The 104,350-nt window shown below is 47.5% G+C and overlaps 1 protein-coding gene, 1 long non-coding RNA gene and 1 other non-coding gene across 9 annotated transcripts; all 3 read left to right on the forward strand.

Annotated features, from left to right (window-relative positions):
• Nucleotides 1-681: 681 nt before the first annotated feature.
• On the forward strand, nt 682-103,299 carry XPO6 (exportin 6). Of its 7 annotated transcripts, none has more exons than XM_042921526.1 (24): nt 682-924; nt 30,767-30,857; nt 34,377-34,489; nt 35,294-35,491; nt 40,547-40,706; nt 42,643-42,738; nt 52,431-52,884; nt 56,201-56,327; nt 62,314-62,423; nt 71,324-71,432; nt 73,161-73,313; nt 74,409-74,478; nt 80,503-80,662; nt 83,643-83,735; nt 86,310-86,454; nt 88,445-88,591; nt 89,502-89,691; nt 94,030-94,185; nt 95,271-95,385; nt 95,570-95,741; nt 97,081-97,242; nt 99,764-99,862; nt 99,995-100,225; nt 102,594-103,299. In XM_042921526.1, exons 1-24 carry the CDS (start codon nt 922-924, stop codon nt 102,693-102,695), a joined length of 3,456 nt encoding a protein of 1,151 aa, XP_042777460.1. In that variant the 5' UTR covers nt 682-921; the 3' UTR covers nt 102,696-103,299. The 7 variants fall into 7 exon arrangements, with proteins under 7 accessions (XP_042777460.1, XP_042777458.1, XP_042777457.1 ...); XM_042921524.1 differs by lacking the exon at nt 682-924 and adding an exon at nt 9,891-10,114 and having other exon boundaries at nt 73,164-73,313; XM_042921523.1 differs by lacking the exon at nt 682-924 and adding an exon at nt 9,893-10,114.
• Nucleotides 44,742-45,777, forward strand: LOC122209562. Its single transcript, XR_006197661.1, has 2 exons — nt 44,742-45,440; nt 45,546-45,777. It is a non-coding gene; the product is annotated as an uncharacterized LOC122209562 (long non-coding RNA).
• LOC122210378 lies at nt 46,960-47,151 on the forward strand. Its single transcript, XR_006198029.1, has one exon. It is a non-coding gene; the product is annotated as a U2 spliceosomal RNA (small nuclear RNA).
• Nucleotides 103,300-104,350: the final 1,051 nt, after the last annotated feature.

Genomic DNA, 104,350 nt, shown 5'->3' on the forward strand with positions numbered 1-104,350 from the left:
GCGGCGGGCTCCCGGCCGGGGAGCCAGGCGCGAAGACGCTCCCTAAAGCTCTGCGGAATGAATGGGCCAACGAAGCGAAAGGGAAACCGCCCCTTTACTAAGATGGCAGGCTCGGGCCCTTTACCAACATGGCCGGCGGCCCGCGTGGATGGGCGGCGAGCGCCGGGCGGGGACGGGCGGGGGCGGGGCCAGGCGGGAGCCGTCAGGTGCGGCCCCGCCCCGCGCCCCCCCACCCTCTCCCCGCTCGATTCCGGATTGGTCCGGTTCCAGCGCCGCAGCCCGGCGGCCGCGCCGTGGGGCCGCGCCGGGCGCTCGCCACTTCCGGCGCGTTGGGGCTGTTGGTCGGGGGCGGCCGCGCGGCGCGAGCGGGCGGCTCCGGGGCGGGCGCGCGCGCAGGGATGCTCCGGGGGGCGGCGGCGGCGGCGGCCGTGTGGGCTGAGGCGGCGAGGACAGCGCGGGCCCCCGGGCCTCTACCCTGAGCCGGCCGCCGGGGCTGCGCCGCCGAGGCCCCTTCAGCCTCCGCCCCTTCAGCCTCGGGGCCCGGCCCGCAGCCGCTTCTGAACGCGGAGGCCGGGAGCCCCTGCCTGGGCCCGGAGCCTCCCCTCGGGGGTCGGGCCCGGGCGGGGGGCCCCGAGCCGCTGCCCTCCTCGCCGGCCTCCGAGCCCCATTTCCTGCTTTTTCAGTTTCCTTGGGGAGGGGCGGGTGGGTCTAGATGAATTTGTTCCGGGGGTCCCCGGCGAGGCGGGCCGGGGGGCCGAGCTCTTTTTAGAGGGTCCCCGCGGGGCCCGGGTGGGGCAGCGGTTGTCTTTGCATGGGCGGGGGACTTCCCGAACCTGCCGGGACCATGACCTGAACTGTGCGAGCGGGACGTGTCCGAAGCTCGAGAGCCAGCTCACCTGAGCCGCCCCTCCCCCGGCCAGCATGGTAAGTGGGGTCCGAGCCCCTTCCCGCCCCGGTGCCCGGCCCGAGGGGTGGGAGCGGGCCCCGGGACTGCTGAGCCATCGCTTCTCCTCGGGGCGGGGAGAGGCGCGTGCCGAGCCCAGCAGTGACACATGCGTGCAGGCTTTGCAGCCCCGGCTCGGCGCTCCCATCCCCCCCCCTCCCTTCCCCTCCCCCCCCCCCCCCCCCCCCCCCGGGATGTCTCAGGACTGGGAGGGACCTGGAAACGCAGCCGGCACTCCCCTTGCATCTGGCGTTTGCCTCTCTCACAATGTGGCATGTTTGACGGGGGCTCTCCTGTATTTATTGAGGGCTTACTATGTGCTGAGCGACTGACCTGTGTTATTTAATGAGCACACCAGCTCTCTCCTGAAGTGGGGAGACTGAGGCACAGAGCAACTAATAACCCAGCTCAAGGTCACTCTTACGTGACCGTGGCGCGATTTGAACCTAGGCACTTTGACTTCAGAGCTTGTGTTAGGTAGAACACACAGAGCTGGATTTGGGGGCTTGCTGTCGGCGTATAAACGAGGAAACGGGTTGCGATTTGCAGAGGTCACTGATCTGGATAACAGCAAAGTCGGGAACAGGGGTGCTCTTTTGACACCCGGTCTGTTGTTCTTTCTGCTTCGTGCTCTGGCCTTTTCCCTGGTAGTGCTTGGAAAACTATTCATCCTTCCACATCCAGCTCAGAAGCCACCTCTTCTGAAGATACTTGCCACGTTTTTCAGACCCATAGACACTCTCAGTATTCCCTTAGATTTATGTACTCCCGTCTATTTATTAAGCCTTTTGTCTTTTTTGTTGTAATTGTTTCTGAGCCTTATCTCTCTATGGCAGTAGATTCAGTTCTCTCAAAGATGAAATTGAACCTTTATCTGCCCCAACTCCTGGTACATAGTAAGCCCTTGGGGGAGCGGTTGACTGCTCAGCCTGTGTCTTGTGCGCTTCCAGAGAAGGAAGTGTTCTTCACGCTGCCCAGTTTACCCCTGTTGGGGATTTCGTGGAGAAAGGGACCCGGTGACATCTGTGATCTAGACGTTCAGGCCAGTGGGATTTTTAAAACACTCAAGGAGCCTGTGGGTGTTGTGTTAGGTTCTGGGCATAGAGGGACAACCTCAGGCATAGGCCTTGTCTTCGTGGGGCTTAGGCCATTAATGGTGAGCAGCACTGTGTGGTAGGTCCTGTGTCATGGAGTGGCAGACCAGTTAAGCTCTCTGAGTCCCAGTTTCATCTGTAAAATGTGGAGTTACGAACGCCCTAATGAATAATCCAAAGATTTAGTGAGTGATGAAAATAATACTCGGTATTTCTTCCTTCAGTTGTTCTTTCAAATTAATTTTCTTGTTTTTCTTTTTTAGATTGTAAAATACACAGAACATAAAATGTACCATTTTAATGATTTAAAAAAATTTTTTTTTCTTAACGTTTATTTATTTTGGAGAGAGAGACAGCCCGACAGAGCAGGGGAGGGGCGGAGAGAGAGAGGGAGACACAGAATCGGAAGCAGGTTCCAGGCTCCGAGCTGACAGCACAGAGCCTGATGCGGGGCTTGAACCCACAAACTGTGAGATCCTGACCTGAGCCAAAGTCGGATGCTCAACGGACTGAGTCACCCAGGTGCTCCCCATTTTAATGATTTTTAAGCGTACAGGTCAGCAGCATTAAGCACACTTGACCCTTGAGCAACCTGGGGGTCATGGGCACTGACCTCCATGCAGTGGAGAATCGTGTATAACTTTGGACTCCCCCGAAACTTTACTATTAGTCTCCCCGGAAGCCTTACTGATAACATTAACAGTTGATGAACGTTTATTTTGTATGTTATGTGTATTATATACTGTATTTTTTTTTTAACAATTATTTATTATTGAGAGAGAGCGAGATAGAGCATGAGCAGGGGAGGGGCAGAGAAAGGAGACACAGAATCCGAAGGAGGCTCCAGGCTCTGAGCTGTCAGCACAGAGCCTGACACAGGGCTCGAACTCACAAACCGGGAGACCATGACCTGAGCCAAAGTCGGACGCTTAACCGACTGAGCTACCCAGGTGCCCCTATATACTGTATTCTTAACAAGAAAGTAAGCTAGAGAAAAAAGTCAATCAGAAAATCATAAGAGGAAATACGTTCAAAACCACGTTGTTCAAGGGTCACTGTACATTCCCATGGTTGTGCTTTCATCCCCAGAACTTTTTTCATCTCACAAAACTGAAACTGCATCCATTAGGCAATAACTTCATTCCTTTCTCCCCCATCCCCTGGTGACCACTATTCTATTTTCTCTCTCTGTGAATTTGACTCTGTATCTCATATAAGTGGAACCATACAGTATTGGGTCTTTTCGTGACTGCTTGTTTCACTGACTATCATGTCCTGGAGGTTCAGCCATGTTGTGGCATGTGTCAGAAATTCCTTCATTTTAACACTGAGTAATCTTCTATTGTGGGTGTAAACTCACATAAAACTCCTATAAGCTCATATTTTGTGCGTCCAGTCATCTGTTGATGGACACCTGGGTTAACTTGCACCTTTTGACTTGTGAGTAATGCTGCCGTGCATAGGGGTGTCCCAATCTTTCAGTGGATTTTAAGTCCCCACTATACGGCAGGCTCTAGGGAATGTCAGATGAAAAAGCAGATAAGCTCCTCCCCTCGGGGAGTTTGCAAAGAATGTTGCTTTAGGACCCCGGGCAGACTTTTATTGGTTATTGACTAAGCTAGCCCAGCACCCTTGCATTCAGATTTCATTAATAGGCAGGCAGAGCATCCTGAAAATGGGCACCTGGGAGCAATTATTGTAAAGTAGTTGACTTCATGTTTACCTTGTATGTCTTTTTCTGGGGGGGGGGGGTAAGTTTCAAGTGAAGGTTTTTGTAACCTAGACCTCACATACTTAAGCACCCAGGGGGTGGCCACAATGGATGTGACGAGAAAAGGATCTTTTTTTTAAAATTAAAAAAAAAAAATTTTTTTTTAAACGACTTTATTTTGAGAGAGAGTGTGCAAGCAGGGAGGGGCAGAGGGAGGGAGGGAGGGGAGGGAGAGGGAGTGAGAGAGAGAGAGAGAGAGAAAGAGAGAGAAAATCCCAAGCAGTCTCTGTGCCTTCACAGAGCCCAACTTGGGGCTTGAACTCATGAACCACGAGATCATGACCTGAGCCAAAATCAAGAGTCAGAGGCTTAACCAGTTGAGCCACCCAGGCGCCCCGAGACTAGGACCTTCTAATCACAACATTTTTTCAGTTCTGACGCCAGGGGTTCATATCCTGTAGGTATCCCAGGGTCGGGTGTGGACGGGGCAGGCCTTGTCCTCAGAATGCAAGGAAGTTGTTGCCAGGTGTGTATTTTACAGGAGGAGGAGCTTTTCCCTGGGATCACAGCTCTTTCTTTATTCCGGGAACTTTTTCCTCACTCTTAACATTTTTACTTTTAATTAAGGGCATTAGTTGACACGTTTGAGCCTTTTTAATGTCTTCTTTGTAAAACTTCAATTCTGATGAGATGAAAATGGTGTAATAGGAGAAAACCACCATTTGTTGTGTGTCTGCTATAAGCTAGCTGTTTCTCATTTGTTCATTTTTCTTGTGGTCAGTCATTCAGTATCTGTATCTGGTCTGGTTTACTGGAGCAGCCCTGCGAGGTCACATTGTTACGAGGGGGGGAAATGACACCTGATGGAGGTACCTGGGTGGAGCTGGCATTTGGACCAGGGCGCTCTACTCCAGAGCCTGTGCTTTTGGTAGTTCAGATCTTTCTCGATTTCCAGTGGGGTTGTGTCCTGATAAACTCCACGTAAGTTGAATATATTGTAAGTCAAAATGCATTTACTATCGAACATCACAGCTTAGCCTAGCCTACCTTAAACGTGTTCAGAATACGTAAGTTAGCCTACAGTTGCACAAAATCACCTAACACAAAGCCTGTCTTACAACAGAGTGTTGAATATCTCACGTCATTTGCTGAATATCGTACTGAAAAGAATAGAATGGTTGTGGGTGTATCAGTGGTTGACCCCGCTGATCGTGTGGCTGACTGGGAACAGCGGCTGACTGCCACCGCCCAGCGTTAGGAGAGAATTTCGTACTGCGTGTCACTAGCCTGGGAAAAGATCCAAAGTCAGAATTTGAAGTATGGTTTCTACTGACCGCGCATCGCTTTTGCGTCCTCCTGAAGTCGGACCATTGTAAGTCGGGGACTGTCTGCGCCTTGTGCTGCTGCACGTGGAAGATCATGGAACAGGATGGGGGCTGTCACCCGACTACATTTTGTTGGGTTCTGAGGTAGATAGTGATGGGGGCCGGGAAGTATGGATATTTCCTTTAAACCCTCCCTCTAGGAGGTATCTTGACCTGCAGATTTAGAGCCAGTTAAAAAACAAGATTCGTAGTTGCAGTACAGAATCACTAGAACAGCTGTACTGTAACTACATTTGATTAATTCATTGGTGTGTTGTTGTTGTTGAATTTCGGCGAGTTCTGAAGTGATGTAATATCTTGAGGTTCCCACTCCTCTGAAGAGTGGTTACTTCATATTGAATGAGCTGTTGGTTATTGTGGAAGTTTTGTGCAAAATCAAGTTCTTGCTTAAGTTAGTGTTTTTCTAGTTGCTTAGAAAAGTGCTTTGGTTACAAGGACTTCTTATGTTTTTGAATGTTGCCTTCTGTGAGTGGTCCCGAAGACGGAGGCAAAATCACACCTTCCGTTTGGCCACTCAAATGGTGTGTCATCCCCTTGTTCGTTAATGGTGTCACGTGGCGCACCGAGCCCTGGGAGGTATGAAGAGCCGTGACGTTGCAGACAGATGCCAGGGAAAGGTTCAGAAGTGCTCAGGCTCTGTCGTCCGCAACGCGGCTAGAGCTGGGCTGGGAAGCAGGTTAACTAGCCAAGAAATGACATTGCTCAAATGATGGAATTACTTTACTGGTAAAAACACAAACTCTGTAATGCATAGAGAAGTAATTCTCTACGGTGAGCGAGAGCTTTTTAGTGCCTCAGTTCATTCATAAAATAATTTATTGATTTCCCATGTCAAGCGTACAATCCTAGGTACTGTGGATATAAGAATATAATAGTTAATACTTACAGGGCTTAGCATACACCACATATTTTACATATGTTCACTCATTTACTTTTCTAAGCAATGCCAGGAGGTAGAGGCTATTTTTATTTCTCATTTTATGGATTAAAACATCCAAAGCCCTGAGAGGTTAGGCACCTTCCCAAGGTCACATTGTGACTGAGTGGTGGAACCGGGATTCAAAGCCAGGCAGTCTGGCTCCAGAGTCAGAGCAGAGTCAGAGCTCGAAACTGTTACACTTTGACCCCAAGAGGGTTAGTATTGCCCTGTCCTCTAGGAGCCAGTTTAGTGAGGCAGATGGGACTGTCTCCCGGTGATTACAAGAGACTGTGATAAGGGTGATAGAAGAAGAATGCATTGGTGCAAAAGGCAGCATATCTGAGGGAGACTCACAGGAGAGGGGCCAGGGAGGGTTTCCCAGGAAGCGTATTGGAATCTTGAAGGGTTAGGAAAAGTTGTCTGCAGATAGTTACAAAGATCAGATAGGTATCCCTAAAGATAACCAAAAACAGGTGTCAAGGGAAAGTGAAGGAAGGAATTAAGGTAACATTTGTTGAGTGCCTACGACTTTGTAGGGCTTTAGGTACTTGTAGGACACAAACATGTTATTTCTTCTCATTGTAAATACCTTTACCTCTGCTGCCCAGGCCGGCTTCTGCCCTGTTTCTTTGCTCCCCTTTGCAATAGAACTCTGGGGAAGAGTGCTCTCTAATTCCTCACCTTCCATTCTGTCTGCCTCGCACATCAAGGCGCATCAAGGTTCTTCTGTCCACTGGTGCTACAGCTGAGATGATTAGTTCCCAAGCCCTCTCCACGGCTCCCACGCCTTCACATCCCGCTTGCTTGCTTTTTGTGGCATTTACCTTAAAATTTTATTTATTTATTTATTTATTTTTTTTGAGAGAGAGTATGCAGGCAGGGGAGGCAGAGAGAGAGAGAGAGAGAGAGAGAGAGAGAGAGAGAGAAAGGGAAGGAGGGAGGGAGGGGGAGAGAGAGAGAGAGAGAGAGAGAGAATATATATCCCAAGCAGGCTTTGCTCCATCTCATGAACTGTGAAATCATGACTTGAGCCAAAATCAAGTCAGACACCCAACCCACTGAGCCACCCAGGCGCCCCCCCCCCCCTTTGAAGTGAGCTTTATGCGCAATGTGGGGCTTGAACTCATGACACTGAGATCAAGAGTCGAGTGCTCTAGGGACTGAACCAGCAAGGCCCTGTGTAACATTGACTATTTGAAAACATTTTATATACTTGATGTTATTTATGAGGTCTATTTCTTGTTATCTCCTTCTGCTAAAATGTTAACTCTATAGAGCTGGGGATCTTCACTTTGTTCACTGATGAATGGCAAGAATCTGGAACAATTTCTGGCAGAGTAGACAGTTACATTGTAGGAATGCTGTGGATGTGTTGCGTGTTCAAAGGGCCGTTAGAGAGCTGGAGTAAGCTAGGTTCCCCGTGCCCGATAGAACTTGCCGAGAGAGGATATTTCAGAAGAGAAGGGTGTAGCTAATGTTCAAACCATTGAATAGACTGGTTTGGCCATGGTGGTTTGTGTTATGTAATAGCTGGAGAGAAAGCCATAAAGGTGGTTTATGACCAGGTTATGGAGGGCCTTCCGTAGGGAGTTTGGTTTTGTTGGCTGGTTTTTCCTTAAAGGAAAACCATCTGCCGCGTACAGGTTAGATTGGTGTGGGAAACCAGACATGACACCTTGCCTGTATGGCCGTGCCAAAGGTCGGTTTTTAGGTGTGGAATTAGAGTGAGGAAGACTTGAGCGAGAGAGTTGTCATTTTTTAAAAAGTGGGTTCCAGAGTTAAGGGATAAAGAAAAGGGAAAAAAACTCAAGCTGACTTTGGGAAACTGGTGTTTGGGAATAGTGGAGGTTTTAATTAATTGGTGATTTGGATTTGGTGGAATGGAGGAGGTGACAGGTAAAGAAACGGACAGGAAGATGACAGGAGAGGGGCCCCATGCAGATAAAATAAGGGGTTTGCTCTGGAAGGAGGTGGGCATTTGCCACGTTGAGATGCAGGTGATTGGCATCGGGCAGGACAAAGGTCTTGACGGTTGACGAAGCGGAATCGTTGACATACGTGTCCAAGTCAAGGAAGATGTGACAGCATGGGCTTGGGTGAAAAGGGAGGGGGCTCCTGAGCTTGTAGCTGCTGTCCTCCCGCACCTTTTGTGACCCATCGCGGACTGACTTTGTGTCTTCACCACTTTTCGAGATCACCTGTAACTTGTGGGTGCTGACACCAGTATAAGCGGCCTCTTTTCAGTCCTTGTGCCTTTCTGACCTGCCTTTGGCAACCCCTGGACTTCTTTTTCGTTTCTGAAACACTTTTTTTCCCTTGCCCCCCATGATATTACTGTCCTGGTTCAGTCTTCCTTGGTCTTCTCATGGCTTCCGCTAGGACCTGGGTGCCAGTGAGGACTCAGCCTCACTCTCCAGCCGTTGGTCTCCACCTGAGTGTCCTGGAGGCACTCGAAGCCTGTCTGAGCCAAGTCCACCGTCTTTATCTCAGGTTAGCGCCTCCTCCCACCTGCCCTGCGTCTGTTTATGACCTTATTTGCTGTACACTTAAGGGGGAAACCTGAGTCATCTTTAACTTCCTCTTTACCTTATGCCTCTAGACTTGGGGATGCTCTGCTGACCTGTGTTCTGACCCCCGCCCTTCCCTCCATTCCCTCCACTTCGGTCAGGGTTGTCTCTTGCTTTCAGTCTTGGTGTCTCGACGGCTTCCAGGTTCTCCCTCTGCCATTCCATCTTTTGTATTCCTGCCAGAGCCACCTCTTGGAGCTCGGATGGAAGTGTGCCATTCGACCCCAAATCATTCAGAGCAGAGACCCAAGCTTTCCACAGAGCGGCGGGAAGCACTTGGGCCCTGGATTTTCACAGTTTCACTTTTAGTCCTCTCAGTACGGATGAAGATGATGTATTAAATGCTTACAGTGATGTATTTGGAATATCTTTTAAAGACTTGCCAAATTATACATGTTCCCTAGCCACAGCAAACCACCTGTCGTTCCCAGAACACTGAGTACTCTTCATACTTCTGTCTTTGCTCGGTGCTGTTCCCTCTGCTCTAATGTCCTTTTCTTCATTTTTGCAGGTGACACCTTCCCCACCATTTCAAGGTCACCATAAACACTTTTCTAAGGCTTTTCAGCTAGTAGTTTAGCATTTATCATCTTTGAATACAGTTATGTTTTTTCTTTTGACTTTTATTATTTTGATATATTGTTTTTTATTATATAGGAATTACAGGACTACATGCTTCTAGTGTCAATTCAGAAGCGTGAGGAGCACAGTGTGAGATCTTCGACTCGTTTTCTTTTAGTCCCACTCCAAGTCTGCGGGTGGGGAGGATTAGATCTTTGTCTTTAAGAGTCTGTGTCAGGGTGAGTCTTAGGCCTCTTTGCATTTCCAGCCTCTTTGCATTTCCAGCATCTGTAAGCATTCTGTAGATACTGAGGCAGTCAAAAGAGTCAGGTGTTAAAAATTCAAGAAGGTCAAGGAGGCCTTAGACTGTAGTAAATGACAGTGGCAGTTTTTGGAGAGTGTGGTAAGATTGTAAGAGTATGAATGTAGTAGGCACCCTGTTTTTCCAAAACCTACACGCTCACAAACAGGCGCCCTGTTTTTCCAAAGCCAGCACACTCGCATGACAGCATTTTCCCCCTAGACGCGTAGAGGTGGGGAACAGCGAGCCGGGGAAGTTGTTAGAAATGCTGTGTAGATGGTGTGCTTAGGGGGAGGCTCCGGCCACCAATTGCTGCTGGAAGAACTGTTGGGGCGCAGTGGGGATGGGGTGTGGTGAGGGAGGGGTTGTGGATACTGAGGAAACTCACGGCGCAGAGGGAAGTGAGGGAGGTGGCAGGAGGCTGATGGGAAAGGAAGGAAGCTGGGGGTCAGAGGGAGCAGAAGGTCTGTGTGTGTTTCATAATTACACTCCACAGCAGCCATTGTCGATGGGCCCTCACGTTCACTGCGTACGGTACCTCCTTTAATTTAATGACAGCGCTGCAAGGTGGGTCTCCTCTGTTCTCATCGCACAGTTGGGAAGATGAGGACACTGAGGGTCAGGGAGGATAATGTAAGTACCTCGTTCAAAATTACACAGCAGGTTGATAGAAATGCGATTCAGACCCAAGGTTCTAACTCCACAGCCCGTGTTTTTTGTTTTTGTTTTTTTTTTTTTTTTTTTTTTTTGACATCACTAGGTTGTTTCTTCTTCCCCTTCCTCCTCCTCCTCCTCCCTCCTCCTCCCCCCTCCCCCTCCCCCCCCCCCCTCCCCTCCCCCTCCCCCCCTCCCCTCCCCCTCCCCCCCTCCCCTGCCTCCCTCCTCCCTCCTCCCCCCTCCTCCCTCCCTCCTCCCCCCTCCCCCTCCCTCCCTCCTCCCCCCTCCTCCTCCTCCTCCTCCTCCTCCTCCTCCTCCTCCTCCTCCTCTTCCTCCTCCTCCTCCTCCTCCTCCTCCACTAGGTTTCTTCTTAAGCCAGTGCACATTTACAGAGACATATTTACTCGAAATGTAGTCCAGCTGGGTGTATTGTCCCAGGAAAAACAGTGCATCTAGTCATCTAACCTTAAAACTTGTAAAGTAATAGGGCAAGATGGTCAAAACTTTGCTCATAACTGAGGAGAAACTAGGTATCTGCATGTCCTCTACTGTGATAGACTAGAGAAAGCATGACTCTTGAGGGCACAGTGGTAGCTGGATCCCATCACAGCACATCAGCAGAAAGGACAGTGGCTTGATTTCTTTATGCAGGTCAGTTGACCTAAGTCCATTAGGTTTAGCTTATGTGGGAGCTCATTTACATTAGAGTAGCCTGTTTACATAAGGGTTATCATGAAAAAGATCTCTGGTCTCAGACTCCCTGAAGAGGTAAAGGTATTTTATTAGCTAAATGCAGCTGGGGAAACAAAAAAAAAATCACTGGTTTCTAAATTGGTTAGTAATTAAGTAGACCTGGGAAGATCGTTCCATCTCTCTATTTAAAAAAGAGTAACCAGGGCGCCTGGGTGGCTCGGTCGGTTAAGCGTCCGACTTCGGCTCAGGTCATGATCTCACGGTCTGTGAGTTCGAGCCCTGTGTCGGGCTCTGTGCTGACAGCTCAGAGCCTGGAAGCTGCTTTAGATTCTGTGTCTCCCTGTCTCTGACCCTCCCCCGTTCATGCTCAGTCTCTCTCTGTCTCAAAAATAAATAAACGTAAAAAAAAAAAATAAAAAAGAGTAACAACTGGATAGTTTTTTATAAGAATGACATGTGCTTTTTAAAAATCAGGCGTTACAGGTGCAAAGAATATGGCAAAAGAAATCACCCCTAATCCTACTACCCTAAAGTATAATTAGCATCATATAAATATCAGTATGTCTTTGTAGATATGTGTTATCTGGATAGGCGAGATGGAATCCTAAAGTTCTTTCATTTCAAAAGTGATCATGCTGATTTGGGGGATCATTTTTTTTTTTTTTTTTAATTTTTTAACGTTTATTTTTGAGAGAGAGAAGAGACAGAACGTGAGCAGGGGAGGGGCAGAGAGAGGGGGAGACACAGAATCCGAAGCAGGCTCCAGGCTCTGAGCTGTCAGCACAGAGCCTGACGTGGGGCTCGAACTCATGAACTGCGAGATCATGACCTGAGCTGAAGTCGGATGCTTAACCGACTGAGCCACACAGGCACCCCTGAAGAATCATGTTAGTTTTAAAATAAAAGAAAAATCAATTAATTGTTGCATTTTTTTTTTTAAAGCTTTACTTTCTGGAGTAATTAAATACAGAAATTTGCAAAAGGAGGTCCACAAGTTCCCAGTGGTGACATCTTCCATAGCTGTGTGCAATAGCAAAACCAGGAAGTTGACGTTGGTGCCTGTCAGTTACCGACTGGACTGGAGACCTTAGTTTTCACCTGTTTTTAACCTGCACTCACTTGTGTGTATGGTTCCGTGCAGCTTGGTCCACGTGCTGATGGATGTAACTGCACCGCAGTCAAGGTCCAGAGCTGCCCCAGCACCACAGAACTCCTCAAGCCTAGTACTCTCTGTGTCCTGCCCCCACCCCCCAGCATCCACTCATCTCTCTCTCCCTCTAGCTTTGTCAGTTTGAGGACAGTGTAGGAGTGTAATCCGTGTGTGACCTTAAGAGATTGACTGTTTTCATAAGCATGGCACCCTTGAGGGGTCACTTGCATTTCATAGCAAATAAAGAAAGCAATGAAACTGAACAAGGACTTGTCAGATTTCAAGTAAATCTTTGCTTCAGTAATTACTAGCTTTTGATAAATCCGTGGAGGTTAAGAGAAAAGATTATGAAAGACTTCAACAAGATGGAGTCATTTTTATTTTATCTACTAATTTTATTTTATTTTTAAATAAGCTACAGCCCAACGTGGGGCTTGAACTCAACAACCCCAAGATTAAGAGTCCCATGCTTCATTGACTGAGCCAGCCAGGCATCCCAAGAAGATGGCCTCAATTTTTTTTAACGTTTATTTTATTTGTTTAGAAAGAGCGAGAAAGAGTGTGAGCAGGGGAAGAGGCAGAGAGAGGGAGAGAATCTCAAGTAGGCTCTCTGTGCTGTCAGTGCAGAGCCCAGTGAGGGGTTCAATCTCACAAATCGTGAGATCATGACCTGAGTGGAAATGAAGAGTCAGATGCTTAATTGAACCACCCAGGTGCCCCCATTTTTTTAATGTTTATTTTGAGAGAGTGTGCACACTCACGCATGAGCAGGGGAGGGGCAGATAGAGGGTGAGAGAGAATCCATCCCAAGTAGGCTTCATGCTTGGTGCAGAGCCAGACATGGGGCTTGATCCCACGACCGCAAGATCATGACCTGAGCCAATATCAAAGTTGAACGCTTAACCGACTGAGCCACCTAGGCACCCCAAGATGGCATCATTTTTAATAAATGTATTCCATGTTTCAGTTCTAGGCAGTATCAGTGACCTTAATAATAGGAAAAATAAGAACATTTGCACTTCTTCTGTTTTCCCCTTCTCATTGTTGATTGTTGTTTTACGTTACTTTAGAGCATTTATAATTTGTTCCGTAACCATAATTTCCTCAGTATTTAGTTTTAGTTTTAGATTTTAAGGATTCATTGTTCTCCACTGGTTCTTTGAACTGTGGTCTTTTCATACCTGAAGTCTTTTTTCTTTTTAAGTTTATTTATTTAACAAATAATAGAGAAAGAGAGAGAGAGAGAGAGCGCGCGCGCGCGTGCCAGTGGGGGGAGGGGCAGAGAGAGAGGGGACAGAGGATCTGAATGCAGCAGGCTTTTTGCTGAAAGCAGTGAGCCCGATGTGGGGCTCGAACTCATGAACCGTTAAGATCATGACCTGAGCCAAAGTCAGACACTTAACCAACTGGGTCACCCAGGTGCCCCTCCATATCTCCTATCTTTAATTCATCTTCCTGTTGGCTAGATTTGATTGTCAGTTTTTAAAAAGGGTGACTTATTTGGTGAAATAATGCTTTTATACTTGAAGGATATCTTGGCTAGGTATAAAATTCTTGGTTTACACTCTTTCCTTCAGATTCTTAGATATTCTGGGATTGAGTGAGATATTCTGGGATTGGTCCTTTTAATCTGTTCAGCATTGATTAGCTGATAATTTCTTTTCATAGAGTTTTTGGTTGCTATATTCCCTAAATTATTTCATGTTTGAAAATGCCTGCCTGTTGTTCTTATCCATAAATACTCATGGGTCATACATTCTTTTCTGAAGAATTTTGTTGATACTTACCGTTTTTTTGCCATTGAATGATGTTGTGTGGACAAGTGTGTTTAGCCTAATTCATATAATGCTGTCCCTTTACCCCAGTTAGAGATAGCTTGCCTTTTTTTGCATGGTTGTTAGAAGAAATCTATGTTGCTGAAGTTCAGTCTCAATTAGGATATCTTTTAGTGTGGATTATTATTTTTTTTTTGTTATCATTTTGCCCAAGAACGTGGTATGCCTGCCTTAAGGCATAAGTTCCCTAATGTTGGCTATTTTAGATTTCTGGTGCTTGGTACTAATACTGTAGTAAACACATTGAATACATCTTTGTCCACTTTGTGAGATAGTAGGATAAATTTCTAGAAGAATTGTGGAGCAAACCGTGTATTTAAAAATTCTGGTAGATGGTGCTATTCCTACAAAATTAGGAGTTTCTACTCTCATTAATGGGATACTTCCTGTTTTCCTATCTTCTAGCCAACCATTAAAACTTTTTAATGTGAGAGGTGAAAATGGCATATCAGGAATTACATGTGGGATCCTTTCTTTGTAAGTGAAGTGGAACATCTTTTGATATTTTATTGCCATGTGCATTTTTTCCCATGTCTGCTGACCATTTTTGGTCTCCAGATCTTTGTACATTTTTCTGTTGGGTCAGCCAACAATTAAAAAGAATGTAATTTGGCTGAATTTTAGAATCGATAAAATTATGTTTGGAATGGCTTGCACATTTGGTCGATGGCTCTCATGCTGCTGATTTTTTTTTTTTTTTAAAGTTTATTTATTTTTGAGACAGAGAGAGAGCATGAACGGGGGAGGGTCAGAGAGAGAGAGGGAGACACAGAATCGGAAACAGGCTCCAGGCTCCGAGCTGTCAGCACAGAGCCTGACGCGGGGCTTGAACTCACGAACCATGAGATCATGACCTGAGCCGAAGTCGGACGCTTAACCGACCAAGCCACCCAGGTGCCCCTCATGCTGCTGATTTTAGTCAGAATAAGAGCACTAACATTTCACATATGCTAATATTGTAGACCTGACTAACATGATTGTCTTAGTGATGGGACTGTGTAATCTCATCATTTTCTAAACTTTTGTCTGATGATCCATGTGGTTAAGACAATATTCTTCCCCGCTTGGCTTCATGTTTGTCATAACATAATGTGAGAACAAGTTTAATTGTAGGAAAGCAATTCCATGGCCGGAAAGCTGCGGAGCTCACCTTGGTGAAGAGATTTTTCTGGTAATCATTTGTTAACTGGGTTTGTGAACCAGAGTGTGAATTTAGAATGCTAAAGGATACATGAAGTAATTTCATAAGGGAGTTTACCAGTCATGCTTAGGGTTTCTCTGATTTTCTACTGAGATTCCCCTAATGGCAGAGAACACCTATACCTGGTTAAAGGAAGGCACCTGTCCTGGGGCTATAGGTCACGGCCGCTCTCTGTGAATCTGAAATGTCTTGAATCTCTTGGGTTGACTTTAAACATATACTGTTTAAAAATCAATGTATGTATTCTTTCTTCCTTCCTCTCCTCTCTCCCCACCTTTCTGGCCTCCCCAGTCTTCACAAGCAAATTAAAGACCCAGGCACACACGTTATCTTTGAGGATAACACCAGGTGGCCTTCAGCTCATTTTGCCGTGGGGGCGACTGGTCTGTTTCCAGACCTTTGTGGACAGACATGCTTTGCTGAGAGGTGCTAACAAATCCCATCCTCGTGTAACTGTGAAGGAGACTTCTTACGAAGAGAAGAAACTTAAGGCTTTTAAAGACCTCGAAGAAATATCAGAAGACATTTTGAGAAAAAGAATCCCCTTTTATACCTTGATAGTGAACAGATTGAAAGTGAAAGGACTTGCGTGGACCGCTTTTATCGGCACACTCCATAGGACTCTTGACATTTAACACTTGTGGTTTTGATGATTGTCGGTGACCTTCAAAGCCTTTGATAAGTCATTTTTTTTTTTTTTTAAAGATGTGTCTTGCAGTGTCTAGAACAAGTTACCTAGCTGGCTAGTGAGTGGCCCAGCTGACCTCCTAGCTCAGTGCAGCCTGTGGGTTCTTTACCATTCAAGCGTTGTGACTAGGGCGTTATAAAAGTCTTCACTACTTTATGGAAGATAATCCGCCAAAGAAATTCAACTCACGGAATTGGTAATGCAAATGAAAAGATAAGAAGTTAAAGTTCTTAGTGAGGAAATAGAAGTTATGGATAAATTCACGAGTTGAATGTTAAGTTTGGGGTCTTGGATTCACCATGCCCTAGGTGTAGAAAGAAGGGAAAGCAGTTCATAATACTGGTGGCGTGCTAGGCCTCTGAAGATCTTGCTGATGATGTAAGGAAAGTTGAAAAGACATTTAATTTCAGGTGGGAAGTCTGTGCACGGATGTGTGTGTGCTTTGTAATACTTCACCCGAATGGAAAGTCGGGAGGTGAGTTTGGGGAGTTGCTTGTGATAGAGTTGCAAAATAATTGGGAACTCATCTGGTCTACAGTTATTGAATGTGAGGGTGGAAAAGGGTGAAGAAAAGTTCTAGAAGTTTATAACTTCTGGAAGTTTCTAACCCTGGATGAGAAATGATTACTGTCCTGGGGGATGAGTGCAAAAATAGAGCCTTGTAAGAGGTACTCCTGTACTTTGAAAATAAAATAAAAGCCCTGGCCAAATTGGAGAGTTGTAACCGGGAAGGCTTCCGGAAGGAGGTGACACTGGGGCTAGGTTTCAGAGCAGAAGGAGGAAGTCACTAGGCAAAGAATTTGGGGCTTGAGGCGCAGAAGCAGAAGGGCCATTTCGGGCAGATGGAGCCACAGCTACATGTGGAAGAGGGGTCAGTTCACAGCAAGGAAAGCTTTGAAATGTTGAAGAACAGGACGCCCGCCTGGCAGCACTGGTGATTTCTGTGAAGACTGCGACTCCAGAGGCTTTTATTTAGTTCGTGACGAAAGGAGCCCTGTGCTTTTGTACAGCCCAGGAAATTATTCACGTACATTCTGCATTCTGATTTTAGAGAAAGACAACGTAAGGGATCTATCAGGGATTTACGTATTTAATTGAAACATTGTACTTGGAAGTAATTTTAGACCCGAAGGGTTGCACAAATAGTGTGTGGGGCTCCTGTGTGCTTTTCTCCCGTGGGGATTTAGTTTTACACAGAGCTGTAGTCATCCAGCCTTCCAAGATCTGTGGCCAGTGAGTTAGGTCGGTTTCTGTAGCGTCTTCTTTCTTGTACCATTTGGTAATTGAAGTAGGTGCTGGTGCTGTCACAAAGGCTTCTCTGCCACCTTTTGATTTTGCTTAGTCAGTTGTTTTTCCCTGATGGTAAAAAGGACTTTGAACTCTGTTGTAGACTATTGTGATAAGTACAAAATAGATAAGAGCTCAGATTCAACCTCTTGGATTTTGTTTCCTTCTAAGTCTTCTTTCCTATGTACTTTTTATTTATTTATTTTTTAGAATAAAAAAAAATTTTAATGTTTACTTATTTTTGAGAGAGAGAGAGAAAGAGAGAGACAGAGAGAGACAGACTGCAAGTGGGGAAGGGGCAGAGAGAGACACAGACACAGAATCTGAAGCAGGCTCCAGGCCCTGAGCTGTCAGCACAGAGCCTGATGCGGGGCTTGACCCCACGAACTGCGAGAGCATGACCTGAGCCGAAGTCGGACGCTTAACCGACTGAGCTACCCAGGCACCCCTCCTATGTATTTTTTAAACATGGCTGAGATCACGATACTGTAAATGCACTTTTTTTCTTCTTTTTGCATGTAACGTTATAGAAGTGGTTTTCCAAATCATCAAATACTTCATAAGTATTTACAGAGGCTGTGTAATATTGCATTGCATGGATTTTTGGGCAGTTAGATTGTTCCATTTTTTTTTGCCATTGTAAATAATATGTGATTCATGTTTTTGCAAAGAGCTTTTTCTGTATTTCAGAAAATTGCCTTAGGCTAGATTCCCAGAAGGACCCAAGGGTATGAAGATTTTTTAGTAAACCTTTTATTTTTAACATAGTTTTAGATTTAGTATGTACATGTTTAAGGTACGTCATCAGATATTTTCTGGAAAGTTTATACCAGTTTATTCTTCCTACCAGCTGTAGATAAATACACTCCTTGGCATTGGGTAGGCTTAAGAAAATTGTTGCAAATTTAATAGGTTAAAAAATGGCTTCATTGTAATATATTGTTTGGGTTGGAAGGGTAGGAAAAGTTATCACCAACTTCGATTTTATTTTTGTCTGGTTTTTTTTTTTTTTTTTTGCTACCTACATCCTTCCTTATTTTTGTCTCTTTATAGGACTTATAGGTCACATTTATAGGTTTATTTAATGTTTACCTATTATTTACTTAAGCACCCTTTGTAGTTATTTTAATGTATTAGAAATGGTGCCTTAACATACTTTTTCCCCACAGCCTTAAGAGTTTTCTGTGTGTGTGTGTGTGTGTGTGTGTGTGTGTTAAAATAAACATAAAATTTACCATTGAAAAATGTACGACTCCGTGACATTAAGGTAGGTACGTTCACTGTGTGGCGCCAGCATCCTCATTCCTAGTTTGGTGTGCGTTCGAGCAGTTGTCCCGTGTACCCTAGGTGGCAATGGTATTGGAGCACATTCTTCTGAGCTCTGGCTTCCCCCTCTCATTTTTTCCTTCCCCCAGGAGGGATGTAGTTCCTGATTTGTTTATGATGGGTGCACTGGGGAGAGCCCAACACCATTGCCCACATTTCCCAGGTGTGAGGTCACGGCATCAGAACCCTCCTAGCTTTGTCCTTGGACTTCTCACCTGCTTATCCTCAAGAGAAGCTTGTCTCCCGCCGCCGTGTCCTGCCTTCCTATTGTTGCTCGGCCTGGCTGGATCAGGTCAATTCAGGATGGAAAGGAGGAGGCATTGCAGCTTTGCAAGTCATGAAGAGGATATTGGACTTTGATCGCACTCGGTTGCTTGAGACTGTAGCAAGCTATAGACCTGGGCCGGAGAAAGGAAGTGATTATGCCCCTTCGAATCCCAGCAGGCTGGAATACAATCTGGAGATTTTTGCCAAAATGAAATAAATGTTATTTAAACTGTTATGTAACATGCCACTTCTGGGGCGCCTGGGCAGCTCAGTCGGTTAAGCGTTCGACTTCAGCTCAGGTCATGGTCTCGCAGTTCGTGGGTTCAAGCCCCGTGTCAGGCTCTGTGCTGACAGCTTAGAGCCTGGAGCCTGCTTTGGATTCTGTGTCTCCCTCTCTCTCTCTGCCCCTCTCCCACTCACATGGTGTCTCTCTCTCTCTCTCTTTCAAAAATAAATAAACGTTAAAAATAAAATGCTGGTTGTGTCTGGGAATAATTCTGGATGAAGGTGGTACAGGTTTTACAAGACTTGCTCTTAAACAGTTACAGGTAGTACGAGCAGCTGCCATGGATTCTTTATGTATGAGTTGTAGTGTTACTTGGGATTTTAGATTTGCAGCACGCATAGAGTGGGCCTGTTAACTTCACACTCATTCATTGCCTGATTTCATCCCATGCAAGGTAATGCCAGCTCGCTCATCATACTTACAGCCCTAGAACTCGCTGTCCTCCTTTAAATTTTTTTTTTAACGTTTATTTTTGAGACAGAGACATAGCATGAGCAGGGGAGGGTCAGAGAGAGAGGGAGACACAGAATGTGAAGCAGGCTCCAGGCTCTGAGCTGTCAGCACAGAGCCCAACGCAGGGCTCGAACCCACGGACTGTGAGATCGTGACCTGAGCCGAAGTTGGACGCTTAACCGATGGAGCCACCCAGGCGCCCCTCGGTGTCCTCCTTTAAAGGATAGAGGAGCTGTCACTGGGAGAGGGCTCTGGTGGCCCTGCTCCAGGGCCTTCACTTGACCAGTAGCTGGTCGACTTTGGGCAAGATACTCTTCATTTTCTTCCTCTGTATGTTGAGGTTGGACTTGCTGTTCTCTGGGGTCTGTATTTCTAAGATTCTGTGGTCCTGTTTTAGGAGTTGTTGATAGTATGCTTTGTGTTGATGGTCTCGGCATCTTTTGGATTTAATTGACTAGGCATGCAGATAAAAATATCCGTCCTCCTGGGATATGTACCTGGGAAAAAGAAGCAGATGGAATTGTGACGAGAGAGCCTATTTTGGGCTGTATTACTCATTTATTTTAGACAGTTTCTTGCCGAATAACTATTCTTATCACTTGCTTTTTTGGCTGTGTAATTAAAACCTTCTACTGTAATATAAATAAATAAGCATATAACTTACATGTATTTCAGCTCCTAGCGGGATATGTTTGTTGCCCAACCAGCAGATGCAAAATTTTTAATGCCTATGCTGTATGTGTGCTAGTATAGCCCTGGCATCTGAGAGGTTGATGAGTCCCTTTTGCCTGTCATATCCTTGTCTTGCTTTCTCTTTCCTATTTGCCCAGCCCGCTGGGAGCACTGAAGAGCAAAGTTGGAGGGGTACCAATCCAACAGATGAAGTTTTTGTTTTGTTTTTTTTTTAATATTTATTTGTTTATTTTGGGGGGGTGCAGAGAGAGAATCCCAAGTAGGCCTCATACTGGTAGCACAGAGCCAGGACGTGGGGCTCGATCCCACGAACCATGAGATCACGGGCCAAAGTTAAGAGTTGGACATAGGGGCACCTGGGTGGCTCAGTCTGTTGGGCGTCCGACTTTGGCTCAGGTCATGATCTCATGGTTTGTGAGTTCGAGCCCCGCGTCAGGCTCTGTGCTGACAGCTTGGAGCTGGCAGCCTGCTTCGGATTCTGTGTCTGCCCCTCCCCTGCTCATGCTCTGGCTCTGTCTTTCAATAATGAATAAACGTTAAAAACAAAAAACAAACACAAAAAAGCAGTTGGACACTAAACCGACTGAGCCACCCTGGCACCCTCAACAGATGAAATTTTCAAAAACTTTCTATTTGGAAATAATTTCCAACGGACACAAAGATTGCAAAGACTGAGTAGTACAAAGAAATCTCTTCTACCCTTTATCCAAACTCTGCCAGTGTTAACATTTTGCCCTGTTTGCTTTATTATTTACAGTTTCTCCACGTATATATGTACACAGGTTCTTTGGCTGAACTGTTTGAGAGTAAGTTGCCTACGTCATGGCCCCTTGACCCTGTGTCGTGTATTTTCTAACGGGTATTTTCTTACGGAGCCACAGTGCAGTTAGCAACTTCAGTTAATGTAACACTGATTCAGTACTTTCATCAGATCTGCCATTGGTATTCCAGTTTTGTCCTTTGACCCAATTATGTCCTTGTAGTATTTTTCCCCACTTTGGTGCAGGATCTAGCCTTAGAATCGAGTATCGCATTTACTAGTCATGACTCGTTAATCTCCTTTAGATTTGTTTTAAGTTTTGGAAACCAGTGCCCCTGTCCATTAGTAGCTAATTGGTGGTTCTTGTTTTTCTGTATTGTCCAGTATAGTACATGGATAGGTTTTTCCCAGCATTAAAACATACTGTCCTCTCTGTACAAGATGTTTCCTCTAACTGGTCCCCAGGGGGACAGACAATGCTGCCTCGACCTTCTCACTGCCACAGTGGGACCAGTTGGGCTTTCTGGCCCAGATGCCTGGCCGTTTTCCTGCTTCTACCTCCCAGTCCTCAGCAGTAAACAGACCCCTTTTGTTCACGGGAGAGACAGAATCTGACCCAAACCCGAGAAATACTGTGCAAACCCAAAAAATACTGGAAGGTATTTTTTGCCATTGATCAGCTTGATGGTAGCTTTAGACTAAAGCAGAAAAGTACCTTTTAATGATTAGAATTACCTTTAGATGCGGCTAAACCATATGTTTTAATCAAATAATTATCTATATGATGATATTATACAAAGTTATATCTGTCGTTACTCCCAAAGGGCGAATATTTTCAAAGTTAAGCTGTAGGCAACAATGAGGAGCCCTTCTGAGGCAAACGCAGAACTTCATTAAAAAAAATTTTTTTTTAACGTTTATTCATTTCTGAGAGAGACAGAGAAAGAGAGGGAGAGAGAGAGAGGGGCAGAGAGAGGGGCAGAGAGAGGGAGACACAGAATCCGAAACAGGCTCCGGGCTCCGAGCTGTCAGCACAGAGCCCGATGCAGGGCTCGAACTCACGGACCGCGAGATCGTGACCCGAGCCGAAGTCGGACGCTCAACCGACTGAGCCGCCCAGGCGCCCCTGTACATAATTTTTGAAGTTAATCACTGCACTGCACATCTGTAGTCCCAGACAACCCCTCTTCTTAGCGTTGCCTCTACTTTCCCATCGCAGATGGGCTAAGGGACACCCGGACTCGGGCACGGATGCGGCTGAGTTGGGAGACGCGGCTTGCGGCGCGTGCCAGCTGCGTACGTGTGAGCCAGGCACTTGGCACCCCCGGCCTCAGCGCTTGCGCTTCTGAGGGCTGGACTTCAGAGGTCCAGCCGGTTTCAACAGTTTGCTTTTAGAGAAGTAAAACGAGATTTCTACTCATTAGGATGTGTTTAGGGTTTTTGTTTCTTCTTCTTCTTCTTCTTCTTCTTCTTTTTTTTTTTAAGGATAGTATCTGCCATTTGAGACACACAGAGCAGAGACAGGAAAGGAGGGAGAAGACCTGTGAATCCCTCCTGACCGGGGCTTCCTCTCCAGGCTTTCCTGCTTTCTGGCTTTTTGAGCCGAGTGACTTCAGAGGGGCCACATAGATGTCACGTTGTTGATTCCCGTCGCACATTCTTTTAAGCTGCTTATTCCGTCTCATGCTCTTACAGGCCTGAAGGCCAGAGGGCCTTCTTTCCTCATCTGTTTCCTCTTCCGTGAAGAAGAGCGTAAGGGAGAAGAAGTGTTCTCTTCAGAGTCGGAACACCCACAGTAATCCTGTTAGCTTCTGAGAAAGTTTCTAAGAGATTGAAATGTCTTCACTAATGGCATCTGTTGTAACACATCGGGTATGCCTCGCATACTTTTGAGCCTTGGTCAGAGGCTAGTGCGGAATCCTTGTTCCCAGAAACCTTTCTATACAGGCAAATAGAGTGATAGCATTGTTCTGGATATGCCACAGGGTATTTGAGTGGGACTCTGGGATGCTGGTCCTCACGTTTCTGGGTTTGGCGGCAAGGAGGCCACGAGCCCAAGTGCAGGAGGCTCATCTGATTCACCTCCTTGGAGGAACATACTGGAAAAGGTGCCAGGAAGCTTGATAAAAGCTTCTTTAGAAAAGAGTCATTTTTCCCCCCTGGTATTGATTTTGTAAAAAGATTATGCTTCGGTGGGGGGCATTTTAGAGGCAAGTAGATAAAAACATTACAGATTTTAGGTGGGGTTTGAGAAGCCTGCCATGTACGTGTCTTAAGTTAAGGACCAAGCACCATATTATCCGCTTTGGGTCTCAGTGTCTTTTTAAGATGAATGGTTAGCATTCTCCCGTTTTTTCCAGAAATGTTTATTGAACGCATGTGAGCAGTCCGAGGCCTTAAAGGGGGAATTTTAAATAGTCACGTGTATTTTAAATTCGGAAGGATTACCAGTATTCCTGAGAAACTAAAAGTGATACTGTCTCGTTGTTCCTTTTTTTCTCCTGAATTCGGACTGTAAGACATTTGAGCACCAGTCCATGCTGGATGTGGTAGAAAATACAAATGTGTTAGGCAGAGTGTCTTCCCAGGCATTTTATGTTCTGGTTACGGAGAGAGGCCCACTACCTATGAAGTATTAGCAGTGACAGATGGGGCTTTCAGCCCTTTATTCCTGGCACTATGTTCACCGTGTGCTTTACACAGATTATTTAATCCTTAGAACGATCCCATGTGTTAGGTTCTCTTATCCCCAGTTGTGCACAAGAGGAAAAAAAGTGACAGATTAAATAACTAGGCCGAGGTTGAGGTGCATTTGGGCTCAAACCTGAGGAACGCAGTCTCGGAACCCGTGCACTTGAATTGTGCCGTGCTGAACTGACCAGAGAACAGGGCCATGGGCAAAACTGTTGGTACTGATTGCAAGAGATAAAAACACGAGGTACACACAGCGAAGGGAGCCATGCTGTGAACTTTCATTTTGTAAGAAACATCATGAAGGTAGAGCTATGAATTGCAGACCCAGGAGCAGGTGCAGGATGGGAGGAGACACTTGCTGGGGAGACCATGCGTGCTCAAAATGGAGGGATGGCTTCCTGTGGTGAGTGATGGTGAGTCAGGCGTGCTTTCCTCCTTTCATCCTAGTAAACTCTGCCTTCTTCAAAACCCAAAATGCATGTTCTCTGTGAAGCCTTCCTTCTCTCCCTCAGACAGAGTTCGTTCCCTTGGGATCCGGAAGCCATTTATACATCTGTCACTACTAGATCTCGTAAACCATCCTATTCTACTTTTTTTTTTTATCATAGGCTCTTCCCTTCTCTCCCCCAGGCTACCTCCAGTCCCTTGAAGTCAGGGGGTCAGTCAGTCTTGTTCATCTTAGTCTTATCGATATTCATCTCCGGGGCTTAATGCAGAGTCAGTTACTTGGTGAGCATTGGGCTTATTTGTTTGTTGAATGAATGGCTGAGTTTCTCAGTCCAGATTCAAAGGCCCTTTAAAGCTAGATTTAGAATAATTGGGACAGAGAATCCATGTTTAGAAGAATTCATCTGGTGGTGAAGCACGGGTTGGACTGGAATTGGGAGAGCCGACATCAAGGCAACCAGGGAAGAGAAATTATAGTAATCTAGGCAGGAGGGGATCAGGGCCTATAGAAGTGATGAGGGAAAAGGTGCAAATCTGAAAGACAGTGTAAAGCAAGAACCAGGTGGCCTGGTGATCTTAGAAGATGTAAGGAAGAGTCAAAGATTTCAGATGATGTGATCCTTCCCTTTTCAAGTTTTCCTTGTAGTTAGGCGATTATGGGTGTTGGTTGACTTTGTTGTTCCTTAATAAATGAGTCAGTAGTAGGTAGGTCTCTGAACCACTGAACCGTGAGCAGTGCAATAAAAGGAACAGATAAAGTCAGAGCAGGCACAGCCGAAAGCTCCTCCGCGCTGCAGATTTTTAACTCTTTGTGGAACAGAAAACTTTATTTTAGAGAGATACATACACTCCGAGAGAGTTTTCTGAGCCAGGTTTATTTTCTCATCGTGCCTCAGGGTTTTAGTCTGCTGCTGAGGTAAGCCGAGGAAGTCTTGGGGAGGTATACACAGGCTTTTGGGATTGTAATCCTTCATGCTGTCACCCTAACAGCTCTGAAAACATAGGTGATGGTGCCCAGCAATCCAGGAGTCTCCCACTCAGACCTGACCTTCAGGCCCCCAGTTGCTCTCAGTGGTTGTGCTGATAGAGGAAAAAACACAACTTTTAAACTCACTGGCTGAAAATAACAACCTGAATGCTAAAAATAAGTATGCCATTAAGGTTTTTAAATGGTGTATGTATACTTGCAGAAAAGTGCACAAATCCTAGTGTGCATCCTGTGTGCTAACACTCAGATCGAGAAAACAGAATGTTCCCAGCATCTCAGAATCCCTCTTCCCCAGAGGTGACCACTGTTCTGATTATTTTGCTTGTTTTAAAAATTAACATACAACGAATAATGAAGAGTGTGTTTTGGCTTCTTTTTACTCAACGTTGTGTTTGTGAGATTCATCCATGTTGTTGCATGTGGCGATATTGATTCATTCTTATTGTCTTATAATATTTTCCTGCTGAATGAACCACAATGTATCCATTCCACTGGTGATGCTTATTTGGGTTCTTTTGGCTTTTTTGGATATTATGAATAATGGTGCTGTGAACATTTGTGTACAGTTTTTTTGATACACGTGTACCAATTTCTGTTTGAGTTCTCAAGGAGTAGAATTGCAGGGTCATAAAGGATGCATGTGTTCAGCTGCCAAGGGTTTTCTCTCTTAAAAAAGTATTTTAAATTCCAGTGTTAGTATACGGGGTTACATTCGTTTCAGGCGCACAATAGAGTGATTCGGCACTTCCGTGCGTCACCCGGTGCTCATCGTGACAGGTGCCCCCCTTCATCTCCGTCGCCTGTGTCACCCAACTCCTCACGCACCTCCCTTCTGGTAATCAGGAGTTTGTTCTGTATAATTAAGAGTCTTGTTTCTTGGTTCTCTCTTTTTTTCCTTTGCTCATTTTTGTTTGTTTCTTAACTTCCACATAGGAGTGAAATCATGTATTTTTCTCTGACTGACATATTTCGCTTGGCATCCTACTCTCTGGCTCCATCCATGTCATTGCAAATGGCAAGATTTCTTTCTTTTTTGCGGCTGAGTAATATTCCATACTCCTCCATACCGTTTTCCACAGTGGTTACGCCAGTTTGCATTCCCACCAACAGTTCATGAGAGCTCCTTTTTCGCCACATCCTCGCCAACATCCGCTGGTGCCTGAGTTGTTAATGTGAGCCATTCTGACAGGTGTGAGGTGGTATCTCATCGTGGTTTTGATTTGTGTTTCCCTGATGACGAGTGACGGTGAGCGGCTTTTCATGTGTCTGCCAGCCATCTCTGGCTTCTTGGGAGAAATGTCTGTTCATGTCTTCTGGCCATTATTTGATTGGATTGTTTGTTTTTTGGGTGTTGAGTTGTATCAGCTCTTTATATATTTTGGATGCTAACCCTTTATCGGACATGTCACCTGCAAATTATCTTCTTCTGTTCGCCGTTCAACCACTCTCTGAAGTGGTTATGCCAGCGTATGCTTCGCCGGCAGCGGTATGTGCATGTTCTAACTGCTCAACAGCCTTACCAACTCTTGTTCTTGTCCTTTTAATTTTAGCCGTTTTGGTAGATGCATAGTGCTGTCATGGTTTTAATTTGCATTTTCCTGACAACGGATGAGGTCGAGCACTTCTTTTCTGTATACGCTTAACATTTTTTATTTTTTGTTTTTTATTTTAGAGAGGGTGTGCATGGGGGAGAGAGAGGCAGAGGGAGAGAAAGAGAGAATCTTAAAGCAGGCTCCATGCTCGGTGTGGAGCCTGATGTGCGGCTCGATCCCGTGACCCTGGGATTATGACCTGGGTGAAATCAAGAGTAAGATGCTCAACTGCCGGAGCCACCCAGGTGTCCCTGAACAGGCTTTTTGCATACCTTCTTAGAATTAACTATTTGTCAAAAAGTTGAATCCTTTGTTTTTCCTTATTGATTTGTACTCTAAGTCCTCTGTTGGAAATCTCTTTTCCCATTTTGTGGCTTTCTTTTGCGTGCTCTTCCTTATGCCATTTGATGAATATTCTGATTTATCAATCTTTCCCTTTGTTTAGTGCTTTTATGTGTCCTTTTCAAGGAATTTTTCCCTACTCCAAAGTCATGAAGATGCTCTACGTTATCTTTTAGAGGCTTTATTGTTTTCTCTCTCACATTTTATATCTGTTGTCCAACTGTAATTGTTTTGTGTGAATGTGTCTTACTTGGTTTTAATTTAATCTTGTCTTTCCTTAGTTCTTCAAGGTCCGGATCTTACATCCCAGGCACAAGCTGGGAAGCAGTCGGGTGTATTGAGTCCTGAGTGTGCTTCATAAGTTAGTCACTACAGGGCTTGAGTAGTCTTTGGGAATTGGAGCCTGTTCTTCCTACCACATCATGGCACGTGGGTTTTGTTTTATGTCCTTTGTTCCTTCATTACTGGAAAGTGAAGTCTGCACGGAATCTTACCACTTCCTTACTTGCCTTTACTCCCTAAACCCACAGCAATCTGGATTTTGACTTCATCCCCTCCTTGAAACATCTGGCAAAGGTTCTAGTAGCCTTCTTGCCAGTCGGGAGGAATTCGCCAATATCCTTCGAGCTCTCTGCCGGTCTTGAACCTATCTTTTCTGTCTTTACATCTCTGTTCTGTGTATATGACTTTGATCTCCTTTTTGTCTCCTGTAAACTTTTACATAGTTTCATTTTGAAATCCAGCTGGAAAAGCCTCATTAGAGATGTTTGGACAAAGCCCGTAAAGCCTGAGGACATGAATCTCCAGTTTCAAAGGAGGCCTACCACTTCAATTTTTTGTTTTGGTTTGTTTTCATTTGGTATTTAAGACCAAATAAAAATGATAGCGGCCATAACTATGAATTAGGTAATTCTTTAGAGTTTACATAGTAGCTTTACGTGGGTCATCGTGAGGTAGGTGTTAATATTGCCGTTGTAGAAGTGATCGAAAATGTAAACAGCATGCTATTTGTTTTTATTGGCAAGCTCCTGGTGATACTACTGGGTTAGGTTTTGGAGTTTCGTTTTTCGTGTAACCGTCATTCGGTGGGGAGCGTCCATCCTGTGATCCATGTGGATACTTTCATCTGTCCACTTTTCTGTTGGAAGGTTAGCTTGGGTTTGGGCAGTGAGGGTGGATGGGACCGGGAGTGGAGTTAGAGGTGCGTTCTTTGGAGAGATTGTCCTGGACTTGTCCCAGCAGCATTTAATACAAGGCTGGTGATTGTCAAGTTCACAAACTTGTCCCTGAAGAACCAGTACAAAATAGACCTTGGTGGTAGTTTGCCTCAATGTGCTGAGCTCGGGTGTTTTCTAGGATCTACCCTGAAATGATTCACTACAAGAAAAAGTTGTGGAGCAGGTGTGATTTGAAGATGTGTCCTTAATTTTCCAGGACCCATTTTGACTCCAGAGGAACTACTGATTTATTTTTGACTCAATAGATGACCTAATTTCAACAGGTGTCTCTTAATTTATGTTAAGTTTTATTTTTTTGCCAGTAAGTTAAATGGTGAGATTTTCCTTTGATTCTTTCAGATCTTTCCCACAGACTATTTTTAAAACAACAACTTTTTTTTCTTTCACAAAACATTTTTAAGCTTATTTATTTATTTATTTATTTATTTATTTATTTTGAGAGAGGGGGAGGAGTCAGGGGAGAGGCAGAGAGGGGGAGAGAGTCCCAAGCCAGCTCTGCACTGTGAGCACAGAGTCCGATGCAGGGCTTGAACTCAGGAACCGTGAGATCTGTGACCTGAGCTGAAAACCAAGAGCCTGATGCTCAGCCGACTGAGCCACCCAGGTGCCCCAACAAATCTTTTTTTTTCCCCCCCCCCGAATTAAATGGGTATACCAAGTCGATTTATGAAACAGATCAAAGCATTCTTTTACTTACGTCAATTCATTTTAGGAATTTGAATATTTAGCATTTACTTAGAAAGCGAGAACAGTGAGATGTTTCGATCAACACAAAAAGTTGAAAACAGGTTAAAAAAGATTGTGGGCTATTTTAGTCTGACCTTCCGGTTATTTCTGCATTTGAAAAAAATGTGTGTATATGTATGTACGTACACACACACACACACACACACACACACACACATATTTAAGTAGGCTCCATGCCCAGTGTGGGGCTCAAACTCATGACCCCAAGATTAGGTCACATGTTCTACCGATTGAGCCAGCCAGGCCCCCTAAAATACGTAGTTTTTAATAGCTTAATTTGCAGGGGCACCTGAGTGGCTCAGTTGGTTAAGTGGTTGACTCTTGGTTTTGGCTCAGGTCACGATATCACAGTTCGTGAGTTCGAGCCCTGCATCGGGCTCTGTGCTCACGGCTCGGAGCCTGCTTCGGATGCTCTATCTCCTCTCTGCCCCTCCCCCCCAGTCGTGCTCGCTCGCGCTCTCTCAAAAATAAATGTTAAAAAGAAAATAGCTTAATTTGCAATCCAAGGATATTTTTCGGTTGAACTGATGCATCGGTTTGAAAACAGAGTAAGAGGGGCTAATCCTGATCATAGCTGTAAACTTCAGACAAATCCCAAGTGCTGTAACTATTGTACAGTAATTCCTCACTCGGCGTGCCATTATGACACATCACGCAGCCGTTCACGTATGACTGCGGCATGGGAGGGACAGCCGTGCCTGGCACTGCTTGAACGTGACCCCTGTGTGCTCTGTGGCGTGCTTGTGCATGCCAGTTGATGTGGACGGGCTGGTGGAAGCCTGACTTGGCCCCTGTAATTGGTACCAGGCCCAAGAAATGCCGGTGTTGCCACAGAGATGGCCCCAGTTCCTCGGGGTCTTCAAAAGCCGGTCGCCAGGTGGAGGCCTCTGGTAACATTACAGATTGATTACATAACACGTTTGAGTGTGGGCTTGCTTTAAAATGCAATTTTTATCATCGGCTCTTAACTGTGGAGACAGTGGAGAGGATATGGAGGAGGGAGGAGCGGGGAGACTAGAATGAAGAGATAAGAAGTCAGAACTGCTCTTGGCTCTTGATGGTCTCTGGGTATGTAATGCCAACGCAGATTCAAAAATGGTCTAGGAATGCTCGCCTTCCCGCAGATGGGCAAGTGAAGGAGGGCGGACCCAAACTCATTGCTGCAAACGATGCCCCTGCATGCGTGGGAGAAGAGGGAGTGGGCTTGGAGCCCCAGACGGAAGAGGGAGACGGTGGGCTCTGGGGCTGAGAGCACCTCCCCTCTCATTCTCCACCTGAGCGGTTCTGCCCAGCGGTTGCCTGTCTGCGGGTCCGTGGCTGGGATCCTGTCTGCGGGTCCGTGGCTGGGATGTGCCGATTGGGAGTTCCTGCTCAGCGTGTTTCCTAGCTGCCTTCGCCTTAGCCTCTGGTGGCTGCTCATTCGAGATGGACAGTTGTCAGAACGTGTGGCTCCTGAAGTGCCTTCAACAACAACCCCCAGGAATCCACGCAGCGGTTTGATTGCAGTTGTTGTGAATCAAAATATGGCTAATTATTTAGACTGGGGGCAAATGTATAGTTGACAGGAAGTCTGTAGGGAGCCCTGACCTTCTCCCTGGGTCTCTTCAGCCTATTCAGTCAGGGCCAGGGGCTGGTAATTTGCTTTCGATATACTCCCAGAATTAAATTTTGAGTCATTTGTTCCCTTTGCCTTAGCATAAATAATTGAAAATCGATTGCACGGTAGCATGGATATGTAGAATACACTGAGAATTTGGGTTTTGAACCAGCTGGGAAATTCCCTTCAGTTTTTCTGAATCCCGTGTATTTGAAGAATGTTGAAACAAGATGTTTGAGGAAGTCAGTTACTCTTGGGTTGAATGTGACCTGGAGGGAACTGAGGAAAGTAGAGCTGGAGAGACAGTTACTGATTTTTTTGTTTTTCCTAAATACCTTTGTCAGGCCTCTGAAGAAGCCTCCCTCAGGGCATTGGAAAGTCTGATGACAGAATTCTTCCACGATTGTACAACCAACGAAAGAAAACGTGAGATAGGTAAGTGAGGTGCCGGGTGTCGCCAAGAGTCCCTTCGAACACACCAAGTGTGTGGTGAGGAGGAAGGAGTCGGTTGCCCGGGCTGGTCAGGCCTGCTTGTTTCCCCTTCAGTTCTTGGCTTTTGTTTGGCTCTTGTTTTGCTGGTCGGTGGCGTCTGTAAATCCAGGGCTGTGGTTCGCGGAGCCCGCCATAATCCACGCTGGTGGGTTCTCTCTGGCCAACGGTGGAAAACCCCTCCCGCCGCTCTCTTCTTAATTTCAGCAAAGTTGAACTTCTGTCACAGAAGCCCGTGACTGTTCCCTTAAGAAAACAGCTCCTAAAAGTGTCAGAACGACATGGTTTTGGTGTGTAGAAGTCCAATCCAAACCTTATCTGGTGCCTAGAGGTCCTTTGTGTGACTGGTATTCCCTTGGGGGCTGCTGCTACATCTTTATCTCTATGATTGTCTCCCCCATTCTGCAAGTTGTGATGAATAAAGGCTTCAGACAACAGAGATGAAGATATAATTACCTTGGGTCTCCTGGGAACCTCAGCACCTTCTAGAATTTCCTTTTGAATTCCATACTCATTTACGTGAGCGTTATCCATTGAAGCGCACTGTGAACTGTCAGATCTCTGCCTCAGAGACATGCTGCACTGTGGTCCTAGAGCACTCTTTTCCCCCCTCTGAGTCCTCACTTAACCCCTGAACTTGAAAATGGAAAATGTTTTCTTCTCTGTCCCAACCTAAAAGCTTTTCCCTCGGATGTTTGACTGCTGGGTAATAACTTTACATTCATTGTTTTCACCTCCAGGGAGGCCTTTTTTGCGTGTCTCTAGGACTCTGGAGGCCCATTTCTCTGCCCCACTTGGCTTCTCTAAGTCATGTTGGCCAGTTGGGTGTTGTGGCTGATTTCTGCCTTTGGTCCAAGGTTTGACTAAGGTCTGGATTTCCAGGTAGCCAGTAGACCTTTGGCTGCAGCCCTTTTTCTCTCGCTTTCTTTGAGCATCATATCAGCTTCTGGTAGTTGAACTTCTTACTTTTACTTTTTTTTTCTTAATGCTTATTTATCCTTGAGAGACAGAGTGTGCGTGGGGGAGGGACGGAGAGAGAAAGAGAGGGAGACACAGAATCCGAAGCAGGCTCCAGGCTCTGAGCTGTCAGCACAGAGCCCGACGTGGGGCTCGAACTCTCGAACCGTGAGATCATGACCTGAGCCACAGTTGGACACATAACCAACTAAGCCTCCCAGGCGCCTCTTTACTCTTCTACTTTTAAACTTGGTGCTCTCTTTTGGGCCTGCCCCATATATGCCTGTCTTTTCTGACGGAGTGTCTATAGAGAACCAGAGCTTTCATAAACTAGGGATCGTTGTTAGTTTTATGCTGCCAAAGTACCTTATACTTAACAGTAAAAATACAACTGGTGATTTTTACCAAAGCAGGTGAAGGATCTTTCTCTTACATCAATCTGCTATATCCCAACACTAATATCTTTGAAGTCCTATTTTTAGCTTATAATTGAAGTGGTTTTGGTCTTTCTCTCAATTAAAACAATGTTTCTTTAAAAGTATTTATTTATTTTCGGGGTGCCTGGGTGGCTCAGTCGGTTAAGCGGCCGACTTCGGCTCAGGTCATGATCTCGCGGTCCGTGGGTTCCAGCCCCGCGTCGGGCTCTGTGCTGACGGCTCAGAGCCTGGAGCCTGTTTCACATTCTGTGTCTCCCTCTTTCTCTGACCCTCCCCTGTTCATGCTCTCTCTCTGTCTCAAAAATAAATGTTAAAAAAATTAAAAAAAAAAAAATAAATAAAAGTATTTATTTATTTTGAGGAGGGGAGGGGCAGAGAGAGAGAGGGAGAAAGAGAATCCCAAACAGGCTCCACACTGTCAGCACGGAACCCGATGCAGGGCTCGAACTCCCACACTGAGGTCATGACCCGAGCTGAAGTCAAGGGTTGGACCCTTAACCGACTGAGCCACCGAGGCACCCTGGGTTTTCTCTCAGTTTTTGGTTTGCCAAGCAAATATTGCTCACCTTCAGCGTTCATGAATTTAAAGTGGAACCTCTTAACTAAACTTGTATTCTAATCTGATTTTAAAATAGCTTTAAATAACCAGATACTACAAATGTCTAATTTAAACACAGGCTAAGGAGAGTCTCCAGGGGTTTGGTTCTATATGGTGGGTGTGTCTCACTTGGCTTCTCTTTGTGCCTAGTCTTTGGAGCTTTGAGTGTGTGGGCTGGAACCACGTGCTTCCTTTTCCATAGTTTAGGATTAACTAACTTTCCTGGCGAGGTGGCGGAAAGGAGGCACGTTATTAGTACTCTAGAGGTACAGCTGTTAGCAGGGAACCTCAAGGGACAGTCTGGTCATTTTCACAGTGGAGGAAGCCGAAGCATCAAAGAGGAGCAGTGATCCCTCGGGATCAGACTCCATGAGTGAGCAGCACAGTCTCCAGCCCAGCGTTCCTCATTTCTAGCCAGAGCTCGTTCTGTTTGCTCTTCCAGTTTGACTCCTGCTCTGGGATTCATACAAGCTTTTACTTAACCGTAAGGCTGCTACAGTGAGGCCTTCTGCTAGCAGAGCCGTGATCTTAGGGTCCTTCCTGCTTTTCCAGGGGCTTCCTAGAATCTCTGGGGGTTGTTTGTCTTTTATTCATCCTTTTACTCTTTAAAATTTTTCTATTTTTAAACTTCCTTTTTAACCTTTTAAATGTATGTTTATTTTGATTTAAATTTTTTTACCCCCTTTGTTTTGTATTTCACGCCCTGTGTAGCAGGTCAAGATGACTAAGGGGCAGTGTGTTCGGAAACGTGGTGACAGACTTTCAGTGCTTGCTGTCTTGGGCTTCTGGCTGATGGTACCAGCAGCCTCAGGAGGGGGAAAACCGTTTCTAACTGATTTGATGTGGACAGGGCTGCTCATGGTAACTCCCATGATTGTTACTCTTAACTTACAGACTGTTTTTCATGTGGTAGTTTAGAATGAAACCAAACGAATACCAAATACAGAGAATTAGCCATCTGTAATTCTCTTGCATTTTTTTTTTCCTGTCCTGTGTTTATAAGGTTAGCCTTAATGTTTTCTTGTCCCGCTTCTCTAGCCATCATTTTGTGTGTGTTTGTGTGAACACTGTTGAGTCCTGAGGAAATACATATAGCCCGTAACCCAGAGGAAACAGGTTAACAATTAGCCTTCGTTTATAAGGTAAAATGATACTTTGATCACCGTCTGCCCACACTTTAGGCTAAGTAAGAACTTTATCATTGAAAGTTTCTCTGCCTCAATTAGTGCCCTTAGGCTATTGGATTGTAGCTGGCTGAACACATTGTCCATGTTCATTGTCACCTCAGAGTCAGAAAAATGTTGTACAGTCTGTCCTTTCTATCTCGAAGACGCAGCCTGATTTTGCTATTGTTTTGGGGGCCATTCAATTATATGGAGAGATGTGTGTTTAAAGACCTGATGAGACAGCCCAGCCATGTGTTAATTTCATGTCTTTTTCATAGCCTTCTTTGTTGCTATTTAACTTTTTCAGAGGAGCTTCTTGATAACTTTGCCCAGCAAATAGGAGCCTGGAGACTCTGCCTGTACTTCCTCTCCAGCACCCGGAATGACTATGTCATGATGTACAGTTTAACGGTGTTTGAGGTGAGTTGTCAGATGCCTTTATACTGTTCTGAAAAGTCTTTTGTAGTCACGACGCCAGGTCATTGGCACTAGACTTTGGCTTTGAGGTGCAGCTGATGGGGAAACAGCAGTAGCTCAGCTCAGGGACTTCCTCCCACACGCCGCCCCCGTCAAGATGTCTGGCTTCTGGGGCACCTTTCCATCTTCAACCCAGAAAGGTGAGGCAGGGCTGGTTTGGTAACGTGTAACTTTGCCTTCCACGTCATCATTTAAAAGAGAAAGGTAATGAAAGAGAAACAGTTTGGGAGGAGAGGTGATACCCATAATGCTGTTACCCAGCCAGAAACATTTTCATTTATTTTAACTCTTCCAAATTTTGTCTTCCTGTGTATATCTTTTCTTTTCAACCTAATTATAATCATGTTGCTCATGCCTCTTTGTATTCTGCCCCCCCCCACCCCATTTAGCCTTTATATTATATTCCTATATAAGTGGGTATACCATTATTCACCAAGTGGGCCTCCTGTTGTTGAACATTAAAGTTGTTTTCTTCATTTTTTGGTGGCCATCAGAGACAGTGGTGTAATAAAAAGTTTTTGCACATGCAGCTTTTTGTTTCTGTGAAGTTATTTAGTGGATCTTTTGAGGATGGGATTGTTGTATTCTAGGGTTTGAATATTCCTAGTACTCTTATTGCTAAATTGCCCTAAGCCTTTGTTTAAAAGCAGGGTCTTTTGTTTGAGATGATGTAGCTAACCGTTGGATGAAAGCCGGTTATTGTTGTGTACAGATGGTTCACTTAGAAGACGTGTATTTGTTTTTCAGAATCTGATCAATAAAATGTGGCTTGGGGTCCCATCTCAAGATAAGATGGAAATCCGTAGCTGCCTGCCCAAACTCCTTTTGGCTCACCACAAAACCTTACCTTACTTTATCCGGAACAAGCTCTGCAAAGTTATTGTTGATATTGGCCGTCAAGATTGGCCCATGTTCTACCATGACTTTTTTACGAACATTTTACAGGTAAGGATATACCTAAGGAAACTTCATCTCATAAACTGTTTGTTTGTAGAAGTGATTATTTCCTTATCTTGAGGGGGAGTGTTCAGATTAGCATTTTGGAACTGCGGTAGTGAGGTCATCGTAGGACAAATTACCCACTTCGTGTTCTTGAGACATGTACCTTTGTGCGTGTTGAACGGGGACGGGGGCCGGGGGGGGGTGGATAACCCAGTCGCTTTGTTAACCTCATGGGAAATTTTGTTCAGCAAAGATCTGAAAGCCTGTTAGGTCCTGTGCCAGGTGTTGGGGTGCACGGCTGAGGCCTTTGACGGTTACGCTTTAGTAAGAAGATAGCTGTGCAAACGATCGTCCGACACTGTGGAAGTGTGTGTGGCGTGCAACGGTGGCATACAGCCTGCAGACCCCAGAAGCTGAGGTGTCCTCAGCGTTGTTGGGTGAGGCGGTGGGGTGCTGTTGTAAGAGACCGGATTGATGGGCTGGGGCCAGGCGGGGAAGGGCCCTGCTCTTGCAGGGGGGCTTCAGTTTGTAAGCTGTAGTCCTTCCGTGGGAGCTAATGAAAAGTGGGTAGAAGGGGGGAAGACAGGGCCACATTTTCGTGTTGGAGCCACAACTCTGGAACAGTATGGGGTGTGGATCGAAGAGGGGTGAGGCTGGACCCCTGACGCTGCTGTTGGAGAGATATGAGCTACCGTGAGGACCTGGCCCCCGGGCCTCTCTGGCGGGTGGAGGCGGGGCACTTAGGAGACCCAGTCAGGAGGCTTTGGTTAGTGCCTGGGTGGTGGAGGTGAGGCAAGGGCGGGATCTAGAATGCCTTCCCGGTTTCTGGCTCAGATAGCAGATTCTCCAGGCCAGGGGTGAAGGAAGAGGAAATGAGTTGGGGTGGAAGATGGGGAATTCAATTTGGCAGAAAAGGCACTTGATATTTGTGCCCTCCTTCTTTACCGGAGACATTGGGAGCTGTGGATCTGGGGCTCGGGAAGGTGGTCGGGGCGCAGGTCAGGATTTGGAAGTCATCAGGGCAAACAGAAGGTGGGACCCAAAAGCCAAGCGGGAGATGCCGTTGTTCACTTGAATCCTATGCGGAAGTTGGAAACACTTTCATATTATTGAGATAGTCACGGGTATACAGGAAATGGGCATTAGGTATCGTTTATAGAATAAAATTCTTCGTAAGTTAGTGTCTCGGTGACTGTAGGCTCAGGATTTTCTAACATTCTGTCTGCTCTTGTTACAAAGAATTAGAAACTAATTCTTTCTTAGCAACTAAGAAAAAATAGAGCATCCTTATTGCTTCTCTCAGTTCTCTTGAGAACTGCCTCAAAGTGATACAGAAATTCTTCATTCAGTATTGTTTTGTGTAGTGACTCCATTTATCTAAAGGTTTAAAGGGTTGATACTGCAAAGGAGATTCATGCATTTACTCAGTAAGTTGTTTGTTGAATACGAGCCCTGCGCTAACTAAACGTGTGGGGAGATGGTAATGAAACAAAACAATGGCTCTGCCTTCTGGAACTTATAATCTCAAGGAGGAGACATCCGTAAACAATAAACAAATAGACTTATAGGTGCTTCTAAGTGTTATGAAGAAAATTAAATCCAAGGCAGGGAGAAAGAGAGCATCGGGGGTGTTGTCTAGACGGCGTGATGAGAAGGCCTTTTTTGAGGAGCAGCCATTCGAGTAGAAGCCTGAGTGGAAGTGATGGAGTGAGCCATGTGGGTATCTAGGGGAACAGTGTTGGAGGGAGAGGGAATAGTAGGTGCAAGGACCCTGAGGAATGGCAAGGAGGCCGGCGGGCCCGAAGGGGTAGGACACGAGGGGAGAGGTTTTGCTGGCTCTCTGTGGTATATTTGCCTTCACTCCAAGATGAGGACAGTTGTGGTCACTCTCCACGGCCTCCCTGGAGGGAGACTGCGTTCCTGGGTCGGTTAGTGGCAGGTCCCGTGAGAAGCAGCAGTGGACCGTGAGCCCGAGGCCCCCGGTCCTGCCGGTAGCAGTCGGGGGAGCCGTGTTCCCACCCGGCTGGGATCACTCCTTTCGATGGAGAACAGATTTCCTGTCAACCCTTGAAATATGATTAATGGTGACAAATGACCGTCTGGAAGAGCGTTTTTTAGGCGAAGTGCTCAGGGAGGTTTAGAAAGGCTAGTTGTTGCCCCCTGTTCTCTACCACTTCCCTCTTTGCACCCCTTCAAAAATGACTCCGTTTACCTCATGCAGCCTTTGTGACTTTGGAACGCCCCATAGTGGAAAGAGCAGCGAAGGGGGCAAGCGGGTGTGGGGTCTGCGTCTGTTGTCACAGATCATCTCTGGGTTTCGCCGCTCCTTCTGCTTCCGGGAGCCTCCTTTTCCTTCTCTGTAAAACGAGAGGATTGGAGTAAGTGATCTCTCAAATCCTTCCACTTGTAGTAACGCTCTGCTTCTTCTCATTTATCCGTACGAAGCAGTCAGTGGCGTGAAAGCCAGGTCAAGAATAACGGCGCTCCGCTGCAGACGTGTCTGGTAGTGATAAGAAAGTAAGCTTTTCTTCAGGTAGAGAGCTGCCCAGTTCTGGAACCATCCTCTCCATCCTGCGATCCTTTGGATAAGCCGTCTCTAAGAGGTTTTTTGCGGGCTCAGTTCCCTCACGGTCCGCTTGCTGTCTGGGGCACATCGTTGTTTTGTGGTGGTTGTTTTGTTTTTTAACTGACAATTTGGTGGACATCTATGCAGTTCATGCCATTGTTGTGGTGACCACCGTACCAGGCAGAGAGGAGTTGATTTGGGGCCCCAGCGGGATACTTGGAGTTCTCTGTGCTGGCTTTGCCCTTTCTAGGCCACTGGAAAAGGAAATAGCTGAAGTTGAAACTGACCTCTGTTGCCCCCACTCTGCCCTCCACCTCCCACCCATACACTAGGCCAACTATCACAGCTTTGTAGAGTCTGTTCTTCAGATTCCTGAAATCTCCTGAGCTCAACCTGTGGTCACATTGTGCCTGGCACCAGGTAATTAAGGGGTAAGCAGCATAGGAAAAAAATTACCATTTCTTTTCTGGTTGGGTGGTGTAATAAAAATCATTGAGCCTTTTCAGAAGCTCACACTAAGTGCCTGAACTTGAGGGGGGGAAAAAGGATCTGAACTTGATCTTCAACCTAAAAGTGCTTATTTTCTGTTAAAGTAAATTGCAGAGAATTACCAAAGTTACAAGATTAAATTATATATGTGAAGATGGTCGAGAGAAATGCTAGTTTACAAACAAGCTTTTTGGACACAAAGCTGGTGAGAAGAAAAATATTTGATCAGGCTGTTCTTTTTTTTTTTTTTTTTTAAATGTTTATTTTTGAGACAGAGAGAGAGCATGAACAGGGGAGGGTCAGAGAAAGAGGGAGACACAGAATCCGAAACAGGCTCCAGGCTCTGAGCTGTCAGCACAGAGCCCGACATGGGGCTCTAACCCACGGACCGCGAGATCATGACCTGAGCCGAAGTCGGACGCTTAACCGACTGAGCTACCCAGGCACCCCTGATCAGGCTGTTCTTTCAGGAAAGAATAACTTTCGTTTTCAGTTGGCTTTTTGCCTGTCTCCCCTTTTTCCAAATGATGAGAGAAAGGAGGGCTTTGGATACATTTTCCATAGCGTAGGATTTTTTTTCCTATGGGAGCACAGAGCATCTCACACCTACAGGAAAAGTTTACTGCCAAATTGGAAGAGTCGGTAATACGAAGCATTCCCAGCCGAGAGAGTAAAAATGAGGGCTGTGGGGGAAAATAGACACAGAAAGAGGTAGAGGAGAAGGACGGGAGTGAAAGAGGGGGAAGGAACGGGAATCTTTAAAGTACAGATTGATAACCCACAGGCCTCCGGATGGGAAGAGATGCTTATGAAGGGTCAGTAAAGTTGCTTCAGGGATTTCCTGTTCCTCCTGCTGCGTTTTCTTTTACGTTGTTAGAAGTAGCCCAAACTTGGACAAAAAGAAGAGAAAACTTGTGGAGGCTGTATCTGAAGTTTCAGTGTTCAAGATAATTGATTTAATAAGAGCATTTTCAGCATGCCCTTTATTGCCAATTGTCTTACATCACGCTGCTCCCAACGACAGTTGAATTTATCCTCAGTTCCCTGAATTTCCTGCTCTTTGGGATGAGCTTTGCCTTAGTCTTCAGAGGGGAGAGCTGTTTGCAAGGGAAAGGCAGGTGCCCTGTATTGCTTGAAGTGGAGAAGGTGGGTTCTGTCCTGTCCGGCTGCAGTTCCTGGTGCCCTCCTCTTCTCTGATTTTTGTGGACTGAATAAATAAACAACTTATTTGTATCAGAGAATGAGTGATTTTTAAAGTTCATTATGATCAAAGAAGATGGTCGAGTGTTCCTTCAATTGTGGACGTATTCTTGTATAGATTGTAGCATAGAACTCCACAGAATTTTCGTGGCAGCTTGCTTTTACCATTTCTGGAAACTAAAAAGTAAATTGAATTAGTAACACTGTGAATTTTTGAGAAATTGACTAGAGAGACAAATAGTGTTAATGCTGTTGAAGGTGTACCTTTCTTTCTGTCTCTTGCTTAAGGCGACTAGTACAGTGTAGTGGATATTGTCGGTGGTAGAAAAATAACTCAAATCTCTATGTAGGTATTTGCAAAATTATAACCGTAGCCCTCATTATGCATGTTTCTGTTCTGCCACGTGTTTAATCTTGAACTTGCATGGAGCATGCAGAGCTTAGAAACGTAACATTGATTTAACCCCTGAATGTTGAAAAGATAACACACATTCCCTTGTTGCTAATACACGAATCTGGGCAAAGGGACCAGGGCTTTGTTGGGAATCTGGACATGTAGAAAAATTGTCGTGTTAGGTGTAAAAGAGCATTGTGTTCATGGTTCGAGTTTTGTCTTTAGAATAAAATGAGAACGTACTTTGAATCAGTAAAAAACGTACAGAAATGCGCTCTGAAGCACTGGTTTACGCGGCCCGTTCCTGTGAAATTAAACGCATGGAGGGACTCACGGGTTTAATGTTTCGTGGTCCTCCTCGTCCTTCCATCGGCTGGACAGTCTGCTCAGAACTTCTTCTTCCCTGCAGTTGATCCAGTCCCCCGTGACAACCCCCCTCGGGCTGATCATGTTGAAGACGACTTCAGAAGAGCTGGCCTGTCCCCGTGAGGACCTCAGCGTGGCTCGGAAGGAGGAGCTGCGGAAGCTGCTGCTGGACCAGGTGCAGACTGTGCTCGGGCTGCTGACAGGTGAGCCGTTCGGTGGAGGCCAGGGACGCTGGCGGTGGCGCTCTGAACTTTTGAGCAGTTTTGCTTGTGACCGTGGCCGAGTTGAAAAACAAGGAATGTGGCGGTGGCGTGTGCGGTCAGCACTGAGCCCCGTGTCCGGCACGTGGTAGGACCTCCCCAGATGCTCGTAACCTACTTGTTTGTACTGTCTTTATGAATCGGTCCTCACTGTCACTGTCGTTAAGGAGGTAGAGATCAGGTCACGGGAATGTGATTGAAATGCCAAGCGCCGCATTCTCAGTAAGGTGGGTGGCGAGCACTTCATGTAAAATAATTTGAATATAAGATCAGGAGAAGTTGGAGGAGGGGGGATGGGGAAATTTCAAAATCCGCTCAGGGAGGCGAGACCAGATGTGGCATCCGCACCCCGTGCGCCCGGTCGTGGTCGTAAGTAGCATTTTCCTCGTCATCTTGTCCGTTTTATCAGAGCCTCGTAACCGTGTGTGAGGAGTAAGAATAAACAGAAAGCAAAAGCAAGCCGCACAACGAGACGGGAAGGCGGGACGAGGGTGGAGCACGCCGGCTCGCCAGGGCCCCGCCGCTTGCTTGTGACGAGGAGCAGGTGCAGCCCTAGACTCGGGGCCCTTGAGGCGCCGGGGGCCCGCTTGCTGCTTGAAGGAATGCCGCAGCGCAAAAAAAAAAAAAAAAAAAAAAAAAAAAAAAAGAGAGAGAAAAACAGTTTTTATCTGCAGCTCCTCTGCCCAGACTTCCTCTCGGATCTCTAGGAACTTGCTTCTTTTGTCTGTGTTACAAAAGTGCTGGGCGTGCGGTGGGCACTTAAAATCGGTTGAGAGTGCCCGATCAAAAGCAGACTTGTCGTTTGCCCCGTGTCCTTCCCCACGTCCCTAGGGGAGACCCACACCGCAGAGCATTTGTTCATTCAGAGCACGTTCAGCGATGCCCCCGACTAGATGTCACATTTCTATAGTTAAGGACCACGTCTGATATCTCTGTGTCCTGCCGTGAAGACGTTAACATTTTCTCAGTTGGGGTTAAATCCTCCATCTGACGGTGTCACAACTAGGCTTTTAATACGTTCACAAAGTTGCGCAACGATCCCGCGATCTAATTCCAGAACACTCTCATTACTGCCCTTTCCCCCTCCAACCCCTGGCAACCACTAATCTGTTCATCTCTGTGGATTTTCCTATTTGGCCTTTTCGTTTAAAAAAAAAAAAAAAATCATACACTATGTGGCCTTCTTAGTGGGATACTTCAAAGCCCATCCGTGTTATAATATTAAATGTTTTGAAAACACCGTACTTTCAAAAGCTTTTACAGCTGATCATCTTATGCAGTAGGTTCCATAAAGAGGTACCGAGAGGAATAAAACAGTCCCTGTCTCTAATGAGGGGTACTTGAGTTGGGGAGAAAGACAGCTAAAGCCAGTGTGTTAAGAGTTTAGTAGAGGTGCGTTTTACTCACAGGCAGAACTGAGCAGACGAGACTTCCTGGGGACGATGGCGGCTGGGTGGCGCTCTGAGGGATGGACAGGCAGCAGCCTGGTAGAAAGGTCCAGCTTGGATTGGCAGGAGGAGAGCAGGTCAGAAGTTGGTGTGGGAGGAGTAGCACCCCGTTGAGCGTGCGCAGCCTTTGTATGGAGGTGGGGGTGAGGCCAGGTGGGGGAGCAGAGGCCTGAGGGAAGCCATGTTCCATGGGTGGCGCTGTTGGCTGGGCGAGGGGCGGAAGAGAAGCAGTGGCAGGTTTGTGGGGGAAGATGAATTGAGTTTAGGACATCCAGGTGGTGGTGTCCGGGAGTGTCTAGTTGGACCTACGGTGGGGAGAGGGAGGTTTAAATACTGACGTTTGATCGAAGGGATCAGATCTGTTTTTAAATCTGACTTTCATAGGTTAGACTTCATTTCTCTCTTAAACTCCATTTCTCCTTCCTCGCTAGGTATCTTGGAGACTGTCTGGGACAAGCACAGTGTCACTGCTGCCACCCCACCACCATCCCCGACCTCAGGAGAAAGTGGTACGGTCTGCCCACCACGTATGCTGTTCCTCTTTTTAAATGCACTTGGGGGGCTCGATGGGGTAGCGATTGCTTATCTATGCCAGATACAGATGCTGATTTTTCCTTCATCACTTTTTGGCCTCTCTGCCCACGTTTTCTGAGTAGGTAGCTCTACTTGGTTCTTTGTAAGTACTTGTACTTCCTTAATGTAACGTTTTGAACAACATACATTGTTTCTTCCTTACCCATCAGAAAAATGGCACCTTTGATGTTCTGTCATCTATTTCCGTTCCCTTCAGCTTACAACTGTGTTGTCCCTCCTGGTTTGTTTTTTGCTCTTTCTCAGATTTCATGGCTGTATTGCTCATGCTCACGTTGGCATGAGCCCGTGGGCCTGAAAGGTCTGCTTTGCAGTTATGCAGGGGTCAAGGTCCGAGGAGCTGGTTGGCTTCCTGAAGCCGGGGTGTGTGGGGGGGGAGTAGGGGGGCAGGGGGGATGGTAGGGGGGGCGGCACGACACACGGGAGAAGAGGATGTGGAATGCTTTCTTCCCTTCGGGGCTCGGGGAAGATGGGGCCAGTGTGCAGTAATCACATCACCATCAACTTAGATCAGTTCAGAATAATTTGATAAAGCATGGCTATATTTACAGTGTCACTAAGTAGTTTACTGGAGGCTGATTATCCACAGTTACATTAATCAGTCTTTCAGAAGTGAGTGCAGTTCGCCTAAAAATGGCTACTTCAAGGATAGAAAGAGGAAATTGTGTCTGAGCAGAAACTTTTCGTTTCTGAATGCTTGTGTTTACACTAAATGATCACAGGTGCTTTTCAAGTAGAGTACATCCTGTGAATTGCATATTGTTGCTTCCTCTGCTGTAAAGGTTGGTTGGTATGGCTGAGGGGAAATATTTCTCCATCTTTCTCCTTTACCCCAGGAAATGGGCTGTTGAAATCAGACACCTCTAAGCCCGAGCTGTTTCACGTAGCCTGTTATTGTTAGTATGTGGAAGCTGAAATTCTCGCAGAGCTGAAAATACAGCATGACGTTTTGAGGACTGCTCATAGTCTACCAATTTATTCCAAATTCCATTTGTCATACTTGGATTAAAAACTGTTAGCCACTTGTCAGACTTCTTAGATGAAACACTATTACAGAGCTTTAGAGTGTTTTAAAAGCCAACAGGGATTTGAACTTTATTTGTACTTGGTGGCAGACTTTCATTTTCAACGTGGATATTTGAGATGACTTAGCAGTTTAAATTTTGCAATACGTGATGATTAAAGGAAAAACTGCAAATGAGGCAGAGCCTTGCTTTCATGAGGGTACACTTTGGAATCTCTTGCAGGTTAGCTGATCTTAGAATATGTCATTTCGTTTAAATAGTAGCTTGCAAAGATTAGTTCTGTTGAATTGGATTTGGTTTTAGGTGGTTGAATAGTGGCTTAGCATCCAGTTTCAGTTAGCAGTTTACTCTAGTAAAACTTGTTTTTCTGAGATCATTTCCCAATGCCAAAAGTGGTATGTTTTAGTTGGCTTTGTTCAGCTACATGTTCTGAGCGAACTCAGTTTATGCTTTGATAGACTTATTTTCCTGGAGGCCAGGTTGGGGAATATCAGATAATACAAATCAAAAATATATTCTTGCCTCTTTTCTATGTTGCCTAGGTTTTGTTTATGAGGTTAGGTAAAATACAGTATGAACCAACTTGACATTTCCATATAAACAAAACCTAAAAATGTGGTGTGTATTTCTTGAGAATTGCCTCTTAGACAGTATTAAGACATTTTTGAAGTCTTGAATTTTAGTATTTGAGAAAGAACAAAACAAATGGAGACTGTTTGGAGCCTGGGAAGTTAAGCAAGCTGGTATACTTCCCTTAAAAAAAAAAAAAAATAGGGGGCACCTGGGTGGTCCAGTCAGTTGAACGTCCAACTTCAGCTTAGGACACGATCTCACAGTTTGTGAGTTTGAGCCCCGTGTTGGGCTCGCTGCTGGCAGCACAGAACCTGCTCTGGATTCTCTGTCCCTCTCCTGCTCATGTTCTCTTGCTCTCTCTCTCTCTGTCTCTGTCTCTCTCTCTCTCAAAAATAAAACATTAAAAAAAATACAGGATTGCATGTTCATTTGACATGGCTTTTTCTCTGACAGTTGCAAGTGTAGCTGTTGGATCTTGTTCCATTATTTGGATGATGCTGAGGATTTAATTAACATTTATTTTGATGGTTTTGCTCAACTGCCTTTGTGCACTTAAGACACCAATTAAGCAGTAAGATTTCTAAAAAGTTGTTGAGCTTTATTGACCTAATAAGCTCGCTGTTACGGACAAAAATTATTCTGAGCAACCTTAGGGCCCAGTGAATAAAGCAGATAATTCCTATACCCACCCCACCCAACCTTTATTTAATCGGCAATCCCTGCCGGAATCCCCGAATCCCTCCGCGGTGGGTTTGGTGTTTTTTTTCCCCCCTGCATACTTTCTGGTAGCATCGTTTTTGTCTGATCATTTTCAAAGAACAAAGCCCGGGGACGAGTCCCTGCGGTGGCTACTCTGGCAGTCTGGAGATAGAAGAAGCTTTGAAGGGTGCTTGTGGTCTGCTTCTCAGAATAGTTCCTCAAATTGTTGCCTTATCTTTGAAACTTGCCTCATTAGACCAGAATCCTGTGAAGTAGATGACGGTTTCATCTCTCGTTTACGAACGAGGAAACCGGGGCTCATGGGGGAAATCACGTCACCAGTAAGTGGTGGAGCAGGGGCGGCCTCGGCGCATGGTCTTCGTCCGAAGTTTGCCTTCTCGGCCGCTCAGCCCGCGTCTCTCTGCCTCCCCCTCCCCCTGGTTCAGAGCCCCGGCTACCCCGCATCTGCTGGGCGCCTTCCCGGACTGCGGCCGTCCTGGGCTGTGAGACGAGCAGGAGAGGAGGAGCAGTGCTCCGAGGACGGAACGTGACCGTGCCCTCCACACACTGGGGCTGCGGCTTCCTGCTGCGCCCGGGCGGCCTCAGCCCCCCTGCTTTCAGAGCCTCTCCTCGTCCTCCCCTCTCTTTGCCTGGACAGATGGGGTGGGGGAAGCAGGGAACAAAATGAAATGGTGTGAATACTGCAGCTCTGAGTTAGCTTTCACTGTTCCGCAATAAAACTCGAGACCGTACCTTTCATCGGCGTGACGTGTACTGTCCAGTGTGGGTCTGTGCGGATACCAGTGATGGCAGGAGTCCGGGGTGCAGGTACGTTAGAGAGCTCAGATGGTGGGGACCAGTTTGTGCCTTCCTGTTTTCTCCCACACTTTGCAGATCGCAGATCTTTGTGCACTTGGAAATCTTGTCACGTGTTCCCTTGTAAGCTGCTTAGAGGAGGATGTCTCTCGGGAGGGTCACTCAACTCCTGTGATCTCATTTTCTTAGCCTAAGGGCTCCTTGACTGGAATTTCTCTCCATTTCGCTGGACTGAGGCTGCAGTGAGATCCCTGGTTCTCAGTGGGGAGTGATTTTGCCCTGCAGGGGATATCTGGCTGGCAGCACGAGAAGTATTTTGGCTAGCGTAAGGGAGGAGAGGGTACTGCTGGCATCTGATGAGTGGAAGCCGGGGGTGTTGCTAGATATCCTACGACGCGCAGAACGATAACGAATTATCCAGCCCTGGATGTCAGTAGTGCCGAGGTCGAGAAACCCTGGATTAGAAAACGTAGAACTGAATAGAAAACACGACATTTAAAGAAATAAAAAAGTAAAAAAGCCCAGGGGATCTTTGCATGAATGCCTGACCTGTCTGGGTTACTTCCAAGTGAGTAAATGCACCAGAGTCGTCCAGGCACCTCTCGGCAGGGATGCACATTGCCGCCAGAGCCTGGCCTGATTCAGAGAAGCCGGTCATTCACAGGCTCTACAACCAAGATGTTACCCTGTTGCATAGGTAGCTTGTCAGGCTCTCTCAAGTTTGCATTGGAAATGCAGCATGAAGCAATGTCTGTTCTGTGGTAATTCCTTCCCCTTTGTTTAAAGTACAGTTTTTGAGGGGCTCCTGGGTGGCTCAGTTGGCCGAGCATCCAACTTCGGCTCGGGTCACGATCTTGTGGTTTGTGGGTTTGAGCCCCTCATTGGGCTCTGTGCTGACAGTACATGTCCTTTGTCTCCCTCTCTGCCTCTCCCCTACTTGCTCTATCAACAACAACAACAACAACAATTTAAAAAAATACAATTTTTGGAAAGCTCTTTGTAGTCTACTAAAATACTTTGAAATATTTAAAGTCGAATAAAATCATCACTTCTCAGCCTTTTGGCTAAGATCAAGTGTAGTATCTGTTCATATCAGTTTAAAGTTGAATAAAATCATTTTCATTGAGAACAACCTTAAAAGAGTCTTGTTTTGAGGGGCAAAAATCATAGGTCATCTTACACACTTAAAGAATTTTGCATAATCCCATTCAGCATTTGCCCTTGGGCTTACATCTTTCTACAGTTGTGGTCCTGGTGCGCACGCTCTTTTAATTAGGACTTTAGAGCATACATATTTTCCCGTATTTGAATCTTAGCTTTCTTATCGCTTTGCCTGGCTGCCTGATCCTTCCAGTGGGTCTGCTTTCTGGGAAGGAGCATAGGCTTAGGGGCCAGACCTGGGTTTCCGTTTCAGCTCTACTTCTTATGAGCTGAGGAACACGGGGCAAACAATCTACCTGGGTCTTATTCTAACAGTTTTGTAAATGCAGATAATAACATCTACCTTAGAGCTGTGGGCATGAAGCGAGAATATGTATGTAAAGTGCGTAATGCAGCACTAAGCAAATAATAACAACACATTAGACGGTGGCTGTTCTTACATAATTATTGTTGTTGTTGTTTTGCTTTTTCCCCCTTTGGCAATCCTCGTCTGGAAAAATTCTTCTGAGCTAAAGCGTAGAGAGACAACTTTTTGGTTTTGCTTTCGTTTTTAAAGCCAGGATTTATTTCTAATTAAAAATGCTCAAGAGATTTAAAAGGTCCAAGGGCCCAAAGATGTCCAGGTCTCATAGAACATAGATGGTATCTGTTGGTTAAGTGTCCATTTGATCCTGGTTAATTATTTGGCCCCTTAATCCTTCTAGTTGGGTGGTGGTGGTTTCCTCTAACACCAACATCTTTCATAAATGGCCCCAGTCCATGAATGACAAGAAGAGCGACACCAGAAACAGTTACTCTCTTTGAAAGAGAGAAAGTTGAACATATGACTCAGGTGGACAGCCACCACAGCAGTTCCAGAAATCAACCTTATTAATCCAGCAACAAACTGAAATATGCCCAGATTGTACTTGAACATCCTTCTTGCGTTCTTCTTTGAAACCAGGTCCTCTGATGATCAGTGTGGGCAGCTGAGATCATGATGAGTCTTACCTAGTACTAAATGCAGCTCTTTCAGAGCAGAGACCACTGGACATCCTACCAGCTAAAATGCCAGGGGACAGATTTTTAATCTGCCTGTTTTTCAATAGGCTCCCTGCCCAAGGTGGGGCTTGATTGAGCTCACGACCCTGAGATCAAAAGAGTTGCATGCTCCACCGACTGAGCCAGCCAGGTGCCCCCCTTTTTAACCTACTTTTAACAGTAGAAATTAAACCCCTTATTAATAAATCACAAAATCCTCATGTTACTGGCAGAGGAGATGAGGCTGAGAAAGATTAATCCGTTCGTATTCATTCAACATTAGTATTAAAGTAGCAGTTTTCAGTAGGTCTGGGGGTCCCTGGAGGTCCCCCAAGCCCTTTCAGGCGTCCCAAAGATCAAATAGATGTTCATAAAGATACTATGACTTTTTTTTAAAGTGTTTATTTTTGAGAGAGAGAGTGCAAGTGGAGGAGGTGCAGAAAGAGAGGGAATCAGAGGCCCTGCACTGACAACCGAGAGCTCGACGCAGGGCTCGAACTCACGAACTGTGAGATCCAGACCTGAGCTGAAGTCAGACGCTCCAGCGCCTGAGCCACCCGGGCACCCCATGTTGTTTGTCATTTTTACGCATGCTCTCATGAGTATACTGGATAGAACTCAATCAGATCCCACATTGCAGTTAACCTTTAAGAAATTTAAAGTGAAAGTTTAATACTGGAGAATAGCTGCAGTTACCCAGAAAGGCCGCCGAAGAGCTGCTTTCTTTTTCAATTGTGTATCTCTGGGAAGCTGTTTTTTCATATACTTCAGTGAAAATAGCATATTGCAACAGATTGAAGCAGATGAGAGAGTCTAGCGATCTTTTTTTAAGCCAGACAGGCATTAGAGAGATTTCCAAAAATGTACAAACGGTGCTACTCTTCTCACTTATTTTTTGACGGCAAAGTACACTTTATCACTTAAAAATATTTTATGCTAACATGTAATGGGTTTAATATTATTAAATGAATATTTAAAATACAGTATTTGAAAACTTCAGTTTTAAATTCTTGTGATGAATATCAATAGAAATAACCCGCATAAAAGTTCTTTGGCATCCTCAATAATTTTTTCTTTTAATGTTTGTTTATTTATTTTAAAAAATTTAAAAAAGAATTTAATGTTTATCTTCTTTGAGAGAGAGAGAGATAGAGAGAGCAGGGGAGGGGCAGAGAGAAAGGGAGATAGAGAATCTGAAGCAGGCTCCAGGCTCTGAGCTGTTAGTGCAGAGCCTGATGAGGGGCTCGAACTCACAGACTGCAAGATCATGACCTGAGCTAAGGTTGGACGCTTAACCAACTGAGCCACCCAGGCACCCCTATTTATTCTTGAGAGAGTGGGGGCCGGGGGAGGGGGGGGGCGGGACAGAGGATCCAAAGCGGGCTCTGTGGAGAGCAGAGACCCTGATGCGGGGCTTGAACTCCCGAACTACAAGGTCATGACCTGAGCCGAAGTTGGATGCTCAGCTAGCTGACTGAGCCACGCAGGCACCCCTGCATCCTCAATAATTCTTTTTTATTTTTTTTAATGTTTTTTTAACGTTTATTCATTTTTTGATAGAGAAAGAGTGTGAGTGGGGGGGAGGGGCAGAGAGAGAAGGAGACACAGAATCCGTAGCAGGCTCCAGGCTCTGAACTGACAGTACAGAGCCCGACGCGGGGCTCGAACTCACGGACCGTGAGAACTCACGGACCTGAGACTCATGGACGTGAGAACTCACGGACTCACAGACCTGAGCCGAAGTCGGATGCTTAACCGACTAAACCACCCAGGCGCCCCCTCAATAATTCTTAAGAGTGTAAAAAAGTTCTGGGATCAAAATGTTTGAGAATTGTTTCTGTAAAGCACAAAATACAGTGTAAAGATTTAGCCACTCTTCCACCATCCAGAAATAACGTCATTCCAGATGCCTCTCTCTATATAGATACAGAGAGGTTAAGCTAAATAAAAAGACAAAGTGGCATCATATCATACATTTTAATTTTTTTAAAGATTTTATTTTTAAGTAATATCTCTACCCAACGCGGGGCTTGAACTCATGACCCCAAGGCCAAGAGTCACATACTCTCCTGACTGAGCCATCCAGGTGCCCTAGTTTTTATTTTTCATAGCAACAAATTGTAGTTTTACCTGAATTGAATGGGAAGTATTAACCCTAAGGGAATTCCTGACCTTGGGGTGGTTTTGCCACAGGAATATTAGTTTGTAAAAGACACCTCTAGGATTAAGAAGAAAAAAAAAGATTATGAAAACCATTTTCTTACTACATGTTTTAATCCTAGCCCATATGTTTTGAGACAACGTGCTTGTGAAAGAAGAGGGAGTTAGGCAGCACACCCTCTGTGATTCCTACATATGTTTAGTCTTGATTCTATATTTAATCCAAGCTTGCTGTAGTCCCCTTGCCACAGCTGCTCCATTCCTTAATTCTGCGTTTTTGTTTGTTGCTTTATTTGCATGGTTTCACGAACAGGATCCTCCTTAAGAGGCTGTGGGCAATATGTTACCTGAGTTTTTGTGTTTGAGAAAATGTCCCCTTCCTTCGTACTCAAAGGAGGGCTTTGGGTTAAGTCATTTTCTGCCTCAGAACTTGTGGGTACTCTGCCACTGCTGTCTGGTTTCTTGCGTGACTGCGGAGAAGTCTGAATGTGGTGTTTTATCTTCTGTGCTTGTGCTTTTTCTGCCTACGTTCCTTCCTTATTCCTAAGATTCTTAGTCTTTATCATTTCTTCTTGAGGCAGAATAAGCCCCTTTATTTTGTATATGCATGTCTTTTTTTCAGGAAAGTTTTCTTCTTGTTATAGCTTTGAATGTCCGTCTTCTCTAAAATCATGATACCTTTTTTTTGCAATCCCCATTTCATCTCGCGTGCTTTCCGTTAGTCTCATGCTTCTCAAAAATGAAGCATGTTGGAGGTTCCTCAGAAAGTTAAAAAAAGAACTACTCCAGGACCCAGCAGCACTACTGAGTATTTACCCGATGAATGACAAAAACACCAATTCAGAGGGATACATGCACTCCTATGTTGATAGCTGCATTATTTGTAATAGCCAAGATACGGAAGCAGCCCAAGTGTCCCATCAGTTGATGAATGGATAAAGAAGGTGTGGTATGTCTATTCAGTAGAATATTGTTCAGCCATTAAAACACACACACACACACACACACACACACACACACACACAAAGAAGAATGAAATCTTGCCATTTGCAATGACCTGTATGGATGGAGCTAGAGGTATTATGCTATGCGAAGTAAGTCCAAGGAGGACAAATACCATATGATTTCAGTCATATATGGAATTTAAGAAGTAAAGCAAATGAGAAAAGCAGAAAAAGAGACAAACTAAGAAAGAGACTCTTAACTGTAGAGAACAAACCGATGGTAACCAGAGGGGAGGTGGGGGGTGGGTGAAATAGGTGACGGGGATTAAGGAGCACGCTTGTGATGAGTGCCAGGTGATTAAAATAAAAACTTAAAAAAAAAAAAGCTAAAAAAATTAAGCATGCGCAAGAATCACTTCTTGGAAAGTATGTAAAAACCCGTGTCTCGACCACATGCCTCCAGGATCCCCAGCAGCACGTGTGGGCGGGGCCTGAGAATTTATATTTCTGACAAGCTGCCAGATGTGCTGACGATACAGGTCCACAGACTTACCTCGAGCAGCGCAGTAGTTCTCAGTGTTTTCGTCTCTGGACCCCCTTATTTAATTGAAATATAATTGACCTATAACACTGTAGCTCCAGGGGTACAACGTCATGGTGTATGTATTGCAAACTGATGGTAACGGAAAGTGGAGTTAATATCCATTACCACACACGGTTAAAAATTGTCTTTCTTATGATGGGAACTTTTAAAATTCACTCCCCTAGCAACTTTCAAATACACAGTACGGTCTCGTTAACTAGCTGTAGTCACCACCGTACATTGTATCCCCAGGACTTCTGTCTCTTCTAACTGGAAGTTTGTATTTCTTGACCCCCTTCACCCGTTTTGCCCACCCTGCCACCCAGGATGGCTTTACTCCTAAAAGTCGCCATGGTCCTCAAAGAGCTTTGTGGGTTGTATCTGTTGACATAACACTGAGGAAATTTACATTAATTCATTTAAAAAGAACTGTGATGAACTCGACATACGAACAAAGAATGTATTTTAACGAAAGGTGCATTCTCCGAAGCAAACGAAAGTTTCCTGAATGGCATTATTTTCCGTTTCTACAGGTATCTTTAATGTGTAGCTTGGTGAAAGGTGGCTTTTGTTTTCTCTTTGTGGTACTTAAACTGGTTTGTAAGAGACTTGGTAGGGTGGTTGTTAAAACCTTTGTGTATTTCCAGGTGACTTACTGAGTAACCTGCTGCAGAGTCCTAGTTCAGCCAAACTGTTGAACCAGCCAATCCCCATCCTTGATGCGGAGAGTGAGTATATGTGTTCCCTGGCCTTGGAGTGCCTGGCCCATCTCTTCAGTTGGATTCCTCTGTCTGCCAGCATCACCCCGTCCCTCCTAACCACCATCTTCCACTTTGCGCGCTTTGGCTGTGACATCCGGGCCAGAAAGATGGCATCAGTTAACGGCAGCAGCCAGAACTGTGTGTTGGGTCAGGAGCGTGGCCGTCTTGGGGTCCTGGCCATGTCCTGCATCAATGAACTCATGTCCAAGAACTGTGTGCCTATGGAATTCGAGGAGTATTTACTGCGTATGTTCCAGCAGACTTTCTACCTCCTGCAGAAAATCACCAAGGATAACAATGCCCACACGGTGAAGAGCAGGCTAGAAGAACTCGATGAGAGGTAATGAACACGGGTGTGGAACCGGCCGCGCCCTAAGAAGGGGCCTTGACCGTTTACCGTGTTGTGCCGCATGGTGTCTGTAATCCTCTTTGGTTTCAGAATTTGGGGCCCCTGATGAGGAACGGACAGGTAGGTGTGTACCAGTAAGTCTGAGCTTAGCTGGAAGGGCTAGGGTGGTAGAGGGGAGCGAGCCACGTTTGGAAAGTGACTGTGAATTGTGCAGGTTTGTTGTCTTTTCCCCCGTCTGTCTCCTGTCCTCCCTTCCACCCCCTCCCCTCGTCCTCACGATTCGCCTGCAGGTCTGAGTGGCGCAGGAGCCGAGTCTGCTGCTCGTGCGTAGCCAGGAACGTGGGAGGAGGCCGCGGAGGTACAGGAGTTCTAATCCCCCCTTTTCACTTGACGTTGCTTGTCAGTTTTGACTCCGTGACTTTCCCCCAGTGCACACCGTGCAGCGTGTAGGCATGTCGTTGTTACTGTGAGTTTTACACACACGGCACATTTCCATCAAAAGCAAGAGATGGGAATATGGGCACGTCTTAGCGTGGCACACACCGTGTTTCTTTGTGACCCTCCCCTTGAATGGAGCTGAAAATTACCTCGCTTTTCCTTCTGAAGTACTCACACAGATGACGCTGTCACGGTACCCTGAGGCGTGGTCTCATGTATCTCCCTCCAGATGATGTCATTTATCTGTCTTAGAGCTTTCATCGATGTGACGCTGGCTACTGCTGTGTAAAAGCAAGAGAGAAAATTAGAAACTTACATTTAAAAGCATCATGTTGACTGTTCAGAAACTTCCAGGCAGATACATTGTATTGAGTTAGAAAATTCTTCTAGAGCGCTGGGCAGCAAATGTTGTTAATATGTTAATCCACTTTCCTTGGCTTGCTTTTTGCTATTAAGCTGCGTAGAGTTAAGGCATTTTCCTTTTCCTTAGAGTAAGTAGCAGAATGTAAAGTCAAGTGCTTACAGACCATTTTAGTGCTTTTTAATTTAGCAACTTTGTTAAGGTTTTTCTAAAGTTAAAAACATAGATGCCTAAGATTGTTTTGGTTTGGTCCATTGTAAACAAGCTTTGTGTGACATTTTCTTTGTATAATCACAAAAGAGCTCGTAATCTCTTATGGTGATATGTTGGTTTTATTTTTCATTTTATAATAGCTTTCTGTATGAATTCAGAGGCATCGGCATGCAAACAGACAATTTCATATCCTTTCTAGCTTTGATTAAGAAAGGCTGTACTTTATATGTTAAAAAAAAGTCTAGCCGCTCGTACCGACCGTCAGGTATCAGTTGTTTTGAGTTTTCCGTGAGGCATAATGTTCGTGATGGCTGACGTTCTGATGGCATAGAGATGTCGTCGTGGGTTACCTATGTACTGATTTTGTTACGTGTAACTTCTGTGCTTTTGGTTTTATATTTTAATCCTATGCTTCCTATTGCCCTGTGAAAGCTGAGAGGTGCCTGGAAGCAGAAAGGTGACATGAACAATACTGTGTGCTTGCTTCCTGGCTCTTGGGCCCCTGACCACTAATTCTAAACAGCTAAGTCCATTCTCGGTTGTTTAGGGGCTACTTACCCCAGGGCCTTTGCTTCTCTTCTCCTTTCCTGCCTGTTTCTAACTTTCAACTGCTCATTAGCACCTGTACCAGAAGGTGGGCAAGGGAAAGAAAATGAGGTGAAATAAAATCTATAGTTTTAGCTGCCGAAAGGCCCTTGTTTGTGTGCCCAAAAACTTGGGCTGGAGAGTGAAATAAAATCGAGATTGCGTGACATTTACCCAAGCTTCTCTTTATTTCATGGGTGGCAGGGAATCGAGTGCATCTTCCTAGAGAGCAGTAAACTGGGTGACGGCTCTGACTGTCACGTTAGAAGCAGAACGAGGAATAAGGAGCCCCTGCTGTTGAGTGTCTGTGGTCAAAGGCATCGAGAGAAGTCTCTTCACGCCTGACTCTCTAAAAACAGTTGATTCAAATGCCTTAACTGTGTTTCAAGTTTTTGGTCCCATGATCCACAGAGACGGCCGTTCTCCTGATCAAGCAGATTAATGTTTTTGTTTTTGTTTTAAACTGCAAAAAAGTTTACATGTGTGTTAGCTAGCCGTTTGGAGGTCAGGCAGGCAGGTTGGCCGCCCTCAGGGTGCTGGGTCCCAGGCACAATATGGGACATTTTATTTATGGGGCAATTTTGTTCTTCTGAGTAGTTGTCTTTTTCTCCCCCATTATTATTGCATAGATCCTTGCTTTAAAAAACAAAAAACAAAAAACAAAACTTTTTGCAGTTAGGACTTTCAGAATTGGTTTTAGCCATTATTTAATTTTTGACTAAGGCCCATAAGTAAGTCTTTATCGGTGTCCGCAATGTGATCCGTGGAGGTATGTCCATCTCATTTTCGAATCACCTTTTGGTATTTAGGGGCTTAAAATGACAGTTTGTGACATGTGAGAGTGATGATGTGCTGTGTATCTAGTAACAACAGTCTCTTATCCTTGCAGCTGGGACCCACACTCCTCTGGGAAATGATATTGTACATACACATGAGTTGGGGAGCCACTGTGCTGTGAAAGGAAAGAGCACTGGCGTGGGAGTGGATGCTAGTTGGTAGTCCCATTTTGCCATGAGCTGGCCCAGTGACCTTGGGCAGGTCACTGGATCTCCCTGGGCCTCGTCTGTACAGTGAAGCGCCAGACTGAATTGTCCCCGAGGCCTGTCCAGCTCGGGCAGCTTCTTCCCATCCCTTATATTTGCAGTCACTTTCTGAGTAGATCGGGATGTGCTTACGTTTATTGAGGGCTGGGAGCCGGAGGGTGGCGGGGTGGGGGGGTGGGAAACGAGCATTAGGTTCCAAGTCTGCATATACGTTATCCAGATGCCATGCCTTTGGTATAGCCTTGTTTTGTTCTTAGCACATTCACGTTAATATTTTGGGCTCCTAGCAAAGGCAACCAGCCTTCCAGACTTGCCACATTGACATGACGCACATGCTCTGCCCCTTGACTTTTTAGTATCATTTTCTTTCCCTTGAATCGGTTGTAGCATGAAGGACTTAGAAACCGCGAGAGCCCTAGTTTATAAGATGTCTTAGTAGAGAGTGCCTGAGGATTAAAGTTGCTTTTCTGCTATGTTTCAGGTGGTAATGGAATGAAGGGTTGCCTGACCTGTAGGTAATTGTTGCAGGCCTTTATCTTTTTAACTGAAAAGCTGTTTTAAATCTGTGTAGTTCTGTACTGAAAGCAATTTGGATTGAATTTGAGTTCTCTTCCAAGGAGGTGGCTGGGTTTCTGATCGTCTCTTCTCGTCTTCTTGTCTTACTTAGCTATGTCGAGAAGTTTACTGACTTCCTGCGGCTCTTCGTGAGTGTCCACCTGAGAAGAATCGAGTCCTACTCCCAGTTCCCTGTGGTGGAGTTTTTGACGCTTTTGTTCAAGTACACATTTCATCAGGTAAAGCACCAGCACCGCTCATCCTTTTCCTCCTGAAAAAGCGCGCTTTGTTGTTTCCAGGGTAAAGAGTTTATTTCCCGAACGTTTATATAGTGTTGGCTTTGTGAAGATTAACACGTTTGTCCTTCCTAATGACCCTTTGAGGTGGGTGTTATTATCGTCATCTCCACTTTCCAGATAAAGAAACTGAGGCGCAGAGTAACCGGCTCAGGGTCATACAGTTAATTAAGTGGTGGGGCCAGGCGTTTGAACTCCTAGAGTCTGTGTTCTTAACCACTGTTTTGTTGGAGAAGCAAAAGATAGAAATAGTCTGAAATTAGGGCCTTTCCTTCTGTAACTGGCACTAAAACTTCCTACAGGGAAATTATAAATAATGAAGCTCGGGGCGCCTGGGTGTTCGGTGGGTTAAGCGTCCGACTCTTGGTTTTTCAGTTCAGGTCATGATCCTCGTGGTTTGTGGGTTTGAGCCCTTTGGGATTCTCTTGTCTGCCTGTCTCTCTCTGCCCCTCCCCCACTCACTCTCTGTCTCTCTGTCTCTCTTAAATAAATAAACGTTTAAAAAAAAAAAAACCAATATTATAAAAAAAATAAATACTGAAGCTCTGAGGAGTTAAGTTTTGGCGGATCGGATTTTTGCTCCCATTCAACAAATACTTTTTGAGCTCCTGGTGTATCAGGAGCTGGGCGTATAAACCCTCACAAGCAAAGTCCTTGTGCCTTGTTTACATTTTGTGGCCCAGTGTCTTTTCTTTATATACATATTTTAAACGGTTTATTGAGGTAGGATTATATATCTCATGAAATTCACCCATCGTGATTGTACAGCTCCCTGATGTTCACTAGATTTGTAGACTCGTGCAGTCATCATCAGCCTGGTTTTAGACGTTTCTGTCGTGTCTTCTCCCTTGTGCATTTGTGTGTGTGTGTGTGTAATTTATTTTTTAATTCCAGTATAATTAATTCAGTGTTATATGAGTTTCAAGTGTACAATATAGTGATTCAACAGTTCTGTACATTACTCAGCGCTCATCCTTCTGTGAGTGTCTTTAAAATAAGTTTTCTATTGAAGTATCACACCCATTCGGAGAAGCGCATAGATCCTGCGAGGACAGCTTGATGAATTTTCCCAAAATGAACACGGCCACGTAACCACCACCTTCGTCAAGAAGTAGAACATTACTGCCAGCTCCGCCTTGGGTGCCTTCCCCTTCACTTCCCGTGCGTCACCCCAGTCTTGACCTTAACGTCCCAGATTCCTTTTGCCTGTTGTGGAACTTCTCTCAGTGGATGTCTCCAGTATATATTTGTTTTGTCTGGCTTTTTCATTCCACATCACGTTTGTGAGATTCACCTGTGTTGTGTGTGTGGCAGTAGTTTGTTTTCATGGCTTTATAGTAAGTCATTATCTGAAAATCTGTCCCACTGCAGATATGAGCTGCTCGGTTTTTGGTGATCATGAATTCTCTTGCAGTGGGCGTTCTCATACATGCTTTTGGGTGTACCTGTGTAGCTCTTTCTTTTGGCGTAACCTGGGTATGACGTTCCCGGGTCAGGGAAGGCATGTGATTTTATAAGTTGTGGATTTTACGTGTCGTGGAAGTTTAAACCACCGATGATGTAGCTTCACGAGGGTAGAAGAGAGACAAGGGCCTAGGCTGGGAGGGGTGTGTGTGTGTGGTTGGGGATTTGGAGCGAGGGTTTGGTGTGTGAGCTAGCCTTTCTCAGGGGGGTACTTGGCACATAAAAGTAAGCTCCCCCAGTGGGTAAGGGTGAACCGCTCCTGGGTGCAGCAGGGAGGGTGGGGGTGGAGGAGGACTAGGGTTGAGGAAGTATCAGGATGTCTGGTAGAGGGGCCAGTGAGTGCAGGGCAGGAAGGACAGCACTCTCAGTTCACCAGACCTAAGAAGGGATGGGAGAGGTGATGAGATGTGGGAGGGCGAGGGGGTGGGAGAGAAGCATTCCGGGTAGGAGCGTCTTGAGATGGATCCAGAGACCTCCCGGAGGGGACCGGGAAGAAAGGATTCAATAGATACATTAGAATAAGTGTAGCAGAAATGAAAGAGATGGGGAGCCAGTGCTGAGGTCACAAAGAAGGGGTTTTGGGGAAAGTGGAATGAAAATGTTTTGCAGTTTGCTCTGCCTGTGAAGTTTTATATCTGCCCTTTATATAGGACATAGAAGAAAGCTAAGTACGAGTTTTAAAGTATGCATGTTTTATGCCTACTTTTTTGGACCTGAACCCAACAAACAGTTCTGTGTTGGAGCTCTGGTTGTTTCTATGCGGTCTGTGTCCTTGGACCAGTCTTTTTAATTGCCTTCTATTTCAGTTTCCTCACTTAAGGAGATCGACTGTGGTGGGCATCTTCACAGTCTTGCCCCTGTTCATCTTCTGTGGTCCTTTGCCTAGAATTTTAGGTGTTGGTTTTCCATTGAAATCAAAGTGGTGGTTTTGTATGTTTATATATTACATGTATATACTGGGAAAAGAAATGAATATGGTCATGAAGCAGACAACAAGCTTCTTTCTTTGTCCTTTACCTGAGGTTACTGTCAGCTGAGCTTCCTTGTACTCTCTTGGTCTCCTGTATGAGGACCTTCCTTCCTTCTGTTCTTTTTTTTCTCTTTCAAAAAATTAAAAAAAATTTTTTTAAATTATTTATTTGTTTATTTTTTAATTTACATCCAAGCGAGTTAGCATATAGAGCAACAATGATTTCAGGAGTAGATTCCAGTGATTCATCCCCTATGTATAACGCCCAGTGCTCATCCCAACAGGTGTCTTCCTTATGCCCCTTCCCCATTTAGCCCATCCCCCCTCCCGCAACCCCTCCAGCAACCCTGTTTGTTCTCTGTATTTAAGAGTCTCTTATGTTTTGTCCCCCTCCCTGTTTTTATATTATTTTTGCTGCCCTTCCCTTATGTTCGTCTGTTTTGTGTCTTAAATTCCTCATATGAGTGAAGTCACATGATGTTTGTCTTTCTCTAATTTTGCTTAGCATAATAATACCTTCTAGTTCCATCTGTGTAGTTGCAAATGGCAAGATTTCATTCTTTTTGATTCTTTTTGATTGCCGAGTAATACTCCATTGTGTGTGTGTGTGTGTGTGTGTGTGTGTGTGTGTGTGTGTGTGTACACACCACATCATCTTTATCCATTCATCTGGAGGCGCTTCCTTTCTGGGTGCGGGCTCTTGGACTATGGGAGTCAGTGTCCTTTGAGGTCCAGGAAGAAGCAGATTTGAGCATTGGGCGGAGGGGCAGGAAGCTAGAAGGTGTTCTGTGCAGTTTACTGTAGGCTCGGCTGCCTATCGTAAATGGGCAGGGTGCACTCCAGGGTCAGGAGCTGGCGGTAGTAAGGGAGTTCTTTGGGGTAAGACTTAAGAATAAGAAATGAAGTGCCCTCAAGAGACAGTTTTAAGTTCTCATCTGGTCATTAACAGTGTGATCATACTTTATCATGGTTTAATTATCTGCAAAGCTGGAAAACGTTCTTTCCTCTTGTCTAGAGGGTTATGAGTGTACTCAGTATTTTTGCCTTTTGTTTCTAAAATTCACAGGGGTGCCTGGCTGGCTCAGTTGGCGGAGCATCTGACTCTTGGTGTCAGGGTCGTGAGTTCGAGCCCCATGTTGAGTATAGAGATTACTTAAAAAAAATTTCATAAGAAATTTTAGTACTGGTCATCATATATTGAAGGAATAGTAATAAGACAAAGGTGGTGTTAGTATCTTTCTATAAGCATCTCCTCTCTCTTGTTTCTTGTCCTGCATTTTTTCTTTCACCGAAGTGTCCCACCACAGCCCCTCTGGCCACTAGTGCTCAGCAGGTGTTTGCCTCTGGCGTTGCTCCCCTCGCTGTGGTGTCCCCTCTGAGCATCTGATTTCTGTCTTCCTGGTCCTCTTACTGCATCCTTAGCAGTTCCTTCTGGGCCTTGCATTTTCATCCCGCCCCCTTTTCCTAAAACAGTGCCTGGGGTGGTGTGGCACCGGAGAACAGGGCTCTACACCAGGAGTCTGAAGTTCCACATTCTGGTTCTCTTTCTGTTCCTTATCTTTTCATCTTGCGCAGGTGACTTTGCTTTGGAGCCTTGGTTTCTTTTCTTTTCTTTTTTTTTTTTTTTAATATGTTTTTATTTATTTTTGAGAGAAAGACAGCACAAGCAGGGGAGGGGCAGAGAGAGAGGGAAACACGGAATCCGAAGCAGGCTCCAGGCTCTGAGCTGTCAGTACAGAGCCCGACGCGGGGCTCGAACTCACAGACTGTGAGATCATGACCTGAGCTGAAGTCTGACGCTTAACCGACTGAGCCACCCAGGCGCCCCCCAAAAGCACTTCCTGATCAGCTATGTTCTGTGGAGGAGAACATGGGTGTTTTTATTTATTTATTTTTTTTTTTAATTTTTTTTTTTTCAACGTTTTTTTATTTATTTTTGGGACAGAGAGAGACAGAGCATGAACGGGGGAGGGGCAGAGAGAGAGGGAGACACAGAATGGGAAACAGGCTCCAGGCTCCGAGCCATCGGCCCAGAGCCTGACGCGGGGCTCGAACTCACGGACCGCGAGATCGTGACCTGGCTGAAGTCGGACGCTTAACCGACTGCGCCACCCAGGCGCCCCAACATGGGTGTTTTTAAACCTAGGAAGGCCAACTGAGTGATTGACTCAGCAAGCTGAAGCCAGGGAAGACTCCCATTTCCTGGCTGTGCAAATTGAGTGCCTGTCTACAAGCTACTTATATTATTTCCACGTGGCTTATTGTTTTCTGTGCTTATTCTTCTGGTTCACTTCATGTCATGGACATCCTGGATTTTGCAAAGGATGAAGTGGAGACAGGAAATGGTCATTTTCTTTTCAGAGGATGGCCCTGTCAGGTCCTGATTGTCCGTTCCAAGGCAACCCTGTGAGTTGTGAGGTTGGACTCTGCCCCAGTCTGCCCCGGAAAAAGTTAGCTTTCTGTCTCAGACTGCGTACAGAACTCCCATCTCCTGCTACCACCCAATGGGCAAATCCCACACATGCCCTTATAAGCCTCTGGATTTCCTTGTGGATCCGAGATGGAAGGAAACTGATCCAAGAAGATGATGGTCTTACTTCTTTCCCTATCTGATCCTGCCGCCCAACATTGCTTCAATGAAGCAATCACAAAACCAAAGAGCTCTTATACGTAGCAAGAAATTGAGTGGATATAGAAGGGATTGGGGGGGGGGGGCATAAGTTGAAATTGAATATGCGTGAGAAGGACTAGACGTTGGAGAATGTAGTGCCTGGAGTTTACATGAAATAGAATCTCAAGGCTCTTGAGGAATCAGAGCGCAATGAGTCAGGCACTAGACCCTACAGAGACTTGTTCTTCTCTCCTCACTTTGTCTTTGTCAATACCTGGTTAGAGGTTGCTCTTAGCCCATTGGACACCCCTCCTTCTGCAGATGAGATCATGCCTGAGAGTCAGACTTAAGCTAATTTTCAGTCTGTTATGTAGGAAGACTGCAGATGTTACTTTTCTAACTTTCAAATATGTAAACTTGTCACCTTCAGAACCATCGAAACTTACTTCTGGTTTCCTAATGATATGTAGAAGGAGCATTTACTGGGGTGGGGGGGGGGTGGTAAAGGGATCTGGTTTGAATAAATCATGTCCCTGGATCTCAATTTCTTTTTCTCTAAAACAGATTTGAATGGGATGATCTGTAAGAGTCCTCCCCATCGATCTCAGATTTAAAGATTGGTGTCTGCTTGGCTTATTTTGTAATTAAGTTTGTCCTGCATAGAATCTCCCTAATGATATGTTCCATGGCACCTTTGTCTTGTTAGGTTCACCAGGGCCCAGTCATGAAAACCATTTGAAAGATTGCAGTTGCGGTTACCAGGAAGTGGAGGGAATCTAGGCTTCGGGTTGTACCATTCTGATGGAAATAAACACTGGTGGGGACGTTTCTAAGGAGGAGCTGCGTTAAGTAATTTCATTGTCTGGATTTCTTTTGCATCATAGCCCACTCATGAAGGTTACTTCTCTTGTTTGGATATCTGGACGCTCTTTCTGGACTATCTGACAAGTAAAATTAAAAGCCGTCTGGGAGACAAGGAAGCAGTTCTCAACAGGTAAACCTCAGAAACACTGATAAATAGAAATAGACATTTTTGCGTTCTTCTTGTGGCTTAAAGGGACAGCCGGGCCGTCAGACCTCTTCAGTGAAACTGGGTCACACAAGCTGGGTAGGTAGTAATGTCATTGAGCATTTTCATTTATTTTTTTTCCCCCTTTAAATATTTCATTTTCTTAAGACATTTTATTTTCTGATTAAAAATGTAATTTGTATAGTTCTTCAGCTGTGATAACTGTCTCAAGGGTTTGTTTTTAAGTGGCCCTTATTTTAGAGATTAAAAACTGAAGTATTTATTGGATGGATGAAATGATAGGACGTCTGGGATTTGCCTTAAAATAATCCACTGGGATAGAGGGAAAGGAGGGTCGGCCGTGTGTTGATAATTGATGTTGACCTTTATTGATGGTAACTTGGGGTTCATTATTCTAGCTCCTTTTGTATGTGTGTGAAAATTTCCTAAATAAAGTAGTAAATACCTGCTGTGAAAAATAAGTATTTTAAAAACTAGGAAAAGATAGAAAAATATAAAGAAAAGATATCCATAATCCCGCAGTCCAGCGATAATTACTTTTGTACTTTCTATTGTATTTATTTCTATTGTATTTATTTATTTAATTAAAAAAATGTTTATTTATTTTAGAGAGAGAGCGCGAGTAGGGGAGGGGCAGAGAGAGGGAGACACAGAATCCGAAGCTGGCTCCAGGCTCCGAGCTGTCAGCACAGAGCCAGATGCAGGGCTTGAACCCACGAACTCCGAGATCGTGACCTGAGCTGAAGTCGGATGCTTAACCGATTGATCCACCCAGGCGCCACTCTATTGTATTTTTTAAAAAACAGAAAATGGGGAAATGTTTTTCCCCTTATGTTCCTCAAGGTCATTTTTCTTGCTTGCAGGCAGAAAGTGTAGTTCCTGTCCACCATAGTTATTTAGTTAAGAAGTGAAATATTGAGCTAATGAATCTAGAACGCTTGGCACATTACGAATGCTCGCTCAGTAGATGGCATCAGTGGCTGGTGGTGAGTGAACACCCCTTCCTAGCAATGTGCCCCGTGGGGGGCGGCGAGGAGAATCCTGGCCTGGGAAGAGATCGGACCCTCTGGAAACCCACCCTCGTATTGGTGAAGTTTTAATGAGTTTTTATAATCTTAAACTGAATATTTGCATTTCAAGTTAAAAATCTGCACTTTTGTTCCCAAACATTATTTGTGTGATTGCAAAATAGCTTGCAAGTTTCTTTGTTGTCAGGTCAGATGTGCTTTGTGGGTGTATATTCGTGTATCCGAAACTCTTACACAACAGTAGATCCTGTTTTTGGTGATTTTGCCAACTAAAAGTTAGTTATTGTGTTTTTGAATGAGATTCTTCAAAGGAAAGGTATTTTTGCCTTATTCTCTATTTCGTATGCTGAACAGTTGGGTCCTGTAGTTCCGGGACTGTGCTTGATTTTGCTATGTTTAGTGGGAGATTTGACATCTCACGCTTGTTGGAAGAATAAACTGAGGAAATGATTAATATGAAAATGCTTTTTAAAGCACAGTACAAAAGTGTTTTAGGTGTGGAGAATATGGTTCCATTGAGAAAATCTGCAGAGTGTAGTATTAAATAGATTTTAGTATTAATCTGGCAGATTATTGGTGTTAAAGATACCCTTGTGCACACCAACCTACCAACAGAAGGAGCAGTGGTATACAATTTAAATTCCTTTTCTGCTTCATGGGAGCAGTGTTACTTTTGGTCAAGTTATATGCTGATCACATTTCCTCTTGCAAAACGTGCATGTTGACCTCTCTCTCAGGATGGTTAGGATTCAAGGAAATCACATATATAAAATGCCTGGCACAGTATTTAGCCTGTATTAGGCACTCAGTAAATGGTCCCAGTGATGACTGCAACCATGATAATAAGTAGTAGAAGACGTTGCTGCCATCGGACTGTGGTGGTGACCATGGAGTTCAGTGACCAGGGCCCCCAGGTGGCCTAAAGGCCTTTTAGTCCACCTTCAGATGTTGACCTGTCTGCCCAGGCATCTGTCATCTGATGTCACTGGGTTGGCAGGGGTGATGGCTGATCACTTTCAACACTAGGAATTTTTTTTTGATGTTTATTTATTTATTTTGAGAGAGAGTGTATGAGTAGGAGAGGGAGAGGGAGAGGGAGGGAAGGAGGGAGGGAGGGGGAGAGAGAGAGAATATGAATCCCAAGTGGGCTCTGTGCTGTCAACACAGAGCCCAACGATTTGGGGCTCAATCTCAAAAACCATGAGGTGAAACCTGAGCTGAAATCAAGCACAGGACGCTTAACTGACTGAGCCACCCACATGTCCCTAAGAATTTTTTTTATTGATCATTTGATTATCATCCTAAATGAGGCTTTCTAATTCTTTATGACTTTTTTTAGTGTTTATTTTTGAGAGAGAGAGAGAGAGACAGTGTGAGTAGGGGAGGGGCAGAGAGAGGGGGAGACACAGAATTCGAAGCAGGCTCCAGGCGCTGAGCTGTCAGCACAGAGCCCGATGCAGGGCTCGAACCCATGGACCAGACCACGAGATCATGGCCTGAGCTGAAGTTAGACTGAGCCACCCAGGTGCCCCTATGACTTTTTTTTTTCCCCCAAACATACACTTACAACACTTTTAAGCCCTTGAAAAACAAAAAAAGCCTTGAAATCTTCAAAGCTGGTCTGGGGTTTTTTGCTATTAGTTAACCATCACCAGGGAACTGTTTATTGAGCAGATACCACCTAGTATCTGGGTTACAGATTACAAAGAGGGCTGTCTAAGGTAGTCCGCTGAGGGGCGCAAAGAAAATAGTTGAATTTTAACGTCTATATTTTTCCGGTCACCTCTTAAACACTGTATATTTATGCAGGTGTGCGCTCAAGTCCTTAAATGAAAGTTTTGAAGTGTGGCAACCACTGTTCTAGGTTCTAAGAGACCCTGATACGTCAGAGATGTGCTGTTTCACATAAGTAGTTGATAAAGACCACACTGGCTACTGGTCGTGACCCACTCATTTTAACTAAAGCACGTAAATGTGATCAAATGTTTTTCGGCTGATAAAATGCATCTGAAAGAAGTTGAGGTGCTCTTGGAATCACATTTGTGGCTTAAGCCAGAATTTCAGAAGCAATTGATGTTGCAGGAACTCGTCAAGAATGTTTTCTTGGTGTCTTAAATGGGAAACGTAGGTGTGGTTAAGTCACTCAGTTCCTGTCCCTTGCGGTTTACAGGTTTTGCATCATCCATCACAACAAAGTGGTGTAGGCATTGTAGGCTACAAATTTAGAAGCACAAATGTACATGAGTTTATTTTTGGACCTAGGAGCTTGGAAATTGGAGCTCCTCATGTTCCTCACTCCGTGAGAATGCTCCAGAGTTTCTTGATCAGAGCTGCTGGGGACTCGGGTCCCTCTGTCCGAGGACTGTGTTCTGTAACTTAGCAGAACAAAGCCGCTGCTGGGGCTCGTGGTCCGGGTTGGCCATCTTCAGGTGGTGGTTTGGGAAGACCTGAATTTCAGTTTCCTTTTCCTCCGTTGGACTCTGGGGAAGGTTGTGCCGACTTACAGGTTGTTGAGTAAACGAAGTGAACCGGTGCGTGTCGAGTAGCTTGGCCGACAGTAGGTGTTCGGTGAAGAACTGATTCTCTTCTGCTCGCTCCCTCTCACTCCCTTCTCTCTCTGCTTGTCACTGTGAGAGGAGCCACCTGTGTAGGAACTTCTTGCAGGAAGAGGAGGAAACCTGAAGGGAGTTAAGCAACCTCTAAAGTTCTCGAGTCATGTCCTGTGACCGCTTCGTCGTGAGAGTGCTGGCCAGGACCGGCCACAGAGCGGCCGGGGATCCCGAGTGACACCGGGTTGGACTGTAAACACATGTGGGCGAGCGTGAGAACGATTGCCGCCCTTTGTTTCCGGGTGGGTTTTCTGCTTAACAAAAAGGAAGTGCCGTTGTGACCCGTGACATTTTGATACACTTAATAAAAGGTGTCAACTAGGTTTGTATCAGGGCTCCGGTCGTTTCCTAGCTCCTAGGAAGAGAAATTCATGCTGTTGACGGCCCCAGAGAGCAAGTGAATGGGGTCTCAGTGACTTCAAAATTGGGCCGGCGTCCCACCCCTGTCCTTGGTAGCCCTCTCTCACTTGGACTTTTGTCTGTTTGTTGCCTGCATTTATTCATGTTTTTGTTCATTTGTTCTTTCACCGTCCTTTGTTTACTGAACACCTACTCTGTAGTTGTCCTAACGTGTGCAGTTTTATTTAACTCAGAAGTTGGGGTGCTTCGGAATCACATTTGTGGCTCCAGTCACAGAGGTCTGTAGGTTTATGACCGTTGCATGTTTAAACATTTAATGCTACACATTTCTCTCTGAGTACTGCTTTAGCTTCATCCAAAAAAATTTTTAAGTTTATTTTTGAGAGAGAGAGAGAGAGAGAGAGAGAGAGAGAGAGAGAGAGAGAGAGAGAATGCTCAGAGAGAGAGAGGGAGGCCCAGAATCTGAAGCAGGCTCCAGGCTCTGAGCTGTCAGCACAGATCCCGGCGCGGGGCCCAAACCCACCAGCCGTGAGATCATGACCTGAGCTGAAGCTAGATGCTCAACCAAGTGAGCCATACAGGCACCCCTCACTGAAGATATTTTCTAATTTCTCTTGGGGTTTCCTCTTTGCTGTTTAACTTCCAGATATTGGAGGTTCTCCATCTGTCTTGTTACCATATTCTAGTTACCATGATCTGCAAACGTAGTTTGTGTTCTTTTTAATTTCAGTTCTTTTTAATTTGTTAAGGTTTGTTTTATGACTTAGTTTTCTTGGTGATTGTTCATCGCGCACTTGAAAAGAGTGTGTATTCTGCTCTTGTCGGATGGGGTGTTGTGTAAATGTCGGTTAGGTCGGGTTGGCAGGTGGCATTTCTGTGTGTCCTCTGTCATGTTCAGTCAGTGACCGGGAGAGAGGTAAGCTCTCCGTGTGTAATTGTGGGTTTACCAATGTCTCCTCTCAGCCCTTATCAGTTTTTGCTTCATTTATTTTGAGACTCTGTTGTTAGTTTCCCATAAATTTAGTTTCCCTTTTCAGTATGTTTGTTTGACTCTCTGTCTTTATCTGAGGTTTTTAAGAGGTTGCTCTGGTATTACAATATGTCTACTTTTCCTTTTAGCCTTTCACCACTGAGAGTGTATGTGGAAGAAGCCTTGTCACCGCATAGATCCTTTTGCCCTCCCTTTATACCGAAGTTGCCACACGTTTTATGTCTATATACGTGGACAACCCCAGCAGACAGTGTTTTATTTTTGCCTTCATCCGTCATTCATATTTTAAAGATCTTAAGAGGAGAGAAATAGTCTGGAGAACACTAGAGAAATGGTATTTACCCAGACATTTGCCAGTTTCTTGCTTTTGTCCTTCGTCCTTAAAGTTCCAGGTTTCCTTCCTATGATCATTTACTTACTGTATTAACGAGCTTGGGCTGTCCTGACAAAATACCACAGGCCGGGTGGCTTAAACAGCGGGAATTTACTTTGTCACAGTTCTGGAGACTGGAAGTCCCGGCTCAAGGTGCTGGCAGGTTCACTTCCTGGTGAGGACTCTTCCTGGCTTGCAGACTCTTGCCTTCTCCGTGTCCTCATGTGGCCCTTCTGTGCTTGCACGGGAGAGCGAGTGGCACGCATGCACTCTCCCCTGTCACTTTCTCTTCATGTAAGGCCACTGTCCCGTTGGATAGGGTCCCACCCTTATGACCTCACGTAACCTCTGTTCCCATTTTATAGGCCTTCTCTCCAAGTACAGTCACACGGGGGATAGGGCTTCAACATAAGAATTTCCAGGGGACCCAGTTCAATTCAGTGCCTAGCAGCCCCTGCCCGAAGAACATTACGGAGGATGGTTATACCAGCTGCCTTAAAAGTCTTTGATAATTCCAGGGTACTGGCGTCTTGAGGTTGGCTTCTGTTGATCGTCTTTCCCTTGATTAATGGGCAGTGTCTCCTCATTCTTTGTATGCTGACTAGTATCTCGAATGCTTTTACCTCTTTATTTGAACCAGCCTTAGGCATGGCTTCCGTCACCACGGTCACCTTATGCTCAGAGATGCTTCATGTTGAGACCTCGCACCCGCAACGCCAGGTAGCAGGAATGAGAAGGGGAGAGTTGGACAAAAGGCTCTTGTCCGGAGGCTCTGCCCTGTGACTCCTCTTAGCATGTCCTCGACCACTGCCATCTGCGAGGGAGGCTGGGAAATGTGGTCTTCCACTTGGCCTCAGTGCCCAGTGTTGTCTTGCTGAGGAGGAAAGGAAGAATGGGTCTTGGGTAGGGAGCCGGAGTCTGCCACACCCGAATACTCTGCCCACCTTCACCAGCCACTTGGGGAGAGCAGTTACTACCTGAGTGTGTTTAGCCTGGTTCCTGGTTGGGGTCCATTTTCTATGGGATAAGCTTTTTTTGCAGCCAGAGCTGCTAACTGCCGGTTGGGGTTTAGGTCTAATTTAGGCTTATTCTGTGCATTTTACAAAGTTTTTAAAGTCCCTTTTGAGCTCAGCAGGACAACTTGTAGATGACGGGTTTCATCTGTCCTCTGGTCTGAAGTGGATTTTCTTTCCTAGCAAAATTGTGAAAATGCACTGGTCCGTCGTAGTGATTTATAGCATAAAACTTGTGTAACTAACTTTAGGAATTTATGTCTGAGCAAATGGCAAATGTAAGCTCCAGGCTTAAGTGTTTGATCTTACCTTTCTCTGAAGTCGACTGAAATAGGATTTTGAGTCTGCTGGCAATTCTTCCCACAGACGTTGCCTATTTTGTGAGTGATCTTCCCTGCCAGCGTTAGTTTCTGGGCGGCCTTGCTTGGTTGCCCGTCCAGCCTGGGTTGTTAAGTCATTTGCAAACACTGCGGGGAGGGGTGGTCAGTGTTTCTGTCTTCGTGAAAAAAAGAACTCTTGTGCCCACCAGACTCTGCAGTGTGACAGCATAGGAGGATTTCCAAGTAGTCTCGAGACTGTGTACAGAGTCGTTACAAGGGTTATCGCAGACTAGGTGGACTGACTGTATTTGATCTTGGCACTGGATTCCTTTTAGCTGTGGTTAGCTTGTCTGGTACTCACCTGTGTCGGATTAGATGGTTCATTAGGTAGAGTCCTGTCAGGAGAATGGACACCACACTTAATTGTTTTAAGAATTTGGTGTAAGAGATTGACGAAACCGGTGTTGGAGGGCCGGAAGAGCGAGAAGGAGACACCAAGATTCAGCAGATGAGAACTACAGGAGGCAGCCCACCCCCAGGGCTGAAGGAAAAGAGTGGAGCTGTTCAAGTCTGGATCGCAGGGATGGGCCCCGTGCAGCTCAGGTCTCTGAAGAGAGGGCACCCAGGAGCTCGGCCAGACGGGGGGTGGAGGCTTGGAGCTGGTGCTCACTCCTGAGAGGACGGGGTGCGACCTGGCTGCTGCTGGCACCTCCGAGAGTGCGTGCGGCTGGCTGTAGGAATGTGAAAGCTGAAAGTAGGACCAGTTCTTACCTCCAGGTGACCGTCACTGGGGTGACACTGCCAGGGCAGCGAGCCCACCAGGAGAATGGCATCCCTGTGCTCCTGCTGCCTCTTGGTCTTCCTCCAGCGCCCCTGCTGCAGAGCCTCCAGGCAGAGGAGAGGTGTGCTCTGTGCAGCCTGGGCCCCGACGTCACAAAGTGTGCGGCTGGATCGGCGCCGGACGCCTGACGCGAGTGCCCGGCTTTGTGAGTGGGAGCGGTCCCTGAGCCTGTCTTGGAAGCGTTTCGGGACAGACATTTAGGCTTCGGGATTTGTTCTTGAAAATTAGGGTTTGGTGGCCCTTGGGTGTGACTGCTGCATGTAACTTGGTGTTTTCGGAGGTAGGCTGTCATCACACGTGGGAAATAGCCAGGCCTGGAGCTTTAGGTGTTTCTTTGAGAAGGGGCAGGGTTCCTCCAGACCTTTTCCATTTCTTCCTTTAGGTTTTAAGTGTTCTGACTGAAGGTTTTGGGGGAGTGAGCGGAGCAGGCTCGAAGACCATTGGTGGTTTATGCATAGAGAGGAGGGCATAGGATGTTGAGTTAGGGAGCCCCAGGTTCAAATCACCTAGCTTGGTGACCATGGGCAGTCTGTCTAACTTTTGTTAACTCTGGTTTCCTTGTCGGAGAAACACCAATAATATATCTACCTCTCACAGATGTTAAAAGGATTGAATCATGGAGTTGAACCTTCTATTGAATCGGTGTAAATTGATATTTATATATCATTACTTATAATCCCTCGGGCACCCGTTGAGAAAATAACTCAAGAGTATATGGTGAAAAGAATGCCAGGGGAGTGAAAAGAAGTATCTGTTTAACACAAAAGAAGGCATTAATGGAGGAGCTGAACAAAAGATACTGGCAGAAGTCCTTCCTTACCAGTAATTACATTAAACGTAAAGAATATAACTTCTCTAGTTTAAAAAGCAGTGATTAGCAGGATGGATTGAAAACACATGATCCCACTACATGTTGTCTATAAGAGACTCACTTCGGTTTCAAAGACACAAACAGGTTGAAAGTAAAAGGATAGAAAAAGCTATTCCATGTAGACAGTAACCAAAAGAGATTCAGGGCAGCTATGCTAGTGTCAGACAGAATAGACTTTAGGACAAGAGTGGCTGCAGGGGACAAAGGACAGCGTCTAATGATAAAGGGTCCATCCGTCAAGAAGCTGTCTGGAACGTAGCAAAATAAAGAGATACCCCTGCCACCGTTCCACTCTCACATATGCACTTGCCAACCCGTAAGCTAAATCTAGTTCAGATACTGCTTGTATATGGTAATCCAGCAGCGACGCTATTCTTCTTCAGAGTGTAGGAGGCCTTTTCAAAACCCAGGCTAAAGGCCTGCTGTCACCTGTTGTTGAATTTCTCCCTGCCGCATAGGTACGAAGACGCTCTAGTCCTCTTGCTCACGGAGGTGTTGAATCGAATCCAGTTCAGATACAACCAGGCCCAGTTGGAGGAGCTGGATGACGAGACTCTGGATGATGATGTAAGCGGCGTGGCCTAATCAACCGTAGTCATTGTCATTTTCGGTGTGAGTCCAAGTAAGCTCTCTGCTCTGGAGCCAGAGTAGTCTTACAGTTTGAATTGTGTGTTTGAACTTTACAGTTGACCTTGACCAGTGTGGGGCCTAGGGGTGCTGACGACCTGTGCAGTCGAAAATCCCAAGTATAACTTTTGGCTCCCCTAAAACTTAGCTGCTAACAGCCTGACTGTTCACCGGAAGCCTTATCGACAGTCGATTAACACATATTTTGTATGTTACGTGAGTTCTATACCATATTCTTACCATAAAGTTAGCTGGAGAAAAGAAAATGTCATGAAGAAAATGGTAAGAGCAAATACATTTCCAGCGCTGTACTGTTTGTTGAAACAAAAAATCCTGTGTAAGTGAACATGCCCAGTTTAAACCTGTGTCATTCAAGGGCCAGCTATATATCCTACTCGTCTTTTGGGGTTTGTTAATTGTAAAAAGAAGTTGACAGACGTTTTTACCTGTATGAACTAGGGAGATAAGTAGAGACACCATATGCACAGTGAGAAATGGTTGAGCAAGGGCTCTGTATTGCCTTGCACCCACACCTCTGCTCCCCACTCTGGGCAACGAATAAAAACTAGCTAGATGCGGGGTGAGGGACAGGGCATAAAGAGCTCCCGAAATGGTAAGGCTAGGATGAAAAGAAGTCTCTTTTGAGTATATTTTGTCGATCAGTATCTTAAAATCAATCTTGAGTTTATTGACACTCGTGTGCCCAACATGGGTAAGGCAAATGTGTTGAAGGACACAATTCCCATGTTCCTTTTTCTTAAGCACCGTGCACTTTAGAATTTTCAAGTCACTGGTAGGGCTCTCAAAATAACTGTGACCGTGGCATGGCTGAGACCTTGAGGGTGGCCGTGTTTGGGTTAGAAAGAGCCTTGTACTTGGAACTCAGAGGCCTGGGTTTGAATCTCTGAAACCTTGGGCCACAAGGAGATAGAAGTCTGGGCCTTAGATTTCTCTGAGCTTCATTTTCTCCTCTCCCAAAAGGGAAGCGATGTGGCTGACTGGCCTGCGCTGACGGTTACATGACGGTAATGTGTGGAAGGGCTGGCTGCATGCCTGCTTATGTCGTGGGTGCTCGGTAAACTTGAGCTTCGCTTCTTGTTAGCTGTACGATTTAGTTCAGTGCTTCTCACGTTGGAGCATGGGTAAAAATCGTTGGGACAGCTTGTTCAACAGACTTTGATTTAGGGGTGGGGGCCACAGAATCTACGTTTCCTACAAGGCCGTGGGAGATGCTGGTGCTACCGTGTCTGTGGACCGTACTTTGAGTGGCACTGACGCAGTCCGTCACTGCTAGGGACCTAGTAATGCACTGTTTCAGAAGGTAATGAACGAGCGACCAGTTCCTATAGCTGCGTTCTCATAGAGGGGCCTTGAGCATCTCACCAGTGGCTTTTTAAAATCTCTGTGTCCCTGTGACCGTAGGAAAAAGTAGGTCATTCTCTCTGGATCATGTGCTGAGGAAACAGCTTTTTAGGAAACTAATTCATTGGATTAAAAAAAAAGATTCCAGGTTGGCCTTTTTAAAGTACCAAATGACCTGGTTCCGTCATTTGCCACTTCTTCGAGATTTTACGTCCGAGAGTGGACTTGAGGTTGAGGCTAGATGGGCAGGGAAGATGACAGGACTGCCTTTCCGGGAGAGCTGATCCTTCTGTGTTTCCCCCACAGCAGCAGACAGAGTGGCAGCGGTACTTACGCCAGAGCTTGGAGGTAGTGGCCAAAGTGATGGAGCTCCTTCCCACACACGCCTTCTCGACACTGGTAACTCACCATCGGGAGGGGAACGAAGAGCCTGATTCTCTCCCTGCACATGTAGCACGAGTAATAAGGCTTTTTTGCTCACCGGTATTTTAAAATACATAGGTATACATTTTAAACAAAGAATAATGATGACCATCACCGACCTTCAAAGTTTAACAAATGCTAACATGTCCCCAAATATTTTAAATCCGCTTTTGGAAGCCCTGTTTTTCTTCCTGAACTCTCACATGTAATATGAATTTTACTAATGCCTTCAGGCCTGCATCAGTAGCTCAGAAACGACCAGGCCACGCAGAGGACTTCCTGCTAAAGATCGATTGCTGCAAAGTGAGCCTTTGTAAAGCCCGTCGCTAGCACCCTGCGTATATTCATGTGCTAGAATCTTAGTCATAAGGACCGCTTTCCTTCACTCAGTGGTGCTTGTTATTTGGGGAGATTTCATTAAGCCTATCTCTTCTTCAAGGACAAGATGATTTGGGGGAGGGGGTCTTGTGTTCTCTTGTAGACAGTTCTGTTGTGTTTCGCCATCTGCCTTTCATAGGGACCTGTCACATTGAAGTCTGATCTTTGTCCTAACGGTGAGTTAGCAGCTTTAGAAAGAAAAGATACTGATAGCTCTGGTTATGAGGGTCCTGTCTGCCAAATGAGTAAGGGAATCAGACTTCTAAAAAATTGGGCCTGTCTTTTCACTCTGCCGTGCACTTAAATAAGGCAGATTATCTGACAGTTCTTTCCAGAATAGGATTTCCCTTGGATTTGAAGGGAGATAGGTTCCGTCTTTAAGCTCTAGAAGGTGTAGATCATTTGGGGTTTGGTGTCCTCTTTTAGGAACCGTAATAGTCAAACCCAGCATCCATTGCTTTGTTTAGAAAAGAGTTATCTACCTGATAAGTTGTTGTTTTGTTTTGTTTTGTTTTGTTTTTTTCTGATTCCAAACATTAATTGGTGGTGTGAATTGTAGAAATTGTTGAAGGCAGGGCACTGAAGGGAGCCACTCCTTAGCTGGCAGTAAAGGTTCTCAGAGAAAAGGGTATTTTTAATCTGATGCCCCTCCCCACCCCCCATAGATCTTGTAATGTTTTAACGTTAAAATGCTGTTAAAAGTTGGACTTATGTTTGTTTTTTTTTTTTTAATCTTTGTTTTTTTGTTTTCAGTTCCCAGTTCTTCAGGACAATTTAGAAGTTTATCTGGGTTTACAGCAGTTTATAGTTACTTCAGGGTCAGGTAAACTGGTTTTTATTTTCTAATTTAACCGACATTAAGAAAACTACCGGGCTAATATTTAATTATTGCCTTCTTTGCTGTCGCAACATGATTTCTCCACTGCCACCTCCCCGCCGCTCTGTCTCTCCCCACTCCTAAATGGAAAACTTTCTTAAAGAATCAATGACAAAAAGGAGCCGTGGGGGAGGTCAAGGATGAGGCTGTGACAGTGCATTCCGAACAGGTGTTTCAGTGAGAAAGAAGCAGCTGATTTGGAGCAAAGAGGGGGGACTTAGCGGGGGAAAAAGAAACAAAAAGCCATCAATTAGGCTATTTCCTTATGTCTTTGAAACCAGCAAGCACGCTAGGGAAAAATGGCTTTGGGCTTTGCTGCCGTGTGCTCTTTCCTCCCTGGCGTTAAGCAGTAAGAGGACCCAGGAGCGGCTCTGGAGTCGGCCGACCTGTGCGGGCACACGCCGACAGCTCGTGGCTGTTAACTCTCCTCCCGTAGCTGGCCCGCGGGAGGCCTGGCTGCAGCTGGCTGGGAAGACTTTGGGCTGCCCTTGGTAGGTGGCTTCACTCACCTGCTTGGGGTTTAGGGTCAGCAGTTTTTGGCCGTTTGGTTGATAACAATAACAGCTTCCGTGTGTAGAACACACGTCACACACCAGGCACTGTATTCTTTGCCTACGCTGTCTTTGACTCTCTCACCTGTCCTGGTCTCCTATTTTATGGAAGAGGAAATGGGTGTCCAGAGATGTCACTTTGTCCCAAGATGGTATAGTAGGGAAGGATTAGAAAGTTGAATGAACTAAAATCTGCCGTCCATTTTTTGCTAGCTAGTTGAAAACACCAAAAACTTCTTCTTGTGCCTGCAAATGCACCCGTGCTTCCCCGTATCCCCCCAGCCTCCCCCATCTTCTTCCCAGTGTTTTCCTTCCAGGAGTCCTGCCTGGCCCCGGCCCCCAGCCCCTCTACTGTGTAATTGTCTCAGCCTGGCACAGAGCCGCTCAGGGTATAGACCATCTCCTGGGCGAGCTTGTTATTCATGGCAGAGCCTCCACGAGAGGCTCTGTCTGGGGCTGCCCTTCTTGGTGGCCTGTGACGGTTTGTTTCCATGACTGTATTATTAGCTTCTAAATAATCCGCTGGGCCCCAGGAGGTTGATGGGACTTGGCATGCCCCTAAGTTTGTAGATAGGTTAAGAACAGCTTACAAAGAACTTTAAAAAGATCACTTTTCAAAGCAAACATGCCTGTAAAATATGCTGTCAACATTAACAAAAATCATTTGACTGTATAAATGCTACAGATGTTTTCCAGCATCCATTCTTGGGGAAAATTGTACCCTGGTGGTCTCTCCCTCAGGGCCACTCATCAAATTAGAATGTACTCAGCATCCTAAAGACCCGGTCTTGATCTTATTCTCGATCTTTTAAGAAACTGAACATGTACTCCTCCACCCCCCCAAATTGACCCCTACATAAAGCTTACGTTGAGTCTGTCTTGAGGAGAAAAATCTGAGCGACTCCTAAATCCTTTTTCTGAGACATACTGGTAACTTAGAGTTTCTCATCCGAGAAGGATAATCTGATTTATTTTTCCCTGAATGAAATATCATATACCTGTTCTCACTGAAACCCGTTTACTGGCGGTTTCCCAGTGTGCCTGGCCTTTCCAGATCGTTTATAAATCTCATCCCTAGCACTGCTCCTTGGTGCATACTCCTCTCAGGCCAGAGAAATACTTACTGTTTTAAAACGATCTGTCTTATCCGTGACGAAGCATTCCCCCATCCCTTAGTGGCTCCAAAGCCAAGTTTCCAATGCAAAGCCTATTAAAAAATGGAAACTCTGAATACATTTTGTTCCCTGGTTCCCATGGCCATCTAACCTCTCCAATAACCTCCATGCTGGATTAGCAGCCTTCCTGCCTCTTAACAGAAACTGTGGCATCTTCCTCTGAGAGGGTGGCCCCTCCATTCATGTGCTTTACTTCTCACCAGCTCTTAATTCTCGAATCTCCCCTGGAGGCTGTGTAGATGGGAGACTGACTGTTTACACCTGCTGCCGATCTTCCTGCCTCTACTTCCTCATTAGGACGGAGACAAGGCCTGAGGTCGCTGTGGCACCTCAGCGGCTGTGTGCGGGTCTTGCCCCTGGGAGGTCATCCTTCGCCCGCATTGCCTATCTTTCTCAACCGTCTGTGGTTTGAAAGATCCCACCTTTGGTTGTTGTGTCTCTTCTATTCTTTGTTCTGCTTGGCTTCATTTATGACCTACTTGTTCTCTCAGAGTAGAATTCCTCAAATGGGGATTTTCACATCTCTACCTCCGCAGCCCCCCCAACAAAAGAAGACTGAGTTATATTTAACATGAAGATGTTTTCTCCCCCCGGGCATTGATTTGCCAGGGAGCTGTCCTTTGGACGTGGTAAAAAGCACATGCACCTAGATGGCTTCAGGGCGACTTGCTTGATGGAAGATCGCGCTTCGGTGTGGCCGCGATGTTTTCTGTCCCGCAAACCTCCATGTGGCAGTGATGTCCTTCTGAGGGTTCCCCTTTGCGGCTGTTCTTTGCTATTAGGCGGACATCTAAGCCTTAGCCAAATAGGAGGAGAAGGGGGTGGTTCTGAACAGCTTTCTCAGTGGGAACTCAGGTGATTGCTTGCAGCATTTGGTGCTGCTGGCGGTGTGAAGGTTCTAGGCTCGGGGGTGGGCGCAGAGATTTTCATTTGGGGTGCCTCCTGCCTGTGTGCTTATGTGTCTTGCAGACGGTAGGCGAGCAGCAGTCGCAGTTTGCATTGACACGCGCTGTAGATGGTACGTGTGTCTTCAGTTGAATTATACGGAATTGAAGTTTTGTTCTGTCAGAAGTGGACACGTATCAGCAGTTTCTTATGGTTCGAACTGATAGTTTAAAATCACAGCGGTCCTGAGCTGGTTTTCATTCCAAGTACTGCTCTTTGACAAATTCGGGCAGGTTTAGAAGGGAACGAGCAGGATGGCAGGGATTCTCAGCCAGAGGGTGACACGGGAAATGAAGGGATGCAGGGGTGTATTTGAGCCGAGAGGAGAGTCTCTGTCTTTGCCTCTCCCCAAGGCTGCCATTCGTAAGCAGGCCTAGGCTCGTTTTGTGTTCTTCCCTCGGGGTGGGACCAGGGATGCCAATAAGGAATTGTGGGGGGAGGGACACTTTTTCTCTGTCGTTTCTGGCCCAGCTGTTTAAACATGGAGGACTCCGCGAAGAGGCTTGTGGGGAGAGGCTGGGAGGAGGCCCCGCACCGGCTGCAGCCGGGTGGACTCAGGGGCAGGCGGGGAGGCCTGCTCACAACGACTCCAGGACTGTTAGGACCCAGACGCCAGTGGAAACCCGATTTAGGGCGGTATCTTGGTTTGGTTTTTGTTTCCCTTCATGTTTTAAACTGTTCAAGAACCTCGTTCTTGGGTAAACCTAAGGGCACAAGAAGTTGGGAAGCAGTCGGCAGGGTGGAGAGCCTCGTGGGCGAGGGCGAGGCGACGAAGGTGCGCGGGGCGGGCGAGTGCGGAGTCAGAATGTGTCCTCGCTGCCCCCGGGGAGAGAAAGGCTGGTCTCTTTTCGGCCGACACTAGCAGCACCACACCCAGTTCCAGGGCAGATTTTTCTTAAGGCTTTGTTTCCCACAGCCCTAAAGCTTGGTGTGCAAAGGAAAACAGGTTTTAGTTTACCCTGGGAGTCAGTTATATAGCTGTAAGCCTGAAAATCCTTGACATTCAGAAAGTGCGTGATTGTGGTGCTTTTGTTAGCTGGGAGAGGAGGAGAGGCAGCGTTGTCTCTCGCATGATCAAAAATACCTCTTGGTTCTCTCCGTTTTGTGGGCTCATCTGGCTGGCGTGGGGTGGTCGTCCTCTTGCTCTGACTAGAGGAGCTGGCTCACCCTCCTTAGGCGCCCACCCCAGTGACCTTGGCAGGGTGCCTGCAGGCCGCGAATCCCACCGCTTGGTGTTTTCCTGACTGAAGCACTGCTCTCTGTGCGGGGCTGGGGGTGGAGGACCAGGTGAGGAAGGCAGGGGTGGGCCAAAGCTGGCCTTTGTCACCGGCTCTGTCCCTGTAAAGACCTTCCTTGATTTGCCCCTTCCTTTTGTCCTCCTGCTCCTGGGGATGTGACCCACACCTTTTTCCAAACCCATGTCTACCCTTGGGGGCTGTCACAGGTCTGTTTCTAGCCTCATCACGTGGAAGCCAGCGTAGGATCCGAGGCATCAAACTTGCCGCTTCACCTGGCAATTTCTTAGGTGTGCAGCCTTTGCTGTTTGTCTCGCCACAAGTGTTGTTTATCCATAATCACATTTAAATAATCAGGGAACCTCAAGCTCCCCAAGCCTCCCTGTACTGCTCTAGTTTGCTCTGTATTCGGTCGTATCTAATTCATTCGTTCGTTGTGGTCACTTCTTCCGTACCAGGCGCTGTGCAGAGTGTTGGCCACAGCCCCTCCCCGTGAAGGAGTTCATGGTCAGTGAGGAGACTTGTAGCTCATTAGTTTATCTGCATGTGTACTTGAGGTGCCCTGGAGGGGGATGCAGGAAAGGAGGGAAGCACATTCCTTCTGTCGGGCAATGTGGAGAGAAGGTCTCCCAGAAGACGTGGTGGTTATATGAATCTGGAGAAGACCATACAGGGCGTGAGTGGTCAGGGATGCAGTGGACAGTCTGGGCAGGGACCTGAGGCACTGGGGGTTAACAGTGGGTCCGGGTGAGATATTGGAGTGGGGGTGGGGGAGGCAGTGAGGTCACGAGAGCCCTGGTGTTGATGGAGGCGCGGGGGGTGGGGGGCGGGAGGGGGGAGTGGTCCGGGTTCTCCTGCCTTAACTGGAAGAGCCCCAGGGGGTTTGACACTCGCTTAAGGGGAGCTGAGTCTGTAGGTCTGGGTTCTAGGAAGATGCTTGTGGGACACCACGGGAGCAGGGTTGCCCTTAGCCAGTTCCTCTCTTCTAACGGAGTAAACCCCTGAAATTGCCACAGGAGGGGGCTGGTATCTAGGGAGTGGTAGGATTTGTAGGTGCCCTGTGGGCAGGGAGGGGGCTCTTGCTGTTACTGCCCCTCCCTCCCTCCTTCCGACTGGATGGAGGAGAACTCTGTCCCAACTCAGAGCGCCCTCTCCTGGCTTGGCTCTTCTCACTGTCTTTTGTGGACCTTTGTGGGGAGAGGGGTCCGCAAGGCAAGGAGATGGGCTGAATTGAAGATGTTTTTGTCCTTCATCTTTGCATCTAAATCACTCGGCTTGAAGAAATCGTGTGGAAAAGTAAGAAAGTCTCAGGCCGTAGAAAATCACAAGTTTTTTGTTACACCTATTTCTTAAAACATTGAAGGATGCTTCATAGTTCATTCTAACTTTGCCTTTACACTAGTGAATTTAATGGGAGCATTATTTTCCTCTTTAAGGAACCAGACTCAGAAGGGTTTGCTGAGGTCCGGAGCCAGCGGGTAGCAGGGCACCCGTCTTGTGAATCCAGGCCCCGTGCCTTTATTCTAGACCGTGCTACCTGCAGACCGTCTGGGGTGGAGTGCCAGCTACCCCCGGTTCTTTGAACAGGGGTGAATCCTGTCAGCCCAGGGAGATTCCATTCTGTGTGACAGGCCACGTGCAGAAGGCAGGCAGGTTTGCAGCTGTAGAGGCTTAGCCTGGTTCTGCCCCAGAAATAGGACCCGCATTGGGCAGGTGGCTGGGCCTCCCTGTGTGGGTTTCCTTGGGTGTAAAATTGGTGGTGTCACTACCTCAGGGTCACAAGAGGAATGACGTCAGGTGCTCCGTCCATGTCGGCACACCAGGCCATGTGTCCCTCTTGTCTGCGCTCGCTGTCCGTCTCTCTGGCCCCGGGGTGCGTGTGGGTACAGGTTGAGGTGGAGGACTGGGCCCATTTTCCCAGCTCGTGTCTGGGAAGCAGCCTGTGAGTTGCTGTGTTTCAACAATTGGTTTTGCTAAATGTAGCTTGCCTGTAGGAGCTGTTGTCCGTAGCGGTAACTAAACGCGTCCTTCCCGTGGAAAACCGCCTGCGGTGTTACGTTCCAGGCCACAGGTTGAACATCACAGCGGAGAATGACTGCCGGCGACTGCACTGTTCCCTGAGAGACCTGAGTTCCCTCCTGCAGGCCGTGGGCCGGCTGGCCGAGTACTTCATCGGAGACGTGTTTGCGGCGCGGTTCAGCGATGCCCTCACCGTCGTGGAGAGGTAGGCCAGAGTGACGTCACGGCGCCGCTCCTTCTTGCGTGAGGGCGGCGTGCCGCCGGCTGTAAGGCGGACGCGGAGCGGCCACCGGAGCCCTCTGGACTTCAGGTCCCTCGCTGTGACATGGAGGGGACCTGGTGCCTTGTAGCTTCTTGTGAGAGTTCACGAGATACGGCACTTAGCGCAGCGGCCGGGGGTTAGCAGCCTGTACGCGTAGGCCGTTCACTTCGTTGCAGATTGGGTCTGTGGATGAGAAGGCAGGGTTAGTCCCGGAAGAAGCCACGTGGGGTCAGTCTTCTGTCTCCGCCCACAGGTAAAGAGACACCGGGAAAGCCCTGGGAGTGGAAGGACAAACAGGTAGTCCGTGGGCATCTGGCAGCCAGGTGCTAGAGGTGGGACTTTTTCCAGCCCTGGGAGGGTCCTGAGGAGTTGAAGCTTGACCGGAGAGGTGGCTCCCAACCTCTCCACCACCAGGCTTCTGTCATTACCCCTCCCCTCGGGTCCCTCCTCGGGTTTATGGCTGCGTGTGTTGAGGACCGCTCCCGACTGCCCCATTCTCCCTGCGCCCCTCCCACGAACTCAGGCACTTAACGAGTCAGATGCTTCAATGTGTTTGGAGGTTCAGACTGTTTCAGGGTAACCGGTGGATTGATTAGATCAAAATTGGGCAGATGTGGGTCCAGCCCACAGTTGAGCCACCGGACTCTTTCACTGGCCCACTCGCCGTATCATTGATAACACGCCAAGCGAAACCAAGCCCCAAGCCTAGTGACTTGCGCACCAGAGTCTTCTTTAACTGTTACTCTTCGCTTAAAAGCAGAGAAAACAAAGAGCTTTGGATAAATCTTTAAAAGCCAGATTAATATCAATAAATAGTAAAAGTAGCACGTGGTAGAGAACTTTCAAAGTGGTTTTGCACGTATCATTTCATTCTTTACTTTGGGGGATGGGGATGTCACGTTCCCTGTGAGCCAACCGTGGCCCAGAGATGGTGAGTGCCTCTCTTCAGGCCACGCTTCACGAGAGGGAGCACATGGGTTTTTGACCATCTTCCTGAGTCCAGATGCTGTGCTCTAGCCACGCCACAGAGCTGTCGCCTCCAGCATCCTCCTTCCTCGCCGTCCTGGGTGAGGCCCGTTCCACTGCACTGACGGTTAGCGGAATGGGACGTGTTCTTCCTCCTTGAAATCTGTATCTTTTCAGAGTTCAGAGTTCCTGCGTCATTAGCTCATAGGTCCTTATAAGGACATCTTTCTGCACTGCTTTTAGGTTTGGACATCTTTCTGCACTGCTTTTAGGTTTGAGGCTCAGTACTTACGGGTACTTTGCAGTCTTGTCTTCATTCAGAATAAAGTGTGAGAGAAGGCTCCTTGTTACGACTGCTTGATCTTCGTAGCCAGTGTGATTAGCCGGCTTTTCACTCAGGCTCCACACAACAAACCTCCTAGCTAAACTGCTGCACGTAGAAATCGTAAAAGACACGTTTAGAAGCCCATTTTCCGTGTAGAGTAGCACCAAAGAATGCTGGGGAACACGAAAGCGGGACGTAAAGTCAAACACAGGGTGACTCCACTTACGTGAGGCCCATGGAATAGTCCGGACCAGAGGGAAAGGGGAATGGCGGGGGCCAGGGCTGCGGCGGGGGATGGGGTTGCTCTTTCGTGGGTCCAGACTTAGAGTTTTATAGGATGAAAAGGTAAAGGAGACAGGAGCGGGTGGCTGCACGCTCTGTGTGTATTCAGTGCCACTAAATAAATGTATACCTACTTTGTGAATGTGAAGAATGGAGAACAGTTTAAAGAGTTAAACACCGGGTGCATGTTGGTACGTCGCTTACGTATCACCCCGGCCCCTTTCCAGAGCTTCCAGTCGAGAACCCTTGCTACTTTCACCCTCACTTTCTGACTGCTTCCTGACCCTCAGTGCTTTGGGACTCAAGCTTGTGGTTTTCTAGTGAAGTCCCGCTTTCTGGTCCCTTCAGAGAGCAGCACTTTCCAGAGTGTGGTCCACGCGCACGGAGCCCCAGGATGTTTCCAGAGATGCAGATTTCCAGGCTCCTCCTTGCAGCTGCAGGGTCGGTCTGTGGGGTTGGACCAGGGAGCCTGCACTGTGACAGGTTCCCCAGTTGAGTCTTCCGCTCGGTGAAGTTTGAGAAGCTCTGTGCCGTGGCACCGAGGGAGAGAAACACCCACTGTCTTCCCTGGCGCCCGCCTCAGACCTGCTCCCAGGCTTCCTTAAAGAGCAGGCACGGGGAGAGCTTCGCCGCGTCTCCGGCTTCTTCCCTTTGCTCAGAAAGGAGCATCCATCTCTAACGAAAGAGGCATTTTCCGTTTCTCTGTACAGCCGGTTCTCCAGTTACTGGATTGAAGGCTTGTCTGCGTGCAGTGAGCCCTTGTGCCACCAGTGGGCGCAGCAGCTTGCTTCTGGAAGGATTGTGCTTCATGTCAAAAACGCTTCGATTTGTTCTCAAACCTTTTTTGCTTCGTGCCCTGCCCTTTCCCCCAAACATTTTATCATGAACATCTTCGAATCTTCAGGAAAGTTGAAAAATTATACAGGGACCACCCATATACCCGTCACCTAGATTCTACAGTGAACATTTTGCTGTATTTTCTTTGTCATATATCTGTCCATCTGAAACATTTACTTGTCCAGAGTTTTGTCGTTGTGGTAAAATACACACCATGATATATTTACTTCTTAGTCACTTTTATTGTATATATTATATCATCTTATATTTCCCTGTTAGATATTTATTTTGCATACAAAGTTTTTTGATTCTGTAAGTCAGCTTTAGTTAGTGTCTTTATATAAATCTTCATGCACATCTCAGGTATCTTTGGGATAAAATTGAAGGTGTGGTCTTGATTCTTCTTTGGATGGAAAAAAGTCTGTCTTTGGGCCCTTTGTTGGTACCTTGTCCATTTTGTCTATGTTAGCCCACAAGCTGAATGTTTTCTCTTACCTGCTTCTTTGCCAACAGGTTGGTCAAAGTCACTCTGTATGGATCTCAGATAAAATTGTACAACATTGAAACTGCTGTGCCGTCAGTACTGAAACCTGACCTCATTGATGTGTAAGTACAGAGTTAGCTGTTTGTGCGTTCTCAGGAGGGACCTTGTCCTCCGGCCCCCAGGAATTTTCTGGATAGAAGGGAACAGTTGTGCCTGCCATGAAGAGGAGAAAAACTGCCTCCTCCAAGCCTAGGCAGAGAGAAAGATTGATTGGGGGCAGGGGTGATTGGAGTAAGTGGAATTCATCAGGCAGATGAGAGCTGGGAGCAGAGGGTATGTGGGGTAGGCATTTCAGGAAGAAAGAACAGCATGAGCCAAGACAAAGATGTGTTGCAGAGCCCCGTGACTAGGGGGTGGTGTGTGGTTTGTGTGGTGGGAGATGAGGCCGGATAGGCACGGTAGGACCATGGTGGAAACAGCTCGAGTGCCGTGAATCTTCTCCTGTGGGCCAGTGACTGCAACTGTAGGGCCCAGAGAATTACTTGGGCAACACATTCCATCAGAGATTCTGACTACAGCAGGATGTGGAAGGCTCGGGTATTTGCGGATTACGCAAGACCTCAGGCGATTCTGAAGAACATTCAGGGACCACACTTTGAGAAGCTTTCAGGACGGTGGGGAGCTATTAGGAAAGTGACTATGGAAGGGACAGCAGAATGGAGACTGGAGGCGGGGCCACATCCCAGGGATCACACTGCCTGGAAGGCTTGCTCTGGACCGGAGCGGGCATTGGCGAACTATGGCCTGTACCGAATCCAGCCCACTGCCAGCTTTTGTAAATTAGGATTGGAGCACGGCCAGGCCCGTCCATTTACGTATTATCTATGCTGCTTTTGTGCCGCAGCGGCAGAGTGGCTGTGACAGAGTGTGTGTGGCCTGCAAAGCCTAAAATATTTTCACTCTGGTATTTGCAGAAAAAGTCTGCTGACCCCTGTTCCGGAGCAGTTCTTAAGCTGCAAATTAGGTAAATGATAGAAAGAGAGTCTTATCTGTTACTTTATAGTGGTTTAGGTTTTTTTTTTCAGAGTGTGTGTGTGTGTATATGTGTGTGTGTGTGTGTGTGTGTGTGTGTATACACACACACACACGTATACATATATATATATACTTCTCCTTTTCGAGATTAGAGAAAGCTGTGAAGCTTCAGCCGAGAAAAATGCTAATTTGCTCATAAACACAACATCTTGCACACAATTTCAGGAAGTTTTGGAGCCCCTCCCTTTAAGCCTTACGGAGCTCTGTAAATTTGATAGATTGACTAAAATTCCTAGACTCCAAAGGCTGACTTTCAGAGCTTAAAAGTTAAAAGTCAGTGCATTCTAAATGTAAAATACAAAATAACGGCTTGAAAAAGTTCACACCTGTAGAAAAGGGGAAAAACAGAATGAACACCCTATACTCTCAAGCTAGATTCGTCAGTTATAGATATTTTGCCACATTTGCTTTTGTTTCTCACGCTTCCTTTTTGTTTATACAGGTGAACACACACACAAACACACACTATTTTTTTGTAAGTAAACTGAAAATAAATTGCAAACATGTCACTTCACCTATAAACTCTTGAGCACATATCTCTGGGAACAAGGTCCTCCTCCTACATAACCATAATACCATTATCAATACTCTGAGACTTTCATGGATGCCGTAATATCTGGGGTTTTTAAGAGTGTATATGTATATATTTTTCCATACTCGAATTTCTCCAGTTGCCTCAGAAGTGTCCTTCTTTCTTTGGATCCAATGTCTAACTAATCATGAATCCCATATTACATTTCTCTCCCATAATCTAGATCAGCTCCCCAGACTGTACATGTTCGTGGGAGGGAGGGACAGGAGGAGAGTCAGATGAGGGAAAGAGAAATGGAGTTTTGGGGAGATTTAGGTCTTAATTTTTTTGTTTTTAAATGTTCACTTAATTTTGAGAGAGAGAGTGCAAGCGGGAGAGGAGCAGAGAGAGAGAGGGAGAGAGAGAGAATCCCAAGTAGGCTCTCTGCGCTGTCAGCACGGAGCCTGATGCGGGCCTTGAAGTCACAAACCGTGAGGTCATGACCTGAGCCCACATCAAGAGTCAGACACTGAACCGACTGAGCCACCCAGGCACCCTCTTAATTTTTTTTCCTAAGGAAAATCTTAAAAATCGAAATTTGTCTGGTTGTTGATCTGTATGAGATCGATGGTCAACATTTTTCGCGAGAACACTAGATAGGTGGCGGTGTGCCCTTCTTGTGTCCTGTCTGAGGCGCTTGAGGTCAACTTGCCACCCGGTTGGTGGCAACCAGTTTGATTTCCACGTGGTGTCTGCCTGAATCCTAGCTCTGTCCCCTAAAAGGTCCTAGGAGCGGTGAGACCCCTAAGTCCCCAGGCTCTTGTTTCCTAAAATTCGTTGTCCACTAAAAGGAGCCGTAGCTTCATAGAGAACTGACTGCTCTCTGTGTCACAGGAAGTGGTGGCAACATTTAGATGATGAGTTTTGATTTTTAGGTCCTACCTGAGCGAGTACGTGATTTCTGTGCCGTCTCGCGTGTCTTAGAACGGTAAATGCAATGAGTGGAATCCTTACTTGCTGTGGACACAAGTTTAATGCTCATATGTCTTGACCTTAACCTTTGAAATCGCATCTTCTCTCCCCTTTGCAGGCACGCCCAGTCCCTGGCCGCTCTCCAGGCGTACTCTCACTGGCTAGCGCAGTACTGCAGCGAAGCTCATCGGCAGAACACACAGCAGTTTGTTACGCTCGTCTCCACCACCATGGATGCCGTCACACCTCTGATCAGCACCAAGGTCCTAAGGCAGCAAGGGCTACGCTTTTTAAGTTTGTTTATTCCGGGGGGGGGGGGGGGGGGGGGGGGGGGGGCGAGGGAGAACATCGAGCAGGCTCCGCACTGTTACCGCGGAGCCTGACGTGGGTCTCGGCCCCACGAACCTCCAGGTCGTGGCCTGAGCCGAAATCGAGTTGGACACTTAACCAGCTGAGTCACCCAGGCGCCCAAGGGCTACGCTTTGTGTCTAAGTCCTTGTCCTTTTGTCCACATACCCACTTATTATAAAATCAAAATATCGCATGGTGTTAGACCCATAATTCTCAGCACTACCATAGAACCACGTGTCCTCTCATGTTCCTTTTGAGCTGTGGTCCATATAAACTCAAACGTAGCTTAAGTTTTTAACCTCAGTCCCACATGAATGCATGCTCATTGTGAAGAAGTTAAACACTATTTAAGTTCTAGACCGAAAATTTATGGTACTCTTTAATCCCCCATTCTAAAACACTGCTGTTTGGTAGTGGGAATGTTTTATAATTCTCCTGTTGATGGAAATTAGTTCTTGGTATGTACAACCTTGTAGGATGGGTTCCGGAAAGTGAATTTACCAGGTCAAAGGTGCATCCAAGTAAATTTGACAGCTTCTACTCAGCTGTCCTTTGAGAAAACCATCAGTTTATATTATGGAGCGTATAGGTGTTCGTCTTTTTTGTTTGTTTGTTTAAAGTTTATTTGCTTTGAGAGTGTAAGTGTGGGAGGGTCAGAAGGAGGAGAATCCCAAGCAGTCTCCGAGCTGTCAGCACAGAGCCCGACTTGGAGCTCTGTCATGTGAACCATGAGATCATGACGTGAGCTGAGATCAAGAGTTGGACAAGCAACCAACTGGGCCCTGTCTTTTTGTAGTCTTAATCTACGTAGCATTCTGTCCTCCTCTTAACAGTGTATTGATTTCCATAAGGTTTTGTTTAGCTTGTTAAAAAATTTTTTTTGATGTTTAGTTTTGAGAGAGAGAGAGTGTGTGCGCGAGGGAGGGGCAGAGAGAGAGGGAGACGCAGAATCTGCAGCAGGCTCCAGGCTCCGAGCTGTCGGCACAGAGCCCGATGTGGGGCTCGAACCCATGAACTATGAGCTCATGACCTGAGCGGAAGTCAGATGCTTAATCAGTTGAGCCACCCAGGTGCCCCAGGTTTTGTTCAGTTTGTGATTGTAATTTGTAAATGAGTTACAATATCCCACGAGGGGGGATTAATATAATTTATGATGTATCCAGCCATTGCTGGACTTTAATGTTGCCTGAATTTGAAAAAAATCACTATAGATCATTCTGAAATGCACATATGCACTTAGCTTTATCCTTTTAGGTGATTTTCTTAAAGCGGGATTAAAGGTTAAAGGTTAGGGATAATGTGTGGTTCTAGGAAATTCTAGTAATATTTCTTTCGAAAGTAACTGCATGCCCGTGACTCTTTGGTGTGCTGTTTTTTACCAGTCTTACCAGCATTAGGTCATATCTATAAAGAGTTTTCTCTTTTGCTAATTTGAAAAGGGCAGATGGTCCTCGAACCAGGTTTTTGATTGGCACGCGGAGGGGAGGAAGCAGGAGAGCCTGGCGTGACCGGTTGAGTGTTGGAAGGCGGGTGGAGAGAAACGTTGGCTTGGTTGGAGCGGGAGGAGTGAGGTGAACAATCCCGAGTAGTTTGAATGACAGGCCAAGGAGTCTGCCGTGGAATTTTTGGAGCTGAGAAGCGATCGCGCCCAGAGGTGCCAGCGACTAAGGACAGGAGGAACTGGAGGTGGCGCTCCCGGCGTGAGGTCAGGAGCTGCGACGTGGCACAGAGGAGCGTGCCTCGTGCTGGGCGCCGTCCCCGGAAACTTCTTGGACACAGAGCCCGAGTTATGTGCAACGACGGCCCGGCAGCAGATCTGGCTTGCGACTGCCTCGTCGGAGTTCTTCGAATCGCAGCCTCGCGGGAGAGCTAGTGAACCGACACGTTCTCTTCTGTCTCCAGGTCCAAGACAAGTTGCTGCTATCTGCGTGCCACTTACTGGTCTCACTGGCCACCACCGTGCGGCCCGTCTTTCTGATCAGCATCCCCGCGGTGCAGAAAGTGTTCAACAGAATCACCGATGCCTCTGCTCAGCGACTCGTCGATAAGGTGAGACCCCAGGGCCACGCTGCATGGGCCCTGGAGCCGTGAGGCTGAGCAAGAGGAGTCTGGTCTTTCTTTCGCACTCGGAGCTTACGGGCTGTGCCACCAGAGATGGTTTCCTCCCCAGGTGGCACTTAGGGCAGCCTCCGTGCCCTGTCGTCAGGCCCTTCCCGACGCAGTCGGGCGGTGTGCAGATCAGGATGTAAAAGACCCTCCCGATAGGTGCTGAGGTGGCGCTGCTTTGAGAGCCAGCGATTTGGCTGGTGTCAGCGTCTTCTTTGCATTCCTTTTGGTTTAAAACAGTCCGTTGTCACGTTTGTTTTCTTAGGGTTGAGAAGCTCCAGACAAGGATTTTCACAAAATCCTTCAGGAGGCTCAGGCTGGAAGTTTAAAAACCAACAAGACACAGGTGGCGTCCGAGGGGAGTCGGAGCAGTTACTTGGGCGCGCCCGGGGTGGCACAGTATTGCTTTTGACCTGGCGCCAAAGGCACGTTGATCGCAAGAGGTTCTCGGCAGCCTCTCTCTCTCTCAGCCCTGTTCTCAGCGGCTCCTCCGAGGGTGCTGGGAGCCAGCAGCTAAGGGACTGGTTAGACCGAGCGTCTGCAGTGACTGTGACTCCCCCGCCCCGTAATGCTGCAGGTACCAGAGTAGAGGGGCAGTGACAGCATCGGGAAATGACATTCCAGGATGGGGCCTGGAACGCGCTGGAACCAGGCGTGGTGTTTTTGCTTCACTTTCACTTTCCTCCCTGCCTTACCTGAGATTTGGACCGAAGCCTCAGGCCCAGCCTGTGAGAAAGGAGCCCGGAGGCCTGAGCTCCGCGTGTGCCCTGGGTGCCCAGGCTGCGTCCGGTGCAGCGGCTGTTGCTCTTAACCCTCTGATGGATACCTGGGGCGGGGGGGTGGTCTCTTCCAGGCTCAGGTGTTGGTGTGCCGAGCCCTCTCTAACATCCTGCTGCTTCCGTGGCCAAACCTGCCTGAGAATGAGCAGCAGTGGCCCGTCCGTTCCATCAACCACGCCAGCCTCATCTCCGCACTCTCACGGGACTATCGCGATCTGAAACCCAATGCTGCGGCCCCCCAGAGGAAGATGCCACTGGAGGACAGTAAGTGTCCCAGAGCCGGGGACGGCCCGGGGAGGCAGGTAGGCCAGGCGCTGTCTTCCTTTGTGGCCGATGCGGCATTCGTTCATCTGTCCGTAGTCCCTCAGCTGCAAAGTGGGAGAGCCAGCTTTCGGCGGTAGAAGCCGCTTCTCTGTGGAATTCTGTGAACGCGTCAGCCGGACCTATTTCCTGAATGTGGGACACCCCTTCTCTTAGTTAAAATGTCAAAAATAAGTAAACCGTCAATGGTGCCTTCCTTGGATAAAAAAATGTACAGGGACTGATCCGTTTCAGATACTTATATAAGCAATCAAAGCAATTCACTGGGAAGAGCAGATCTAAGAACTGTCTTTTGAAACTATTTTTAACCTTTCTCCAAATGCGTGTATTTCAGAGGCTTTGAAAGAACTTGGTATCTTCACAAATGGCACTTCAAGTTTAATTATTTATATTAAAAAAGGAGAGGAAAATGAATCAAGAGAACTCAGTTCAAGTAGAAGGCATCAGATTTCTCTGATGTACAAATTTTATAGTACATGTTAAGAAAATACAGTATTTTCACAGTGAGAAAGTATTGGAACATTATTGGATAACATCATTCATAGAATGTCAACAAATGTTAAAAATAGCAATAAATACCAGCATTTTTTAAAAAACATCATTTTCATAATCAGGGACATTACCATAATGCTTATTGTACAAAAATATTAGAATAGTATAAAGAAGGGGAAAACTCTTAAATCTCATTGGTTTTAGTATTTTAGAAAGTCACCCTTTTAATTCTCTCATTGTCATCCTTATTCTCTGTTTAAGTTTGTCTTCTAGTTCTGGAGCTGCATGGGAGCAGCGGAGCTCGTGAGGGTGTGCTGAGCGCTGGGCCCTTGCCCGGGCGGTCCTCTCTCCGCCATCACACCTCCGGCTGAGCCGGCACCAGCCTTCACGGTCCGGTGTTTGCCTGGTCCTGGGTCTCGGTGTTTTACATTCACTAATTCATTGAATTTCCACATCAGCCTACGAGTTAGGCACTGTTGATTATCCTGATCTTATCCCTGGGGAAACCCGGGTAAGAGGAAGTCATCGGCGCAGGGGTTACATACAGCTAGTGTGGAGTCGTGTTTCAGAAAATCTGGTGGTCTTTTGTCTCTTTATTTTACACGTGCTTATGTCGGTCAGCCAGCATGGGTTGGGTAGGTTTGCCCTGTGGTAACAAACAGTCCCCAAAGCGTAGTGGCTTAATCCAGGAGAAAGATGTATTTCTTGCTCGCACTGCATGTTCAGCTGGGGCCACGGGGGTTGGAGAACGTCCTGCTTATTTTCCTGGCGACTCAGCGACCCAGGCCGCTGAAGGCCGCCCCGCAGTCTGTGCTTACACGGGGACAGGGACGTGGGGGCTTGTGCAGTGGCTCTTAAAGCACTGGTCTGCAGGTGACACCCATCATTTGTATCTCCGCTCACTTTTCGTCGGCCAGAGCATACGCTTCCACGGCAGAGCGGGTGCCACCACATGCTGGAACTATTTGCTGAATAGAACCCATGGTTCCCACGGTGCACAGACTTAGAGTAATGTCTGTGGGGTGTTCGCTGCGTGCCAGGCGGGGTCCCGGAACTTCATGTACGTTACGTCGTGCGGTCCTCCCTGCAGCCCTGTGAGGTCTGTCTTCTCCTCCTGCTGCAAGTGATCCAATCCAGGCCTGGAGTGTTTTTTCCCGTCCCAGTTTAGTACTTTGAAAAATTTTCAAACCTACAGAATAGTTGAAGGATGAAGCAAAGGAACAACTGTGTATCTTTCACTAGGATTTACCACTTGTTAGTATTTTGCCACACTCGTGTTTCCTCCCACCTCCCCACACACTTCCTCTTTTTAGTAGAGCCCTTTAAATAAAGGAAGTTACCGACACTTTATCCTTGACACCTTAACCTTTGTCTTTGAGAACAAGGTGTTCTCTTCTGTAACCCAAACACCACGAATACAGCCAAGTTGTGACATTACGGTAATGTCATTTAACACCTAGACCATGTTCAGGTTTTCCCCAGGTGTTACCAAAGTGGCCTTTTTTGCTTCTTAAAAAGTCCAAGATACAGCCAAGGAGCTTGTGTTCTGTTTGGTTGTCACATCTCTGTTTGTTTGTTTATTTGAGAGAGCAAGTGCAGAAGCGGGGGAGGGGCAGAGAGAGAGGGTGAGAGAAAATCCCAAGCAGGCTCTGCACCGTGAGTGCAGAGTCCGACATGGGGTTCCATCTCATGAACTGTGAGATCAAGACCTGAGCTGAAATCAAGTGTCGGACGCTCAACCTACTGCCCCTCTTCAGTCTTTTAATATAGAAAAGTATTCCTGGTTTTTTGTTTCTTCTGACATTGACAGTTTTGAAGAGTCCAAACCCATTTGCATGTAAAATGTCCCATAATCTTTTCTGTCTGATTGTTTCCAGCAGTTGGGGTGTGAATACCACCTGGGCAGTGACGTGTACCTCCCGTTGTGTCACTTCTGTGTGTCCCATTTTGGCATGCTCTCTGGGATCACTTGCTTTGAGCAGTGCCTGCCAGTCTCTCCATTGTGAAGCGCCCTCCCCCACCAGGCTCAGCAGGTGTAGGTTGTTCAGGATCAGAGAGAAGGTGGTGGGGTCGGGAGTCAGATCTGATTCTGAATGCTTCCAGATCCTTGTCCTGCACGACATCACCCCTTTGTTCTGAAAAGCATTGTTTTTAATGATTTGATAACATCCTATTCCATGGAAGGTATCACACTTTACGTATCTCTCCTGTTACTACGTATTTAACGGTGCTTTCCGTTTGCTCTTGTACATTTTTATGAATACGCGTTGGTTCTTATTTCAGTTTCCTTACACATCAGAGGTCAAGTTTTGGTCTCTTAACTCTACTGGCTTTTCCCCCTAAACTGCTTTCCCTGTGCCTTGTGTCATCTTGGGGAAACGTCTGACCCGAGTGCAGTTTCCTGGCCCCGGTCCTTGTAGCAGCTGTGAGGGAGTGGCTCCTTCCATAGGATGCGTGTGCCCTGTGTGCACTTGCCGAGGTCCGTGTGGCTGGCCGTTAGAGAAGCAGGCCCGTCGTGAGCCATTCTTCTCTTTCATGCTCAGTCCTTTGAGTGAGGTGGTGGTCTCTCTCTGTCCACATTTTCAGATGAGGAGACAAAATCTAGTAGAGTCAGGAGTCAAACCTGCTCCTCTAGAGCATCTATTCCTTCTGCTTTATGTTTCTCTGGAAGCTGCTTCAGCCGCCGCAGAGGCTTCAGCCGCTGCAGAGCTTGAGGGGCCAGGGCGACCCAGGGACCCCCACCAGGTAGAGGCCAGCCCTCAGCCCAGCTCTGGTTCCGCCCTCTGGAGCTCTGCCAGCGTTGAGTCTGCTGAGCTCAGGCTGAGCCATGGGGGTGCTTCTTAGGGCAGCCGGTGGGAAGCTCCGTGTCTAAGGGGAGGAGCCAGCCCCACCAGTGCTGAGGAATGGTGACAGCTTCCCTGTGCTGGACCTTCCGATGTGCCAGGCACTGGGCTCGACACGTTCTCAACCTTGTCTCTCATCCTCGCGGCAGCCCCGTGAAGGTGGGGCTGTTGGCTATTCCCGGTGTACTGACAAGGAGCCTGTCTGGGTGTAGGGCCGTCAAGTGCCCGTCTGTGGTTCCTATCCGGCACCTCTGATCAGGGCCCTTTCCGTGTCCTCTGAGCTCCTGCCCGTTTGCTGGCCACCACCTCTGCTTTCTCTGTGTTCCCTGAAGGCATCGCGTTTACATCAGGGTCTCATTAGAAGCGTATGTTGTTGATAACATCACATGATACCATAATAATCATATATATCGTCAGGCCCCAGGCCCAGTAGGATAAGGGGCGAACAGGCAGTTTATTCACGAACGTAGCAACAGTAGGTGGGCCAGCGGGGTGCTGGTGCCGATCGCCAGGCGGGGAGGTACACGTCGGGTGGAAGGGGTGTCGGATCTGCATGTGTCCTTTCTCACCTGGGGTGATTACCTTGGGACGCCCAGTCTCACCCGTCTGTTCACCATCTTAGAGTCTAGACACCTAACTGGGGCCACGTTTTATCTTTTCCTCTGGGTGGCCTTGTTTCTGGTGGACAGAGGCAGAAGAGAGGCAAAAATCTGAGCAAGCGGGCAGCCAGAGTCCTGGCGGAAAAAAGAAGAAAGAAGAGGGTGTAGGGGGAGAGAGACGGGAGAGGTGGAGAAGCCCATGAAGAGAGACTGTGTTCGTTCAGCAAGGTTTCTGCGATTGCCCTCCGAATACTTCTGCGAATCTCGCCCCCTCCCGGGTATTCCCCGGCCCCCTGCTTTATTTATCCTCCGACAAGTCATAACGTGCACTGAATCTCGATTTGCAGCCAAAGTGATTATCCACCAGACGCTTAGTGTTTTAGAAGACATCGTGGACAGCGTCTCCGGGGAGTCCACCAAGTCCCGGCAGATCTGCTACCAGTCGCTGCAGGAATCCGTGCAAGTCTCCCTGGCCCTCTTTCCAGCTTTTATCCACCAGTCAGGTAGGAGCTGCTGGCAGGCGCCTGCAAGGCCCAGAGCGACTGCTCGGCTCGGCAGAACACAAGGAGCTGGCGGTGCGGGCCCGGGTTCTGAAGGCAGAGGGCAGGGACGCTCATGGGGGGGGGGGGGGGGGGGGTGCTGAGGCCCCGTGGAGCCCTCACCTGGGCCTTGCACCTGTGTCGTGTGGCCCGGAGTCACTTGGGGCGTCTACCTGGGACTCGCTTCTAAGTCTTTGCCTTCTCCCAGCGTGGCCACGAGTGGATGAGGTGCAGGGGCTCTGTAAAGGAGGGGAAGGAACTTTTTCCCCCGAGTGCCGCGTATTTCCTTAGATGGCAAGGTGGGTTTTGCCGACATGGTTCCCTCCCTCACCCGATAGAGGCTCTTTCTGGCTCTCGGGAGAGCGTTTACAGCAGCCTCGTCAGTCTTCGGAGAGGACTATTGGGGCCTGTCAGTCAGCAAGCATTCACTGATTGCCTCTTGTAAGCAGAGTGTGTGAGGTTAGAGCCAGAACACTGTACGAGATGATTGTTGAGATCTGCCAGTGGAACCGGAGGAAACGTAACCAACGTTTTTGGCAATTAGTCCCATTATTGGTCCATTAATGATAATGGACCATTAATAATAGAGGGCCACGCAGCCTGAATACACCGTCATTATCCATTTTCAGCCACTTAACCTCTGACCCAAGTGTGGGGATTAGCGATCAGAGAGCAAAATGGCAGAAGCACTCAGGTGTTGACCCGGTTGAATCGCTCCGTCAGCGTGAGCACAAAATGGCCCACCTGCAGTGAAAACTCGGTGTCGCTGGATGCCGGCTGGCGAGGGAGGCTTCGAGGTGACCTTCGCTTCCTCTAGTGAGCCGTTGTGAGCCAGAGGTTCGCGAGGCCGGAGCCGTCGTCCCAGCATGTCCTCGGTCATCTCCCGCTTTGCATCACGGCTCCGATGGTGTTGGGGAAATTTCTTCCAGCAGGAAGCCTTCGGGAGAGAGGATAGTGCAGATTGAAAAAAGGAGGTCAGCCAGGCCCCGGGCTTCCACTTACCCTCGTGTGCTCGCGCCTCTGACCGTTCGCTTTGTGCCTCTGCTTAGATGTGACTGACGAGATGCTGAGCTTCTTCCTCACTCTGTTCCGAGGCCTTAGAGTACAGATGGGCGTGCCTTTCACGGAGCAGATCATCCAGACCTTCCTCAACATGTTTACCAGGTAACCAACCACAGATCCGCTGTCCGTGGCTTCCAGACTCCCAGGGGACAAGGAGGGGTGGGGCCGGCCACAAAACCTAGGACTTTCTGCTCCTTTCTCTTCACTTGCCGCGAGCGTTGGTTTTCATGCTGCCCGCCCCAGAGAGCATTTCTTTGGCTACTGCGTGCTTTCCCCTTGTCTGCAGAGAACAGCTGGCCGAGAGCATCCTCCACGAAGGCAGCACTGGCTGCCGGGTGGTGGAGAAGTTCCTGAAGATCCTGCAGGTGGTGGTCCAGGAGCCTGGCCAGGTGTTCAAGCCTTTTCTCCCCAGCATCATCTCCCTGTGCATGGAGCAGGTGTATCCCATCATTGCCGAGGTATGAGGGGCTGGGGGGGTGGTCCCCTGTGCTGCCTCGCTTCTGCAGCCGAGGAGGGAATGAGATAGTGAAGAAAATGCAGTGTTTTAAAGCTCACTTGTTATTTTTCTGTAAGATAATTTTTTCCAGGAAAGAATGCCTGTAGCTTGGTCTAGTCTTTTTGTATTGGTCGAGTTAATTGGAACTAGTCTAGGAAAAAAACACAGCAGGTTAAATGCAAGGCTGGTCGGTGAGTAAGATCAGTGTCCGTGGCAAATAGCTTCTAACTTTAGGTGAATATGTGGTTTTCTCCGGCAAACACCGTAACAAGACGTACTTGTTAAGACATACTAGTAAGCCCATGCACCGGTCTCAAGGATACGAGGCCAGTGCTTGGAACCATGTAGAAGTTTTGTTGTTAAAGAAACACTCCACATCCTTAGAAAACCTACATTCAGCATGACAAGATCCAGAATAAGTGTGAATTTAACTAAATTTTATGTGATAGTTAAGTAAGAGCTAACCTTTTTAAGTCCCCCAACTAAGGCTTAAGTGAGTGAGTTGCTTTGCGTCGTTAAACACGCTTGGGCCCTGTAAGGATTCCTGCCATGGGAGCTGGTGCCCTCTGGTCCCAATTTAATTTTAATCAAGGCTGAATTAAATATATCTGGGGCTTACAGTTTTGAATTCTACAGAGACATCTGGAATACCGTGACCTGGCATGCCCTCCAATGACTTGGAGATTTTTGGTTCAGTTAGAAAATACCGCTAAGCCTCCCCTCCTCCCAGAACCCTGCTGCTGGTGACCAGGGACACAGGCCCAGAGAGCGCTCAGCGCCACACGCTGCCTCCTCTGAGGTCCCCTGACGCTGCTTTCTGTGCCTTCCAGGTGCTCTGTGACTCCTCTTCCGTAGACGGCAAAACTGCTTTTAAAGCTTCTTACTTGTCTTACATGGGGTCAACAGGTTAGCTGGGACAGCGGTTTTTATCCTGGGGGAAGGAACAACACAGCCAAGAAGAGGTGACAGATCGGATCAGCTGCTTTCTAAACAGGAAACCCGTATCGCTCATTGCTCTGCCATTTGGTAGCCGTTTTTTCCTGGCTTAGAGGGCTGAGGGTTTCCCTCAGAAAAAGGGCACCCCTGGCACTGACCCGGCCATCGTGTCTCTGCGGAAGTATACCTGGTTTGAACTGCTGGCCTGAAGGGGACTGGACCAGACGGCAGTGTGGGGGGACACTGACACTCTGCTTGCTGTTATCAGGCGTTGCCCGGGCCTCCTTGCTGCTCGGAGCTGAGGCTGTGAGCGGCCCCCCTGAGCCGCAGGAAGGGAAGGTTTGAGGGTCTGTGTGTCTCCACAGCGCCCCTCCCCTGATGTGAAGGCTGAGCTGTTTGAGCTCCTGTTCCGGACGCTCCATCACAACTGGAGGTACTTCTTCAAGTCCACTGTCCTGGCCAGTGTCCAGAGGGGGATCGCTGAGGAGCAGATGGAGAATGAGCCTCAGTTCAGTGCCATCATGCAGGTAACGTGCTGGCAAAGCCGGCGAGGCTGCCGTGTGATCCTGGGACGGACAGGCCTCATCCTGGACACCAGCTGGGGCCACTGGCTGGCCGTCCCTTGGTTTGCTTCCCTGACATATGGGGAAGCCAGGTCGTCTTGGGCCGAAGCTTGGTTACTACCTCTTGCGACCTAGGAAGTTAATTAACTTCTTGGAGCCCCAGTCTCTCCCCTCATCAAGTGGGGAGAATGCTGCTTATCTGATGGGTTTATTGTGAGGTTGGATGAGTTAGCGTATGCCCAGCAGCTGGCACTTGTGTTTCCCAAGGGCGAGGGGACTGCCTGCCGTCAGCACAGCTGTCGAGGCCTCCTTGACTGGGAGCTGAGTGGAGTCTCTTGGGGAGACTCCCCCTTGGAGAGGGACCCAGTGATCTGCATTTTTAAAAGATCATTCAGGGGGCGTCTGGGTGGCTCAGTCGGTTGAGTGTCCGACTTCGGCTCAGGTCATGATCTCGCGGTTTGTGAGTTCTAGCCCCGCGTCGGGCTCTGTGCTGACAGCTCGGAGCCTGGAGCCTGCTTCGGATTCTGTGTCTCGCTCTCTGTCTGCCCCTCGCCTGCTCATGCTCTCTCTCTGTCTCAAAAATAAATAAAACATTAAAATAAATTAATTAATTGATTAATTTTAAAAAAAAGATCATTCTGGCCCGTACCGCACTATACTGGTGGAACACCGCCCTGTGAAGCAAGTGGTCTCCCGCCGTGGGAGGCTAGGGCGGCCAGGCTGCCTCGTGGCTGCTTTCCGGCACTATCCTCATGCTGCACTGGATCGTAGAACTTTTTGTTCTAAGCCTAGGTTGGAGTAGAGGGTTCTCCTTTTGTTTGTTTCAGTGCAGGGTTTTCTTCACAGCATGGGCAGAGGGATTCTCCCCTTACCCCCTCGAGCCCCCGGTCGGCACACAGGCACACGCTCCCAGTGTGGAGAGTCTGGATGAGCACGAGCCCTACGGCTGGTCTCCTGCTGCCCTTCTGTCTCCGGTGGGGCCTTGGGTGTGGAGTATTCAAGTGTTTGCTCCCCTCCTATCCCCCTCTTCAGCCTTGCTTTTAAGCCTTCTTGGTGATGGCTGGCCCCCTGCTCGGGACTGGTAAAAGCCAGTTTGGAAGACGGCTTCACAGTCTGGCAGTTTCCTGACCAACAATCCTACGTCTAAGCATTTTACTTAAGATAAATGAAAACCTATTCATGCCACGTGTCCACGGTGTTTATAGTGGCTTTTTTCATAATTGCCCAAATCTGGAGACAATCCAGATATCCATCATCTGGTGAGTGGGTAAACTGAGGCACACGCATATAATGGACTGCTACTTGACAGTAAAAAGGAACATTCTTACACCAACACCAACATAGGTCACGTTGTGCTGGGTGAGAAGCCAGACCCAAAAGGCTACAATGCCATATGATTCCATTACATCATATAACATTCTGGAAAAGGCAAAACTGGAGGGACCGAGAATGAGCAGTGGTCGCCCAGGGGCAGGGGAAAAGGCTGACTACTAGTGGAGACACCAGGGACACTTTTGAGGGGTGGGGGGAGATGGAAATGTGTGTTTTGATTGTCATGGTGGTTAGATGACCCTGTACCAGTCACACGGCAGTGCACCCCGAAAGAGGGAGTTTTTCTGTGTCACACACTTCAGTAAACCCAACTTAAAAAAGTAAATAAAACATTGGGCATCATGGAGATGTCACTGCTGTAGCAGGCATTATAAGACCCCCTTCTTGTAGCTCAGGGGCCTGGGGTCAGAATGACAGAGCAATTAGCAGCTTGTTAGGGGTGGGGGCTTGTACGTCATCAGCTTGGGGGTTGTTTTGGTCAGGTCCGGAGGGGAGTTTCTTTTTGCCCTTGAACTAATAGCTCATAGCCCAGAAATTACAAAGCAGTTTAAAACTTTGCTGTTGCTTAACCCCAAGCAGAGGCAGCTGGTTGAAGGAGCCTCCCAGGATTTGTGGTCTGTAAGAGCTGGGACGCCGAGGAGAGGGTGGGCAGCTTCTTGCTACACAGGCAGAATCCATGAAGGGATCTGGAGGTTTATTCCAAAAGGCCAAGGTGAAACCAAGATGTGAAGTGAGGCCCAGTGGGGAGGACTTAAGAGCTAAGACTAGGGGCGCCTGGGTGGCTCAGTTAGTTAAGCGTCCGACTTCGGCTCAGGTCATGATCTCAACGCTTGTGAGTTCGAGCCTGGTGTCAGAACTCAGAGCCTGGAGCCTGCTTTGGATTCTGTGTCTCCGTCTCTCTCTGTTCCTCCCCTACTCGTGCGCCCCCCCCCCCCCCCGCCCAAATAAACATTGAAAAAAAAAAGAGCTAAGGCTACACGGGAACATTCCAAGATCTGAGCAGAAGAATCAAGGCAGTGGATACCCTAGCCCTGCGGTGGGCATGAGGAACTGCCTGTGGCACGCCCATTCTTTTGGTGTGGGGCGGGGGCCCTTGAGGGCCTGGTCTGAGGTGGTTTAAATGGTGCTTATAACACAGTGGTCTTATTTCTAGGCTTTCGGACAGTCCTTTCTCCAGCCTGATATCCACCTATTTAAACAAAATCTCTTCTACTTGGAGACTCTCAACACCAAGCAGAAGCTATACCACAAGGTCAGTGCCCCCTCTCGGGAAGGGCCCTTCGTCAGAGCTGCCCCGGGGGTGGGCGGAGTCCCACCCTCCTCAAGGCCCCAGGGGCAGAGCAAGCCCTCGTGCCCTGGCTTACCCAGGCCTCTCTGTCTGCAGAAGATCTTCCGGACCACCATGCTGTTTCAGTTTGTGAACGTGCTGCTACAGGTCCTGGTTCACAAGTCCCACGACCTTCTGCAGGAGGAGATCGGCATCGCCATTTACAACATGGCCTCTGTGGACTTTGATGGCTTCTTTGCAGCCTTCCTCCCAGAGTTTCTGACCAGCTGTGATGGCGTGGATGCCAACCAGAAAAATGTGCTGGGGCGGAATTTCAAGATGGATCGGGTGAGGAGAGAGAGGCCAGGCTAAAGGGAGGACGGGCCAGGGCTCACACGCCTGGGGCCTGCTCAGGGAGGAAGGGGCAGTGGTCTGTACCCGCCGGTGGCTCCTGAACGACTTGGTGCCGCGGCTGGACGCAGGGGCACACGCCTCCCCCGGTGTGTGTTCTTCACGTCGGCCCCTGGGCCCCGGCCCCAGCAGTCCGGACGCTGTTCCCTCACGGGTCGTGAACTCGCAGACAGGCTGCGAAGACTGGTGCTCGGGAGTCTCTGAGTCCCCAGAGTTCGAGGTGGGCACCTGGGCTCTCCCCAGGCCTCCCGGTTCAGTGTGGGCTGACCTGCTGCCGCGTCCTGGGAGGAGCCCCTGCAGCACTCCCCCTTGTCCCCCTCGCCGCCCGCTCGGGGAACGTGGTGCGAGGGCGGGCTCTGTGGCCCCCCGTGCAGCACCTTGGGTGGCTGCGGGTGCACACGGAGCCAGCGCTGCCCGTGTGTCCGGGTCCCGTGGCACCCGGCTTCTGTCCCGGCGCCTGCCTCCCGGGCACTCACCTGCCCTGCTTACTCTCTCAGCCGTTAGGTTTCTTCGCTTGCCCGATAGGCTTTTCCTGGAACTCTTCCCACGGAACAAGTCCTTTTTGTCCTTCACCACCTGACACGTGGCAAGATGAAATCTTTCTCCCACGTCCTCATGCGTCCCTGCCTTGCCTCCCACCCTGGAGCAGCCTGCCCACGGTCCCCCTTTAGTGTTCAGATTTACACATCGCTCGCTGGAGCAGACTCCTCTCGCCGCTTGCCCGTCTCGTCTGTGACGTGTGTCAGGATAGTGCTTTCTTAGACTCAGGTCCTGTTTTCCCTTGTCTTGGAATCTTTCTCTCTGGGATGTCTTGTTCCCTCCTAAACTTTTTCTTAAAGTTCACTGCAGCCACTTGGGTATTTTTCCTTCCTTTTCCTGGAGACCACATCCTGATGTTTAACTGTCAGTTTCTAGTGATGTCATTGTCAGCCAGCTTCTCGATTGAAAGCCGGGCTTCCAAATCTATATATGCATCAGTGCACCTGGGGTGCTTATGAAACACACAGGAACATATTCTTGTATCCTCCCCCAGGAAATTTGAATTTGGCATTTGGGAGCCACTGATCTAAGAGACACCCCTTGGTTTGTTTTCTGGAGGATGAGTAAAGGAATCAGTGCCTCCACTCACCAGTTCCCTCTGTACCTGAAGTTGGCTGCCTCTCGGCCCGGAGAGGGTGTTGGGGCTCAGTCCCTCCCTGCTTCAGAGGAGCCTCCCTGGGAAGACAGGCGGCGGCGCCCTCCGTGGATGACGCCGGGCCAGCCAAGTCACATGTCCTGGCTCTCGTGAGCCTTCCAGCAGCCTTCTGAAGTGTATACAGGTCTTGTTGTTAATCCCATTTCACAGATGAGCCCAGGCTCCGCAGGGTCAGCCGTTAGGTGGCAGTTCAGAGCCTGGGAACGCTAGAGCCGGGAAGCAGGATCCCTCGGCTGGGCCTTCTCACTCGGGAGCCGGTTTGTACTGCCCACGCACAGGGGGAGCCGAGGGCGGCTCGACAGCGATGAGCAGGGGTGCTGGCCTGGGCAGCTGGGGCCTTTTTAGAAGAGGCAGGCTTTGAGCGGAGGCGGAAGAGGACAGATTAGCGGGGGTGAGGCGTGGGTGGGCGAGGGGAGCTGTCGGTGGCTTCAGCCGTTTCCGGAACCCGCCCTGCCACTGGGCTTTCAGAAGGCGTGCACTCGCTCTGTGGCAGGCACCGTTGGGGTCACTCCGCATTTGGACCTGCGCTCTGGCCACCGGTGATCCCGGCCTAAAGATGAGGGGGCTGACCCCCGTGCTCTTGTTGTGGCCTCTGGTGGGGTCTGGGTTCCGGCTGCGAGGGGCCCTCTCGATGGGTGTCTGCAGCCCGTGGGTGCCGCCGACGCGTCCCTGCTGACTGGTCGGGCCCGCCTGGGGCCCGGGCGGGGGTGGACTCTGTGGACGTGGCTTGGCCGTGGCGAAGGAGAGGTGTGCGTTGGCAGGCGTGCCCCCGTGCACGAGCGAGTCCGGTCTGGACCCCCTCCCTGGGGCAAGTTCCGCGATCGCCGTGCGCTTCGCTGTCTTTACCCTTACGACGGTGGTGTGAACGCACCGTGCGTCGCGGGCTTGGGTGGGGCTCGAGGGGGTGGGTCCCTGAGCGGACGCGCAGGCCTGCACGCGGGGAGCGCCAGGGGGGCGTTCGCTCCGCTTCTGGCTCTCCCGCAGCGCCTGTGCTGACACGGTGCGGGGAGGCGTAGAAGGTTCGAGCGTGCTGGGACGGAAGTGGCGGGGGCTGGGGTTGAGCCGGGGTGCGGGGTGGGGCTGGGCTGCAGCTGTGCCCCTGCCTTCCAGGACCTGCCCTCGTTCACCCAGAACGTGCACAGGCTGGTCAACGACCTGCGCTACTACAGACTGTGCAACGACAGCCTGCCCCCCGGCACTGTGAAGCTTTAGGCGCGGCCGCCCGCTGCCACGGGACACACCTGCTGCTGCCGCGCCCGCACCGCCTCCGCCCTCCGCCCTCCGCCACAGGCGCCCCCTCACGGGCCTCGCCGCTCCTCGGATTCCCGCACCCTGACCGGCTACCTGCCCCCCCGCTCCTCCACGCCCCCCTCCCGCCGCCCACCCAGCCGACCCGGCTTCGGGGTGCCCCTCAGCGCTGGCTGGGGTGCCCCCGGACGTCAGGGGCGGGCGAGGGGCTCGTGCGCCCAGGCACCAGGGAGGCCCCGGGGAATCCTGTGGGCCGTCCGCGCACCTCCCGAGGACACCAGCCGTGAGGCAGAAGCGCCGGGGACCGCTCGTGACAGTGCCACCTTCTCACCATTCCGCCCCCACCCACCCCGCCCGGCCGGCGGCGGAGAGGCCTGACGCGGGACTATCTGGGCGTTTCTGCCCAGCCTCTCCCGCCCTCCCCTCCGATTGCCTTGAAGTCTCTGCGTTTTGTCAGAGATTCGCAGACTCGTGGGTTTTTGTTCCCGTTTTCTCATCATTCCATTGTGATACTAAGAAACTAAGAAGCTTAATGAAAAATAAAATGCTTATGTTGTTGTTATAGAAACGCTGGTCAGGGGGCGTCTTTCCACTCGGGGCCTCCCTGGGCCAGCGTGCGGGTGGAGGACATCCTGGTGCGGAGCAGGGCCGTGAGGGGCGTGGGACTGTGCCGGGGGAGCGCACACACAGGAGGGCCGCCTGGACAGCCTCTCAGTGAAGCGGCCGAAGGACGCGGGACCCCCGGTTCTCTGGGGCAGAGGGCGGGAGCTGACTCTTACAGGGCACCCGGTGGCGGGGGTGGGGGGGGGTGGGGGTGGAGTCCACGTGGGGTCCACCACCCCTGCTCCTCAGGCTCCGGATCCCGTTCCTCTCCTCCTCCAGAATGGATCCTTTCTAGACACCCAGGCAGGAGTTGCCCCTCTGTGGCCCAAAGTCTCGCCTGAGGTCAGCAGAGAGGCGGAGGTCTCAACAGGTGGCTCATCTGAGAGGCGGTGGTTGCAGGGGACAGGAGGGAGGCTGTAGCAGGGTGGCCCTGGGGGCCAGTTGGTAGGTCTGAGAGCTGGGCCTTGTCCGGCCGCTGTTCGCGTGTGGAAGTGGTGCTTGTCCCGAAGTTTCTGGGATAGGGCGTCAGCAGCTCCTCCTGCCTTGAGGGTCATAGCGACCAGTCTGACGGCACTAGACATTTTTTTTTTAATTTAATTTTTTTTAAATGTTTAATTTTTTAAATGTTTTTATTTATTTTTCAAACAGAGACAGAGCGTGAGCAGGGGAGGGGCAGAGAGAGAGGGAGACACAGAATCAGAAGCAGACTCCGGGCTCCGAGCTGTCAGCACAGAGCCCGACGCGGGGCTCGAACTCATGGAGGAGTGTGAGATCATGACCTGAGCTGAAGTTGGTCGCTTAACCGACCGAGACACCCAGGCGCCCCTTTAATTTTATTTTTAAGTAATCTCTACACCCAGCGTGGAGCTCGAACCTACAACTCCCAAGATGAATAGCCTCAGGCTCCACTGACCGAGCCAGACAGGCGCCCCGGGACTCGGCTAGATTCTGACGTGGAATCCCACACCTGGCAGGAAGAGGCTTGCGCACCCGAAGTGAGAGTGGCCACTGGCTTG

The sequence above is a fragment of the Panthera leo genome, chromosome E3 (genome assembly GCF_018350215.1).
Source record: "Panthera leo isolate Ple1 chromosome E3, P.leo_Ple1_pat1.1, whole genome shotgun sequence".
In the NCBI taxonomy this organism is placed as follows: domain Eukaryota; kingdom Metazoa; phylum Chordata; class Mammalia; order Carnivora; family Felidae; genus Panthera; species Panthera leo.

What these genes read in the sequence shown, in the direction of transcription:
- XPO6 (XM_042921523.1), top strand. Translation starts at nt 10,085, where the DNA reads ATGAGGACACTGAGGGTCAGGGAGGATAAT. An exon ending in TCAAGTACACATTTCATCAG is followed by an intron (nt 56,328 to 62,313) that starts GTAAAGCACCAG and finishes TTTGCATCATAG; the next exon opens with CCCACTCATGAAGGTTACTT. An exon ending in CTCAGCGACTCGTCGATAAG is followed by an intron (nt 88,592 to 89,501) that starts GTGAGACCCCAG and finishes GGTCTCTTCCAG; the next exon opens with GCTCAGGTGTTGGTGTGCCG.